The following is a 140486-nucleotide window of genomic DNA, read 5'->3' as shown; positions in this document are numbered from 1 at the left end:
GGGGAAGTGAAAGGCCACCAACTGCTCCACCAGATCTACCTTCTTTGCTTTTGGATGCTCGAATATGCTATCTGGGTATGCCGGTAAGCCTCATCCTGACGGCTTGTGTTTTTAGCTCGCCACCTTTCGTATATGGATAAAATACCTCGTATCTTTCATGCCCATCTTTTTTATGTTCCTCTGTAAGTCTCTATAAATTTTTACAGATTGTTCCAGCTGTGACGGAACTTATTGTTGCTCAATTCATGTGGTTGGATTTTGATAACCCAACCAAACCTATTTACTTTTACATTAATTCATCTGGAACTCAGGTAAGTGTTATAACCATTTTCTAACATTTTTCCTTGTGATGTATGAGGTGCTGATTTATATAATTGCTTTTTTTTACCATTTTTTCCTGTTCAGAATGAGAAGCATGAGACAGTGGGATCAGAAACTGACGCATATTCCATAGCTGATATGATTTCTGTAAGTTTTATCATGAATCATGTGCCAATCCTAGTGCTCCTGCCCTACCAAGGCTGAGACATGATTTTCCTCTTTGAACTACTCTTTTGTAACTCTTGCTTTTTAATTAATCTTTTTTTTTTGCTTGAAGTATGTCAAAGCAGATGTGTATACTGTGAATTGTGGTATGGCATTTGGTCAGGCAGCAATGCTTCTGTCTCTTGGAACAAAGGGTTATCGTGCGGTACAACCAAACTCATCTAGTACGAATCACATCTTCGCAAACTTTTGAAAAAAATTGCTTTCACTTATTTGTGTTTTTTTTTTGGAACTTCTGACACAACTATAGTATCCGATTAATCAGTATATTTGAAGAATAGACAAGGGGTTACTGATTTATAATTTTCCCATTATCTCTATTGTCATCACATATTACACTTTTTGATCAACTGGCTACTAATATGCTTGTTAAGAAGTATTTTCCGGAATATCAGTTTATCGAACTCTAGTTCTTAGTATCCTTAGGGCATGGATTGTAGACTTACGATCTGTGTGAACTGAAAGCCCAGTACTCTGCATTGAAACTGTTGGGTTGCCATTGTTGTGATTAAAAGAAACCCTAATTTTCAGGGGCCTAATAAAAGAATTTCGATCTTTATGTAATGCTACAATGCTTTGTGCACAAACGTGGCCTACATGTTCATGGAATGAAAGGCTGCAGCCACAGCAGAACGACTTATTAGTCATGTTTCTTTACCATTGTTGTGTGGGCTTTGTATTATTTATTCATCAAGCACAAGTATAACCTATTTTCCTTCATATTTTGACACACTATGGTATTGATTCTGGCCACACATAAAATGTAGTTCAGGAAAACATAGAAAAATGTCTTGATTGGATTGAATTTTCGTAGAAAGCCTTCTTCTGTATTGGCTATAGAGTTTCTTTCCGCCCTTCAACGCTGAATTGCAGATGGTATATTTTTTTCTGACCCGAAATTTCTGCATAAATAGGGATATTTCTTCCTGTCAGTTGGTAGTTTTGATCATTGACAAGGTAGAAAGATAGCTGTTCGTATGCTCTGAATAAATTATGTGGAATATACGGGTGTATAAATAAACTATGTCTTTAGCATTGGCGTACCGAGGATTAACTGTTTGCTATTGCAGCAAAATTATATCTCCCAAAGGTCAATAGATCAAGTGGTGCTGTTATAGACATGTGGATCAAGGTACTGTCTACCTGTTTGTATGTTCTCTTCTCTATATTCTCTCCATTATTTTAGACACTATATTTATATCAATTATGTTGGCAAAACACATACAGGCAAAAGAGCTTGAGGCAAATTCGGACTATTACATTGATCTGTTGGTAAAAGGGACAGGGAAATCAAAGGAAGAAATTACTAAAGATGTTCAGAGGCCTAAGTATCTTCAAGCACAGCAAGCTATAGACTACGGACTTGCTGACAAAATGATTCAGTCAAGTTCAACGGATTCTGCATTTGAGAAGCGGGTAATAATTATTTCTATTTACTATTGATATTCTCTTTAAACATTTATATAATATACTTACGATTACTGTCTGGATCAGAACTATGAGGAAATTCTTGCTCAATCAAGTATGAGGAATCAAGGTGGTGTCGATCCTCAAGCGTCTCCTTCGGGATTCAGGTAATCACACAGCGAAAGGCCACTTAATCGCTCCGAATCCAATGCCCTTCAATGCTATATGGGTTTAAGTTGACGACTGGTGTAAAGGTCCAGCAGCTATCTCATCAAAAGGCCAAATTGAAACTTTCAACGGAGAGATATTATATGAAAATTGTATCTTGGCTGTTGGGTGACTTTTTCAATACTTAAATTACATATGCTTAGTTTGAATAACTTAATGTAAATATTGATTGAGACACATCATGTTTGCTCAGTAGCTGGCATTGTGTCCTTGAAAATTTTTGCTTTGATTTTTCTTTTCCCAGATTAACAATTTCGCAGTAGTTGTTTTGCAATTAAGTGAATGCATATGTGACTTCAATTTATAATTTACAATATACCTACTTGCACGAAGTGCACAGTTTGAAGAAAATCTAGAAAAACAGACTATTAGTTTACTTGTTTTTGGCATTCACAAGAGGGAAGTGAAACACTAAATGAAAAAAAGAAAACCCTGTCAGACATGGCCATCAAGAATTATGCTGGAGGATTGGGATAGACTTTGGGCTTCGGCTTCACCTCAATCTCGTTTACACTACGGACGAAAATAGCATCTGATTCGTTGCTGTGAATGCAATGAACAAAGTTACTTAAACAAGCTCGTATAAGAGAGACAGATAGTTAAGATACAGAACATACCTTTTAGGTCCTTCTTCGAATGTGTAACTTGATGCAACAGCCAACAGGCGTCCATCTCTGCTGAACGACAGTGCAGCAATGCTGGTAGGATATTTCGTGTACTGGAAGAGAAAACGAAAATTTAGAAATTATTACTATATCAAAATTCTGGTCACTCAATTACTCAAACAAAAAGAATATGAAAACCTGGTATAGCCTCTTCTTATTGTTTCCGTCCCACACGTTAACATACCCGTCACAACCACCTGTGGCAAACGTTCCATATCTGCACGGATTTTTATTAAGCATTTTCATGGTGACAATTCAGTCAACGAGTCGTGACCCTAACATGAACAATATGTAATTCCAAAGTTCATTTAAAAGTTAATTATTCACAGCACTTAATCTTTGGAGCTTTTTAAGTTTTAGGAATTTGGTAAAGGAAGAACACAAGAAATTATAACTAAGTTAAAGATTGTGGATATTTATAATACTGTAATACAGAACCCTCATCTTCTAACGCCATGCATTTATTTTACCACGCAAACTGTGAAAAAACATCTATACCCTCTATTTTGGATGACAATATGTACTACTTATATTACCTTCTTAACAATAAGTTATATTTATATTTCTCAACTAGATCCTCGAATGAGCTACCGCTATTGACATTGTAAATAGTAGATAGACAGTTAAGTAAAAGCAATTTGAAATACTCTTCACAGAGTGTGTTGTTTTAGAAGTATTTCAAATTCTATGATTTTAAAACACTTACATGGGGTGGTATGCAATTGCATTTACGGGATAGACAATGTCCCTTCCGGCCTCGGATTTTCTGTGACACTTGAAAGCATATCTGCACAAAGGTCATAAATCATTAACAGCTAGAAGTTGATGGATACATGCTATTTTTCCTATGGACTGAAAGACCATCATATGAATGAAAAAGAAGTTCAAAATATCCATATCACAGTATTATTAAGAAGGGAAAACAGAAAAACAAATAAAGAAGTATTTACTTTTTTGCCTGGATAGCTTCTGAGAGGTCAAAGAATTCCATCGAGACACGCCCTTCCACTGAACTAAGTGCATATCCTGCATAATGCAGTTGTACAAATATGAAAGGAAATATTCGATAAAAACACGACAGAGGCCTTGTTAATCATTATTTAAAGTTTTGTTATCTTTGAAAATCAACGGTTGAGTTAGTTAAAGTTCACCTGTTCCATTAGGGTAACAGCGCACACATCTAGTTTGATATTTCAATGAAGATTCTCTTTTCTGTTCAGGTTGAGACATGTTCCTCAAATCATAGATATTAACATGTCTTCCAGCTGTTGCTACAACCAGGCGATTTCCAACCAGAGAGAGAGAGTAAACACGCTCAGGCTGTGGATATGTCCCAACGAGTGTGCGCTCTTGGCCACTTGTACCTCTAGGGTCCCAGCATTTCAGGGTTTTGTCCCAACTACCAGTGATCAATTGCCCTGTGGTGTTACAGACAAGATAGAAGTAAACGTGAAATATCCTTTTAAGAATAATTCCCCGGAATTAAGTGACATAAGAACATAGATGAGATGAGTTTAACATCATAGAGATCGGAAGGAGAGACCTGCAGCATAGGAGTACTCAACACAACGAACAGGCGCATCATGCCTTCCTAGGATATCCTCTTTATTAGAGCTGAAGAAAAGCCTGGAGCATAATCATATAAAGGGTGAATTACTCTCTTCACGGCTTTGAGATGCATAAATTACAGTTTCTCTTCCCTTAATTTAAAATTTACAATTCGCTCTCTAAACATACATGAATTGTGTTACATTTTAGTCCATTCTAGAATCAGTTTGGTAGGATGGAAAAAAAAAAGATGAAAATATGAAAAGTGAATGAAAACAAGACATAAAATGAGAATACAAATATTTTATTTTAGAAAAGAAATAGATTAAAATAACTGCTGAGCCTTGCAACTTTTAATTTTTCTTTTCTTTTATTTCTCCTCAACCAAATATAAAAATTAATTTTACATCTCTCCTCTCCTCTGTATTCCCCATTTACCCAACAAAGGCTAAATGTAAACTATCCTCAAAGTGGTAACAGACAACTACAAAGAAATCTATATCCATATGGCCCTTTTGTGTTAGAACATATCCTATGGAGAAATATTTCAATAAACACTTCTAAAAAACATGAAATTAATTTAAGTTAAAATTAATTCATTTATAAGATAATATGTAACAGTTATTTTCTAAAAGTTTTATCAAGATTTATTTTATAATTGATGTATAAAATAATTTTAATTTATAAAACATAAATTTCATTTTTTTTTCTTAGAAATATCGACGAAGAAGTTAAGATAGGCTCAATTTCTACTAAGAGTTAATTTTGAACTTTGGATTATCAAAGTTTGGAATTTAGAAGATAAATGATGCCTTATATGCAGATAGCATTATGGGGCTTTAAACATCTAGTTTACAGGCCAAACAAGAATGAGAACAATCTAAGACAAGTTTGAAATTGAAGAGAAAGAGTGTGACCGTCTAACAGTGTTGTCGGCGGCGACACTGAAGCCGGAGGAATCGTCGTGGAAGCAGCAATCGAGAACGGGGCCAGCGTGCATGAACTCTCCTCTCAACACATTGGCGCTCGCTTCGTACAATCTCACACTCTGAATCACGCAAACACCAATGAAGGCAATAAAATTGATAGCATACATAGCATAGCACAGGAAGTACGTAATTGATAAGTGAGAAGGAGGAGTATGCATAGCATACATACCTTGTCCCATGAGGAGACCAAAAGATTATCGCTGTGATTTGAGAATCGGAGATTCGTTATTCCGTCCGATGGAGGATTCGACAACTCTTGCCCCGCCGCGGCGGCCACCGCAGAAGCCATGTCTGCGATTTGTTGAAATTTGAAAGTTGAAGGGGTTGAAGTGAGAGTGAATTAAAGAAAAAAGAAGTGACCCTTTATTCAAATTTCAAATCTTAGGAGCCACGCATTCATCTTAACGTCATATGTTCCAATGGGGTTTACTAAAATGTAACTTGATAATAAATCAGGATAGGTAATAACATATAATTAAATCTAATTCCCACGTGTAATAAATTAGTTGATTCGAGAAATAATTTAATTTTATGTATACACAAGTTTTCATACTACAGGAAATCGTAATTTTTGAAGCATTATTGAAAATACGTGTCAAATTTTGTTTAGTGTGTGTTCTTAATAAAATTACAAATAAAATTAATAATAAAGGAATAATATTTTTTTTACCAATTTTAAATAAAATAAAATATTAAAATTAAGAAACATATATATCATAGACGATATCATGAAAGGATGATAAAAATAATTTTAAGACAATGATTATATAAATATTTTCCACTATCTCAGTCTACATTTAGTTAAATTCTTTTTTGTTTACATAAAAAGGCAGTTGCATCTCATCAAATTTATTCTCTCACCCTTCCGGAAAATGCTTTCCCTAGAAGGAGGAAATGTTTGACTTCCATAAAAAAATTCCTGAATTGTTTATTCTATTCCGAAAATTAAATTCAAGAAATGATGGGGTACAGGAAGTAATCCGGCCCAATAGAGAATGCACCAGTAGAGAATGCAGTGGCCCATATTACTAACCCGGGCCTGTAAGCTTTTTTTTTTATATTTTTTCTTCACCTGTTTTTGCAAATAATTAATTAACAGAAGAAAAAAAAATGTGAAGGAAAAGAAAAACTCAAACGGATCTGAATTGCAAACATAGGAGGGGGTTTTGTTTCGGAGTGAACTGAGCCTATTATCAACACAAACAACATTTTCAGTGAATCAACACGAGAAAAAGAGAGAAAAAGATTATTGTCTACGTGATTTCGATTATTTGATCATGCTCTTCGCTTCAATTCCCCTTTCTAAATCCTCTTGATTTTCTTTTTCCGAACAACGTCAGATTCGATTGAATTATACCCCTCAATGCAATGGTGGTCTGCAAATGTCGCAAGGTTCCGTTCGTTTTCTCTTTCTTTGCATACAGTTCGGCTCCTTTTTCTTTCTCTTTCCAAAACCCTGATTTGTGTTTTCCCAATCACGATTGATTTGTTTGCTGGGTGTGTAGATCCGATTGGTATTGTCTATTCAGATCAATCGCGGGTGATCTACGTGCTCTTGCATTTTTGCGTGATTTGATTTTTATTTTCATTTGAATATGCATTTAGGTGATGGAAACGGGTGCTTTCACTTGAGCATAAAATTGATACAAGTGATTTGTCTTTACTTGTTGTTGTTGTTGCATGTGATTCTCGTTTCTTGATTATCTTGGGGAGCTATGCTAGTTGTTTCCCATTTTCTTTCTTTGAATTAGAGCTAATGCTGTGTTGTGCGTTCTGTATGATGTTTTAGGCTACTAAATTATACTGCTTCGTGCACAAAGTTCCTGTCTGCGGGGAATGTATCTGCTTCCCGGAGCACCAAATCTGCGTGGTAATTTATTTTTCTGCAATTCGTATCTTTTATTATAATTCACTCTCAATATATGCTATATAGCCTTTGATCTCTAGTTCTTTCCTTTTTCATTTCCTCCTCTTGTTTTTGCTGATTTTTGTTTTTCATTCAATATATTATTTTTTGGTCATTTGTTTCCTGGCCCAAGACTTCAATTTTTTCTTGTTTTGGACTGAGTATTACTGGGGATATTGCAGTTTTGTGATTTGTCCACATATTTATGTTTGAAGCTGCAGAGTTTCCGGGGTTAAGCTTCGTCTACTTTGTAAATTTTGCAGGTTCGAACTTATTCGGAATGGGTTATAGATGGGGAGTATGATTGGCCTCCTAAATGCTGCCAATGTCAGGCTGTTTTAGAAGAGGGGGATGCATCTCAAACTACTCGACTGGGCTGCTTGCGTATGTGGTTTTTCTTATGTTTTCCTTCCAAATAATTTTTGGCTGGGCTTGCATTGTCACATTTATAAATTTAAATTTTGTACATAGATGTTATCCACACAAACTGCTTCGTCTCGCATATCAAGAGTTTTCCTCCCCATACTGCCCCAGCAGGATATGCGTGTCCTTCATGTTCTACTTCTGTAAGATCTACTGATCTACCTTCAAGCGGTTCCTGTCTTCTTTTATAAAAAACTACTGATTGAAATTCATTTTTTAATTTACATGTTTTAACTGAAAGCTAGTATGAGGTTTCTGTCTGGTTTTGTTCAAACTTCAAAATATGGTTTACAGTGTTCTTTTCCTTGAGCATTATGCAGAAACAGAGAGAGAAAAACATCCTACTCTTATGTTTTCCTCCCCTCCCTTTGTTACTTTTCAAATTCATAATCCTTGAGAGATTGGACAGAAGCACTAGAAAGGCAATTGGTGTTTTAGGTGCCCAGAACTGTGTTTTTCAATTGTTATTTTTTTCTCTCCCCATTTTATTTATTATTTCTTTTATTTTTTTTCTTAATTATGAGTTGTAGATAGAAACTCCAGAAAGCTAACCATTAATTAGTTTTTCTTTCAAAACCACTACATAGTGGCTTGTCTTAGGAGGGACCCTAGTCACGGAAGTAGTTTCTTAGCAGGTAGAGTTATAGTATGTTTTGGAAATAGACACTCTATTAAGAATTAGCTACATAAAATGTAACTTGGTAAACTACTACGGTGATCATGTTTTTGCATTTACCTTTTAAAACTAACTTTAAACAGTAGTATAGTAAAATTTTCCATAATTTTTTTTTCCATATGTCGTTTGATGAAATAACTGTACAGATATGGCCTCCCAAAAGCGTGAAAGATTCGGGGTCACGTCTACATTCCAAGTTGAAGGAAGCTATCATGCAGGTGATTTATGAAGTTGATAATATATGGGTGATTTATGAAGTTGATAGTATATGATTGTCTCACTTTTTATTGGTTTGAGATATATTGGGGGTATATTTCTTCATATACAGAAATATAGAACAAGCTTGTTGCCATAAACATTGCCACATTTACGAATTATGAATGAGTTGGGACTTAACAATGATATTCATATTATGTTTAAGAAAGTCCCTGTTGTTCCTGGTATTTGTCAGACTTCACTCTTTGATGAGTACAATGAAATATTATTATATGGAATGACAACATTCTTTGATGCTAAGACCTATTGAACTTATCACGCAATCAGAAGAATCTATTTACTAGCAAATGCTCGTACTAGGCGTATACTTTAATATAATTAGTTTCTGTTTCATTTCCATCTAATTTTCGTTCAGCTTCTTCGGGGGTCACTATGGAAGCGATGATGTTTAGGATTATGAAATTCAGTCAAGGCATCGGGTCTGATTCTTTGTTAGAGGCACAGTACTGAATGTTAGTGCTGTACCTCTGATCAATAATCGTGGTTGTGAATTGTTGATTATTGCTGCAGAAAAAGTTACCATTTCCAAAAATCATATAAATCCACACTTCCTTTCTTTCTTTTGTCTTGATGATTTTCCTTGTCTGTTTTCTCCTCGTTATACAAATAAAATTTTCATTAGTTTTTATCTGTTTTTGTCAGTCTGGCATGGAAAAGAATGTTTTTGGAAATCATCCAGTTTCGATGACAGAATCGCGAAGTCCTCCACCTGCTTTTTCTTCAGATCCATTGGTTAGTAGGGAAAATCATGGAAACTCAGACCACGTCGATGGATTCTCACCAGCAACTGGGTCAGAACTACCTAAACTTACAGTGGCTGATGTTATGGAGATAGATGGTGCTAATTCAGTAGGAAATTTCATGAAAGCCTCAAGTCCTGGTGCTGTAAGAGGATATTTTTATTGCACTTTTATTGTGTTTGCATTTATCTATACTCTTAAAACTCTTAATAAGGAGGCTGACTTTTCTCTTGTTTTTATGCAACGCGAGTTGTATCTTGTTTCTTGTATTTGATATTTTTTCTAATATAGTTTTGTTCTTACCGCAAATAATTTAGCCTGGTGCCACCACAAGGAAGGGCTCAGTCCATGTTGAACGACAGAATTCTGAAATTTCTTACTATGCTGACGATGAAGACGGGAATAGGAAAAAGTACTCAAAACGAGGTGATATGGTCTTTTTGAATGAAATTTAATATTTTAAAATTTTTTTGACTAAAACTTGACATGTCTCCTCTCTCCTCTGTTGTTATAGCTTGCTAATTTGAATTTCGTCTTTGCAAGCGTAGGTCCATTCCACCATAAGTTTCTTAGAGCTTTGCTTCCTTTCTGGTCTACTTCCTTACCTACTCTACCAGTGACTGCGCCTCCAAGGAAAGATGCAACAAATGCAGCTGAAACCTCAGAAGGCCGTACACGGCATCAAAGATCATCGAGGATGGACCCAAGAAAAATTCTTCTTCTGATTGCAATTATGTATAGCTCTTCACTTCATATTAATATATAATAATCCAAAGTAGGAAGTACAGTAACAGTAAAAGATTAAAAGTCTGGGATCTAAAATTTGGGCGGTTGAAGTTATGTTTGAGTCACTCATGAGTAACGAGGCGTGTTTTGTTCAGGGCAAGTGAGAACAACTGGGTTTCTGAGCTTGGGCCGTTATTGCAACAAGTAGTATGTGTCCCAGGGTTAAAATGCTTGCGGTCTCTATTAAATTTATCTGGCATACATCTTTCGCAATGCTGATGCTCTAATTCTTCTACTATGTTTATAACAACTATACGCAGTATCATTTGTGGTATGTACTGCTAGTTTTTAATTGATGAAGTTATTATGATGATCCATTTGCAGGGCTTGCATGGCAACTATGGGTATATTGTATTACAGACTGGTGCAACGGGGTCCAGGGGATGAGCTTCCTAATGAGGAATAAATTTGCAATGGAGCTCTTAAAATCCGGAGACGCTCGCTGGCTCCCATTTTGGATATTGCTGGTTTCTTGTTGCTTCTGCTGCTTCTTATCTGTTTGGCTTCTTTATTTGGACCAGTCGCTGTTTTGGCCAACATACAAGTAGATTGTTGATAATTTTTCATCTGAATGCCGATGACAGTGACTTGATGCATAAATTCTTAGTCAGCCATCTTTGCTCTTTGCCCTCAGTTTTGGTACCCTCTTGGAATGTAATTGCAGATTTAAACATTGCAATCTTAATTGGATTAAGTTGTATCCATCATTTCAAATGCACATTGTTAGTCAGTCAACATTTTTATCTGTAGTTTTTATACAAAAACTCATACAATGTTGTTATGCATTATATATTTTCATAGACCTGTGATATGAAAATATGACCATCTGCATCTGCACTGATGATACCGCATGTTTGTGACCTTTATCTTTTGATTTGGCTGAGTGTAGGACGTTGAGCAGTATTTCTGTTCCTTCGGAAAATTGAGAAGGAATGCTCTAGAACTCCGCAGCTGAAACCATATTTAGGTTGGACGATTCGTTCGGGCCTACAAATCATAGGCAACAACGACATAAATACAACCAAGAATGCCATGAAGTCAGCATTTGGGGGGGCACTCATAGATGCTCTCGCTTATAATCTAGACTAGACCTTTACGCATTTGGTTGAGAGGAAAGAAATTAAACAGCCAAAGTATATTTTTTAAATTGCGGGGAAATAAAATTAAATAAATTTAAAATTGTTTCTAGAAGACTATTCGTCTCATTTTTCTTATTGCCTCTTCAAACAAAGAAAAAGACACATTATTTGGGGTTCTTTTTTCTCAATTTTATTTCCTTATTTTCATTTTTTTAGAAATAGATATATTTGCATAACCTTATGTTTCAACAAGTTGGGTCGGTAAAACATTAAGAGTGGGTACTTGTCAAATGTTACTTGATGTTAAAGTTAGTTTGGTCTGAATGTCAAAGTAATAAATGTGTAATTAATGACTATCTTATCATTTTACTTTGAATCTCTATCTATAGTTTTTGTAGTGAACTTTTTATTATTACTTGTCTAATGGCGTAGACTATGCTAATTTTATTTTAGAGTTTTAATGATAATGATTTTCTGCTGAGTCATTTTGTATTGGTCGTTTGGTCTTTTCGGTAAAAATGTTATCTAGTCCGTTCAATTATTATAATAAAAGTACAAATTGTATTATAAAAGTATATTATGTGTGGTGGTAAATTAGTATTTTGTTTTTAAATAGATATTATGAAATTCGTGTGTTCTAAAAGTTAACAAGTTTATAAGTTGTAACATTGTTTTCCTATTACATATGCATTTAAGGATTTAAGGTGAACATAAAATATTTTTAGGTATAAATAATCATGTTTTTGATTATTTTATTTGTGTTAAAAAATGTAGTTTGATAATTAATATTTCATAATGACATCTAAGCGTTTGAGTTAATTGAGTTATATTGTGTTGGAAAAAAATTATGGATTTGGGTTTTTATTAAAGTTGTTGTGGATATGATTTTATATATATATATATATATATATATATATATATATATATATATATATATATATATATATAAACTTATGAATTTTAAGTAATGCAAATTGAATGAGCATTTTTTATTACAACTAATTAGATGATTACTAATGTTCATTTGGACAATGTTGTTTTTCATGTTTCTTATTCAAAATGTTTTAGTAAGTAGGGTCAGTATAACTCTATCTAAGGGTCAATCGTCCAATAATCCTTACTCCTACTTGTCAAAAGTTATGATAAAGTTCGTTTGGTTCAAAGGTCCGAGTAATAAATATGTAATTAATGTCCACCTTATCATCTTACCTTGAATATCTATTTATAGCTTTCCTTAAATATTTATTTCGTACTTTGAATATCTAATTAATTTCAACACTATTTATATCTTACGTTGAATATCTATTTCGTAATGAGTTTTTTTTATTATTGTTGATCTAACTGAGAACCGAACTCCAGTGTTCTTTTCAAGAGTTTTAATCAAAATGATTTTCTACTTTGAGTCATTCCGTATTAGTCGTTCAATCTTTTTGATAAAAACATCATCTTATTCACGTGGTTATTATAGTAAAAATACAATTTGTTTAAATGATAGATTGACTGTCCAATCAACTCGTTAACCATACCAAACATACTGTAAGCTAAATAATAACAAAAAAATTATAAATATATACAATTATATATATATATATATATATATATATATATATATATATATATATATATATATGTATATATATATAAAAGTATACGAAATAATTTATAATAAAAAATACATTATTCAAATTCATTTTAGTACATAAAACTATCATTATTAGATTTGATTAGTTTAAGCAAAAGATCTAAAACAATTTGATTGGTTTGATTTACATTTTGGTATCAATCTAAATCAGTAAACAATAAATTGAAGTTCAAAATATCTTCATCCTGAATAGGTGGCTATCACTTTTAATAATTAATATTTTCTGAAAAAATGAATATTGTAAAGGTTGCTTAGCTGTTAAATTTTTACTTAATAAAACTTAACAAGCAATACTTTTTTTTTTATAAAGTGTGAAGGGCATAAAAAAATGAGATTCTGTTCCTGGCAATGCATGCGTCTGCATTTTAGACTAAAAAATAATGTGTATTCGCCCTTATGGTTGATGATTGGAGTGTGTATATATTATAAGATATATTGCAAAAATAGTTTATGAAGCATGCACCAAAAAACACTGTTTAGAAACCGGCAGGCACGACTTTAATTAAAGGAAAAGGGTTTTCTGGTTTTATTTATTTGTTGCCTCATTCATATAATTAAACAGTTGGCATTCAGTTACCTATTTCTAACAACTACTGTTTGTTTTTATCAACTATCCCTTCATTAATATATATATATATATATATTATAAGTTGTTAATTCGAGAATATATAGGAAAATCAACTTGCTACTCATTCTCATAAATGATTAAAATAAAAATTTAATCAGTTGAATTCCGTCAAATAATCTAATAGACTTATCAAATTTAAATAATTGATTGTGACAAAATGTTTTAAAATTACTTTAAGATTATAACCTTTATATCAACCCACTCGTATTTGATGTAAGTCTATAGTTTATAACATGAAGTAAAAGTAGTTAATATGAATTGATCCTATAGTTTATAGCAATATCTTTTTATTTTTTAATTGTTTGTTTAAAAATAAATAAAAAGACAAGTGAAAAGTAGTTGTTTTAAAATTAATGTTCTACAAAATAAGTTATTTCAAAAATTTGTTTTTAAAAAACTACTTGTTATTTTAATTTTTTAAATACTAGTTGCTTTTTGTTGTCATATTCAACAAAGTTACTTAGGGAGGATATATAATTTCTAACATCTCAAGCTAAATAATTAAACAATATATAAACATATAAAATTATTATCCATAACGAATAAATATATTTATCATCCATAACTAGTTGTTGAGTGATTCGAATTTAAGAAAAGATAGAATTGTTATGTTATTTTTATCTCACTTGAGTTACTCATAACTTAACTAATTAAGCTTTAGCGAGATAAACAAACTTTGCAAACTAATTAATTCCATTTTAACCTAAAGTAATTACTTCTTCAATGTAAAACTATATACTTGTTTTATTTAATTATATTCAAAGAATTCAACCTTTTGAATAATTGAATATTCAATTATCAACTTCAAATGTATAACTAGTATCAAAGTAACATCAAACAACTCAATTTAAATTAATAATACCTCATTCAACTTAATATATAAATTGAATATATTTTCATCCTACAAATTTTGTTGGGAATCAAAGTGAATCCAAGTCTCACATTGGATAGAAATGAGAAAATAGAACATTATATAAAGGTGAAAGATCTATTAACCTATTTTCTTAAGGTTTTGGGTAGAGAGTCGTGTCAATACTTTATATAGTTGGGCTTATATGTCATTACTATTTGTGTCTCCTCAGTTAACTTTCTTCTCGATAGATAGACCCAACGAATTTATCATATCTATCAAAATAATTGTTGTTTTCTTATCAAAACCAAATCACTCATTTCCAAATCATTTTCATATTTATGCCACAACAATTCATTCAGAGTTATTCATGTCCTAAAATATGTTTCCTCTTATATAAACTCAGTACCATAAAATATTCACACGTATTATCTAATATCACTTACATTATAATCATTTCTGAATAAAAGTAATAATTCATTACCACACAAACTCCGTAATAATCATCTATCATAAAGTTAGTTTTATCAAAGTTTCATTTTCACCATTATAATTTATTTTTCAATTAAAGAGTAAATTATTCTTTTAACTTAATTCTTTTGAGGGATAAATAAGAAACTTAGAAATATTAAGAAAGTCTTAACTTTCTCTTAGAAGGTTTGATTTACAAATAAACATATTCGTATAAATCTTCAATAGTATACATTAATCTATTTAGTCCAAATTTCACATATAAACACAAAAATTCGATAAGGCATGCAATAACAACAATAAGAAAAATCAAATATTTTCAAATTATTCATATTATTTTATACTATGTCACCTTCTAATTTCCATGCTCTAATAGAAGAAAGGATAATAATATCTTCAAAAATTTGAAAAAAAAAAAGATACCTTTCATTTTAGAGAGATTAAGCAATCGAAGAATAAATTTTTTTTATTTATGCTTAACTTTTGTATTTTTTTATATAATAATATATTTATTCTCCATTCAATTTTTTTTAAACTTATGAAACAGATATTTACACAATTCTTTTATATATTTTTTAAAAATAATTGGATATCTCATATATATTTATATTATCATGTCGTTTATCATATTTATATTAGAACGTGCATATTTAAGTATTAAAACAATTGTTAGTATTGATTTTCTAAAAACAAAACCTGCGAAAATTTGGTCTATATTTACATATCAAATTAGAAAACTTAAAAATATTTTTTCTCAGACAAACAAATATTTCTTCTCTGTTTTGTGTATTGAAATTTAAGAACGATGGATTTTTTTATTCTTAGTTTTTATCCAAACATAACACGTTTTATTTTAAAAAAGAGTTATATATGTACGGAAGATGTTTGAATTCAAAGTTATTTTAAAGAATTTTTTTATAAATTAATATTAATTTATAAATAAATTAAAATGAAAAAAAGTTAAAAAAAGTATAAGATGGTACATATTATAAATTAACCCATGTTTAACATGGAAACGTGCTCTCCACTGCTAAGTCGTGGCATATAGTGGATGCACCCATTTGATTATTGTTACCATTACTATTATTTTATCATTATTTAAGTTAAGCAACTATAATAATGTACTTTGCAATTGTACGGACATCAGAATCACATGTGCATATAAAGTGGCTTCAAGGTTACTTTATTCACTTTTTGGAATCCATAAAACAGTATTCACAATTTATTGTAAAAAATCATGTTAATACTTAGTTTAAATTAATTAATTAACCGTGTGAAACTTGTTGGATAAAAATAAATGTTTAGAACTTTGTGAGTGAAATAACCACTGAAGTTCTGAATATTTATTGATTGATTAATCATATAATGATTTAAAATTGCAATAAAAATAACAATAAGATATATTTATATGTTCGTAATTTCCTGAAACATATAGCCATACAAATTGCAAAACATAATGTTTCTGGCTTTTTACATCAATCAGTGACTAAATATATGAATACATATTAATTTTGTGAGAGACATTTTCGATCTTCTGTCATTTGTTTTTGCTAATGATGTTACAAAATTGTTACTACAAGTGCAAACCCATGTAAATGCAGCATGAATGAACAAACACTTGTTTTGGTAGGATGTGTTTGTTGGGTTGATAAGAAACCCTCAAAGGAGAAGACCATGCATGCAAGTCAATGAAGGCAAACATTATATTAATTTTGATCTAAGTATGATGGTTGACTTCTGTGGCTTCATGTAATAGGCCTCTTTCGTTTTTTTAAAATTGACTTTTGGTTTGTCAACCAGTTAACTCTAGATAAATGGACGAATAATGAACATTAGGTGAGAAAGGAAGAAGTTCAGCCTTAATATACAATTTAGTATTGGAATGAGTTTGACTTCTAAAATGCAAACTAAGCATCATATTTGTTCGGAATTTTTAAAGCCATCTGAATTTTAAGTAATACATTGAATATTTGCTTTGACTTCTGAAATTAAATTCGTTTATTTGATCCTAGCTTTGACAATGGAGTTTCGCACATCTTCTTAAAATTATATCTTAGAGGGTGTTATGTAATGGTCAGATCAACAAGCATATCTTCAGTTATAATGTATCAACTCTGAGAACTTATTTATAATGTGTTTCTTATATTTTGACAGCCAAAGAGGTTTAAAGGTTGTACAAACCGAGCCAATAATTATTTTAAGAAACACAGCATTCAAATAAAGGAATACTTGTAATTTTCCTTAGAAAGCCTTGAACCATACACTTAAGACATTTATAATGCTTCACGTTTGATTTCATTTTTCATTGATAAATAATGTTGTCGATTGTTGTAGTTGTGAAAAAAATATTTAATTTATAAGGTGAGGTTTGCACCCATTTATATTTAAGAAGTAGATTTTAAATCTAACTCAATCCTACAAAACTGGTTTGTAAGGTGAAGTTTTGCATCCACTTATATATTATAAATTGATCTTATTTCTAGTTGACGTGAAACTTTCAACCATTTTTACGTAAAAATCTTATAAATACTTCGTTAAAACTTAAAAAAAAGTATCATACTTTTTGATATTTTCTAGCAATAAAAATTATAAAAAAAAAGTAAAAAATGTACTGTATATGTCTCATATAGTCAAAGAGTTGTTTTAGGCGATCAACTTAACAGTTAGCCAAATTGTATTTTACTATAATAAAAGAACGAAGAACATAATGTTTTTACCAAAAAACCGAATGACCAATATGAAAAAGTTCAAAGTAGAAAATCATTCTAACTACAACTCTTAAATTTTGGAGTCTATAGGGGTAATTAGACTAGCAATAATAAAAAACTCATTACAAAGCTATAAATAATAATCCACTGTAAGGTAATAAGATAGACATCAACTATCCATCTATTATTTTGACAATTGAATCAAACTAACTTTAACATTGAAAAATATTTGACACCGATATTGATGAAGAGCAGCTTGGAAAAATAACTCTTGGACGATTAACCCTTACAAAAAGTTATAGCAACCATATTTACTAAAACATTTAGTTAATGTAAATTAGTTATGAAAAAAATATCCGGTTGAAAGAATGTCTTTTATGCTTTTTTTTTTTTCTTGAGTTTGTAATTCATGACACAGTGTGATATATATATATATATATATATATATATATATATATATATATATATATATATATATATATATATATATATATACCCATTCTTATTATGATTGGTTTTTGGTTTGACAGAAAAGGATTATAGTTGATTTTTCAACTATCAACTACAAAGAATAATATGTTTCTCTCCTCATACAAATTGATGGAGAATTTAATGAAATAAAGGTAAAGTGTCTTTGTTACAAGACAAAGAGAAAAACTCATTTAACGAAATGAAAATTCAAGATTAAAAAAATAAATCAGGTTTTTTAACGGATAATGTGTTATCAAATAGCTTTTAGATTGATTCATAGTTTTACAAATCTGTAATTTTTTTGTAAAGTTTTAATCATATATTTAGTCCTTAAGTTTTTTTTTTTAAATTAAGCAAGTTTAGTCTACACTACCTTTAATGTTAAATATATATATATATATATATATATATATATATATATATATATATATATATATATAAAAAATGTAAATTACGAGTTGGAATCATTAAACTAAAAGAAAAAAATAGTAATACATGCGAGAATCATTAAACCCTAATTCTTAAACTTTATTTATATGTATAACGCTATCATTCAAAACTGTTTTATCATCCACATTTTTAATTAGATTCTTTGGTTACATTAATCAGGCTTTGGATATTCCAATAATTTTCATTCTCAAAACTAAAAAAAAAAAAACCCAAATCCTTCCTCACCTTCCTCATTCCTCTCAACTCTTTCTCTTTCATCTCTCTCACTCCAACATTTTCTCTGTCATCTTATCCTATCCTATGATAGTCCCAACTAAAAAAAATCAGAAACACTAGCTGTTAAAATAAAGGAATTGGTAATTGACCTGAAAAAAATCAGATTTACTCATTGTTAAACAATTTCTTACAAAAAAATGATTTTATAAGGAGTTTTCATTTTATAATTTTTGTCTTATATAATTTTATCTAATTTTCACAAGCATAATGACATCAAAGGAATTAGTAATTGGCTTGGAAAAAATCATAAACACTCGTTGTTAAACAATTTCTTACAAAAAATGATTTTATAATGAGTTTTCATTTTATAATTTTTGTCGTATATAATTTTATTTAATTTTCACAAGCATAATGACATCCAAAGGAATTGGTAATTGTCCTGGAGGGTTTTTTTTAGAGATGATGATTCAACATATGCAAATGATGAAATTAGAGAGATTAGTGAAGATGGTGAAATTGAAGAGATCTTGAATGAACCTTTGCTTGAAGGTGAATATGTCAATGACTCAACTCTTTACAAAGGCAAATTGTTTAACGGTAAGTGTTAATGATTTTTTTTTCAATTGGGGCTACAGTATGACAGAGAAAAGGTTTGAGTGAGAGAGATAGAAATGGTTGAGAAGAATGAGAGAGGTGAGTAAGGATTTGGGGGGTTTCTTTTTACCTTAAAACTTAGAATCCATGGTATATAAGGGTATTTTTGTCTACTAAAACCCGGTACACATTGCTAAAATGTACCAACTGAAAAACAGGCCTACGCATGTTAGCAAACCCTATATATATATATATATATATAGAGAGAGAGAGAGAATAGAGCTATCAAAACGGGTAACCTGGCTCACCACGGGTTCTTAGCGAGCCGGGTCAAAATTAGCTTACATCAAAATTAATATTACAAAATATATATTCGACTATTTAACTTAGGGAGATAGTTGGATATATAGTTACAGAATAATTTCGAAAAATTATACGAATTATACGTTTATATTAAGTCATTTCTTCTTAAAATAATATTTGAATTTTGAATTGAAATAAATATATCAAACATTTAACAAAAAAAAATCACATGATGATTAATAATTATTTTTATTATAAATGATTTATATAATTTAGTATTAATTTTTAATAAAAAAATATTATATCAAAAATAAAATTTTAAATATATCTGTAAATCTATAAAAATTAAAACATTATTTGTGTTAAATAAAATATCCACAAAATTTTAATTTACCATCTTAATTTATTATTCTTTATTTTATCAACTTTATTTATCTAATATTATTCATTTACTCTATTCAACCCCACTGTACACCTAAATTTACTTTGAATTTCTTGATACAAGACTGAATGCATTTTTATTTGCAATGCTCAATTTAAGGAAGTGTTTAAGGTACCCGATTAATAATTATTTACAGTTAAATAATTAAAATTAGACCTTTTTTCATGTATAGAAGGTAATTTGAGTTTAGTTTTGACTTTATTAATTGAATGGGTAACACAAAAATACAAAAATAGATTACACTGTTATGATTATTTTTTAATAATAAAAATGTCGAAATGAAGTATGAGAAATTTATAAATTTGGGTTAAGTTTTGATTTTATTCATTGAATGGTAAAATAATGACGGTTTTAAATACATTATATTATTATAATATTCTTATAACAAAAATGTTGAAATGAAGTATGAGAAATTTATAAAGTACTTTTACAAACTTAAAAAATGATTGCAAAATTGATTGAATAATTTATGATAGTGTAATTATTAATTTTGAAGCGTGTGACAGTTGCTCGTGTGGTGTGCATGAAGGAAGAAGATACCTACGCGTAAAATCTACCGTCCAAACTGGCGTGACCTTCGGTGATTGGTTTGATAGTGACACAACTACTTTTCAATTCATTTCAAACACTAATAATTTCTTCCTCTTTTCCACGTATTTTTTTTTTCTTTGGCCTCTTAAAATATAAGCGCATTATTCATGTAACCTCAAATTTTACATAGATTGGTTAATCATGTAAGCACTATATTTCAATAAACTTTCACACTACATTTCATTAAACACTACCAAAAGTATATATTTTTGATTAACCTAAGATAAGACCAGCATCAATTCGTTAATTTTTTAAAGATCAATAAAATGGTTGGATATAATGTTGAGGAATAAGCACAATATTATTACACTGTGTCTTAATTTTTAAAACAGATGTGGAAATGTAGGTATTCTGGTCCACATTTTTTTTATAGTAATAATAATAAACAGTTAGTACAGTTTTGAAAACAACTATGAAAAACATGTTTTGTGGTAGTTTCATTTTATAAACGCAGATAACTACTTTTCTTCAATAGCTATTCAACGGTTTTCTTAATCTGCCACGCTAAATAACTAACCTGTTTTCTTACATCTGTATCTGTAGGTCCATTCTATCACATGAGTGGTGTGACTAGTTATTTTCACTGATTTATAACTATTTGGTTCTTTTACGAAATTATTTCATCAAAATAAAGTAAGAGGTGTTTATACTAAATAATCATTGAATATATATATATATATATATATATATATATATATATATATATATATATATATATATATATATTTAAAATAAAAATTCAAGTTTGAATTTATATCAATAAAAATAAAAAAAGTTGAACAATGTATATAAAGATGATAATTTCTTTTACACGAATAACACACCATTACATTTCTTTTTTTCCAAAACAGAACACTGGTTTTTATTTACTCAAATTGCACATTTTCATTATGCTAGTTCGAAATTCGATTTTCAAAAAATAAATCCTAGACATGTCTTTAGTGTTCTAATTCAAAAAAGCATGTTAATGCAAAAACATATTCAAAATTTGATTACTCATAAACCGAATTCTGAATTAACACAATAAAAGTATGTTATTCGAGTAAATAAAAGTTAGATAATGAAAAAGAAACATGACATTAATATTATTTGTGTAAAAAGTTTATAAAGATTCAAAACATACTGATTCAAGTCTCAGTATTATTTATTACTTTCAAAAATCCATCAATATATATATTTAAAATTTTATTCACATTAACAAAAAATTTCATTTTCTGTTTTCAATAATATAAAATTATTTATTTTTAAAAAATATTTGCTTTAATACTACATTTTATTTTATTTGTCGTGAAATATTTAAAAATAATTAGCTAAATATGTTTTTGTGCAAAAGATATATGAAATTATATATTTTTACTATTTATATTTACTAATTGGTCTAACATTTAGTGATAGAATTTAGTTGATATTTTTTACAATATTAAGATTAAAAATCATATTAAGTGGTACTGTCAAAACGGATAACCCAATTCGACCCAGTCTGGCCTACCATGAGTTGGTCACTTAGTAAGTCATCCAACTCAGCTCATTTATTAGCACGCTAAAAAAATTCCAACTCGACTCGACCCACCACAGGTTGGTGGATTAAACGGGTTGACTCATTGACTCACTTAATTATGAGTTTTTTTTAAATAAAAAAATAATTTTTTTAATTCAAATATAAATAAATTTCACTCTAAAATGATGTTAAAGTCCAAAGATAATTCAAAATAAAAAAAATGTTATACAATCGAACTGTAATCCAAAAACAAGTCCGAAAGACAAACAAATAAGTTTTTAATATTGATCATTTTTATATCTTTTGTCCATTTATAATATTAGAGTCATAAATCTATAATATTTTTCTCTTTTGAAACATTTTTTTATCCCCATCTACAATATAATAAAAAAAATACTAACTAATAATATTAAAACACAAAATAATAAATAATTAAATTATATTATGTGGGTTGGTGAGCCAACCCGGTTCACCAAGGATTCAATCCAGATGAGCCGGGTTCTAAGTAAGTCGGATTGAAAACTAACCCATATAAGAAAATTATATTTTTTTCAAACCCAACTCAACTCAAACATGTGGTGAGCGAGATTGACTCACGGATTAGAACCTATTTTAACAGCATTAGATATTATCAAAGTAAATACTATGAAAATTGATAAACTTCCTATACATAGAGTAAAAGAACTCAAAGCAATTTCTTAAGCTACTAAGATACATTCACTTGAGGGAGATGTTGAAATTAATTTAGGAGACTGGCATTTCCTGGTATAGATGTTGACGAATTATATATCAATCATGTTAATGATTTGCGAGAGAGCCATAGAAACGACTGCAACACAAAACATGGTAGTTAAATATAGATTCAAAAGTATTAAGAAAAGAAAAAACATGAGTTGAGGGAACTGAATGAGTTTTGGAGTGCTCGGGAGGGTACATGAATCCAGTTGGTAGACATCAAACAACACAGTCCGAATCAAAATTAAATTAGGAATTTAGAATGTTGGACAGACATGAGACACCCCTTCAATTTCCCCATATCAATGTCATTTTCGTTCTTTCTGTCCAACACAAATAGTTCTTGTTAAATTAATATCATATTCTGGGCCAGCAATCACATTTTTCATTCTTTTTTTTGTCTCTAACGAATCAACTCCCACACTAGTCTCATTCAGCAACACTTTGATCATTGCATTTCACCTGAGAGGGAAGTTATAAGCTCATTCGAGGGTTATTATTTTAATAAAAATCAATACCATTAGCCGAATCTTTTAATGTGTATATGGTCTGGTCAAGAACTAGTGGAAATAATTTCAGGGTATTAATTAGTACTTTGTCAGCGCTTAATTATTTCCAATGGTTTTGGGATCTTTTTCGATAGATGGAACCAATCCCATTTTGGCATTACCTGAGGTTGTTAGGTATAAATGTACCAGTACTGTCTTCTCACTTTTCACATCCCTTGAATACTGAAACAAAACCCAGTTTCTTCAGTTTTTGCATACTGTCACACTAAAACAAGAGAACCCTTCCTTCTCATAGATTTTAAACCAGAAGTAGAATGGAATCTTCTCAACAGATTTCCGAAGAATGGGGTTCTCTTTGTGGATTGCACACAACTGAAGAAGCTGACTTTATGGCTCAGTTGTTTGGTGGTACTCACTGTTCTGTCACAGAAAAGCACCACGGAAATACCACTTTTGGCTTTTGGCCGGCCCATGAATCCACAACAGTGACCATGAAAGCCACTAATAGCAACTCATACTTCCTTCCAAATGTTACAGACATTAATTTATGTTTCTCACAAGGGAGTAGCTCCAGCATTGACAGTGGTAATAGTGTATTGTCCACTACAAGTAGTGGACCCTACTACTGTGATCCAGCAACAAACTTTGACTCTGTGTCCATGGCCTTTTTCCTGGGAGATGCTCAATTCAGTCCCCATAGTTTTCACTGTTATGATAACTCAATAAATGAAAACACTGATGAAGAGTCAAGTCTAGACCCAGTAGCTCTTGCTGACAACAATTTGCAGGCTAAGAGGGAGTATGAGATGATGGTTTCTGAATATGCACACGAGGACAGAAGTGAAAACCTGGAGAATCTAACAAAAAGGCTTAGGAACTCAAAAGAGGTAGAGATAGAATAATTAATACCGAGCTAAAGTTCTGTTACCTAGTGCCATATTTCTACTCTCCTTTTTTCCCTTCAGAATATTGAGTTATGTTGTTTACTTGTGTTGGACTCTGATCATGATTGTATTATCTGTAGGTCTCAAAAACATTGAGGAATACCAAGTTGAAGAAAAATTCAAAATCTGCTTCGATGAACAAGAATGAAGATGACAGAAGCTTGAACCTCGAAGGGCTCGGCTGTTTTTCACAGGGTGACTCTAATGCTTCTCTGAAGCCAAATGGAGGAGCATTGAAAGATCCTGCACCTCCCAGTTTGCTTAGAAAATCAAGAGCAACTAAGGGTCCTGCTACTGATCCACAGAGCCTCTATGCAAGAGTAAGTCACCCATTAGAAGCACATTTCAATGAAATCACAATGACAATTGCAAATGTATGATCACTGTGCTAATAATAACAAGATTTTTAGAATTTATTCAACTGCATAAGGACTGTAATTATCGCTACATCAGTCGCATTCATTCTGATATCAGAGACTGTGATGAAATTACGATTTAAAAATCTCAACAAAAAATATGGTTTTTGTTCTTAATTAAATAAACATATTTTATTAAGCCTAAAAGGAAATTTTGTACTGGGTTGTGCAGAAGAGAAGAGAAAGAATAAATGAAAGGCTGAGAATACTGCAAAATCTTGTCCCCAACGGAACTAAGGTAACTCTCTCTGTTCATTGAACTGTTGCCCACAATTGGTCAGTGTTCAAATTCTCATGTTCTGTCTTCCTAAACTGTAGGTGGATATCAGCACCATGCTTGATGAAGCAGTGCAATACGTTAAGTTTTTACAGCTCCAAATCAAGGTAACGATTAGGAAAACCTTCTCATTACATTTTTTCAAAGATCTTCATTTTACATTAAGATTGTGATTATTAATTCATTTTGATTTGGATGAAACAGCTTCTGAGCTCTGACGATATGTGGATGTATGCCCCAATTGCTTACAATGGTATAAACATTGGACTTGACCTCAGTATTTCTCCGACCAAAGGAAGATGAATTAATGTGATAGTATAGCAATTAAAGAGGTTACAACATTTCATTAACTTAGATTGTCTCTGTATGATGTTTTAGTCTATTCATTTCTGTAATGCCACTCAATCCTGCAAACTATGGACAGCATTCATTAATCAAACAAGTCCTTTCAAGAAACCGGACACCAATGTGTTAACTTTGCTGATAAAAAGTACCAATTTCTCTTTACTTTCTAATGTTTCATGCAAATCAATGTTTTTACATATTACTGATTTGAGTTCGCTGAGTAAAAACTTGGATCCCGTGCTATAGTTAATCTAAAAAAACTCTGTTTTTAAAGTTACCTTATCAATAATTAATTTTAATAAAAAAAACATGTAACTATCTTTAATAGATCTTTTAGTAAAATCTCGAATTATAATATTATCAACAGAAAAAAAAATATAGTTAAGAATATGCTACACCTTATTATGAACAAAATATATAGTACTTCAAATCGGTAACAATAAAAAAGTATCTTTTCAACTCAAAAGAATTAAGGAAAGACTTTTCTTAAGTTCAAATTGCTTTCACTTAAATCAACAACATTTTGTCATTCATTCTTTATTTGGATCTGCTAAACTTGCTTATTTATTTTATTTGATATTAATAAGGGGGTGGTACTTGCTTATTTATTTTATTTGCGTACGGAATATGATGTTCATATTTATAATTATATAATGCTTTTTCCAAAAGAATTAATTTATTATTGAATAAATACACGTCGGTTCTGATTCTAAACCCGTGCTACGTATTCAATTATTGGATTGTAACTACATTTTTAATATAACGGATTATTCTTTAGCAAGAATAATTAAATTTAAATATATTTTTTTGTTCCTATAAACTATGGAGCTGAAAATAAATATATATATATATATATATATATATATATATATATATATATATATATATATATATATATATATATAACGGCTAAAAATATAATCAAATTAAATAAATTAGGAAGACAATGTATTTAAATTAAATAACTATATATAGGAATGATGAACTGTCGAAGGTCTTTCGGAGCACCTTATATGCAAACATGTTAACAAGTTCTACTAAAGATTCGTATTGAGGAGAGGATATACATTGAATCTAAAGTTGATAGTAACTTAATATGATATGATGTGTTATCTGTACAACAAAAGAGAGAAAATTTGAATACTAAATCATAATTATAATTAAATAAGAAAATAAGACAAAATAAATCATGGAATATAAGGAAATGCTGAAACAAATCATAAGAAATAAATTTAAAGTATTCTAAATTATTTTATGATACCGTTTAATACATATTTTTCAAGTATTATAATATTCCCATTTTTTAGTATGTTGTCACCTCGAAGATTGAGAATACTTACAGCTCCAACAAGATTCAACTCCGATTTTATGTCTCCTTGTTTAGGGTCATGATTCACATCAAGTACTAAAAGTGGATCTTAATTAATAATATTGAAATAATTAAAATAATACACTCAAAATTTTTACTAACAATTTGGTAAATCAAAAAATAAATAATTATTACTAAAATTTATATATTTAATTACTGTTACTAATAAAACAAAAATAAATAATTACATCATTGATATCATGTTTCTTATAATATGAAAAAATTAAATTTGTGTTATTTTCATTTACATAGATAATTTTTTTTATCACTTTTAAAATACTAAAAAAATACAAAACTAATAATTTAGTACCAAGTGGGACAATAGATTATTATCTTTTTTTTTCTCTTCAAAATGAAACAAAACAATTAAGAAATTAGAACATAAATAATGTGCTTGTATTTATCTTTCTTTTTTATCAAAAAAAAAAACATGTTAAAGAGTGAAAGATGAACACTAACACAAAAATATGATTATTATGTCTAGCAATTAACATCTGACTATGTAGATATCATACTTGAAGCGATGGTTAGATGCAAAACCCTTTATATGTAATCTTGACGTTACTTTCATCACTTGCTTCTTCACAACAGTGTGAACAACCTCATACGAGGAGCACGAACTTCATTATTGGTTAGTTTTCTTTGATTTTTATTCTTTTAATACATAACTTTCCCTTAGTTCTCTTATATTTTGAAAGAAGGAAAAAAAAAGTTAAATTTACTTCTCCCACAAACGTAAAAAAATCTGAAATAACAAAAGTAAAATACTTTTATTTTGTGTCAATGAAAAAGGTAAATAAATCAACAAACAAATAAAAAATATATATCCGTATTTTATGATATTGAATGTGATATTTTACTATTTATTGACATTAAATTACATTTTTTATAAAAAAAATTAAAATCTTTCTAATTTAACTCTCATGAATTCTCATTATGCATATACAAAATTTTTAAAATCTAAGGGCATATCATCTTCCCACATCCAAGAAGATATGCTTCTGAGTACTAACAACATGGTGAATCACAAACTCATAATCGTGATAAATTTATTCTTGGGGTTAAAAACAAACATTTATATATTTATCAATTTGAAAGAAGTATAAAATAACGTAATTTTAACAAGTATATATTTGTTAACCATAAATTGACCAACTATTTTAAAACATTTAAATTTAATATTTATTGCGGCACTTTTAGTACATGTCATGCAACTTTTTTATGAACCACAAAGTGTAGGCCAATTTTTAGTTAAAATAATTAAGATAATAATAACACTGTAATTAATGTCTTGGCTAAGGCTTTGTAGCATGAGAGATCTTATGTGTAACAATCTTAAATTGGAGTGTAAGAGGAAGAAGAATCTTAAGGCAGTGTTCCAATCTCTGATCTAACCAAACGGGCACTCACGAACTCACAAAGGATATATAAAATACAGCAAATCTTGTTAATCATCCATATGTCGAGGAATATATTGTTGTCCATATATTCCAACATCTTAAACATAAATATAAACATAAAATACGACAGAGAATGTTGAACACTGCCCTGAAGCCAGAAGTGATATTATTATACAAATCGTTAATTGTGCCATTGTTTCATATCTGGATTATAGCCCAGATTTCCCAACTCAGCATTACGATAAAATGCTGAACTGGGCACAAGAATCTCGCATTATATCGATCCACGAATGTTTGCAAAATCTAGAACTGAAAACTGAGTTGAACAATGAAGAGAATGTGGTAGGTTTTTAACAGCTCTAGAGGGGACAAAAACACAGTTAGCAGATAATGCTGTCTAGTTTTGAAAACAGTTTTCAGAATGGAAGACTTACCACCACGATCTCTCGCCGTCCTTCTTGCATACGTCATTTTGTATTTTGTCTAATACATAATTTATATAATATCATATTCTGGGCCAACCCCACGTCGGTCTCACTATTAACAGGTGTAATTCTCTTTGTACAACCCTCCAAATCTCCTCATTCTCATTCACAAATACTTTTATATTCTGCTTCTCTCTCATCCGTGGAAGGAATTTTCAGGTCTACCAATTTTGTACAGGGCTTCCTGAACAATGATATATTCATATTCTAATGAAAAACGAATAATTGATCCAGTGGATGAAGGTATGGTCTGGAACACAGGTTTACTTGGTGTTCTAAAGATTGGTTTTGACGGTGTTAAAATAATTTTCATCAGTGCAAGTCTCATCCCTCTGACAAAAATTAATCATCTGTTCTGAATTACTCCGTGAAAAAAAGATACTTACGAAAAGGGACCTCTTAAATTATAGCTTAAAAGTGGTCCCATCAAGAACTTTTGCGTATTGATTTAAGGGTGTAGGACTTTGTCAGATGCTAATTATTGCCAATTATGAATTGAGATATTTTTATATGGATGAAGTCAATCCTTAGTGGTATATGATTTATACTTGTTGGGTATAAATAGAGTACAGTTCTCATTCTATAGGTGGGGTTCTTCTTCAATAACAGTAGAAGAAGAAGAAGAAGAAGAAGAAGAAGAAGAAGAAGAAGAGTCACACCCAAGAAAGAAAATGGATCCTACTGAGCAAATTTCTGAAGAATGGAGTTCTCTCAGTGGTTTTTGCACTGCTGAGGAAGCCGACTTCATGAGCCAGTTGCTTGACAACTGCTCGCTCCCTGAAAATCTGTGTGGAAATTTCCACTTGGGAATTCCGTCTGCGACATGGCCTGGCCATGAATCAACAATACTGACCGTGACAAGCATCAATGACAGTCCATATTTTCCTACAACCGCTGATAATAGTAATAGTAATTATTTATGTTTTTCACAAGGAAGTTGCTCCACTTCTGATAGTAGCAATATATTTCCTGCTACAAGTGGCAATAAACACTGCTTGAATGACCCAGTAGCCAACATTGGCTACGTGTCCATGGGTTTTGCCAAGTTCAGCCCATATAATGTACAAGGGAGTGACAGCCAACAGATGAATGAAAACACTGATCAAGATTTATGTCCAGAGGTTATTGCTGACAAGAACTCGCAGGATCACCAGGAATGTGAAGTACTAGTTTCTGAAGCAGCAACAGAGGATATAACCACCAATCTGGAGAAGTCGGGAAAAAGATCCAGGGGCTCAATGCAGGTAGAATAACACAAATTATTACTGATGCTGTTTCTTTGTCCTATAATAGTATGGTTATGTAAGCATTTCCTTTTCCAGCAGATATTTTTTGCGGTTCTTCTCATCATGATTTGATGATTTTTACTTAATGGTAGGTACGAAAGAGCAAGAAAAATGCTAAATCCGTGAAGAAACCAAAATCTGATTCAATAAGTAACTCTGAAGAGGGTAGAAGTCCTGATCTTCAGGGTTGCTGCTCAGATGATGATGACTCCAATGCTTCTCAAGAGCTAAATGGAGGAGGATCTCCAAATCTGAGCCTGGAGGATTCTACATCCCTTAAGTTGAAGGGGAAAAAATCAACAGCTAGTAGAGGTTCTGCTACTGATCCACAAAGTGTATATGCAAGGGTATGTATTTCATCAAATTAATCCATTCTAACAATTCTATGATCTTTCATTGTTGTCAATGTACTGTAAAGTGTAAAGGATGTGATCTCAAGAAATTTTCCTTTTTGCACAACGCAGAGAAGAAGAGAAAGAATAAATGAAAGATTGAAAATCCTACAAAACCTTGTCCCGAACGGAACCAAGGTAGATTTCTCAATCAATATCAAACTACTGCCAAAGTCAAACAAGTGGTTGACTTAAGATGCTGAATTTTGGTTCCTCGTGAATTGCAGGTGGATATCAGCACCATGCTTGAGGAAGCCGTTCAATATGTGAAGTTTTTACAGCTCCAAATTAAGGTAACAACTTTAGTTGAGATTCTCCTTTCTTTACTCTGCATCCAAATTTTAGTTCAGTATGAAAGATTTTTGTTATATCGTATATAAGATAGAGACTCATTATGATTTGAATTTAACAGCTTCTGAGCTCTGATGATCTTTGGATGTACGCTCCTATTGCTTACAATGGAATGAACATTGGACTAGACCTCAATATTATCCCAACCAAACAGCCATAAGTATCTTGCATAGCAATTAAAAGGTGATGCAGCAGCAATTTGGTAGCTGCCTTTTGTGACGTTTCTATTATGTTCATAAGTATGTATTAACTGCCATTTGATCATAAGGAAGTTTGAGATTTTTTTATTCATGAAGCAAGAGATTGATTAATCAAGCCAACCTTGTGTATTTTTTAACCACGAGAAGTCATTTTCGGCTGATTTCCTGGTTCTTTACTACTCATACTTTTAACTATGTTCGGTTTCACCTTACATATAATGTTTTTTAATATACGGTGACTCTTGCTACTTACAATATTGAATGAGATTGAGTTTGATCCTCTGTGGAAATAATTTTTATCAGATTTTACTTATTTTGAAGTCAAACTAGATTAATCTGAGACAAGGTTTTAGAATATTAATGGAAATAAAAAGAAGAGTAGTTTTCTTCAAAAAGAAATTCTGATCTGGTTTCAATGCGTAACGTTAAAGATTCATGAGGACAAGATGTTCAGAGAACTAAAGACGCAACAGCAACAAGATTATAGAAAATCATTGTTATAAAAATTTACACAAGTAATAAGAGACAAAAACAAGGTGTTTTTGTAATTAGAAGTGAGAATAAAACATTGGCAGCAGACTAACACTCATTAGTTAATAGATTAGGGATTAAAATTTAAAATCGACAATTTCTAAAATGTATTACCATTCTCATTTGGGGAATGATATTTCATGCAGTTTTCTCAGAGATAAAAGGACATCTTGAATTCCTTGAGCTCATATTTCTTAAGTCAAGTCATTATACATTTTCTTTAAGAACATAATTATACAACATTAATAAGCAACGTAAGACATTTAATACATGCCATCATTTTGTTTAAAAATCTCAAGACAAAAGTGCAATAAACTTAATCTTTCATTTATCTTATATAATGTGCCGCGGTGTTTAGTCCACTGGAAAATATGTCGCGAGCATTGAAGAAGATTATAAATAGGATCAAATACACTATAATAAATAAATAAAAAACAAAAGAAAATAAGTTTAAAAATTAATTAGATGAAAAATGCTTGTTTCAAGAGAAGTAATGGAAAAAATAGAGCATATAGATTAAAACAATAAAATTCATAGTTAAAAATCTCATTTTATTTTTATTTTGAATAGCAACGAGATTTGACAGTTTTAATCACAAAAATAACACTAAAAACCCATCAGAACGAATGCGAACATTTCGTGACAATATAAACCGCCTGAAAAACATGCCTCTCCTTTGAATATTTACCCGCCTATTTTGACACATCTCACTTCTATATCTTCTCCCTCTTCCCTATGTTCACACCATTTCTGCTATTTCAAACAATAAAGCATTTAAGATAGAGGGTGAAGAAAAAAACACCCACCTATCAACGAATGAACAATGTTGTTAATGCTGCAATAAAAAAGCACAATAGGTTACAATCACAAGTGTAGAATAAGAAGTGGCATAAACAGAAATCCTAAAATCTAGTGGAAATAAAATAACTTAAAAAAGTATGCCCTAAATTAAGTATACAACTTGCTACATTCCCAGTAAAAACGTAGGACAACTATCTAATTCTGAACCCTTTTATTGTCCATATGATACAGTCTATGAAATTCATGTGCTCAGAAATCTGAACTCAAAAAGGTACACTTCACACATAAATATCCAATCCTCTCACGCTCTTTCATCGTTGGCATGATTTACAACCTCTGATTGGCTGTCCAAGGGCATATACTGTGCCATGATGGCTCTGATCTCGGAATCCATATAAGACTGCAAAAAGTCCAACAGAGTAAATGTCAAATGTCATGTTCTCGAACTACAGTTTCTAATAATAGGTCTCAGCTGATAAGGAATTGGTGGCTCTCATTATAAATGCCGTTATGCTGTATAAAATAAGAATTGAATAGAAAAGGAAGGTAATAGCATCAGTAAACTGAGAGAATGTGACTACGCTTACCCTTATTCTATATTTGTACAGGAGGTATGCCCCAGCAGCAGCCATAACTAAGCCAACTAAAATAACCCAAAAAGCAGTCCAAGCTGATCTTCCCTCCTGACGGGCAGTTTTACCTGCAAAATACCCAGTTGAAAATAAATAAAACCGACCAATTCAAATGTCGTGAAAGTAGAAGAACATCAAGTGTGTTTCACTCACTTATGCAAGTATCGTGGTCCCTTATATACAAAAGATCTCCACTGCAAGTGCACTCATAGCTGCCCCAAGTATTCTTGCAGCTACATTCTGGGCACTGACAAGCTTTCTTCTGTCTGCATTCATCAATGTCTGCAAGGATAAAACAAAAGAGTTCAGATATTTTGTTCAGGTTTGATGAAACTGTCAAAGATAATTAACACCAACCAGGTGGTGGATTAATAGTAGTACACAACCACTTAACGGTGAGATCAAGTTAAAATATGGCTTATCAAGTAATCTCTCATCTCTCAAATATAAGCAAAAAAATGTTTTGGATGTACGTCTCAAATATAAACAAATCTCAACTAATTTCACCTAACTATTTATTCCTAAAATTCCCTTCATTTAGTGGGGATTTTTTTTCAATGACTCTTTTTAAATGAGATTAGTACAATTACATGTTACTTTCTAAACTAGTGTGAATTATTTTTTTTTTCTAAAATTTGAGACGGGGAGTATAATTTACATAAAATCCAGTTTCACTTAGGGTCTATTTAATCGAGCATCTACAAAAGAAAAAATAGAAAAATAAAATTGACTTCGTCATAAGATAAAATTAGTCCATACACAAGTTAAAAATAAAAATGTTGAGAAACTATATGGGAAAGATTCTACAAGAGCGAGCTTTCAACTAATGGAGTCAACTTTTTTTTTTTCTTCATTTTTCTTTTTCCTAAGCACTTATGGAAAAAACTCGTCCAATTAGACCCTCACTGAGACAGCTATACATCTTTCCTACTTTTACACTACTTTTTTAATTAGGTCTCAACTGATTTAATACAAAATGTTTTGTAGGGAGTTTATGTATGTGTGCGTAGCAAATCTGCTTGTTCAGTTAAAATGGTAGGAACTTAGATTTTATGTTAGATTAGGAACAAATCTTAACCATAAGATCATACCATAAATGGCAAAGATTGAAACATGCGAGTCACTACATTTTAAGAAAAAACTCACTACTTTCACTGTAATACAAAATGGCTTTTGTAATACATGTAAACTGAATTTCATTGTCAATCCAACATGTTGCCAAAATTCAGTTGATTTGTGTTTAAACAGAATTTTATCTCAAAAACAATCGGGTCTCAAACCAGGTTTCAAAAGTATAATCACATACATATACACTAAGCCACAGATACTGTGACTATTTCCAGTACCGTTGTTTGAAAAATAATGAGAATAACCACTAAACAGGATCTAGGTTATACTGCAAGAGCTCAATCCGAGGAAAAAACAATAAAAAAAGAAAAAATTATCAATATATCTCACCTTCACAATTTTTGACACCGTCACCTTTAAAGCCTACAGGACACTTGCATTTTACCCCTCCATCATCCTGTCCATAAGGCAATGATCATATATGCCATAATTCAGTTTCCGTTGTGGATTTATAAACATTGCCCAGTGAAGTTGACATTTAAAAAAATTAGTAACTACTAACCAAACAGGCAGAATATGCATGCCCATTCCGAGCTTCATGCCAACAACCTCCGTTGTTTATCTTGCACCGCCCAGGTCCACTAGCTGCAAACCCAGAAGAAACTAGTTCAATAAAACTCTAAATACATTTAATGAAAAGGTTTATTATTCTATAGTAACTGAGTATATAACACATACATATCATAGGCTCCTAGAATTTTATTGAATTGTATACTAGGCCACTATAATTTAAAGATAAAAGCTTCCAACAGTATCCCTAAATGCTAAGGAGTCGATCTTGCATCTATAAATAATTTAGATTTATGAAAATACAAATTTTCTAAACTAAAGAATCATCACACTCAGTCAATGCACGTAAATGAGATCAATAAGTAAATATCAAACCCAGGAACCACTCTAATTCATTAAGCTTAGCACATTTGTAAATTGAAAAAAAATGAGTAAGTCTGATCATGGATAAGTGTTCATAATGTTAAATACACATCGTTTTAATCCTTTTCTTATCCTTATCTATTTTCTTGCGAAGATAGATAAGTTTGAATTCTAACCTGCACATGTTGTATAACCATCTCCTTTGAACTGCACACCATCCACCAAGGGGCACTCACATACTCTCCCTCGGAACGTATCCTGAGAAAATATTCACATATATAATCAGGAATACAGAAAACTGAAGCCAGGATCGTTACACAGTCATTCTAATTTAAGTACAAATACCTTGCATGCGGTGATATTAGCTGATTTATCCTGCCAACAACCACCATTATTCTCCAAGCACTCATTTGTCTCCACATCTGCCAATAAAAAGTTTTCTACTTAGAAAACAAAATAGCTTGTTTCTTCAGAACCGAATGAAAGACAACATTTACCACTGCTCAAACAAATAGCAGGTTCAGTAGTTTCTTCGAAACCAGCACAAATAGCTTTCATAACAGCACCTTTCTCCAATTTCCCTGGAAAAAAAATACATTAGAAAAGGAAATCCAGACCAATATCAATCCGAGAAGCATATAGTACAAACCTCGATACTGTCTATTGTTGACAACTAGGGTAGGCAATATGGTAACGTCACCTCGTGATCCCTTCCCAACCTACAAACACTAACTTGTTAAAAATTTATGTATGACAATGTGATCCAAGCAATTAAACAATAAAATGAACTGAAAAAAAAAACAACTAATGTTATAAAGGAGAACCTGGGCATCTTGCTCTTCTTTCAAAACAGGATTTTCAGAATCACTATTTGGATCTCCCATGCACCTTTCAATCTTTTTAAGATCAAGGCCTGCAAATATTGAATAATCATCTTTTAGAAATCTATATCAACAAACCACCAATGGATAGCATAATAAACAACAATGATACACTTACCAAGTGATTCAATGACAGCATCTGCACACTTCTTGTTGTATTTTTTCTCCTTCATTGGGCATCTAATTTGAAAATCAGTGACATAATCCCACCACACCCAAGGCTTTTTGGTTTCATTAGCCACCTTGAAAACACATAGCTGTCTTAAATTTTCAATAACCACATCCTTTCCGTCATATCCAGTACTGAAATCCTGCTCAGGATCTGGAGCACAATATCTCCCATGATTTATGCACTGGGACTTGCACTGTTTGCTTAATGTGAATGCCTGAGGACAGTACCAAGTTATATAATGGGGCGTAAATTGAGAATAACCACCTTTCTCTAATATCTGTGCCGCACCCTTAAAATCTTTCACAAATTCCATCAACATGTCACATTTAACTCCACACTCATCATTGCTGTTGGTCCACAGTTCATACTCCACACGATCATCTGGGTGGGGCACAGCCTCTCTCCAATCCAGATTTACATTGACCATATCCCCATTACTTATGGCATCCTTTAACTTTCCACCAAAACTTTTTTCAATGAGGGCAGATGGTATTGTTATGTTCTCTATATATTTTGCAGAAGACCCATCTTCTTCAGGAGTGTCCATGGTGATCAACTTTTCCTCAATGTCATCTGCAACAAGAACAGCAGAAGCTCCGGCCTTTTGTGCATTCCAGACCTTCAAAGCAAAGAAGCAATCTGCAAAAGAACAGATAAAAACACTTAGAATAAAACCAAGCAACATATCAAGACTTGGTCAAACTTACAGCATGCTAGTTTTGCAAAAGCAAACCACAAATTCGAACTAATAGATCTTTATGTGTGATTGGATAAGTGTTTCCAAAATTAATTTTGAATGAAATTAACTTCGGTCAAAATTGATTTTTGCTGTGAAAAGCTTTATGTTTCTCTGTCTTTATTCTAAAAGACAATGCTAATTAATGGTTGTTTCAACTAAAAAAAGTAAAACTTTGGAATCAACTCCTAAATGTAGAATGATCGCTTGAATATATTTACTTAAAATCATTTTAAAGGATCAAGTCAACTAGAACGAATCGACCAAAAGATTAAGAATAATAACCTGAGATGCTATTTTAACGCGATTTTGTGGAATCAAACGTGAATCCAAACAAGTAGAAATAAAACCTAAGACCCGTCATTATCTATCAACCCAATGGGGAAAATAATTATTCTCTCCATATATACATGAAAAAAGCAATAGCAACACCCCATGAACCAAATAGCAAGGTAACGTGCCTAAACCAACAAAAGAAACCAACTTTGGCTCCTAGCAAGCAATACATTAAACCGAGAGACAAAAACCCTTCTCAAACAACGAAAAAACGAGCTAAAAAGCCTCAAAACCACATACAAAATTACACCCCCCAAAATCAATACCAACAGATGTTGAAACCTTCGAAATCAGACGTCAAAATACTGGTAATAAGAGAATCTTACTTCCTCGATCGAGCAAAACGATAGTGGGAAGAGCACCGGGTTTAGATTTGAAGGAAATCCCAGACTCATCAAACTCCTTGCAACCCTTTTTATTGTCCTTAGGATACACCACGTTCCCAGCCATGCTGCCTCCGTATTGAGGTATCCCAAAGTTCCCAATCGCGCTATCGTGCGTTCCCTTGATGTTGTCCGGTGACGTCACCGTCAAACTGTTCTTCTCCACCACGAATTTCGCCATTGACGGCGCCGAAAGGAACAGCACCAGAAACCCTAGACAGACGCAGAACGAAGATCTCCGAAGCTTCATTTTGATAACACCCAGATAGTGATTAGCCTGGGTTTTAAGAATTCCAAAATGGGTGAGCTTCAGAGATCTCTTCAAGGGAGAAAGAAGGGTAAGAATTGAACCTTTGCTTTCTCTCAGTTTCCTATAAAAAAAAGGAAAGTGGGGTTTTTTGTTGTTGTTTAACAAAACAAAACTGGATTTAGTACTTGAGTTGCGTATATATAAGTATGCGAGGACTTGGAAACGCAAAGATCTTTCACTGTTAGATATCTGAATTCGGGGAGACAACAAAATTGCTAACCTTCTTTGTTTCTTGACTGTAAGTCTTAACCATTAAGCATTTACAATCTTAAATATTTTTCATTTTTTGATATATATATATATATATATATATATATATATATATATATATATATATATATATATATTACATTGTGTGTGTGTGACGTGAGATAAACATTTTGAAAGTTAGGTATTTGAAACAAGAAACACTTTATACAATGATTTTCTTTTTTCTTTTAATTACTTTTTACATATATCATCTTTTGCATATAATAATGATAATAAAAATATGACTTAAATCCTTACTTGTTTCCTGTGTTAAATTCCAGTATTCGATTTTAAAAAATGTAGATATTGAATTTTTATGTTATCAAAATTGTTTGAATAAAGTCAAGTTGATTAAGTTGGTAAAAATTACATTAAATGTTATGGTAGCAAAAACAATTTTTTTTAAAAATGTTAGGCACCCCTCAGCTCCTTCAAGATCAATATGTTAGGGTCCAGCTTTCTCTCTCTTATATTAATAATTTTATAAATGTAAGATTTTTATTCCTCTTTTGCATTATTTTAGTATTTAAATATTATTTAATAAATTAAAATAAAAGCTAAAATCACATTTAAAATAAAAAATATAATCTTTATTAACACTAATATATAAAATTTCAAGTCTACATAATTCGTTCTAATCCTTTCTACATCCTGATGAATATCTCTAATAAAAAGAAAATATAGACAAAATATAGACAAAATAGAGACCAAATTTCGATTGTGCTACTGCCGGTCATGGACTTCGACATCATCATCGGCGCTATCAGCCTGAACGATCAACGACCTCCACGAGATCCCAAACGCGAACTTAGGACCACCCCTAATTCGCAAACCCACAAAGAAGAACATAAGTCAAACCCTTCAACCTGCGAACCACCAAAACGGTGTCATCCACTTGCAAAGCAGAAACATAAATCATTACCTAGTGTAATGCACCACCCTAGTGGCTGCGGAAACGCTGATGAACGAAGACCGCCAAACCACGAAACCTTAGGTCCGTTATTTCCCTCCACAATGATGTCATCAACAAGGTTTCTCTCACAACGAAGATTTCTGAGGTCGAAACCTCGCAGAGACGCCCCCGCTACAATAAACACCGCACCACGAGAAAGGTGTTGGCTCCTTACCTGCAAAACCCCTCAACTAGAATCACGAAGGAGAAGAAGAGAGAAGTCTTTGCCACATAAAACGAAAGGGAATAAAGCTTCCCTGTTGCGAGAAACTAATTAGGAGAAAAACTAATTACAGTTTTAATTAGAATTTAAAAAAATATTTAATAAAAATAAAACCTAACCTAATCAAATTATAATTAGAGCTGACGTGACAAGAAGGATATATTTCCTTTTCTAATGAAATCACATTTTCATATATGTATTTGCTAAAATAAATGTTTTTCTAGGTTGGATAAGTAATTTGTCACATCAATTAACATTTAACCTTGTTTTTACCAATTTAAAAATTATTGTATGAATTATCTTAATTTATGTTTCAAAACAGACTAAAAACAATTATTATACTTCTAATCTTATCTACGTATACCTTATATATCGTCCAATGAAAAAGAAAACGTATCGTGTACAGGAAAGTTACCCCGTATCTCAAATCTCTACGAAAAAAAAAATGTTTTTGTTCTCTGTAATAATGTACTCCAAATACCAATAAATTATATTAATACTTTTTAACATTTTAAGGAATTAAATTTTTTATCTTTTGTTCTTATGCCAGTCTCTTTTACAGGAATATAAGTATAATGTTTTTTTTTTTTAAAACAAAGAGATGTATAATTTAAAAATGAGTATCAATACTTACAAAAATAAAATAAAAGGTGTGTAAGATTTTAAAAGGAATGAGAAAGTTTAATAATAATTTGTCCAAAGCATTGGAATAATTTTTAGAAATTTAACTCTAAAATAATGGATAGATTTTAAGTCAAAAGTTTTTTTATTATTTATTATAAAATGATAATTATCTGGATAAGAATGAGCTGTTCATGGATACTTTTTTGAACTACCTAAACTAATGTGTTTTTGTGAGAGATATTAGATTAAATTAAAATTAATGTAATGTCATTTTAAATTAGTCTTGAGATATCTTGAGATGGATTTTGAAAGTTGTTTCACTTTTATTGCATGAAAATACGGAACCTGATTTTAATTAATAATATAAAAGTTATATATATATATATATATATATATATATATATATATATATATATATAAAATATATACACACATATATATATATATATATATATATATATATAATTTTTTTTCTCTCTCACACACATATATATATTTGTATAAGAATAACTTAATATTTAAGTTTATTTTACTTATTTTAGTTTTTATATTAGTCCAGTTTTTATTCTTGTAAAATTACATGTTAATATATTTTTAAAATGTCAAATATAAAAATTTATATCATTTTCTATCTCCAAAGTAAAATAATATCTAAATTTTGATATATAATAAATCCAAAATTTAACCAATAATACTTTCAAGCTATATTAACATTAATTTAAAGAAAAAAACAAAAATTAAATTTCATTTTACAAAAAAAAAAAAACTCAATGAAATTTTTTCTTAAAAATAAGAATTCAATATAATAAAAAATATAAAAATTAAAACAAATATACAAAATTAAGTAAATAAAAAGTGTAAATATAAAAAAATACTAATTAAAAATTTATATATACGTAATCAAATTAGATTAATTTCCGAAAAAAAAAACTTGATGCATATAAAAAAGTTATGATTACTCAAAAGTATAATTTATAACTAAAGTATGGATAAAAATAAGTTTAATTATTTTGTAGGTATTTTTTTTTACTTAAAATCTCAAATAGATTATTTTGTTTTTTTTTTTCAATTAGATTTTGATTTTTGTAAAATTGTTATAAGACCCTTACTATTAAATTAAAGGGTTAAATATGTTTTTAGTCCCTAAATTATTGGCTGTTTCTGGTTTTCGTCCCTCTTTCAAAGTAAGGTACAATTTGGTCCTTATTCTTTTCGAAAAGGTTCGTTTTAGTCTCGAAAACTAACCCCGTTTAAAAATTTGGTCCTCATTTAGTAACAAAATGAGGACTAAAACCAAAATTCCGAGGACTAAAACGAACGTTTCGAAAAGAATGAGGACCAAATTGTACCTTACTTTGAAAGAGGGACGAAAACCAGAAATGGCCAATAGTTTAGGGACTAAAAACATATTTAACCCTAAATTAAATCAGCGACATTAGTGAATAAACGTGATCTAGTTATTTTGTTAATTACGTTAATTTCATGGTTTTGAATTAAAAAAATTGGATTGTTTTAAAAACTTCGTACAATCAATAATTTCTTTTATAATTCTTTTAATAGGAGATAATCTTTTTATTATTTTTACTATTTTGTTCAAGATTGCAGCATTTCTAGAATATAAATATATAGGAAAAGTAATCATTACTACGAATGTGTATATACAATCCAAATGCATGTTAAATGAAATTACTTTTTATTCTGAAAATAGAAACTATTGAATATTTGTTGGAAGAGAAAAATGTATATTTTTCCTTTTCTTTTTAATATTATGCGATAATATATAAATCATTTGTATGTTTTCTTTCTTTTTTTTTTCTTCTCTGTCTTTTTTTTTCTAAAATAGGTATTATCTTTCTAACTATAGTCTTCTCACGTCTATCTGAGTTTTTCATTTCAATTTTTATTTATTTTAATAATACTTTATAGCTTCTTCTTTTTTATGTATGAATGTTCTCATAGTTTATATTTAAATTTATGTGTGTTTAAATGTTAAGTGATGAACTTGATATGCACATAATGGAGATAGATGAAAGTGAAAAAAGGAAATATGAAAAATAATAAATTAAAGTGATGAAAAAGATGATGATATATTTGTCAAACATTTTATATATAATTTAAAGTTTAATTAAAAACTTGAAATTACTTCCAAAATGATAACAATAGTTAAGTTGAAGTATTGAATGTAATAAATGATGATGTATTGAGTAATGATAAAGTAAAAGAAAAAAGGGTTAAATATGTTTTTAGTCCCTAAACTATTGGCCGTTTCTGGTTTTCGTCCCTCTTTCAAAGTAAGGTACAATTTGGTCCTCATTCTTTTCGAAAACGTTCGTTTTAGTCCTCGTTTTGTTGCTAAATGAGGACCAAATTTTTAAACGGTGTTAGTTTTCGAGGACTAAAACGAACGTTTCGAAAAAAAATGAGGACCAAATTGTACCTTACTTTGAAAGAGGGACGAAAACCAGAAACGGTCAATAGTTTAGGGACTAAAAACATATTTAACCCTAATAATTATTATATTAAACTATTATTTTATATTATTTACTATTAAATTTTAACATAATATCATATTAAAAATAAAATTTAAAATTTAAAATATAAATGAAAATTTATAAATAGGTTTAATAGGTTCGGAGGTCCCTATATTTGCGGGTTCGTTTCACTTGGGTCCTCCAATTTTAGAAGTGATCAATTAGGTCCCTAATTTAACAAAATTGAGTCAATAATACCCTTTCCGTTAAATGCAAGGGAATCTGAATGCAAATTAAACAGGTGGCATGCTGAGACATCATTTTATTTGCAGGTGGCAGAGTTTGAGCTTAATACGTGGCAATTTCTGCAATTTTTAATTTGCATTCAGATTCCCTTGCATTTAACGGAAAGGGTATTATTGACTCAATTTTGTTAAATTAGGGACCTAATTGATCACTTCTAAAATTGGAGGACCCAAGTGAAACGAACCCGCAAATATAGGGACCTCCGAACCTATTAAACCTTATAAATATTAAAAAATAAATTCAAGTTATATTAAATATTCCTAAAATTGGTTAAAAATATCAGTTTAAAATCCGCTTTTTTAATATAATATAAAGTTTATTCTAAGGAGATGATCTATCAAACTTATTTATTAATGTCAAATCTTATTCACAGTATATATAACTTAAAATATATTTCTTAACAAAATTCTAACTCACAGTTATAGTTATTCAGTTTATTCCATCTTACTTATTCAATCAAATCACTTAAATTTATTTCCAGAATACATATTTTCTCATCATCCCTCTTATGTTTAGTTTAATTTATTAAAAGCTATACACTTACAGTAATTATTAATAAGAAACGAAATTTTCGAATTTATATAATTTTCCAAGAAAGTCAATTAAACAATATATGTTCAAAAGAAATATTAATAAATGCTTTACTGGTGTATTTTTTTTATTAATAAGAAAAATACATTGAAACTTCAAGTTATTTCTTTCCTTTCTTGTTTGTTCTCTAAGAGAGCTAGAGGAGAACAAAATTTCTTTCAGAGACACTTTCTATTATTATTAAAACTTCTACAAAATATTATATTTTTGAATTTTCTTTTAGTTTTACAAAACGCAATGTTTTAATTTCAGTCATTGATACTGTAACAATATAGACAAAACTTTGGGAACTGACATTTCAATACCCTCACTTATGATATTTTACCACGTGATAACAACTTTTTATTTATTCATAAAAATAAAAACCAGATTATAATTAAAGATTAATTGTCATTTTTTGTATTTAACTAAACTTAGAAAAGAAATGGTTTTTTTCTTTTGTGAATTGAAGAACTTAAGATGGATAAGGAATTATAACTAAGTAATAGAAAATGAATAATTTAGTATAAACTAATTTGAGGGTAATGATACCAACTACTTGTATCTAGGAAAGTTTAACATACACATATAGATCTCTACACTAGTAAGATATTGTCTGTTTTGAGTCAAATCCTCACAAATTTGCAACTCATGTTCATTTATTGTTTTATTTAATGTGAGACTTTGTTTGTAACTAATATTGTATTTGCTTTAGAACAATTGTTAAGCATCCTTAAACAAAACATGATAATTGTTAAGTTAATTTATTTTTACTCAATTGTTAAGTAACCTTAATGATTATGGTTTTATATGACAATTTTTTGTTATTGTGTTATTATTTTAATGTTATTTATAAAAATTAAAGCATGTCTAAATATATTTTATAACTTTTATAAGGTTTTCCGAGATGTGATGCTAAAAGGGATATGATATTTTTGTTCATGTTTCTTAGGAAGTTCTTATTTTCCTTTTACTCGTGCCTTGTAAGATCCATTATTTTAACTTATCCAATTAAGAACTTTTCACGAGTGCCATTTTTTTTTTAATTTGAGATATTTTTTTTTATCAAATAATAATAATAACAACAAAAGTTATTAGTAATTAATATTGAAGAAACATAAGAATATATGTGCTCACCTGTGGAGTTTATTTAGTAAAATAAATTAAGTTACTAAGTTGTGGAAAAACTGTTTAGATTGTAAAGAATGAAATGAGTGATGTTTAACTAAAACACCCATTATTTAGATATATTAAAAGTAAAGGGAAATAGACTTCAATTTTGCTCTCTTGCAATTTCTAATCTATTTTTTTTATTAACAAGATTCATTGATTTTTCAAATTTGTTGGCCAGGTCGAACTTTTAATTCTTGATCTATTATTTTATTTTTATGATTTTCGTGGTCTCATTTTAAATAATTCATGATTTTAACTCATTTTTTAATTTTTAAATGTTTATTTCTTACAATTTAATTAATCAAACTGCTTTTATCTTAAACAAATATGATAATTTAAGGTTCAATTATATCTAAATAAAAAGATTGGACTTTTGATGTGTTGTGTCTTCAAAGACACCCTAAGGTATGACATGAGTAGCTCTTTCTCTTTACCTATCCTTAATCTCATTCATATGTACTAGTAGCTTATTTCCCAAGAAATATATTGATCATTGATATCACACTAGCTAGTTTCTTTAGCTATTCTTATTTAGAAACGTGTATCAACTGTCCAATCACATTCTTTGCAAAGGATCATGTTCATAATTTCAATGACAAATCCATTTGTAGGGCCAATAAAACATTCTTAGCCCAAAATTATTGTTGACACTATAGGGAAAACGTTGGACCATGTAAGAACACCAGTGACTAATGATGCCACGACAAGAGACACTTTTATTTTGTTTAAGCATCTTAGTATTATCACACATTACAGCCACACCACTAGCTAAACAATCCGCATTCTACTATGTATCTCAATCCACAAGCAAACAACTTTTAGCACGAAAACGAAAAAACAGATGCACATAATCTCAGGCCTAACCTTTTTTGTGTATAAAACCAAGCAGAAGGGTTGCAACTCTCCAACTCCAACATAGCATACACAACTGCATAAAGTTCTGGCTAAAAACATCATGAAAAAACAAGTTTGGTTCTTATCCATTTTCCTTTCATTTCTGATTCTTCCAACTTCTTGCCAAAAACATGCATGTGACACAGGCTCTGCTACGAAAAGCAACTTTTCATTTTGTGACACTTCTCTATCTTATGAGGACAGGGCGAAGGACTTGGTGTCACGCCTAACACTGGAAGAAAAGGCACAGCAACTAGTGGACCCTTCTGCGGGCATTTCCCGGCTGGGTGTGCCTGCTTATGAATGGTGGTCAGAGGCACTTCATGGTGTCTCAAACTTAGGGCCAGGGACACGTTTTAACAAAACGGTGCCAGGTGCCACTAGCTTCCCAGCAGTGATACTGTCAGCTGCAAGCTTTAATGAAAGTCTGTGGTACAAGATGGGGCAGGTTGTTTCAACAGAAGCTAGAGCCATGTACAATGTGGACTTGGCTGGGTTGACATTTTGGAGTCCTAACGTGAATGTGTTCCGCGACCCTAGGTGGGGACGTGGCCAAGAAACTCCAGGGGAAGACCCCTTGCTGGTGTCTAGATATGCTGTCAACTATGTTCGTGGCTTACAAGAAGTGGAGGACGAGGCAAGTGCTAAAGCTGATAGGCTTAAGGTTTCAAGTTGTTGTAAGCATTATACTGCCTATGACATTGACAATTGGAAAGGCATTGATCGCTTTCATTTTGATGCAAAGGTACATAATGTCTTCTCATAAATTAAATTTGACAACATTTTACGTAGAAATTGGTTAGGATTATGGACACATGGGGGTCATGTCATGACGAAGTTGTTTGAGAGGTATGCATAAGTGGTGTAGGATTTAATGAAGATGTCTGATTTTTTATGCATGATAACTTCGGGGATGATTTGCTATAATTGCTCCTGCTGCAGGTGACAAAGCAAGACTTGGAGGACACGTATCAGCCTCCATTCAAGAAATGTGTGGAGGAGGGGCATGTTAGCAGTGTTATGTGTTCTTATAATAGGGTGAATGGTGTTCCTACATGTGCTGATCCAGATCTTCTCAAAGGAATAATAAGAGGCCAGTGGGGTCTAGATGGGTTTGTCTTCAATACACAACAACTCATTTGTTTAGATTTATATTCTATACATAACAAGTCTCTGGCTAACTTCAAAATTATTTAACAATTTCTTCTTTTTGCTGGCCACGAAGAACTATATATTAATATAACACAATTTAAGGTCGTCATTTCATTGAACTTTTAATCCAAGTATCCAAACCAAGTGAAGCTCCCTGACCTCTTCTACTTTCCTCACAGATATATTGTTTCGGATTGTGATTCGGTGGAAGTCTATTATGATGCAATTCATTACACTGCGACTCCTGAAGATGCAGTGGCTCTTGCACTTAAAGCAGGTAGAACTATGGTTACTTACAGCTGCAGATTTTCTGATAAGGAGGAAAAACTAATAGTGGAAATTTTGGATAACTAAATGGTATCTTATCACGTAGGTTTAAACATGAACTGTGGCGATTTTCTGAAAAAATACACTGCAAATGCAGTAAACTTGAAAAAAGTAGACGTAGCAACAGTAGACCAAGCCTTGGTGTACAACTACATAGTTGTCATGGGCCCAGAGGAGAATATTCCTCTTCAGGCAGAAAATGATAAGTTAGTTATGGAGGAAGGACACGTGGCAGCCTTTCCAGAAAATGCTTTGCTCAGGAGGAGCACACGCACTAAGATGACCAACACTAGGCTGAGAGATTTCGTGCAAGGAAAGTAGGCTGGCAGTATAATAACAACTTTTGCCCTTTAGTGAGGGGGTGTGTAGAATGATGAATTGTCTCTTTCTCTTCTCATCTGTATTTTTCTGATTTCTCTCTCTCACCTCATATTCTCTAATTCTGTACTCATCCTTTACTATTGGTACCTATTTGCTGATAGAAGAATACAGTTACTGCCATTCCTCGCCTTTTCCTTTATTCTGATTTCTTTTCCATTTTTAGTACTGTTACATTGGTGCTTTCATTCTGCTACATCAACTTTTCTGCAAATGGCTGAGAATACTCGCATGAAAGAGGTGACCTCAGATATTCGTGATTTGAAGAAAGTTGTCGAGCTGTTAGAGCAACGCGACAATGACTTTGTTGCCTTATTAGACACTCGAGATCAACAAACTGCTAACCGTTTGGATGGAATTGAAGCTGCTTTGGAGAACCTAAGACTTACTCTGGTTCATCAGGGACCTCATCCTCCACCTCCTTTTAGCACGGTAAGCACAAACATCTTCGATCCACCTCCTGGGCCCAAACCTCCATACCATGTGAGAAATGTTAAGGTTGATTTTCCACGCTTTGATGGTGAAAATGTTTTGCAATGGCTGTTTAAAGCAGAACAATTCTTTGAATTTTATGGGACACCTGATGAACATAGATTATCTATTGCTGCCCTACATTTTGAAAAGGATGTGATCCCTTGGTTCCAGATGATTACTAGAACTCAACCTTTTCAAAATTGGAAACAATTTGTAAAAGCCTTGGAATTAGAGTTTGGTCCTTCACCTTATGATTGTCCTAGATCTACACTCTTTAAGCTTTCTCAATCAAATTCTGTTAGTAATTACTATACTGAATTTATGTCTTTAGCTAATAGAGTTTATGGCCTTAGTCCTGATGCCCTCCTAGATTGCTTCATTAGTGGCCTTAAACCAGACTTAAAACGAGAAGTTATAGCACAAAATCCACTTTCCATTCTTAAGGCTGTGTCCTTAGCCAAACTCTTTGAAGAAAAATACATTCCCAAACCAAAATCTCAACCACCATATAAACCTTACACACAGACCACCCCATACACATATCCTAAACTACAAAATTCCCAACCCCCTCTCTTGCCTACCCCCACAGTTAAACCATTCGCCCAACCGGCCAATCCTATTAAAAAAATGACACCCACTGAAATGCAGATTCGGCGCGAAAAAGGCCTTTGCTATACTTGTGATGAACGTTTTTCACCAAACCATCGGTGTCCTAACAAGCATTACATGATCCTGCAAGTTGATGAGGAGCAGTGCACCCATGAGGACAATGTGATTCAGACTGATTCTGTAGACAGCTTAACACAGGATGCAATTGATCATCATTTGTCTTTCAATGCTCTAAAAGGCAGTAGTGGAGTTGGTACCATTAAGTTCCAGGGTCAAATTAATGGTTGTTCAGTAAACATTTTATTGGACAGTGGCAGTTCTGATAATTTCTTGCAGCCACGGATTGCTCACTTTCTAAAATTACCAATCGAACCAGCCCCAAATTTCCAAGTGATGGTGGGAAATGGAAATTCAATGTCTGCTGAAGGCTTTATTTCTGACCTGCAAGTTGCGGTGCAAGGCTACACTCTCCAATTTCCTGTCTATTTGTTACCAGTAGCAGGAGCAGACTTGGTGCTAGGTGCAGCATGGTTGGCAACCTTAGGTCCTCATGTGGCTGATTACAGTGCTCTAGCCTTCAAATTTCTGCTAGATGGTAAGTTTATCACCTTATATGGTGAAAAACAGAACTTGCCTCAGCTAGCCCAGTTTCACCATATCAAAAGGCTCCATCAAACTCATGCCATTGCTGAAGTGTTTTCTATACAGCTACAAGAATCTGACAACAAGTCTGAATTTTGTGAGGAAATACCTCAAAATTTGGAACCTGCACTTGTTTTGTTGTTGCATACTTATAAGGAGGTTTTCACCAAACCCTCAGGTCTACCACCTCAACGGTTTCAGGATCATTCCATACCTTTAATAGAAGGCAGTAATCCTGTTAAGGTCAGACCGTATAGGTATGCTCACAGTCAAAAAGCTCAAATTGAAAAGATGGTTGCAGATATGCTCGCTGAAGGCATAATTACACCCAGCACTAGTCCTTTCTCCTCTCCAATCTTATTAGTCAAGAAGAAAGATGGATCATGGAGATTTTGCACTGATTATAGGGCCCTTAATACCATCACAGTTAAGGATAATTTTCCTATGCCAAATGTGGATGAATTACTTGATGAGCTTTTTGGTGCACAATTCTTTTCAAAGTTGGATTTGAGGTCCGGATATCATCAAATTCTTGTGAAGCCCGAGGACAGACACAAGACTGCTTTCAGAACGCATCAAGGCCATTATGAATGGTTGGTGATGCCTTTTGGGCTTACCAATGCCCCTGCCACATTTCAACAACTAATGAATCGGGTGTTTCAGAAATTACTGAGAAAGTGTGTTCTTGTATTCTTTGATGATATCCTCGTGTATAGCCCCAGCTGGTCCTCTCATCTCCAACATTTAGAAGCGGTTTTACAGCTTCTACAATCTCATGTTTTGTATGCAAAGTTGTCTAAGTGCACTTTTGCTACACAACAAGTAGATTATTTGGGCCATACCGTTTCTGCGAAAGGGGTTTCTATGGACAAAGCAAAGGTGCAGGCTATTTTAAACTGGCCAGAGCCAACAAATCTCAAACAGCTCAGAGGGTTCTTAGGCATCACAGGTTACTATAGACGGTTTATAAAGAATTATGCTGCTCTTGCTGAACCGTTAACAAACCTGCTCAAAAAAGATGCTTTTCATTGGTCTGACATTGCATCAAAGACCTTTCAGAGCTTGAGAGAAGCCATTACCACAGCTCCAGTGCTTGCCTTACCTAATTTTAATCAGCCTTTTATATTAGAAACTGATGCATCAGGGACTGGTATAGGCGTTTGTACTCAGCCAAGGCAAACACCCTATTGCTTTTTTCTCAAAAAAGCTATCCCCTCGGATGCAAAAGCAATCTGCTTATTCCAGGGAGTTATATGCCATCACAGAGGCATTGGCTAAATTCAGGCATTACCTATTGGGCCACCAATTCACAATTAGAACTGATCAACGTAGCTTGCGACATCTAACGGATCAGACAATTCAAACTCCTGAGCAACAACAATGGCTTCACAAATTTCTTGGCTATGATTTCAAAATTGAGTATAAACCTGGGAAAGATAACATTCCTGCGGATGTTTTGTCCAGATATTTTTACATGGCTTGGTCTGAAACTCAACCAACGTTTTTGCAGGAGCTCAAACACGACATTGCCATGGATGAGTATTGGAAACAGCAGTTACAGGATTGTGAGCTGGGTAACAATCAAAATCCTCATCTTTCTAGTAAGGATCAACTTCTATTTTGGAAAGGCAGATTGGTAATTCCACAGCAGTCTCCCTTGATATCCAAAATCCTAGAAGCATATCATTGCTCTCCCATTGGCGGTCATTCTGGAATTGCAAGGACGATTTTCAGAGTGAAAGCAGAGTTCTATTGGCCCAAAATGAAGGAACAAATACACAGGTTTGTACAACATTGTTCCATCTGTCAACAAGCCAAATATGCTGCTGTGCAACCTGCTGGGCTGTTGCAACCTTTGCCCATCCCTTCTCAGATATGGGAAGATATCAGTATGGATTTTATCACTGGCCTGCCAGTTTCAAAAGGCTTTACTGTGATTCTGGTCATAGTGGACAGGTTATCCAAATATGCCCATTTTCAACCTTTGAAAGCAGATTATACAAGCACTCAAGTCGCTGACCTGTTCTGCAATACAGTGGTTCGACTTCATGGCATGCCTAAGTCCATTGTCTCTGATAGAGATAAGACTTTCACAAGTAAATTTTGGCAGCAATTGTTTAAACTACAAGGCACCACATTGGCCATGAGTACAGCTTATCACCCCCAATCAGATGGGCAAACTGAAGCTGTCAACAAAGCCTTGGAGTTGTATCTAAGGTGTTTCACTTCACAATCACCTAAGAATTGGGTCAATTTTTTACCATGGGCTGAGTATTGGTACAATACTTCCTTCCATCATAGCATTGGCATGACTCCTTTTAAAGTGGTCTATGGCAGAGACCCTCCTGGCTTATTGAGGTATCAACCGTCACCATCTGATAACCCATCAGTTAAGGATTCCTTACTAGCCAGAGATGCTTTGTTGAACAAGCTTAAGGAGAATTTATTCAGGGCCCAACAGTACATGAAACATCAAGCAGATAAGAAGAGGATTGAGAAACACTTTCAGATTGGTGATAAAGTGTGGGTGAAACTGAAACCGTACCGGCAGCATTCAGTTCAGTTGCGAAAAAATCAAAAACTTAGCATGAGATACTTTGGCCCTTTTACTATCCTTGCTAAGATTGGTTCGGTGGCTTACAAGTTACTGCTGCCAGTCAATGCTAAAATACATCCTATCTTTCATGTTTCACAGCTAAAGGAATTCAAGGGAGATGACACTGCAACAACTATTCCTTTTCCATTACTTATTGATGAAGAAGGTATCATGCTGCAACCTCTGCAAGTCCTCAACCGACGTACGATTCTTAAAGGAGAGCAACTCATTCCTCAGGTCCTGGTTCAGTGGAGTGGACAAGAGGTTTCTGAAGCTACTTGGGAAAATGCAGAGGACATGAGCCACCTATATCCCAATTTCAACCTTGAGGACAAGGTTATTTTTAATGGGGGAAGCATTGTCATGGGCCCAGAGGAGAATATTCCTCTTCAGGCAGAAAATGATAAGTTAGTTATGGAGGAAGGACACGTGGCAGCCTTTCCAGAAAATGCTTTGCTCAGGAGGAGCACACGCACTAAGATGACCAACACTAGGCTGAGAGATTTCGTGCAAGGAAAGTAGGCTGGCAGTATAATAACAACTTTTGCCCTTTAGTGAGGGGGTGTGTAGAATGATGAATTGTCTCTTTCTCTTCTCATCTGTATTTTTCTGATTTCTCTCTCTCACCTCATATTCTCTAATTCTGTACTCATCCTTTACTATTGGTACCTATTTGCTGATAGAAGAATACAGTTACTGCCATTCCTCGCCTTTTCCTTTATTCTGATTTCTTTTCCATTTTTAGTACTGTTACAATAGTCCTGATGAGATTGGGCTTATTTGATGACCCCAAGTCACTTCCATTTGCAAACCTTGGGCCATCTGATGTGTGCACTAAAGACAACCAGCAACTGTCTGTAGATGCTGCAAAGCAAGGAATAGTTTTGCTGGAAAACAATGGAGCTCTTCCCTTATCCCAAACTATCATTAAAAAATTGGTTGTGATCGGACCAAATGCCAATGCAACAGAAGTTATGATCAGCAACTATGCTGGCATTCCTTGCCGCTACACCAGTCCTTTACAAGGACTACGAAAGTACATTTCTTCAGTAAAGTATGCACCTGGTTGTAGCGATGTAAAATGTGGTAATCAGAGCCTCATTGCAGCAGCAGTTAAGGCAGCAATTTCGGCTGATGCAGTGGTGTTGGTGATGGGATTAGACCAATCTATTGAAGCAGAGGGCCTGGATAGAGAGAACCTGACATTACCTGGCTTTCAAGGGAAGCTTGTGAAAGATGTGGCCGGGGCTACAAAAGGAAAAGTGATTTTAGTGATAATGGCAGCCGGTCCAACTGACATTTCCTTCTCTAAAAATGTCAGCAACATAGGAGGAATATTGTGGGTAGGGTATCCTGGCCAAGCTGGAGGGGATGCTATTGCCCAAGTAATATTTGGAGACTATAACCCAGGTAAGACTACTTGTACATGTTTATCAAATTCACATTTTAAGTATTTTACTTTTTGAATACTGTCACTGGATCGGATACTGTACAATCTTTAGACATTAACAACGGAGCATTCAACTTTAGGTGGAAGGTCTCCTTTTACATGGTATCCACAATCCTATGTTGATCAAGTGCCCATGACAGACATGAACATGAGAGCCAACATCAGTAGAAATTTCCCTGGAAGAACCTATAGGTTTTACAATGGTACTTCCCTCTATGAATTTGGTCATGGATTAAGCTATTCCACATTCTCCATGAATGTTGAATCTGCTCCCTCCACCATAATGGTTCAAAGCACATCCATTTCTGAAGCACATAACATCTTCTCTTCTGGCTCAGCCACCCAAGTTGAGTCTGTCTCCAAGGGTCAAGCTGTTGACATTTCCTCCATAAACTGTGAGGACTTGACATTTTTGCTTGTGATTGGTGTGAAGAACAATGGACCCCTAAATGGATCACATGTGGTGCTAGTGTTCTGGGAGCCAGCAACTTCAGACCTGGTGACTGGTGCTCCAATTAAACAGCTTATAGGATTTGAAAGAGTATATGTTACGATGGGGATGACAGAGTTTGTGACAGTGAAAGTTGATATATGCCAACTGCTAAGTAACGTGGATAATGATGGCAAAAGAAAGTTAGTGATTGGACAACACACTATTTTGATTGGTTCCTCCAGTGAAACCCAGGTTAGACACCACATTGATCTTAAATTTTCAGGGAGTATGAAGGCCAAGGAGTTCAAGTCTGAATGACTAGAATATGAAAGCTTTGCTAGCAACTAGAAGCCATAGCAGAAGTTACTCATGGTGTGTGGTAAGAATATAAAGTTGTATACCAGTTTGACAACAGTTTGTGAAATTGGAAGAATATTATGTATGGATCAGATGACATATAAAATATAAATTAATATATAGTTATATATTATATATAAGTATACAAGTATTTCTAAAATTTTCAATTAGTGGATGGTAAAAAATAACTTAAGTATAAATTTAGGAATCGTATTTCTTCAAAGAAAAACGCTAGAAGAAGGGCTTGAACCTTCGACCTTGTGGTTAACAGCCACACGCTCTAACCAACTGAGCTATTCCAGCTTTTGATATTCGTTCTAAAACAAGAAAATTTACCATATTTCTTTTATTATTTAAAATGTTGATACTGGTGGGCCAAGCCTTTTCATTTCTCTCGTCGTGGAGTTCACTGAGACAAATATCTATATTTATTTTTACACAATTAAAGGTTACAGATAATAACAGTTTTAAATTTATAAGCTATATTATAATTAAGTTTATAATAAATAAATATCTGTAAATATATAAATTATATTTTAGATTTTTGACTAATAAGTTAAATTGCGATTAATATTTTCTCATTTATTGTTTTATAATTATATCGAAATTTAATTGATTAATAAAACTAAAGAGGATAGATTAAAAGTAATATAAGATTAAAATACACAAAAGTTAAGATGGAGTCAGTATACAATCTATATTATAATTATTTTTTTTATAAACTGACATTTATGACTATATAAATTATATTTTAAATTAAGTATACATAATATATGTAGTGATACAAGTTTATTTTTAAATATTAATATTAATAATCTATTTTATAAATACTGAAATCTAGTTAAAAAATTAAAGAAGAAAAGATAGATAAGAGACTAAAAAGTTCAGAATAAAATTCTAAAAGTATTATAATTAAATAAAACATTTAAAAATAGTTAAAAAATAATTCTTAAAAGTACTCTAAATCAGCTAATCATCTTCATTTATACAAAACTTAATTAAAATTAAAGTTTTTTTATAAAGTTAAGTATTTTAATTAATTTTTTGTTGATATTTTTCATTTGATTATTTAAAAATTTTATATTTTTTAATTTTTTTCTTTCACTGCATAGTATAATTGTTATTTTTTGTCATCTTTCTTAAATATTATGCGATTAAAATAAAATAATATTATCATTAATATGAAATAAATTATTTTTATTATTTCCATTAAAAACTTACTGGACCGTTCTCTTAACGTTACGTATGTCAAATGTAGTGATAGTTTAATGTTATTGTAAAGATGAAATAAGGATTATATATAAAAAAAATATGACTTATTTTAACATATTTTTAATAAAAAATATATATTTTTTACAATAGTAATAACATTATATATCAAGCACAAAACCATCACACCTGGAAACAATTAATTAAGAATTCAATAGAAATCGAATTAAAAATATCCAATTAATTTATAGATTTAAAATTTAATTAACCCTCTATATAAATAGATAATGAGATCGTAATATTGTTTGTTTACAAAAGTTGTTAAACTCTGTATTATAATATTTTGGTGGAATTTCGTGATTATGGAAACCAAAGCTTAATGTTGGGTGGTTTTGGTTATACTACGCGTAATGTGATGCCCCCGCGGAGAAATTCATAAAGTCAAATTAAAGAATACTAATTAATTAATTTTAAGATAAGAAGAAAGGGTAGCTTTCCACCATATCAAGCAAAAGTCATGGTCAGAGTTGTTATCCACTCAACAATTACAACCTAAGAAACGTGTCAACATATTCAAACATCCTCAATAGTCAGAACAATTGGAAGGGATATATATTCTTGTTTCAATTTTATTTCCTTTAACAGATAATATATACATGTAGTAATAACTTTTAACGAAATAATCATAAACTTTTTAGGTAATATGAATAAAATAATATTTATGCATTTGTTTTGTTTTTTTCATTTATAGAAGAAATATATTAGGACTGTTTTTTTTATTTTTATAAATAAAAAGTAACAGAACAAAAATATTTAAAAAAAAAGGAAATAAAAAAGTGGTAGAAACGAAAAGCATATTTACTTCTTAAAAGTGTGGTGGAATGGAAGGATATGAATGGAATAATCCGCGTTGACAATTTGAGCTGTGAAATCTGTGACGGCTCACAGCGCACTCCAGCAACATAAATATGTCCTCCATCGTCACTTTGAAGACAGAAAATCAAAGTTGAGTTTGTGAGAGAAAGAGAAAGTTAAGCGACAATGGAAGGTTTGATTCCATATCTGATTCATGCGATGAAGAAGCAAAAGCCTGATGTTAAGCGCAGCTACAGAAGCTTCTCCCATTCTGAAAGCTCAAACCGCAGCTACCATTTGCTGTTGGCATCTGATGGATCTTCTCACAGGAGAACAAGGTCTGATTTTCAGCCTCCCACAACTGAGTTCTTTGAGCAGAGACTTGGTGCTGATGCCGTATCTCCTTCTGTCAATGTTAAATCTTCTTATGCTGCTCAACACTCTACCAATATCACTGTTCGCCATCGCAATTGATGTCTTCAACATTCATTCTTTTTGGACTTTCAGATATTATGTCTCTTCTAAGGTTTGATTCATTCGTTTAAGACCATGGGTCACTATCAATTGTAATCTTATTGTGTATACTTCTGATCTTGTGTAACCACACTCTGTAATCAATGAATATTAAGAAATTTCAAGAGAAGCTAATCTCTTTTCTTCAGTTACAGATCAAACTTCAGTAATAATTGGTACAATCGATGGAATTTGCTTCGTTATTTTGGTTATAAAATTATGTTTTTACTTTTATATCGAACACCAAAAAAAAAGATAAACTCTCTACTCTTATATAATTCTATTCATCAAAACTTATTGATGGACTTGTATAATAGAAGTCTAAATATATACACAGTTAAAATAATAAATAAAAAGTATTCTACTCTTTTTTAGACTTTTTACTCCACCTAAATATTTATGTATATATGATCCGATACCCAGAATAATTTATTTATCACATTTTGCAAAACAAATAACAAAATGTTATTGACATAAACTTTTAAGGTAATGAAATATACATAAAAATATATTATGATTATCAAATTAAAAAAATTTAATTTCATCCAAACACCAATATACAAAATTCATTAAAATCATTTAACAAATAAAATATCAATTAAAGTTATCATGAAGACTCATTAAATATGATTCACTATAGACTAGCATCTTATTTAAATCAGTGTTTATATGTATAAATGAACCTAAAAATAATGAATCATGATAAGTTCATCACAACTTAAGTTTGTATATCTACAATGCTATGGTGTGCAAGCACTCCACACTTAACTTCTTACCACATGATAACTTAGTTAGATCATTAGTGAAACTCATGACTGTTAAGACAATTTATTTAAAAATTACTGTCACATATATACATACATACATATATATATATATATATATATATATATATATATATATATATATATATATATATATGTATGTGTTTAAGTTTACCTTTAATAGTGATATTAATATATAAATTAATAAATCGGAAGTTTAGAAAAGTCCGGTTGTCTACGATCATTTCTCGTTAACAATACAGTTTCGCCACGTATTAAGATAGATCAAAATGAAACGCTTGCAAATGTGGTGATAAGTATAATTCTGGCCATAACTGGCGTTACGTTGTTTTGTGAAATTCGTTGTCTTCTTGTTTCTAGTTGGAAAACTTTGGGTACGTAGTTAATAGTGATAAAAGAAAACACTTTACAGTTCACGAACATGTAATCCTCCTCACACAGTAGCAAATGTGAAATAGGTAGACGAGATGTCATAAACAAAAAGAGTCTCACTCTAGATATTGTTCTCTTACCAAAAAAGTAAATTGAAGTTAAAACAAAAACAGGTAATCCGAGCTTGTAGGTTGCATATTGCTCTGATGCCCAATAATCAAGCACCTCTGGAAATTGTCCGAAAAGCCACGACTTGATTTTTTTTAAGACAAAAAAGAATAGAGGCTTAGCAAATACGGCTTCCGTTACGAAGCCAAGAGTGCTTCTAACTTAGCAATCTGATCATCCTCATTCTTAGGAACAGGATCCTTGTTAACCTCTTGATACAAATCATGTTTCCACTTGTCTACTCGCGACTTAACGGGTCGATTAACTTGTCTTCCATTAAGTTTATCTCTTCCCCTGTAATTATTGTCGCCTCCACTGCCCCCAAACCTTACTCTTGACGGAAAACCATCCCTCCTTGCTTCACTCTTATTGAGTGCTCTGCCCTCTGTAATTTGTTTCTCGGGTCTATCCAGATGATGAGGATTGCTGCTTCTTTCCTCCTTCCTTTCATTCCTTTCCATAAAATGGTCTGTATGGCTTGACTTTACTGCTACCATTGGAGCTGGATTAGCATCTGCTGAATCCACAGGAATCTTCTTCTCCCTGAATGCTCGTCGTTTCCTCATAGTAGGGGGTAGATCGTCTTTTCTTTCGGCAAAACCATCTCTTTTCTGCAAATTATCATTCAGTTTCACCTGAGATTTCATATTTGTTTGCTCTCTACTCTGACCTGTCTCCAACCTTTCATTATCGTCTTTACCCTGAGTAAAGACTTTTCCTGCATGCAATGAAAGAATATTTTATGCTTCATTTCAGTGTATTGAGTCAATCTAAATATCATTCATGCACAATAAAGCCGAAGTAAGCTTACCACCAGCTTCCCTTTGTCCATTGCTTCGACCAGCCTGCCCAGTACTACCCCGTTCTTCATGCTGTTATACAACAAGCATAGGCAAGCCTAAGATGGTTATATATGGTGGCACTTGAAGGCATGGGACTGAACCAGAATCCGCTACATCAGCCCAGAAAAATAGTTTGCATATACTGAATAACAGTTAATCATATACAAGGAATTTTAAACCTATTAATCAAATGAATCTCATGTCATCTTGAAAATGATAATTGAGACATTTCCTTTTCGATATAGCAAAAAAGTAAGAGGCAAAAGTAGATAAATATAGCAACTTCTTAGTGGTAAGAATAAGAACTTGTTAGGATATTTACCTTGTTTATCAGTAATATATTTTGTCTAGTTACCTTATTTATCATGATTATATTATGTCTAGGACTACCCTATTTATCATGTTTCCTTATCTCCCTCTCTCAATCTCAACTCTGTCATTTTGAATAAGTGTGGGAAAGCAAATGATTTGATATCATACAGGTCGGACAACAACTATGCAAGTATAAACTACCCAGTCATACAACGTTTAAACTAAAAAGAAAGTACCACTTGTTTTCTTTTGATAACATTTCTAGTTCACATTTCACCTCGAATAACAATACCATGTACCGATCCCATCTATCAATATTGAATAATTTGCAAGTCGGGACAAGTTGTATTGGTTAAATATCGAGATAAAGGTCATGGCCAATAATTTTCATTACAATTGCAAGGCCAAGCAAATGAAATCGCTCACAAGTCGTACCAGACAGCTAATGGCGTGAAACAGAGTAACAATTAGTCTATCACGTTTTTCTCCCTGCACCTTCCTTTCCCAAAACAATACAAACCATTTACTAGCGCCACAATACAACTGATTCTGTGCAATTGCAATCCAAGGCCATATGCAATGACTGTGAACTCAAGTTCACAACTAAATCACGGGGAATGACTTAACTAGGTCGTGTATAACATTAACAAATATAATTTTTTTTCTAAAATGACTAAATACTAACCAAACATTTCATGGGAATGACATTCCTGGGTATAATATTCAGGGGATTTTGCTCCTGGGAAAGAAATAGTATCCTATGAAACACTCACCACTGAGATAAGTTTAGTACCTATTTTTAACATCAAAGAAATTTTTTAGCATTCGTAAATTACAAAAAGAAAAACTAGGGGATTTGACTCCTGGGAAAGAAATATTATATTATGAAACAAGTAATTACTGATATTAGGTTTAGTACCTATTTTTAACATCAGAGAAATTTTGTTGGCATAGGTAAATTACGACAAAAAAAAATTTGAGTAGAGAGCAAGACTTACAACTTCCTGATCGTGATTAGAGAGTACAACTCAAAATCAGAACAATTATTGGGAGAAAGTAAATAGTTTAACCGCTTAAACAGAGCAGGGGAATGATACATTTATTTTTTCTTTTATTTCCTACAAATCCCTTTTGGCTTGACACACTTACCAGGAACTCAAGAAGGGACTTAAACAGAATATAAACAAGATAAAATTCATCATAGAAATTTGAGCACAATTAGTATCATAACTCGGTGCCCTGAGAAATAGAAATGGCTCATGCATTTGTGACCTGGTAATAAGAGCGAGATCTTGATGGCTGAGACGAATGTTTGGATGGCTGTCCATGATCATTTGAATTTGATTTCTTGGGAGCAGAAGCATCGAAAGGTTCTCGCCTAGAATGATGTGGTGGCGGCGGGTTTCTCTTATCTCCACCATCAGAGGTTACTCTGTTCCTGTCCCTTTCTCTTTCTTGTCTACCATCCCTTCTATATCTCTTGGGACTACAACCCACAACCCCAAAAACAACATTAAAAAACGAAACCATCTAAGTATTTTCCCCATAACTGTAAGCAATGCATTTAAAATTAAGCCAACCCCAGTGTAATCGAAAAAAAAAACATGGAATTGCGATATTGGAACAGTTAACCCAATGCACTACGTGAAATGTTAGGTTCAAGTGAAAAGCAGACAATTGTTATTAGGTTGAAAATGGGAATGGGAATTGAAATCGGAGTGAGAAGAGAGAGCACCTTGGTTCTTGATCGAACTTGGAGTGGCGACGCTTGGAATCAGAGTCTCGATGAGACATTAGGTTTTTTTCTGTCGAAAATTGGAAAGGATTAGGATTAGGGCTAACCATGTTTCAGTTTCAAATATAGTAAAAGTGATTCATTTTAGATCTCACAATCGTCATTGAACACACTACCCACCTCAAACATCAAATTTGTTTATCGCATATTGAAGATATTATTACTTGAACAAATATAGTTATTTTTTTTTTTAATTTTAGTTTGAAATAAATCATATACATATATTATCTTGTTGAGTCTTTTTTTTGGTTAGTAGAATACACAACATAATTTAAATCACAGAATAATAGTCGTTAATTAAACCTTAACACTTTGGTAATTTCATCACATCCTATATTAATAATGAGTAGACTTAGAACTTCGCATGAATTGTATAAATATATAAAATTCAAATAAAATTATTCTATTAATGATAAAAGTTGGAAGTTTAATATCTGTGTGTGTGAAATGCTTTATCAAGTAAAATTTAAAAAGTGTAAAAAAAATATTCAAAATTTAAAAAATAAGTTAAGTTAATAGATTTAAAATTATTGATATATATATGTTAGTTTTATAAGAAGAATTAAGTATGTTAGTTGTTAAGCTAGTGTTTACTGCATAAAATTAACAATAGTGCATGCCTCAGCACATTCATATTCATCTTCTATTTCTTTGCTTTGTGGAATTAGTCTGTGGAGAAACATGTTACCTGGTACCATTTTTGAGGACGCTAAGGAGACAAATAATGAAACGAAAATATCCGATAGAAAAAGAAAGCAGAAAAGCAAAAAAAAAAAATAAAATTGGAGGGAGAAAGGAGTACGTGCTTTTGGAGAGTGTAGAGAGTTCTCCTGTGGTCAAGGGTGAATTTACGATAATTATTTCCATCTTACAACTTTTGTTAGGATTATGTTAGTAAAACACTAAGCTTAATACAAAAAACTCCATTTCATCAACACTATTAATGAAAAACATGGTTGAGATAAGTATGTTTGTAAAAAGTGATTTCGCTATATTAAAGATATAATTGTTAAGTGAATGATCAATGATAAAGTTTCTTAGAAAGGTTTATAATAAATTTATAACTAATTTCTTTTTATCTTTTCAAAAATATAAATTTTTTGTATATTCTCCATAATTTTATGTTATTATTTTGATACATCGTTGAACGGTATTGATATTGGGCATTAGTTTCATTGTATAAGTCTGGGAGCATTTTAGTTCCAGCCGTTGAGTGTCCTGAATGTTTTGGTGTTGAGTGACAATAAGACTACTGAGTGTTATCATTGTATTGTAGGTCAGAAGCATTTTAGCTCCAAGACGCAAAGTGACAGAAAGTGTTGTTAACACAAATTTTTGCAAAAAGAATAACGTTGAACGTTAGTATTATCTCTGAGCGCCCCTCTTTGAAAAAAGAGTGACACTTAGCAACACATATGAGCGCAAATTTGTATAATTGGATTTGTTTCCTTCTTTGGTTGTTTCATATAGATCTATGATGGAAGTGATATATGATTATAATATTGTTTATTTCTAATTAAGGATATGATATGGTTATGGACACCTATGGTGATGGTGTTGAAGGATTTTCAAAGAGAAATTATTTGTGGTGATGACTTTAGTGTATGTATTGACATTGTGATTCGGTAAGAGTATAATGTATTATACAATGAAGAGTAGCATAAGGTCTTAGTCTATGGTCATTGTTTGATCATAGACACGAAAGAGATTAACCTTGTGTGTGGTCAAGTGTAACCCATAGAGGCTAGACTCTACCGTGCTTATAAACTATCACAGGTGCACACCTTTAGTAAGTTTTGATATCAAGGCCATGTATCCCGATAATCGAGTCTAGTATTAATTTTTGTATATATCTATATGATTTATTGTATTTAATTCATGCTTAGCTTATATTTGATATGATTTAATTGTCTTAGAATAATTCTTTTACACATTAGTTTATCATATTGTTTCTTTTGTGCTTCTTGTGTTTTGTTTTTCTTTTTTACAATGGTTAGTTATTTAATATTTTATATAATTATTTTACTTTTTTCTAATCATTGTTTCTTTCTAAATATTGAATATTCGATAATGTCAAATTTTTTATAATTTCTTATGAAAGTTAATTAATTGATATTAAAAGAATATGAAAGTGGATATTTGTATACCCATTATCAATCAAAATGATGCAAAAATTTCATAATCGTTAAATACGATAATAAAGATAATTATGAATTTATACTCATGGAATAAAATAATGTAATTAACTTTTCTGTCAAGGTTCACTATGTACTCTTGTCATTCCGAATTAATACTAAGTAACTATAAAATATGTCTAAAATGTAAGACTTTATTCATGTAAACAACTTAATACTTATTTAATATTTTATCTCACATTTATTTATAAAGTAATATTATTTGAACAACTACTCCGAGATATTACCAATCTAAATAACTATATTACATTGATTAAATCTACAAAAATATAAAAAAAAAATACTATAATATTTAAGTTTAATGCTTAACGGGTGAGTGGTTTTCCATCTTTTATGTTTAGTAGTAGTGATTTCATTACTCCTCATACCTAAGTAGCCTTTATTGAATCCAATACACTATAGCCCTCTGTAAGTTGCATGCAAACCAAAAAATATATATAGTCATAAGTCAAGAAAACTTAAAAATATTCATGAATCTTTCATTTCGGTGGCAAAAATGAGTTGTAACACACTTAACAGTAGTTTATTATTTGGATTAAGATGGCACAACAGTTCATGGAATTTAAATTTTTTTAACCAATCTTTATGAAACACTATATATACATGTAATGCACCACTATATATGTGGCTGATGATTCCCACAGTAACTAACTAATTTTGTGTACGTGATAAAACTATATTTAAGCATGAAGATGCATTCCTCTTCAGATGCCACTTTAATATTTCTAAGTGTTCATAAAAAAATAAAAACCATTCTAGTGCTCTTTTAGGTTTATAAAATAAAAAAATGATTTTATTCACGATTCGATTAACTTTTAATGATAAACATTTTACGCTACATGCCAAATATTTAGTAATGAATATTTTATTTTATTAACAAGAAATAGAACAAACTTCATAAATGTAAGAGTTTAATAATACATATCAATAATCAATTATCATTTATACCATTTGTACAAGATAACACACAAAATAAAATTATAATACAATCAAATTCATAACCCATTTCTACCTTTCTTCCATTTTTATATATCTGACTTATTTTTATTTTATATTAGTCATGAAGTATTCTTTGTAAGTTGTAGCATAGAGCCGAAGATGATTCACGGGACATCATTGGAGTCCATAATTCGAATTATTCATGTATGTGCTTTCAACCGAATTATATATATTTCTTATTTAATTTGTACCTTTCATTGTATTTGAAGCTAAAATCAACCTTTAGTTTTGTAAAATTATTGGACTGCTCTACTAATTTTATGACAAGATTCGCATAGCAGTGCCACGACAAAACATCATTTCCGTTATTTTTACTGCAGTTATCATGTTATGATTTATATCTATATATCTTTAAATTACTTTCCCATGTGATAGTTGTCTTCATTTTATTTGTTTACATAAAATTATATCTTTATTAATTTTTTGGTTCGTAAAGTAGTATATTAGTGTCACTGTTTAGTCCAAAAATGAAAAAAATGATAATTTATTATTATTATAAACAGTTAAACTTAGAGATTTATTTACAAGTGATAACATATTTTAGAAGATAAAAATGATGTTGCATCCTAAAATAAAGGAAATGCTTCTTTGATTAAACATAAATAAAAAATGAACACTAAATGAAGGGTTTGTTTGATTGGTGAAGTGAAAAAGTTGGTGCAGAGGCTGCTATTTGCTGTTCACCGCCTCTCCTGCCCTCTGCTAATCTTGCTTTTCTTTTTGCTGTTCCCTCCCTCCTAATTTCCAGTTCCACCCTCTTTATACACTGTCAGATTTATTTATATAACAAATTACGTAACAAAATAAGAGATAAACAGAACAAGTGTATGATAAAATGAAAATATTACATCCACAAAAACTATGAAAATTATTACATTTCAGATTTTACTGTTTTTGTCAGCTAATTTAGCCTTTTGAATGTGTTGTATTGTATTACGCGTCTTCATATATAACGGTCACTGAGATTTGGATCGTTGTTTTATTCAGTAAGTTAATTGATGGTTGGTTTTTACATCCAAAAAATTTACTTTCAGCACTTTTTTGTTCTGAAATGGATATTTTGGAACATAATTTTAACATCTATTCGAAAATATAAAAAAGACAATAATAGATTCTTTGAACAAAAGACAAAATGTAGATCAACTGATAAACTACTTTGATTTGATTAGACTCATACAATTAAATCAGCCTTTTCTATGCAACAAATTGCTTAGAAACAGTACACAATACAAAATAAAAACAAGGAAAACATAGATAAGGCGATTTTCTGACTCACAAGTAATGCATTTAGCTCTACTTAATTATTATAACCGGTAAAAGGTGCATTGTGTAAGAGAGGTTTTTCTTTTCTTTTGTTTTCTTTTGCAGTACCAGGGGAAGTTCTTTATGTATTACACGGTTTTCTGCTGCAATATATACCCCTGATACTAACTTGAAATTTATACTTCTTTGATCAGTGTAAAGATGAAAGGCTGCGACTTTTTGTTCATTACCATTTGCCTTTTACTGATATTAGGTTTCTATCCGTGCCTTCATTCCCTCTCTGTCAATGCCAGACACTTATTCATTCTCTCATACCATTTCTAATATATATTCTCAACATGTGCAGGGCTTGGCGTCCATACTTTGTCTTATGATTATTCTGCTACCACAAAGGTAATAACGTTTCCTCACCAATGGTTTCATTTACTATAATCTGGAAAGTTCACGCTAGAGCTTTCTTTCTGAGATGAAAAAGATGTTTTCTATGTCATTTTAACAAATTCATTTTATAAATTATAGCTTAAACCAGACTAGATTTGGCTATGTGGTAGCTTCTGTCAGCGGTTAGTACACAAACTTACTTGTGTTGCCTTTAACTTGAAAATATGCAGTGTTTAGTAGAACCTGAGAGAGCGCAGTATGGAGGAGGAATTATAGTAAATCCAGAATTTGATCACAACATAGATAGTTGGAAAGTGTTTGGAAAAGGGTCAATCAAGGAACAGATATCGAATGAAGGCAATAGATTCATTGTTGCTCACAACAGAACACAACAGTTGGATAGTTTCTCTCAGAAGGTCCAACTTCAGAAAGGCATGCTATACACCTTTTCTGGTAGCTTCACTTTCTCCATTGTTTGCTTATATCACATCTCTTTCACTAAGATTCATTTAAGGAATGTTTTGACATGGATGCACCACTTTTCTGAAACATTTTGAATGATCGTTTTTCTCCTTTCTCCATATTCAGCTTGGTTTCAGGTGAGTGAAGGAAGTGACACGGTGTCAGTGATGTTCAGAACAAAAGAAAATGAACTGGTACGAGGTGGCCAGGTGATAGCAAAACATGGATGCTGGACCCTTCTAAAAGGTGGCATAGCTGCAAACTTTTCAAGCCCTGTTGAAATTCTTTTTGAGGTGAAACACATTCTGGATTTATACCTACCATTCTTTCAGCGAGAAAACCGTTACTGGGACCAAAATGAAAATCAAGATAGATATCAACAACAACCAAAAACATAATTATACCTGCCTATTTTCATCTTGTCTTAGTTTACATGTTTCCTCAAAATTCAACTGAAGTAATACTACAGGGCACCAATTTGTGGGAATAAAATGCATGTAAAATTAAAGGAATTATAAGTTTGTGAATTGCGTGAGATAACTTCATTTTGTGTGTATTTTGATATATGTTTCGTTAGCTAAAATTTGTTGAACCCTGTAGAGCAAAAACTCAACTGTGGAAATATGGGCTGACAATGTCTCGTTACAACCATTCACGAAAAAGCAGTGGAGATCACAACAAGATGCCAACATTGAGAGGGTAAGCTTATAAGCAAATCCCACCCTCTTCACAAAGTCGTGAAATTTAAATCAAACTCAATCTTACAAAACGGGTTTGTACCCACTTATTTTTAGTTAACCTGGGACTTCTAACATTAGGGAAAGAACCATTGCATTTATTTTAATACCACTACTAAAATGAAATTCACCAATTGTTAGTCAAGCATATGGTCATTATTAAGAGTATGACAGCAGTAGCAAACCAAATTGCATAGACAAAATCAGTAGCATAGACAAAATCAGTGGCAGTAAATAGTAGACTATAAAATACATTTCTTTTTTGTTGTCTTACTTTTTATTTTCTCTTTGATCTTCTAAATTTACCCTGGTCTCTGAAAATGTGTGTGTGGGACTAAATAATTTTTTGTCAATTTACCATACTAACAACGCTAAGTTGATTGACTTAACAAACATCCATGTAAGCTGTCACAAATTGTCATGTGTGTTACTTGATCAAAGTATAAATCTTTGAACTTGGGACCAAATTCAAACTAAAATTAACATAAGAACCAGAAAGTATTTGAACCTAATTCGTACAAGGAAACAAAAGTTACGTCTTGATATAAAACATGCAGGTACGTAAGAGGAGAGTGAGATTCCAAATAACCCGTGTAAATGAAACAGCATTGAAAGGAGCTACAGTCATCGCCACACCAGTAAAGTTGAACTTCCCATTTGGATGTGGAATGAACCATTACATCCTCACAAACAAAGACTACCAGAATTGGTTTGTGTCTAGGTTCAAATTCGCAACCTTCACTAATGAGATGAAGTGGTACAGTACAGAGAAAGAGCAAGGCGTGGAAAACTATACTGTCGCAGATGCCATGCTGAAATTTTCCAAAGAGAATGGCATTTCTGTGAGAGGCCATAACATTTTCTGGGACGATCCAAAATATCAGCTTGAATGGGTCAAGACCCTATCACCTGAGGATTTGAAAAAAGCAGCAGCAAAAAGAATGGAATCTGTGGTTTCAAGATACAAAGGACAACTGATTGCATGGGATGTGATGAATGAGAATCTCCACTTCCACTTCTTTGAGGACAAACTCGGCCAAAACGCCTCTGCAGAAGCATATGCAACAGCTTACGAGCTTGATTCAACGCCAAAAATGTTCCTGAATGAGTATAACACCATTGAATATAGTGGGGATGAGGCCTCCAGCCCTGTCAACTATATAAAGAAAATTAAGGAGATTCTGTCGTTTCCAGGAGTTGCTGGAATGTCAGCAGCAATAGGGTTGCAAGGCCATTTTGCAAGTGGCCAGCCAAACCTTGCTTACATGAGGTCATCTCTTGATCTTCTTGCTACAACTGGACTTCCAATGTGGCTCACAGAAGTCAGTGTGGATCCACAACCAAGTCAGGTATTTCCTTAACTTCAAAAAATATTTTTATGAATTTCTCCTTCATGAACCAACTTTACCTTGTAACATTACACATTAAGTCATGGTGTAGAGTTGGTTATAAAGTTTATTAAAATAAATTAAACAAAAGGTGTATTTTGATAAATCAGAATACACTATCAGCCGGTGTAAGCAAAACAGTCCTATATTTTCACTAAATCACACAACGTCATGTGTGTACTGTAAGTTTGCTGGTATTTTTAACAAGTACCTTAAAAGTGATAGCTATAACAGTTTCTGCTGAATCAGTATATTTTTTTTTTTCTGATACAGTATGGAAATTACTCATCAAATTATTTCCTTTAGTTCTTCTCAAAGACCCCTAAAAGCAAAAGGGATAAACTTTTATCTTTTTATCTATTAAAAAATAGAAAAAGAAAGAAATTTCAGTGTACCAGCATGGTGACTGACTGCACTATCTTTACTTTGCTCATTCTGGTTTGCTGAATAGGCAGAGTATTTGGAAGAAGTACTGAGAGAGGCGTACTCTCATCCTGGTGTTGATGGGATTATAATGTTTTCTGGTCCAGCACAAGCTGGTTTCAATGCCACTACTCTGGCGGATGAGAATTTCAAAAATACTCCTGCTGGAGACGTTGTGGACAAGCTCATTCGGGAGTGGGGGACTGGGCCTAACATTGCCACAGCAGATGGCAGAGGAATCGTAGATATTTCACTGCACCATGGAGATTATGATGTAACTGTCACACATCCTCGAATCCACTCCCCTAGAAAGTTGAATCTGAGTGTAAAGAGAGATTTATCCCTTGAAACCATTCATGTGAAAATGTATTAATAAAATAAGATTGTAATATAATGGTCGTCAGCATCATGATTGATTTACCTGGTAAATTAGTAACATAAGTAGTTAGTTAAGTTGTTGTAATTTGTGCTGATAAAAAAAAGTTGTAATTTGTGAGATATTTTCAACTTAGAACATTAAGAGAGATATTTTCAACTTAGAACATTAAGAGAGATATTTTCTTGCAATTTGTGATGAATTTGGGCATTAGGAATTGTTGTAGGTGGCAGTTCATATGCTGATGTTATACGGCAGCCATGGGCAAGAGTGGATCAGGTGAGAACAATCTCAAAAGGGTAGTATTTGTGGGCCATTTGCAAGATAAGATTGTTAAAGGATGATTGTCAGAATCAGTACTCTAAAGTCGGAAACTAAGGTTAGATTGATCCATCAAAGAAAGGTTAAAATTCTGATATTTTCCACAATAAAACCAACGGACCTTCTTTTCAGTAATCTCTAAATAAAAAATATACCGTTTGTCAGAAACCTGCTACCAACCAGTGATCAAATCTAATAGAACATAAGTTCAAAGCAATGCTACATAAAAAGTTCCGTATACATCAACTGAGAACTCTTTTTCACAGTAAAAAACGAAAATAAAATACAATAAAGTCCAAACAACTAAAAAATTGTGTTTCTGATTGCAAAACCAGCTTTCCTACCTATTCAACAACCAGCTGGACAAACTGCAAAAATGAAGAAAGAGATGAATTATACTTAATTTCTCCTTCCCATTGAGATCTCCACACACAAACGAGATAAAAGTCACTTGTTATGGGTTGGATTTGAGTTGCTTGGAGGATTCTTCCTTAAACTTGTGGTTACTGGTCTCTGAGTGGCCTCATACTCTATTTTCAATTTTTCTATACTTGCAGAGCAAGAGGAGGCACGAGCTAGCAGCTTCCGTGGCGGACAACTGCGAATCCAATTACTTCTAGTTTCATCAGTGATTGCAACTATAGAGCAAATGAAGAAGTGTGCGAGAATCAAGACAAATAGGCCCACACGTTGAGTGGTTTTCATGGCAGAGTCTAGTGTAAACACAACAATCGAAGACAGGTAGAAAGAACGGAGCTCTGGTGCTTGGAACTATCCCATAGGAAAATAGCAAGGCGTTGTAGTTTGTGTCTAAGATAAAAGAAGGGAAGTATAGTGATGTATCTGAAGTGGATCAATCTTTTCTATTTGTTTGTTGGTGACAAGTGAAGACTATGAGACAATGAAGAAAAGCATTCAAGGTTTTTTTAGCAATAACACTCAATAGCTGTGTGAAAGAATCAGATTCAGGGAATTGAAGAGGAAGTAGAAGAATGATGCATGGGTTATTTAACCTCTGCCATGTTCTTTGTTGTGTAGTGGGGTAGAACATGGAATGAAAGGAGCTTATCATGTGATCCTTAATCAAATCCCATACTTCTGACATTTCCACAATCTTTCCATCACATGCCAATACATATCATGTGACTAATCACATGATATATTAATGGGTTTCCTCATTTGGCTATATTACTTTTCATTATACAGCTAAACCTAGCTGGGTAAGATCACTGTCTGGGAGCATGAAGCTTCTTCCTCCCAAGGGAAGTACCTTTTACAGCCTCTCCACACATGTAACAGAAACACTGCCGTGAGTTATAATGCAATTGTATTTTTTGTATAGAACTCAATAACAAACCAATTATACTTGCAGAACACATCATGTCTATGGAAGATATTTATTAGGGAACACGCATAACGTAACTTTTCCATGGTTCGCAGAATTTGGTGTAAAGGATGTAACCTTTTCTAAATGGTATTTGATAAAGGTTTTGAGGTTTCACGCAGATACTTTTATAGGGGATGTGGTATTTATAAATCAAAGTGTCTTTCTTGTTTAGAATTAAATTTGCATGTGAGACTGCAGGTTCAATATTCTTTCTGCTGAGGAAAACATATGGTCCATGTCAGCAAGAATAAAATATAATATGCAACAGCGACCTTAATAAAATATTTTAGTTACACTGACTAGTTTAATCAAATTAGTTCATGAATCATGTTCAGATGCTGCCCCCTTGAACTCAGAAGCACCTTTCTACATGGTTTATTGTTTTGTTTATGTTGACTGATTTCGGCATGTTTTCATCTACCTGACTGATTATGCAAGTGACTTCGATTCATAAGCTTGTTGTCTTAGTTGTCATCAAAAACTCCATAATTCTTCTTATGGTTATTTTGCCCTTTGTTTTGCTATTAGTCTAGTTTGGTCACTTGACATAAGTAAGCATTTTCTGATTGGAAAAGACATTTAATTTTGTAGCTTTAACAGCCAGACAAACAGATTTCATCATAGCAACAATTCCCCAACATATGAAGTGTAATCTCAATCATCTTCTTTACCACACCTGATCTTAAAATATATATATATATATATATATATATATATATATATATATATATATATATATATATATATATATATATATATATATATATATATATATGCCACAGCGATAGCATAAGAAATTACCTAGCATGCGGTCATGAAGTAAAGACCTCACTTCCAAGTTCCAAGTCATGTTAGCATCACAACACACTAAAAACAAAAAGTTCTTAAAAATAATTTAAATAAAAAATCATTAAAAAAAATATTCTCAAGAAACAGATTGCATGAATAACATATTTTTATGTTGAGATACAGAGGAAGACCGAAAAAAGCAAAAAAGAAAGAGAGAAAGCATTATCACAAACATGGCCTAGGCAATATTAACTAAATTAAAATTTCAGACTGAAGTCATTGAAGGTGCAAAGAAATGTTTATATATGGGTACCCAGAAATCGATTCTTATTCATTCAACATGCACCAAACACAGGAGAAAGATAAGTGAAGGAGAAGAATTAATAAATAAACAACATTAGCAAAAGGGTTAAGAAACTAGAACGGCAACTACTGCTCTGTGAATCTCAAATCTCGTAATTTGATTTCTCAAACGGTTCACCCAAATGAAAATTACTTCCAAAGGTTACAGATATTTTTCAGAATAGTCAAACTTGGGGTAGTTCTGTCTCAAACCGCCTTGCTCTGATTTTTATCTCTCGCAGTCAATTAACATCAGCGTCATTTGATAAGAGAGGTTCTTGGTAGGCCAAGAAGAACGGTATGATTGGTATCTTCCTCTCAACTCTCAAGTGTATAAGGTGATCGTTTAAAAAAAAGTTCAACAATTTGTACATGCGCAAGGTTGACAACTTATCACAATCAATCTGTTGGGCAATAATGGCAATCCAGAAACTAACAGTCAGCACCATCCAGTCATGCACGGGCTCACCAAAACTATATTTTTTTTATAAGTAATCTGGATTTATATGATCATCATTTTTGCACTGATAAAAACATATATCTATATATGTTATGTCATTGTTTTACAATGACAAAATAAACACTTCTCATTTGTACCATGTTTTTCTTATTTTCTTGTATTGTACGTAACATGTCTTGTTCTACTTTTTGAAAGAGTAAAACAAACCAGGGAATAGAAAGAAAAAAAATCAGTGGTGTTGTAGAAATTTATAAAGGAAAGTGTTTTTCTGTAGAAATTGAAAAAGGGAAGTGTTTCTGTTGAATTGATGGGGTTGGGGATATGGGGAGCCTTCGTCAATTGGTTATGCAGGTGAAACTTGCTACCACTATTTTTCTCTTTCTTCTCCTTCCGGTTTTGCTCAACATCTGTCACGAAATTTAAGGCTAATAATTCTATTCTTTTGCTAATGAAGTTGTGATGAGTTATATAATGGTATTAAGTTGGAATTCAGACTTACACCGATTCTCTTATTCTAGTATACATATGATGCAGCTCTTCCTTTTCAACTGAAAAACTCCTTCATTTATTTTTGTTATCGATATTTCATTCAATAGTTTTAAAATGTTTCATTTTTCTTTCTCTTGTTTCCAATGATGCAGTCTCTTTTTCAAGCAAGAAATGGAGTTATCTCTGGTTGGTCTTCAGGATGCTGGGAAAACGTCACTTATAAATGTTATTGCAGTATGTAACAGAAAACATTAATATGATTAGTTTTCCATTTCATTTGATCTTTTCCTACGTGCTGATGTCTGGTGTATGTTTGATTTTGACGAAGACTGGTGGATATAGTGAAGTGATGATTCCTACGGTAATTAAATTACCTTTCTTTAATCACTGATAATTAATTTTGATGCCATACTTTCGTGTTGTCTATTTCCACAAATTTGAGGTTAATTGTCTGCCTGCAAATTTACTTAATGACCTTATTACCTACAGGTAGGATTTAATATGAAAAGGATAACAAAAGGAAATGTGACAATAAAGCTATGGGACCTTGGAGGTCAGCCAAGGTTTCGCAGTATGTGGGAGAGATACTGTCGAGCTGTTTCAGCAATTGTGTATGTTCTCTAAAAACTTTGCATCAGTCACTGAAGTATTTCTTTTTCTTATCTAGTGAAATGTTTCCTATGTCTTTCTCCCCTTAACATTAGGGTAGTGAGATTACAAATTTACGATTGAAAAGTACAGAAATTAAACTCGGTGAAACTAACATTGCCAAAAGTGTAATTAGGCGAGTCATTGTTGTTTTCATCCAAGGCAACACAAGTTTTCAACTTCACACTCTTTTTCCCCTTCATAATGTATAATTTCTCTTTAGATTACGTATGACTGATATACTTTATTTTGTGGAGGAACTTGCAGTTATGTTGTTGACGCAGCTGATTATGAAAATTTACCTATCTCTAGAGATGAACTTCATGACTTATTGAGCAAACCTTCTTTAAATGGAATTCCCATTCTAGTTTTGGGTAATAAGATTGACAAACCTGGGGCATTGTCCAAGAAAGACCTGGCAGATCAGATGTAAGTATCTTCTCTGGGGGTATTAGATGTTCAGATGTACGTAGCCAAGTTGAGTATAGTGCTGATTAACTCAAAAGTTTGCTTAAACATTTCCCAAATGATAAACTGAAAATTAAATTATAATGAAAATCACATCATGCAAGATAATTGTAACTGCAAATTTATTATCATCTTTTCTTCACCATCTAAGGATAGCCACCGAATAATTTGCTTTATTCTGATAATCTTTCCCAAATGATTTATCTTTCAGAATGTACTTGTACTTTCAATGTTTGTTTCGTATGTGCAGGGGACTGACGTCCATCACTGGTAGAGAAGTTTGTTGCATCATGATCTCCTGTAAGAACTCCACCAGCATTGATACAGTTGTTGATTGGCTTGTAAGAAATTCTAAATCAACAAACAGAAGCTCGAGTTTTGCCCTATAAGTCTATTTGTACGTTGTATTACAGGCGAACCTATCTGATTTAAGTGAAGTTCTGTTGGTATGATACAAGCTTACATCATACCAGACAACATGTGATTTCATACGTACGTTGTTACAGAATGCATCCGAGTTAAATTATAAATTAAGACAATTGCTAATGCCGCATGTGTAACGGATTCGAATAAACTTTTGTGTATACTTTGTTTTTAAGATTGTGACTGATACTTGCAAACTTGTGGAGAGATACAAAAATCAAATCAACTGCTAAGTGTCTGATGGAAGGGCTAGCAGTATTTTTGTGGTTAACCGACAAGGCTAATGCAGTCAGATTGTTCGGATTTTTTGATATCTACTGTTCTTTTGGTGGAAGAAACAAAAAAACAGCAAGTTCTTAAATTTTTCTGGTTCAGAAAACACAATTCTTTGTGCCTAGTCACTGATAAATGTGAAAAAATTGAAGGGGCATTCCGAGAATCGAACTCGGGACCTCTCGCACCCAAAGCGAGAATCATACCACTAGACCAAATGCCCACATTGAAGTGAAAGCAGCCACGTTAAATCTATTTTTTTCTATTCATGCCAACTTGTCTGCTTTTCGATACAGAGATTGCATACAAATGACCCAACATTTAACTAAACAAACTAACAGCTTGTTAGAGCTGCAAAAAGTTAAAATTTAGAAATAATAGCTTCTGCTTGTTAGTATTTATGTGCACCAAATAACAAGTAAGTCAGGTCAAGCTTGTAAGCTTCCCAATCATGAAAACGTAGGAGATTCCGAGAATGATGTTGTTAGAAATATCAGAAATATGTAAACATATTAAAAAACTTATGGTAACGGACCATAAGCCTTATTCTGCAAATTTTGTTGCTAATTCTATTAAAATCTAGTGGATTGTTTGTTGAAATTACTGTAGGGTGAATTTGAAGTTAAAACTGTGATTTATTTTAAGAGAATTAGAACTATTAAATGAAAATTAAATGTGAAATATGTGATTATAAGTTCTCTTGGCGCCTTATAAATTATCAAACATATCATAATAAATCACAAACGGTTAGGATGGCAAATTAAAACAATAAGCCAAAAGGTTAGCATGAGAAACTTACATATGCTCCTCGTATTCTTAGAAGCAATTTTTATTTTGACAGAAATATTTATACTAATTAGATGTGTATCTATTTTTTAAAATTTGGTATAAAATTGAAATGAGTATATAACTTCGTCTTCGTTTTAATATTTATCTTTGTTTTAAATTAATTAAATATTTATCTTTGTTTTAAATTAATTAAATATTTATCTTTGTTTTAAATTAATTAAATATTAATCTTTGTTTTAAATTAATTAAATATTTATCTTTGTTTTAAATTAATTAAATATTAATCTTTGTTTTAAATTAATTAAATATTTATCTTTGTTAAAATACTTTTAAGTTATTAAATAATATAAAAAAATCATTAGTTTTCTTAATTTTAGTTTTATTGTAAGAGTCTAAAAATAATAAGGCTATTGGGCCTTATGTTGAGGCAGTCAGCCGATAAACTAAAGACTCATGGCCTTAGGAAGGGGTTTTCTAAATATCAAAATTCCTTCATTTTGCCAGTTTTCTTTCTCTCTCTAAAATCCTTGCCCTAAAATTCTCTCTGTCTTCTCTCTAGGTTTTCTCTTCATTGAATCGATCAAATTTTGATTTGAAGGTGTTTCCGCGCTCGCTGCACCAAGGGCTTCAGTTTGAACCAAATGTTTTTCCATTCCGACCGGTAAGTGTTTTTCCCTTTTCTTCAACCGTTCTTGAACCTAAGCCATGCAACTTGCTGGTTGTCTGTTACTGGTAGTTTTTCCTTTAGTTTCTCTGTCCCTTCCAACTCTAAGAAATGTGCTTTGCACCAATTTTTGGTGGCTTATAGGTGTTGTCAAACTCGCCTCTGTGAGGAGGTACTGATAGAGCGTTCCTAGGAGTGGTACTGTTAAGCTTTCCAGGTAAGGGGAGCTAATTATTTTTGTATGAATTTCTTTTATAAAACTATATGCATATGAATGTTGAACTGGTGTGATATGTGAAACTGTTTTATGACTTTTATTGTATTGGGTGTTATAACTGGAAACTGTGAAATTGTGCATGTTGTGATGCGATGAATTTAATTTGTTTTGAATGAGTTTTATTAAGAGTGGGCTTCCAATAAGTTTGTTGGCTGAAATTGATCTTGTTAGAAGGTCTGGAGTAAGGGTTCTGTAATAGCATGTATATGGGTATTAAATAGATGTACATCTATTGTTTGAGGTTGCTGTGAGAGGAAGTGAAAATATTAAAATTAGACATTTCAGATTTAGAGCATAAGAGAACATGGTAGATAATTTAAATAAATTAATTGTTAATTGTTGAGAGCCTTTCTTTGTTGGTAGGATAGAGAACCTTAAAAACCTGAGTTGGCACATCCCTGATCATAGAGCAGCCCTGGCCTGGTCCAGTCAGTTGTGACTAGTCATATGTGCTGGCGTCGAGGGTGAGTTTGATGCGTTCAGACATCTGAGTCCTCTTCGGTGACCAATTGGGATAAAGAAAGATGTCTACTAGGATGAAAATAAAATAAAACAAGTTGATTGTAGATGCATAAAGTTATCATGTGTTAATTTCTAGTCAATTATAATTTTAATAAATCAGTCACACACACACACACACACACACACACACACACACACACACACATATATATATATATATATATATATATATATATATATATATATATATATATATATATTAGTTTAATGGTGGGTTGGTCTTTCCAAACAATAACTTCAATATCCATTTTTCACTTTATGATTTACAGGGTAGGCAGTTAGTTATGATTAATTTAGAATCGAGAGTAGTCTTGATTGCAGCAAAACAAGTGCCTGAAAAGAGAGTTTGATATGCTTCTAATATAATATAAATATGTATATTTACAAGATACTGTATGTATCATATATATATATATATATATATATATATATATATATATATATATATATATATATATATATATATATATATATATATAGGGGTTTGCTAACGCGCGTACGCCTGTTTTTCAGTTGGTACATTTTAGCAATGTGTACCGGATTTTAATAGACAAAAATACCCTTATATATCATGGATTCTAAGTTTTAAGGTTAAGGGTATTTTAATAATTTTCATTCTCAAAACTAAAAAAAAAACCCAAACCCTTATTCACCTCTCTGATTCCTCTTAATCATTTCTCTTTCATCTCTCTCACTCCAACATTTTCTCTGTAATCCCTACTATTTTATAATGAGTTTTCATTTTATAATTTTTGTCTTATCTAATTTTATCTAATTTTATCCAATTTTCACAAGTATAAAAGAATTGGTAATTGACTTGGAAAAAATCAGAAATACTCGTTATACTCGCTGTTAAACAATTTCTTACAAAAAATGATTTTATAATGAGTTTTCATTTTATAATTTTTGTCTTATCTAATTTTATCTAATTTTCACAAGCATAATGACATCAAAGGAATTGGTAATTGGCCTGGAAAAAATCAGAAACACTCGTTAAATAATTTCTTACAAAAAAATGATTTTATAATGAGTTTTTATTTTATAATTTTTGTCGTATATAATTTTATATAATTTTCACAAGCATAATGACATCGGAAGGAATTGGTAATTGGCTTGGAGGATTTTTTAGAGATGATGATTCAACCTATGTAGATGATGGAATTAGAGAGGTCAGTGAAGATGGTGAAATTGAAGAGATCTTGAATGAACCTTTGCCTGAAGGTGAATATGTCAATGACTCAACTCGGTAAATTGTTTAACGGCAAGTGTTTCTGATTTTTTCAATTGGGACTACAATTTCTTATATTTTTCAATTGGGGCTACAGTAGGGATGACAGAGAAAGCATTGAAGTGAGAGAGATGAAAGAGAAAAGGTTGAGAGGAATGAGAGAGGTGAGTAAGGGTTTGGGGGTTTCTTTTTTTTTTTTAGTTTTGAGAATGAAAATTATTAAAATACCCTTAACCTTAAAACTTAGAATCCATGATATATAAGAGTATTTTTGTCTACTAAAACCCGGTACACATTGCTAAAATGTACCAACTGAAAAACAGGCGTACGCGCGTTAGCAAACCCCATATATATATATATATATATATATATAATAAAGTAAGGATAGTTGTTTCTTATATTGAAACGTGAGTGTTAATCAATAATTATATTACTTGTAAGTATGTATAAATTGATGTATTTTATGAGCTTTTATGGGTTAGTTGGAGCTGTTTGGTTATTGGTATTGATTAACTTAGATTCAATTGTGGAGATGTTATTTTTATAATTTGTGAGTGGTGAGTAATGTATATTGTTGAGATTGTGTATATGTTGATTGTGGCAGAAAGTCTATGATTATAAAGTGATGAAAGTATGATCCAAGTTGTAAATCAAGTTCCATATGTATAGGATCTCTTTGTGAGATCTTTAGTGTTTTAGAATGAAAGTAGAAGCTCAGTCTTGGGGGTCATTCTGAAACTCCAATGACTAATCATACTCAAGTAGAGGGATTAATCCATGTGGTGAGGAGTAGCAGGAGGTCTTAGTCTTGGGGGCTTCCAGTATGCCTCAAGGCTCGGAACAGGCTAACCCCGTGAGTGTGGCAAAGTGGGGAACCCAAGTTTCATAAGTCACTACGAGTGCAGGACCCGTCATAGTTCGACTATCATTCTAAAGTCCGGACGAGTCAAGTCTAGAAGATAACATGCTATGATGTATGCCTTAAACTGTTTTGATTTAAGTTAACTCTTGTATGTTATGTGCTTGATATGATGCATGCTTTTATATAATTAGCTCACCCTTGCTTGTTTGTGTGCTTGTTGTATGTGTTTTCTTTTGCAATGATCATCCACTTGAATGTGAGCAGAGAAAGATGAAGTTTCTTTGGAGGCAACATTGGAGAGAAATGAAGATGATGCTGCAGCTTAGACTCACTAGAAATTCTTAGTTCTCTTGAAGAACCTTGTTATGTTTTAAGTTTCAAATTCTGGGCAATACTCTAGTGCTTGAAGTTTTAATTTCTTAGAAAATTTTGGAAAACTGTAATCCTATAATACTTTAAGTACATCTCTTAACTGCTTTCTAATATTATAAATTGGTGATGTCTTTGCATATATATCTGCTATATATTTGGAACGTCACATTTATAACTTATTTTTATGACACATTTGATTATTATTATTTAATTTACATTGAATATTTAATCATTTCATATTTTGATAATAGGGATGAAAATGAAATACTCAACTCACACTTATCCCACTTTATTATCATTCTTAACAAAAGTAAGCACAAATTATACATAAGAAAAATAAGGAGGAAACATGCGTATAGGAATAATTTTAATTCCCAGGACGCATAAAATTTTTAATTTCAAGACCTAAAATTTGTAGCATCTCAATAGCAGATCTTCAGTAAAAATCTTAAATATAAAATCTATTATTTATAAAAATCTTCAGGAAGATTTGTATACAATAAAAAGTGTTATATTTTAATTTTTTTAGTAAAAAGAATTTATAAGAGTACCAGAAGAAAAGTTAGCAAAATCTATATATATAAATTAAAAATTAGTGTCTGAAAACAAGATATTGCAATGAAGATCCAATGAACAAATGTTTGACGGACTATTATTGTCCGAAGGCTTTGGTCTGAAGCCCTCGTGTTGAAGCCTTTGCTCTCAAATCCTGTACTCTCAGCCCCTTTGTTCTGAAGCCGTCGCTCAAACCCTTTGCTCTCACAGTCGTCGTTGTCAGACACTGCATCTTGGGCCACTCTGTTATATTTTGGAAGGTATTAATTGCATTTTTTTCGAGCTCTGTATGTTTGTTTCTCCTTTCTATATCTGCTTATATTCGGATTATAAGCAAGGGTTCGCCAAAATTCTTTTTCTTTTAGGTATTGTTGGTTCAGTTATTGCTAAAGAAGGCAGTCTGCCTGACGCTTCTGGTCTCGTATCCGGTGTTTTCAAGGTTAGTTTTTGTGAGATCGACTTGTTTATATGGGAGGTGTTGTTTTTGTTATGCTTCGTTTAGTCAATTGTTAGAATAGAATATAATTATATATTATAAATATTATAGATAACCAATTATTCTATTCAAGTTGATAATTTGCTATTATATAATACCAAACATTTTGATTCAATTAACTATTCTATTGATTTATCTCTTATTATGATAGTTGATAATTGAGTTTATAGTGATATCTAGTGTCGGGTCCCCTAGATTCCCATGTTCTTGGTGGTAATGCTCTTGTAAGAGAATGTGTTAGAGCCCACATTCGCTAGAGGAGTAAGTTCCAATACCTTGATATGGTATCGTAAGTGATTTTTCCACATTCATTTCAATAATCTTTTGTTCTCTCTCATGGATGTCAAAGATGAAAACTCTAATACCTTAATATGGTATCATAAGTGATTATGTCTACTCTAGATGTTAGGCATTTGACCGATGATTTAGTTTTTTATGATATTTTTATCAATCATTTGTCTAAAGGTAAATGAATTGTTGATTCGGATGCCAATACTTATGTTTTCAATCTTATAGACATGTCAATAATAAAATCTTGTGTTACCCAATTAATATGCTATTCTTATAGTATCTATTGGAGTTGTTCAACTTTCTCCTACATTGGTGCTTTGTAATGTTTTCTAGGTACTTCAATTTAATTTTTATTTATTGTCTGATAGTGCCTTATTGGCCCATACTGATTTGTTAATCACCTTTCTAAAAGATTTTTTTTTTTCTATTCAAGAGATGTTCCAACATTAGGAAGACTGCTAGTGGTAATCTTATTGAAGGATTGTATGTGTTGTCTCCTTCAGTTTATTGATGTTTCTCCTTCACTTTTTTTTCTCCTGTGGTTGGTGCTTTTGGATGAATGAGAATCGATTTCTGGCCACCCATATAGGCATTTCTTTGCACCTTTGATGACTTCGGGCTAAAATTTCAATTTAGTCAATGTTACCTATCCCCTGTTTGTGATGATACTCACTCTCGTTCTTGCATTTCACGGTCTTCCTATCTTTCTTGGCATAAGAATAGGGAATGAGGGGTTTGCGAAGCCTGGAGGTCTGGAAACTAGGAGTTGTCAACTACATTGATGCATTGAAACTGCAGGAAAAACTGGCCTTGGATAGAAAGCTTCATAAGAGATGTGATACTCTTCTGTCTTTGCAACACCCCCCTACATACACTGTGGGCAAAAGGCAAACTGTTCACAATTTGTTAATTCCCCAGTCAGAGTTGGAAGCAATTGGAGCTGAACTTCACTACACTCAAAGGGGAGGAGACATTACATTTCATGGTCCCCGCCAAGCTATTTTGTATCCTATCATATCACTTCGTGACATTGGGCTTGGTGCTCGGAGTTTTGTGGAGAAAATCGAGTCAACCATGATTGAACTGGCTGCTATGTATGGCGTGAAAGCTTGTCCTGGACAAAGTGGTGAAACTGGGGTATGGGTTGGAGAAAGGAAGATAGGTGCTATTGGCGTTCGGATATCGGGTGGAATCACTTCTCATGGGATGGCATTTAACATTGATCCTGATTTAAGCTACTTCAGGCACATTGTTCCTTGTGGAATTGCGGATAAAGATGTAACATCTTTGAGAAGGGAGACAGATGTTGTCCTTCCTGAGGGAGAAATAGTACAGGAACAATTGATTTCATGTTTTGCAAGAATCTTTGGTTATAATAACCTGATTTGGAAGGAGGATGCTACAGTACATTTTGATTACGAAACTGAATGAGATTCAGTTATTTGAGCTAGCAAACAACTGTAGATATTTGTTTCTCCTTGCATTCTTTGTCAAATCTTTTAAGTTAATATAATTCTTTCTTATCTACATATGTACCATAACATGATCGAGGAATCAATTTGATTAAACTAGCCAATGAATATTATTTAAACAAAATATCATATTAAGGTTGTTAGTGCATATTCTATTTAATTCTTGCTGACATGGGCAACAAAGTTTTTCTCAACAGAAAATACTGAACCTACAGTCTCACATGCAAATTTGATTCTAAACAAGAGACACTTTGATTTATAAACCTCCATTATTGAAAGCAAAACTTTATTCCAGACCAAATAAAATAACCACACGCTCTGTAAAAATTTCTGCGCGAGACCTGAAAACTTCATCAAATACCATATAAAAATGGTTACATGCTTTAACGGGGGAAATTCCGCTAATTATGGAGGTAATGGGATGTTGGAAAATTACAGTGAGTAGACAACGACAATATATTGAAACTAATTAATGTTCCACGCATAATATAAATATCTTCATAGATACGACGTGTCTACAAGTATAATTTGTTCGTTATTGAGTTCTATATAAAAATGCAATTGCACGTAAACTAACGGGTTACAATTAGGAGTATCATTATAAACTAGACGGCAAAAGATGCTTCTCTTGGGAGGAAGAAACTTCTTGCTCCTAGAAAGTAATCTTACCCAGCTAAATTTAGCCGTATAATGAAAGTAATATAGCAAAATGAGGAAACCCGGTATAAATATCGTCCGTGATTAGTTACATGATATATATTGGCATGTGATGGAAAGATTGAAGAAATGTCAGAAGTATGGGATTTTATTAAAGACCATAAGATAAGCCCCTTCCGTTCCATGTTAATACTCAGTGCATCAATCTTCTCATTCCTCCTTCCCAAAAGCTGAATCCTTCACAGCCATTGAGTGTTCATTGCCAAAAAAAAAGCTTTAAATGTTTTTTCATCCTCTGAAAGAGTGCGGGCTACCTAAATCCTTTATTCTCCATTGTTGCAATAGTCTTCACTCATCAACCACCAAAAATAAAAAAAAAGTTGCCACACTTCAAATGCTTCAGTGTACTTCTCTTCCGCACCTGAACTTAAGAAAAATATGCCACAGAAGTAGCATAGCTAATTACTTAGCACATGGTCATGAAGTCAAGCCCACATTTCCAAGTTCCAATTAATATTAGCATCACAACACACTACCTTCCAAAGACTTACCATTTAACATAGGGAGTACTCGTTTGTCATTATTAAAAGTGCCTCCAAAATCCAGATGAGAAAACTGAGGATGCGGGAATCAACATTTAGAGTTATTAAGATGAAACTTTTCCATCCCCATTGCACCCAAATTCAACTTTAATTATGTCTACTTTTCAAGTCACAAACAATCAATTATATAGATTATTGTAATGTGTTTTTTCATTCAACCAAACATATTTAAACTTGGAATCAGTCTAGGTTAAACATTACAAACTATCAGATTTGACCAATTTATGTATATCATACAAACAAGAGTGTAAGAATCTATGCATATAACAAGCAAGAATTTGACAGCATATGATTTGAATCACATCTTAGTACATGCTAATGCTACATGCGTAGTGGACACAGATAAATAATTGTGCAAGTTGTTCACGTACATTTCTGTTAAGATTTTGGGTGCTAGACATCATGGACAAGACCACAATTCAAAACCTACTTTTTCAATTTGAAATAACATAGATGACTTAGCAATATTACTTCATTGTAGGATGTAGAGTTCAAATTATGTAAATCAGTGTATGCCTTTTGCCAAATCAATGAGAAACACACATGAGAACAATACATGCATAGATGAATATGAAAAAAATATAGGGGCATTCCGAGAATCGAACTCGGGACCTCTCGCACCCAAAGCGAGAATCATACCACTAGACCAAATGCCCTAATTGAGATTAAGGGAGTTAATTTAATTCTATCTTAAAAATTGTTTTCGCAAGTCACATTTTCTGCAATTCTATATTAGGATTGCATACAAAAGACAAGATAATTTGCTGTTACAGTGAAGGAATAAAAGAGAGTTTACTTATTTACCCCTCTGATCTTATATTTTAGCACCAACTAATACTTGCAACATAATATTTTACAGCATTAATTTGTCACTTAGTTGGTATTCAAAATTTTCCAGCTAAAACTGTTGATGTAGGAATCAATGATCTGAACACTCATTCACATGGAGCCTCTGATGCTAATTATTATTTAAAAAAACAGACAAACAAGTCAAGCTTGTCAGCTTCCAAAGCTCCAAAAGGCTAATTTAGAAATAATACCTTGTGTTTGTTGGTATTTAATTGCTAAATAACAAATGAAGTAAGGTATTGAATTTCCAAATTATCAAAATGTAGGGATTCCCAGAATCATACCGCAAGACCAAAAGCCTAATTTTATGCAAATTTTGTAGTTTTCTATTGTATTAGAAACTGGCTTGCACCCAAAGCTATAATCCTTGTGCTAGATCAATTGCTCTCAAGCATGGAAATTGTGAGGAGCTAGTAAAATCTGTCTAGTTTTTTGTTGAAATCGTTAATGCATGCCACACTGTCTGCAGTTATATTGTAAATTGCATATAAAGTGCCCAGATATGGTTACCTGGATAAGGAATTACCAGTTAAGGTACTTGAAACACAAAATCATACACCAAAATCTCTGTCTGTTGCCACTGATGATTGCAAATCAAAGTAACTTCTACTGTGCCTCTAGGGAAGGTTTCTTGATGCTCAACTGTAAGAGCTAATACAAGTATTATTTCTGAAATAGGATCTGAGAATGCAGTGCATATGTCAACAAAAGCACTTCAAAATAATGTACACATTTTAAAACAAAAGGGGGCATTCCGAGAATCGAACTCGGGACCTCTCGCACCCAAAGCGAGAATCATACCACTAGACCAAATGCCCACATTGAAGGGGAAATGACCAGATTTTCTTATCAGTCAAGGTATCAAAGAGCTTACATATTCACCTCCACTCTTTTATTTTAGGATAAATGAGACTTACAACACATAATTATATTACATTTTCAGGGACAAGTAGCGATTTGCTACCAAACCCTTCCAGTTAAAACTAATAATGTATCTTAGCCTTCATTCCAATGCACTCACATGGAGCATATCATGCTTATTGCTATTTAACAAAAACAAGTTAACAAGTCAAGAATGTCAGCTTCCAAAGCTTTGAAGGGCTAAAAGTTAAAAATAACGTCTGATGCTTCTTCCTATTTAATTACACAAGTTAACAAATCATGTTAAGCTTATTAGAATCCATTAAAATATAAAGCATTTCAAGAATGAATATGTGACCTCTCACACCCTAAGATAATCATACAACTGATCAAAAAGTCCAATTGTGAAATTATGTTGTTTGCTAATTATATTAAAAACTAAAAAATTGGTTTGGTGAAATTATTTTAGGGTGGATTCTGAACTTAAAGCTTTGCTTCTGACTTGCACATCTAACTTTGTTTACCACATGACATCAGTAAATGGTAGCATTCTACTTTTTAATAAATTGAAACATTACGTGTACTTTCAAGGTTATTTCACAAGTCCAGCATCCATGATAGAGAAGTTTGTTGCTTCACAATTACTTGTAAAAACTACACAAACATTCATACAGTAGTTGATTGGATAATAAAACATTTTATATCAAAGAAGTAAAGTCACGATATTTATATCTATTTGTTAGTTGGATTATAGACTGAACCAAGCTGAATGAAGCAACTTGTGGACGTCATTTGGTTTTTCTTTTCCTTTCCAAACTGGCCTACACTGAATCAAAGTATTGGGTGCAAGGCATCAGCCACAACAATTCACAACCATCTTCCTTAAAAATAGGGGCATTCCGAGAATTGAACTCGGGACCTCTCGCACCCTAAGCGAGAATCATACCACTAGACCAAATGCCCTGATTGGGAGACTTGGGGCAAAGCGAAATCTAAGTCAGTTTAATAATAAAATTGTATAGTCATGCCACATTCTCTTCAGTTCTATGGGAAGATTGCATTCAGATTACCAGATTTGCTTACCTGGAGCATTGACTTACAACACATTATTGTATTAAATTTTCAGAGGCAAGCTGGTACTTACACAGAAAATTTTCAGATAAAACTGTCGATCTAGCAATTCATTTATCCCAGCGCTATCACATGCAAACTCTGGTGTTTATTATTATTTAACTACACGAACTAACATGTCAAGTTTGTCAACTTCCGAAACCAGAAAAGGGCTAAAATTGAGAAATCAAACCTGATGCTTGTAGGCTTGTATTTAACTACAGCGATTACCTTCTCAATCTTGTCAGTTTCTGAATCGTCAAAAAACAAAAAAGGGGCATTCGTAAATAGAGGTTGGAACCTCTCGCACCCCAAGCACGAAAACACTCCTTTTTTTCCGGTTCTCCTGAAAGCAGATCCTGACCTAGTAAAGCTTGTTTAAAGGGGTTTTTGAGAGATATTCTTAGGTTAAGATCTTCACTTTAAATATTGTAATTCTATATTTGTTTTACTTTTATTTATCAGATTGTTGCATAATCTTTTTTTATTTATTACTCTTTATAAGTATTTATTAGAATACAATACCTTTTTTAACATAGTCTCAAAATTAATTTTTTTATTTTACTTAATATTTTATTCTAATGAAAAATTTATTCTTTAATTTCCTCAAAAGATTTATTAGACAAAGTGTACGGCCATGTATTAGATTGGGTTTCAAATAATCTTAAGATATTTTCCCATGAAAAATTTTAATATTTAATAAAATTTTAAATTTATATAAACAAAAATTGTGTAAGAAAGTAACTCTATCAAAACTATTGTCGCGACTGTACACATTTTTTAAATATTTATAAATTATTTAAATTTTAAAAGTAATAATTAAAAAAGTAAAATTGAAAAAATAAAAAAATATAGTTATAGATATAATTATAGATAAAATAAACTTTAGTTATTAAAATAAAAATATAATAAATAAATTTGTTTATTAAGAGTAATTATTTAAATTTTAAAAAAATAGTTACTAATTTTTTTTATAATAATTAATTATTTCAATTAAAAAAATAGTTAGTAAAATGTTAAAACTGAAAAATAATTTTTCTATTGTGAATAGTTATTTAATTTTAAAAAATAATTATTAAGAGAGTAAAATTTTTTTTAAAAAAAAAAACACCAAAATGGTATTTTCTTTATATATAATTATGGATTATGTATATACAATTTTAAAAAGTTGCTTTTTTAAACTTAACGAAATATATGATTATCATGAACCTAAAGGAATGAAAATAGGTTTAATGTCTCAATAGGTCTCTATTTTTGTTCAGAATTTGAAATAAGTTCCTTTATTTTTTGGCGTCGGTCCTTATTTTTGTTAATTTGATGCAAATAAATCCTTTCTGTCAATTTCATCAAACGGCGTGTGACGTGGCCTTACACGTGTCAATACTGTCCTCAGGCCACGTCACACATTCATTAACGCCGTTTGATGAAATTGACGGAAAGGATTTATTTGCATCAAATTAACAAAAATAAGGACCCAATTGAGACGCCAAAAAATAAAGAGACCTATTTCAAATTCTGAACAAAAATAGGAACCTATTTAGACATTAAACCAATGAAAATATGTTAATACTTGCTATCCTAGTGTAGAAGAAAGTTAATTTGAAAATTTGTATTGGTATATTTTCTTCATCCAAACTTTTTTTTTAATTATTTTTCATTAACTTTTGTAATTATAGATTTCGTGGAGATCCTTCAAATCCTTTACATCTGTAAAGTTGATTCAAAACTTCCAATATTTACTGTATAATAAATCCATTGAAAACTTAACTACAAAATCTTACTTATAACTTTTTAGGAATGAATATCATTTCATTTCTACATAAGCTTTTAAAATTCAAACTCCGGACGCCTCTAAGCCTATCACCGTCGAAGCTCCAAAATGATTTTTTTTTTTAAATAATACCTTATGTTTGTTAGTATTTATAAACACCAATTCACAAGCCAAGCCTGTAAGCTTCCAAAGTATCAAAATGTAAGGCATTCCAAGAGTCATGCCATTAGACCAAAACCTTATGCAAATTTTGTAGTTTGAAGGTGATAATAAAAACTAATAAATTGACTTGGCAATATTGTTTAGGGTGGATTCAGAGGTTAAAACTTCGCTTACATCTGACTTATACCACATGATATCACTCAAATTTAGTCGCACTCCTTTTTTTTCCACAAGTTGAAACATTACTTGTAGTTTTAATGTGATTTCCCAAGAGCAAGGAGTTGAAATCCATTCCCAATAGAGAATTTGTTGCTTCTTGATCTCTCGTAAAATGTCCACCAACTTTGTTACAGTTGCAGATTGGCTTATATACTAAGAACTGAAGTGTTGCAATACGCTTCAATCTGTATGTTGCATCAGACTGAACCATAGTATCTACTGTGGTATCATACTAGTTTTCATTTTCCTTTCTGACTAGCTTGAATAAAATCAAACAGCATGTGAATCTATATGTAGAACATCAAATATTCAATCTGAGTGTTATAAACTAGAAAATAAGATACTTCATAATTTCTAATGGGTTTTATTACTTAAAAAAAACAACTATATTATAGTTTTGGGTGGCAGGCACCATGGAAACAATTCACAACCTTCTTCCATATTAAATTTAAAATAACAATAGTTAATTTAGCAATATTACTTCATTGTAGAATGTAGGTTCAAATGTCATACATAGACACGATCACAAACCAGCATCTTGGTGTCGGGACTGTTGCTTGAAAACTTGTGGGAGAGATACAGAAACCCAAGCAGCTGCTTGGTGCTTCATGCCAACCTGTCTTGGTTCTCAGCTGCAAAGACTAATAAAACCAGACAGTTAAAACTGTGATTCACAGCTCCTATTCTTTTGGTGGAAGAAACGAAACCAAGTATTCTAATCTGAACAAGAATCCAGTGCTTTTCTTTTAGACAAGCCAATGACAAAACACACATGAGGACAAAAAAGGCACGGATAAATCTGAAAAAATTGGGGGCATTCCGAGAATCGAACTCGGGACCTCTCGCACCCAAAGCGAGAATCATACCACTAGACCAAATGCCCACATTAATTGAATAGGGCTAAGTTCAATTTTTGACTGATATGCACTTAATATTGTTTATTCAAGTTGAGTAGTTTACATCATAATTCTTGTATGAGATAAAATGTTCAGACATATCAAATTATCAATTGAAGTTGAAAGTAGATGTGTCAATTATGCTTCTAAGAAATATTGATCAAACAAAAAGTCTTTGTAATAACACAAGGTTGCAAATTAATGAGTTAGGCAATTACATTTGTTCAAACATTGTGTGCAATGACCAATATTAAGAAATCAATCCTGAAGCTTATTGTTTGCTAATTATACAATAATTAATAAACCAAAATGGTCAAATTATTTTAAGGTAGATTCCGTTTTTCTATATGTATCTGTTTCTACATTGTATTAGAGACTGAATTATGTAGACTGAAGTTCTTTCAGTATCATACTAGATTTTCTTTTCCTTTGCTGACTGGCTTACATAACAGCTGAAAACGGCATGTCATTTCAATATGTAGGTTATCACATATCACATGAATGTTGAATATTAGAAAATAAGATATTTGATAATGCTTCGTGTCAAATGGACTACAATAAATAATTGTGCAACTTGAACTCATTCCCTTTTTTAAATATATTCGGGTGCTAGGCATCATGGACAAGACAATAATTCATAATCTCCTTCCTTATAGATTTTGAAACAATTTAGTTGATTTAGTAATCACTTCATTATACAATTCTAAGTTCAAATGTTTGAGACAAATGTAAGATTGCATACCACTATTTCGGTGTTGTAACTGTCACTTGCAAACCATGGGACAGATACAAAAATCAGCGTAACATCTGCGTGCCTCTTGGGAATCTTCCTAGATGTTCAACTGTAAAGGCTAATTCTGCCAGATTGATAAGACTAGTTCACATCTTCTACGGTTCTTGTGGAAAAAACTGACTGCAAGTATTGCTTCTGGCAAACAGGGTGGAATTTAGTGCATGTCTTTGTGCCTGGTAAATGTAAAGAAAACACTCAGAAAAAGAACGGCAAACTCACACATGACAGCACAGAAAAATATGAAAAAAAGGGGGGCTTAGAGTGCAGTACATGTCATTCCAAGTCCAGGACAACCACAAAAATATAATACAGGGACAAATAAATTTAAGAAGATGAGGAGCATTCCGAGAATCATACCACAAGACCAAATGCCCTTACTAAAAGTTAATGATCAAGGCAAATCTATGTCAAGTTTTCTATTAAAGTTGTTCAATAGTATTGTTATTGTAAAATTACTTATAAATGAGCGGATACGATTACCTGGATAGAGAATTAACAGTAAAAGTAACTCATTCTTCTAACTAAGATATCAAAGAGTTTACAAATTTACCCCTCTAGTTTTATATTTAAAGGTCAACAATGACTTCAGACAGATTATTTATTCTATCCCATTCTCGCTTGCAAACTGTTACCTGTTACAGAAAAAAATTCACGCTGAAACAGTTTTCGTATCACCTTATTCATCCCAAGGCAATCAAGTTTGTTACTATTTAAACAAGCAAACTATCAAGAAAAGCTTGTCAACTTCCAAATTCAAAATGATAGAATTTATAAACAAACCCTGATGCCTATTATTTGGAAATTATAAAAAACTAATGAATCAATTTGAGGAAATTAGTTTAAGGCAGATTCAGATGTTAAAACGTTTTTAACTTCTACATCTGACTTTTACTGCATGACATCACTAAAATGATAGCATTCTCTTTTTCAAGAGTTGAAATATTACTTGTACTTTTAATGTTTTTTCATTTCACAATTTAAGGGGGCTAAAATCCATTGGTTTGGAGAAGTTTCTTGCTTGTTAATATAATAAAAGAACTCCATTGGTACAGCTGTTGATTGGGTTATACATTTTAGTTTTAAAAAAAAAAATCAGGGCGGGTTATCACTTCTATTAGTTTTGCCACATGTACATGTTTGTATGCTGAATTGGAGCTGATTCTAGCTGATTGAAATTTGAAGTAATTTAACATGCTGTTATTTATACTAATTGTTGTTTTCGTTTTCAAACAGAATTACATAATATCAAACAACACGTGATTTGATATGCAGGTTATCACACATCACATCTGTGTGTTGAATATTATAAAATAAAATATTTGGTAATGCTATATGTGTAACTGACAAGAATTGTGCAAGTTGTGCTAATACAGTTTTTTAAAATTGATATTTAGTGTTGTGCTAGGCATCATGGACAAAACAACAATTCAGGATCTCCTTTATAATTCAATTCGAAATAATATAGTTGATTCAACAATATTACTTCATTGGAGAATGCAAAGTTCAAATTGAAACACAAGATCACATACTAATCTCAGAGTTTTGACGTATACCTGCAAACTAACAGAGAGATACAGATGTCAATCAACTGCTAAGTGTATCATGGCATGGCAAGCAGTCTTTGGGATTAACTGTGGATGCTATAATGCAGCCAGATTGTTAAGATTGATTAACATCTTCTCCTGGTTTTTTGGTGGAAGAAACAAGTATTCTTTTCACACCAAGGCTGAGAATGTAGTGCATGCTTTATGCCTAGTCAATAACAAATGCATGCGCTTATAAAAAAATAACAAACACACTTGAGAATAATAGAGGCACAGATAAATATGAAAAAAATAGGGGCATTCCGAGAATCGAACTCGGGACCTCTCGCACCCAAAGCGAGAATCATACCACTAGACCAAATGCCCATATTGAAAGATATAGGGCTAAATAATTTTTTTATTCATGCCTTGTCTTCAGTTTGTACAGTACAATTGCATACAAATTGTAAGATTTGGTTGACTGGATGGGTAATTCTCAGTCAAGATAACTTGTTTTTCCAAGTAAAAAAAAATGAAAGAAAGTTTGCATACCCCTCTGGTTTTATATATTGAAAGACTTCCCATGAATTGCCATATAATTTAATTACATTTACGTTGGCAAGTTGACACTCATTACTTCAAAACTTCCAGCTAAAACTATCAATCATTCTTCCAACACATTCACGTTCAGCTCCTGATGCTTATTGTTTTATAAGTATCCCACATAACAGTAAGTTGTATTGTCTTTCTTACACAAGTTGAAACATTATTTTTACTTCACAATTCTAATATTTCTTCTAAGTGCAGTGGTTTGAAATTCAACACCGCTGTTTTGATATGGAGGTTAATCACATACTCCACCGAGTGATTGTAAAGTACAAAATAAGATACTTGCTAATTACATGTGCAAAGTATTTAAAGATATAATTGTGTTGATACATTTGTTTATAAGAATTTGATATTTAAGGGTTTCATGCATCATCAACAACAACTTCCTTCCTTATTTAGTTGATTAAGAAATATTTTAATTCGTTGTAGAATATATAGTTCAAATGGCGCATACTTAGTTAAGATCAGATAGCACAATCTAGGCGATAAAACTGATGCTTGCTACCGTGTGGAGAGATAGGTAAATCATAACAATGCTAAGTGTCCTGGAGCTTAATTGTTAAAAGACATATCAACAGTCAAGCACAATACAAACAAAATTGATTTTTAAGATTGTGATTTGCATGTACACCTGTTCTTTAAGAAAAAAAAATGCATCTGCAAGTGTTCTATTGTGTCTGAGAATGCAGGGTTTTCCTTCTGCCTACTCAATGAGAAAAACACATCAACACAATTCAGGTAAAGATAAGAAAAAAAGAGGGGGCATTCCGAGAATTGAACTCGGGACCTCTCGCACCCTAAGCGAGAATCATACCACTAGACCAAATGCCCACGTCGAGAGGACTTTGGGCAAAGTCTAATCTATGTCAGGTTTCTTTTAGAAATTTATATGCATGCCACGTTCTCTTCACTTCTATTACCTGGATAGCCAATTAAAAGTCAAGGCAACCTGTTTTTCTAATCAGGCAATCAAAGTAAGTTTACTAATCTACCACTCTGGTTTAATGTATAAACATTCTCCGTACAGATACCCTGTTTTTGGAGACAATGGAGTTCAATTCATGGCACTATTGAGCATTAAATGTGTGAGCACCACTCCTAATTTAGATTCTTTACCTGATTTTCTTTATAACCGGACCTGTACCATTGTCTCTGGTTTTATATTTTAATTATCAACTACGACTTACAACAAATTATTGTATTACATTTTCCGTGGCAAGCAGTTAAAGAATGAATTCATTGATCGCATCACAATCACATGCTACCTCTGATGCTTATTATTATTTAACTAATCGACTTAACAAGTAAAGTGCGTCAACTTCCGGAATTTGAAAAGAGTAAAAAATTAGAAATCAAACCTGGTGCTCGTCGATTGGTATTTGACTACAGCAAATACCAAGTTAAGTCAAGCTTGTCAGCTTCCAAATCGTCAAAGAAAACGAAAACTGCATTCGGCGAACGAACTAGGAACCTCTCACACCCTAAGCGGGAATCATCCTACTCAACTCTCTTTACTTTTCACTTTTCTTCTCCTGACCAGGGAGGAACTGACCTAACCTAATCGCCTTTTAAATCGAAGTTTCTTATTTAGAAATATCAGCAAAAAAAAATACCACAGTAGAAATTATAACCAAATAAATAAATTTGTATAACTTATACTGATAAATAAACTAAAGCAGTTCAATTTTATGAAATATAATCAATTACACAAAATTATATCTACTAGTAGAATAGTTTATACTATTTTTAATTTATCAGAAAATATACAATTTACAGTATATCAAAGTATTTATTTTATTTGATTCCTTAAAGTTTTAATAGGTACACATATGCTCTTAATCAGTATAACGGATAAGATAGACCAAATTCTGTAGCCACTACACTAAAATATATATATATATATATATATATATATATATCAATCATGTTATCTATACTTTTTACTATTTTAAAAATGGAATAAATAAAATATAAATATTATCGATTTAAATGCGTTTTTTGTAAGAGCCTGAAAATGAAATGCTACTGGATCCTGTAGTCTGATCCAAGAAGTTAAGGACACTAGGACCTCAGAAGATGACTCATTTTCCAGTTCTGAGTTCTTCATCCAGTTACTCTTTCTCTCTCTAAACTCAGTTCCATTTTCCTTTTCTTGCTCTGACTTCTTTCTACTTTTTCAGTTGAAATTTCAAATAGCTCGTTCACGGAGTTGAGAGCTTCCCATTAATCCGATTAAAATTCTGCTTTGGATGGGTAAGTTATCTTTCTCTGTTCCTCCCTTTCCTTTGAACCTAGAGCATGCAATTTTCTAGTTGCATGAAATCAATGGATTTCTCCTCTAGATTCTCTACCTATTCTAACTTTAAGAGATGTCTCTGTATCCAATTTGACATTTTGTAGATCCTGTTGAACTTGCTTCTGTGCAATAGTACTGTTTTGGGGTTTTCTCTAAAGAGTGTTGCACTTGTAACCACTATGGTAAGGGAAGCTAATTATTTTTGTATGAATTTATTTTATAAAAATATATGCATATGAATGTTGAACTGGTGTGCTCTTGTGAAATTGTTTTATGACTTTTATTGTATCGGGTGTTACGATTGAAACTGTGAAATTGTGCATGTTGTGATGTGATGAATTTAATTTGTTTTGAATGAGTTTGTTGACTGAAATTGATCTTGTTGGAAGGTCGAGAGTAAGGGTTCTGTAATAGCATGTATATGGGTATTAAATAGATGTAGAGTGTTTGAGGTTGCTGTGAAAGGAAGTGAAAATATTAAAATTAGGCATTTCAGATTTAGAGCATAAGAGAACATGGTAGATAATTTAAATAAAGTAATTGTTAATTATTGAGAGCCTTTCTTTGTTGGTAGGATAGAGGAACCTTAAAAACCTGAATTAGCACATCCCTGATCATAGAGCAGCCCTGGCCTGGTCCAGTCAGTTGTGACTAGTCATTTCCGGTAACCAATTAAGATAAAGAAAGATCTCTACTAGGATGAAAATAAAATAAAACAAATTGATTATACATGCATAATTATAATTTTAAAAAATCAATCACTGTGTGTTTGGAATTCAAAATAAGAATCCATATATAAATATATAAATATATATATACATATATATAAATATATAAATATATATATATATAACTAATATATATATATATATAATAATATAATGTAAATATATATATTTATAAGATAATGTACGTATCATATATACATATATTATCATATATATATATATATATATATATATATATTATACGTACATTATCTTATAAATATATATATTTACATTATATTATTATATAATGATACATACATTATCTTATAAATATATATATATATATATATATTTATATTATTATTATTATATAATGGTACGTACATTATCTTATATATATATATATATATATATATATATATATTTACATTATATTATTATATATATATATAATAAAGTAAGGATAGTTGTTTCTTATATTGAAACGTGAGTGTTAATCAATAATTATATTACTTATAGGTATGTATAAATTGATGCATTTTATGAGCTGTTATGGGTTAGTTGGAGTTGCTTGGTTCTTGGTATTGATTAACTTAGATTCAATTGTGGAGATGTTATTTTTATAATTTGTGAGTGGTGAGTAATGTATATTGTTGAGATTGTGTATATGTTGATTGTGGCAGAAAGTATATGATTACAAAGTGATGAAAGTATGATCCAAGTTGTAAATCAAGTTCCATCTGTAGGATCTCTTGGTGAGATCCTTAGTGTAGAATGATTGCATGGTAGCTCAGTCTTAGGGGTTTTCCTGACGCTCCAATGGTCTTTCATTCTTAAGTAGAGATGATTGATCCATGTGGTGAGGAGTAGCAGGAGGTCCTAGTCTTAGAGGCTTCCAGTATGCTCCAGGGCGCGGAACGGATTAACCTCGTGAGTGTGGTAGGGTGGAACCATTGGCAACGGCTTTGCAAAGCAGTAGAGGTCACCACGAGTGCATAACCCGCCATAGCTCGACAATCATTCTGGTTCGGACGAGTCGGTCTATAAAACAATGAGTCTTGTGATGTCAATGTATCATGTTTAAGTGGCTTTTACATGTCGTGTGTGATTGAATAACATAATTTTTATATCTAGCTCACCCTTGCTTGTTTGTATTGCTTGTGTATATTTCTTCTTGCCATGACCATCCATTTGGAAGGGACCAGATGGCGAGGAGGTTCTATTGGAGACGACTCTGAAAGTTGAGGACAATGCTACTGCCTAGTCTCCTAGAATGCTATTAGTTGATCTTATGTTCTAGGATACTATTTCTCATTTCAGCTTATATTTTATATCTTTTCGGAGTTTAAGCTTATATTCTGAAGCTACTTAGAGGATGATTATAATCCTATTTACTCTCACTGCTTTCCTATATTATGCATGTGGACGTCTTTACTATATATGCTTTCTATATAATTGGGATGTCACATTTTTATACCCTCAAATAATAGTATTTTAGGACTAAAACTATATTTGAACTATATATATGTAATTGTAAATATATTGTGAAGTTAATTTATTGTTATGCCATCGTATAATAACATATTTACTAAGTTCATTGAATAATACATTTATTATATTTACTACAATTATGTAGTAATAAATCAAGAAATATATAATTGTAAATTAATATCCTTCTATAAACCAATAAGAGCCACTAGCTTGTTGATATAATAGTATAATTATATTTATTAACTTCTATAAAAGTAAAAATTATAAAATAGTATATTAATATAAATAATTCATATACATAGATATGATGCTGACAAAATCAAAAGTTTGCTTAAACATTTCCATTATAGTAAAATAGAAATTACTATGCTATGTAAGAAAAGTGTAGGTGCTAACTTATTAGAAGTTTGTTTTATGTGTGCAGGGGGCTGAAATCTATCAGCGGCAGTGAAGTTTGGTGCTTCTTATCTCCTGTAGAAACTCCATCAACATTGATACTGTGTTAAATTGGCTTGTAAAAAGCAATTAAACATTAGCTTAAACTCTGCCCAATGAATTGCAGTACTGACATGTGATTTGATGTAATTATGTTAAAATTTACGTCTAAGTAACATCTGAGCGATTTGATCAACATTTGATTTGTCTGGCAATGTGTGTAATATGTTTTCATCCATTTGTTTTGATGATTGATAGGCACCATGGACAATCCACAACCACCTTCCTCGTTTACTTTGAAATAACATAGTTGATTGTATTGCTTCATAGTAAAACTGAAGGCTTAAAATGTTGCACTTAGCCTTAAGATCAAATACCACACCCTCGGAGCTGTGACTGATTATGCTTCAAAACTTGTGGACAGATACAGAAAACAAAGCAACTGCTTTGTGTCATACATGGCAAGCTAATAATACCAGGGGAACAAAGGTATACATTGAAAGGGAGAGGGCTAGGTAGAATCTATGTTTATAGGTTACGCAGCCACGTTATCAACAGTTATATATTAAGATTACATGCAAATGAGCAGATTTAATTGCCTGGCTAATCACTTTTTTCAATCAAGGTATCCTGCTTTTCTACTCAAGCTATCAAAAAGTGTTTGCATATTTACCCAGCTGATTTTTTATTTTTAGACCAACTATGTCTTGCAACACGATATTTTACTACATTTTCGGTGGCAAACTGTCACTTGGTACTGGAAAAATTGTACAATAGCTTTCACCACCTGACACCAGTAACTTTGTAAAATTGTGTTTTTTAACCACAACTTGAAACATCAATTTAATCCTTAATACTAACTGTTTCGACCGGATCCGGGGACCCTATTAAAACACACAAGTTTGTCGAAGACCGAGCGGACGATCACGAACGGTGAAGGCTGGCGAACGAGCGATGAAGCTACTATGGATCGGACGGACGCTTTCTCACCAGCAGAGGCAGATCAAGCGGTTCGGGCGCCGGATGCGCTGGAAGCTGACGAAAACCGGACGGTTGCTGCTGAATCCCACGAACTGGAGAAGGCCGGGCCGTGCGTGTGGCGGACGGTATGGCGATAGACTGACGCTACTCCACGCTTCGGATTGGAGGTCGAACGGGTTTCTCCCTCTGCGCTCCCGGTGGTGGTCCTCCTACTCCAAGACGGGTGGTCGGGTACCTGTCAAAGGCACTCCGACGCTCAAGTCAGTAATATGACAGAGCAATCGGTGATGCATGTATGTATTGCATTGTAAGGAAAGTTGGTCTAGAACTCATACCTGAAACCTTTATTTATACTGATTGTTATGGGCTTTAACCTTTAGTGGGCCTGATAACGACCCTTTTACCTTTAGTGGGCCTGATAACGGCCCAGTCACACCTTAACGAGTCATTAGCATTTAACCGTGTAGTCAACCAAGCGCGGGTCGGTTGGGAAGGATGGTCGGCCAGGGATGTCAACCTGGGTGGGCGGCCATCTGGTTCTGCTGTCCGGTCACACTGGACGCTCGGTCCTGTTTGCGCACCTGGACGTTCGGTTCATGACTGACCTTGGAGGGTCACTCGGTCCATGTGCGGTCGGGCAGCGTTCACTTGGACGCTCGGTCTTGGTGCTCGACCCGGGTGGACGTTCGGTCTTGCTGCTCGACCCGGGTGGATGTTCGGTTCATGACTGCGGAGTATCGGTCGGTACATAACGTTAGTTTGGACGCCCGGTCTTGGTTGTGACCTTGGCGGGCGGCATTGTGCTAACCGCTCGCTCGGTCTGCGCGCTGGGAGGACATATGGTGACGCGGGCGGCCGGTTCGTTTGGTGATCCAATGACGTGGATGTCCTTCCGTACGGCGTCCGGTCCTGCTGGTACACTAACATTGTTTGTAAGTACAGTGGTATGAAATTAACTAATGATAGAGAACTTTGTTGCTTCATGATTTACTGTAAAATGTTAGCCAACATTGATACAGTACTAATTGATCAGCTTATTAAACTTTTGAAATCAAAGACTTGAGTTTCGCAATATATATCAGTTTCTATGTTGCATTACAGTCTGTCTGAAGCACAATCAAGTAAGTTATGTTGGTGTCATACTAGTTTCTTCTGTTTCCTTTACCCACACTTGATTGGCTATGTAGGTAGTCCACATATGCCATCTTAGAGCTGTAAAATGAAAAATAAGATACGTGCCAATTATCTGTTCAATGGATTTTAATAATCATTGTGAACATACATTTGTTCAAACATTGTGTGCAATGGACAATAGTAAGAAATCAATCCTGAAGATTGTTTTTTTGCAAATTATACAATAACTAATAAACCAAAATGGTCAAATTATTTAAGGTAGATTCTGTTTTTCTATATGTATCTGTTTGTACACTGCATTAATGACCGAATGACGTAGACTGAAGTTCCTTCACTATCATAACAGTTCTCTTTTCCTTTACTGACTTGACATACAGAACAGCTGAAAACGGCATGCGATTTCATATGAGGTTATCACATATAACATCTGAGTGTTGAATATTATAAAATAAGATATTTGATAATGTGTCATGTCAAATGGACTAGAATAAATAATTGTGAAATTTGAACTCATTCACTTTTGAAAAACTGGTATATTTGGGTGCTAGCATCATGGACAAGACAACAATTCACAATCTCCTTCCTTGTAGATTTAGAAACAATTTAATTGATTTAGTAATCACTTCATGGTACAATGCGGAGTACAAAAATCATAGTAACTTCTGCGCACCCAAAGCGAGAATCATACCACTAGACCAAATGCCCTTATTAATAATGTTGATGCCCATGTCAAACATATCTGTAGTTTTCTACTAAAGTTGTTCATGCATGCCACATTGTCAGTAGTGTTATTGTAAAAGGCAGATACGGTTACCTGGATAGAGAATTAACAGTAAAGGTACTCATTTTTCTAACTCAGATATCAAAGAGAGTTTACAAATTTACCCCTCTAGTTTTACATTTATAGGTCAATGACTTCAGACACATTACTCTACTACCCATTTTCTGTGGCAACTGTTACTTGGTACAGAAAAATCCATGCTGAAACGGTTTTCGTATCAATATATTCATCCCAAGGTAATCATGTTTGCTATTATTTAAACAAAAAAACTATCAAGAAAAGTTTGTCAACTTCCAAAGCTACAAAAGGATAAAATTTAGAAATAAGCCCAAATACCTATTGTTTGGTAATTATGAAAAACTAATCATTCAATTTGATGAAATTAGTTTAAGGTAGATTCTGATGTTAAAACTTTGTTTCTAACTTCTACATCAGAATTTTACTGCATGACATCGTTAAAATGATAGCATTCTCTATTTCACGAGTTGAAACATTACTCGTACTTTTAATGTTTTTTCATTTCACAATTTAAGGGGGCTGAAATCCATTCGTCCGGAGAAGTTTCTTGCTTCTTAATATAATGAAAGAACTCCACAAACATCAGTACAGTAGTTCATTGGCTTATACAACATTCTAAATAAAAAACTGAAGTTCTGCCAAATGTACCTGTTTGTATGTTGAATTGGAGACTGATTCAAGCTAATTGAAGTAATTTAATATGCTATCATACTAGTTGTTCTTTTCGTTTATTACATAATGTCAAACAACATGTGATTTGATATGCAGGTTATCACATATCGCATCTGGGTGTTTAATACTATAAAATAAGATACTTGGTAATGCTACATGTGTAACCTACAAGAATAAATAAATTGTGCAAGTTGTGCTAATACAGTTTTTTAAAATTGATATTTTTAGTGCTATTCTAGGCATCATGGACAAGAGAACAATTCACAGTCTCCTTTATAATTGAATTTCAAATAATATAGTTGATTCAACAATATTACTTCATTGTAGAATGCAAAGTTCAAATTGAAACACATGATCACATACTAATCTTATAGTTTTGACCACTGATACTTGAAAACTAACAGAGAGATACATGTCAATCAACTGCTAAGTGTCTCTTAGCATGCCCAGCAGCAATCTGTGCGGTTAACTGTGAATGCTATAATGTAGCCAGATTGTTAAGATTGATTCACATCTTCTCCTGGTTTTTTGGTGGAAGAAACACAACTGCAAGTATTATTTTCTTACCTGACAGGCTGAGAATGCAGTGCATGCGTTATGCCTAGTCAATAACAAGTGCATGCACTTATAGAAAAATAACAAACACACACTTTAGAATAATACAGGCAAAAGATAAAATATGAAAAAAGCAGGGGCATTCCGAGAATCGAACTCGGGACCTCTCGCACCCAAAGCGAGAATCATACCACTAGACCAAATGCCCACATCGAAAGGTATAGGGCTAAACTGGTCTTTCATTATTCATTGTCTTCAGTTCTACAGTAAGATTGAAAATTGTAAGATTTGGCTACCTAGACGGGTAATATCAGTCAAGATAACTTGTTTTCCATGTCAACATATGAAAGAAAGTTAGCTTACCACTATGGATTTTATATATTTAAGGACTTCCACTGAATTGCCATATAATTTAATTACATTTACAGTACCAAGTTGTCACTCATTACGGCAAAACTTCCAGCTAAAACTATTAATCATTCTTCCAAGACATTCACGTTCAGCTCCTGATGCTTATTGTTTTATAAGTATACCACATAACAAGTAAAGATTGTCAGCTTCTAGACTTCAAAGGCTTAAAATTAAGAAATAATTGCTAGTTGGTATGTAAGATGATGATTAACAAACTCGGGTTACTTGGGAACTCACCCTAACTGAGAATTAGATGACAAGACCAAAAGCCTTACCGTGCAAAATTTGAGGTTTGCAAATTATATCGAAAAGTAATTAAATTATTTGAGAAAGTTACTTTAGGGTGTATTATGAAGTTAAAATTTTTACTTATAACTTTCAAATTTGACTTTCAACACATGAAATCAGTAAGTTGATAGTATTGTTCTTCTTAGACAAGTTGAAAAATTATTTTTACTTCACAATTCTAATATTGTTTCTAAGTGCAGTGGTCTGAAATTCAACAACACACGTTTTGATATGAAGGCTAATGACATATTCCACCGAGTGTTTGTAAAGTACAAAATAAGATACTTGCTATTTACATGTGCAAAGGATTTAAAGATATAAATGAGTTGATACATTTGTTTATAAGAATTTGATATTTAAGGGTGTCATGTCATGCATCATCAACAACAACTCACAACCTCCTTCCTTATTCAGTTGATTAAGCAATATCTTAATTGCTTGTAGAATATATAGTTCACAAGGCGCATACTTTTAAGATCGGATACCACAATCTAAGCATTAAAACAGATGCTTGCTAACATGTGGGGAGATAGCTAAATCATAACAATCTAGGTATCTTGAAGCTAAACTGTTAAAAGACATATCAACAGTCAAATAAAATACAAATAGAACTGATTGCTATGATTTTGAATTGCATCTTCACCTGATCTTTAAGAAGAAAAATGCGACTGCAAGTATTCTATCGTGTCTGAGAATGCAGAGTTTTTCTTGTGCCAACTCAATGACAAAAACACATCAAGACAATTCAGGTAAAGATGAAGAAAAAAGAGGGGCATTCCGAGAATTGAACTCGGGACCTCTCGCACCCTAAGCGAGAATCATACCACTAGACCAAATGCCCACATTGAGAGGATTAGGGCAAAGTCAAATCTATGTCACTTTTATTTTAGAATTGTATATGCATGCCACATTCTCTTCACTCCTATATTACCCTGGATAGTCAATTGTAAGTCAAGGCAATCTGTTTTTCTAATCAAGGTATCAGAGTGAATTTACTAATTTACCACTCTGGTTTAATGTATAAACATTCTCCGTACAGATACCCTGTTTTTGGAGACAATGGAGTTCAATTCATGGCACTATTGAGCATAAAATGTGTGAACACCTCTCCTAATTTAGATTCTTTACCTGCTTTTCTTTATAACCGGACCTGTACCATTGTCTCTGGTTCTATATTTTAATTTTCAATTCAAAAAGTTAAAGAATGAATTCATTCATCGCAGCACAATCACATGCAAATTCTGAAGATTATTATTATTTACCCAATCGAATTAACAAGAAAAGTTCGTCAACTTCCGGAAGTTGAAAAGAGTAAAACAAGAAATCAAACCTGAAGCTTGTTGGTTGATGTTTGACTATAGCATTTACCAAGTGAAGTCAAGCCTGTCAGCTTCCAAATCGTCAAAAAACGAAAAGTGCGGCGGACGAACTGGAACCTCTCGCACTCTAAGCTCCAATCATCTTATCTAACGCTCCTTTCCTATTTTTCACTTTTCTTCTCCTAAACTGACCTAACCTAATCACTTTTTCAATGGGATTTTTTATTTAAAAAATATCAGCAAAAAATAATAAGACAAAAGAAAGTTTGTATACTTATTACTAAATAAATAAACTAAAGCAGTTCGATTTTTATGATATATAATTTATTACACTAAATTATATCTACTAGTAGTATATTATAAATTATACAATTTATATCATTGCAAATTATATATTTAATTTTTATCCATAAAGTATTAATAAGTGCATATATTCTTAATAAGTATAATTGATAAGATAGACCAAGCTCATTACGCTCATTTACTTATATATATATATATATATATATATATATATATAGACACACACAGATATACACGTCGTCGTGTGTGTTTTAGTAAATATATTTACTATTATATTATGTAGTTAATTTACGGTATCATGTAGCAACATATTTACTGAATTCGTATAATAATACATTTATTATGTTTACTAAAAGTACTTGTTAATGAATTGAAAAATATATAATAGTATAAGAGCAACTAGTATGTTAATATAATGGAATAATTATATTTATTAATTTCGATTAAAGTAAAAATTATTAAGTAATACATGAATATAAATAATCTTATAAATATGGTGACAAAATTTTGCTCATATATTTTTATATTGTGGTTTGGTTAACTTTAAACAGTTAATCGTCAATCAAACGGTCTAATTTTAGACTGAGTTCTTTTGGATCGAGTTAGTCTAGGTTGAGTTCTTTCGTATCGAGTTCTAAGGTATGACTTTTAGATACATGTACATAATTGTTGAGGATCTAAATGTGAGACAATTTCACATTAACTATAAATGAGAAAGTAGAGCAACATATAAAGGTGAAGACCCATTAATCCATTGTCTTAATGTTTTTGGTAGAGAGTGTTGTCAATCCCTTATGGTTGGGCTCAAGTTTCCCTTAGTGAAACTCTTTGACAAAGGATTTCAGGTAAATGTGTTGCGTTAAGATGAATGACGATACAAAAAAAGATATTTGAATGTTTTCTCTAGACAACTCGGTTATTCGATTTCAGCATAGACGCATTTGATTTCATATCTCAATCTCATTTGGCCTCACATTTGGATCGTTCTGTCTCATCCGCTAGGTTGTCCGGTCTGAACACAACCTCATTCGACTTCAATATCTCAACCTCATTTTTGGCGTCAACAACTAGGTAATTCAACTTCATCTATATCTTAGTCTCTTTTCAACCTTAACTTATCGACTCTTCAGTCTTAACAACTTAGTTTTTAATCACAATATAGCCTCGTTCAATTTCATATTTCAACCTCATTTGGCTTCAACATGTGATTTGTCTGGCAATGTGTGTAATTTGTTTTCATCCATTTATTTGTTTTGATGATTTATATGCATAGGCATGATGGACAATCCATAACATCCTTCCTCGTTTACTTTGAAATAACAGTTGATTGCATTGCTTCATAGTAAAATTGTAGAGTTCAAATGTTGCACTTAGCCTTAACATCACATACCATACCCTTGGAGCTGTGAAAGGGGAGAAGGCTAAGTAGAATATATGTTTATAGTTTCTGCAGCCACGTTAGCTTCTTGGGAATTCAAGATTGAGTCAAAGTCACTTGGTACCGAAAACATTTTAGCTTAAACGGTTGATGTATCACACCTTTCATCCCAACTCATTCACATTCAATCTCTGATACTTGTTATTTAACTAAAACAAAAAACAAGTCAAGCTGAGAGCTTCAAAGGCTAAAATTTATAAGTAATATCTTATGCTTATTGGTATTTAAGTATGCCAATTAACAAGTCAAGTCCAGCTTGTAAACTTCCAAATTATCAAAATGTAGGGCATTTTCACTGTCAGACCACTAGACAGAAAGCCTTATTTATCATGCAAATTTCAGTTTGATAGTTATATTAGATAAATTGATTTGCGAAAACTTTTAGGGTATATTATGAAGTTGAAACTTTGCCTCTGACTCTTACCACATGACATCAGTAAAAATAGGTGGCACTCTCCTTTTTGCAACAAAATAACTGAAGTTTTGCAATTTGCTTAATGAATCAAAACAAAATACCAAGTAACTTCTGTCAAACGTGAGGACAACAAAGGCAAATGCAAAAGCTAAGGGGCATTCCGAGAATCGAACTCGGGACCTCTCGCACCCAAAGCGAGAATCATACCACTAGACCAAATGCCCACATTGAACTAGAAAAGGCCAAGTTAAAGTTATATATATGTTACAACGCTTAAAATTGTTTATGCATGCCACCTTGTCTGCTGTACTGTATTAAGATTTTTCATACAAATGACATATTTGCTTACCTATATAGGTAGGTAACTGTTTTTGCAATGCCCCTTTGGTTTTATAATTTAAGACCAATTATGATGGCCATTTAATGTCATTAAACTTTTGTGGCAAGTTGATTCTTATTACTGACAAATTTCCAGTCAAAACTCTTAATGCATCTCACCATTCTTTTCAACGTATTCAAATTCAGCCACAAATGCTTAATATTTTATAAGTAAACAACCTAACAAAGTTGGCAGCTTTCATATTTCAAAGGTTAAGATTTACAAATAATACTTGATAGTAGGTATTTAAATACAAGGATTAACAAGTTAAATCAAGTTTGGCAGCTTCAACAAAACATTCAATACTGAACCTGGGTTACTGGGACCTCTCACCCTGAGTAATAAATTGATTAGGTAGTTAAATCGAAAAGTAAGAAATTGATTTGGTTGGATTCTGAAGTTAAAACTTTGCTTCTAACTTGTACATGTGACATTCGCCACATGACATCAGTAATAGCATTGTATATTTTACCACAAGTTGATGCATTGTTTTTACTTTTTAATTCTATTGTAGTTTCGTAAGTACAGTGATCTGAAATCCATTGTGCATAAAGCATTCCGAGAATTGAAATCAGGACATCTCGCACTCTAAGAAAAGAATCATACCACTATACCAAATGCCCTTGGGGCAAAGTCAAGTTCATATACTTACCGTGACATTATTTGACAAAATCCCTTTATCTTTGTTGAACATAAGGATGACAAAAATGATTAAGTCCGATCCATCAGTTCAAAAAGACGAATCTAAACAGCATTTTCAATCCAAGATTCCGAACCAATCTAGTTTGTCGAACTCGACAGGTTAATCTCCTTTCATTAAAAAAATTAGAACTCAATAGCATGCGGTCTAATATAACTCGGCCAAGGTCTAGTACAGTTTGACTGAGGTTTAATATAATTCGACTATGGTTTGAAACGGTCCAAACAACATTCCTTTCAATCCGGAATCTGTTTTCATGTGAAAAATTTTTTTTGGCCCAATTCCATTTGATATTAGACTTTCGATGACTGAAAGAAAAAAAAAACAGGTGAGTCATTTTATCAATGTGACAATGGACCGGATCGAATTATAAAGTTCAACCCGTTTTTAATTGACAGGTTAGTCTAGTCTGATTGATTTTGACAAGTAAACCTGACCTAGTCCGACTCACTTTTGGCGGATCAATATTGATCGAGTTTAAACTGATTAGATTGACTCGTTTTGTCATTCCTATTTAGACCTATAGACAAATTTTCGCCGATGAAAATATAGTCAAATACACTTCGTTCTACACTCCACCAAAACTTAAAGCATTAGACTTGTGTGTCATTCTAACTTATATTGCTATCTGATGTGAGAATTTACTTTAATATTTAAACTTCAACAATCTCCCACACATAAATAACCAGATTTGCTTACATAGACAAACAATTGTAAGTCACGTGTTTTCTGGTCAGGTTATCAAGATATTTTACCTTCGTTTGTTCTTTAGTTATTTATCCTGTTGAAGGAATTTATTGCATCACTATTAGGATAGTATGATTTATTGAAATTGAACTTCACAGAATCAAAGATTGCGAAAAGAGAACCTTTGTCGCTTCCATGCTTCAGAAATTTTCAATTTCACATTTTCTTCTAGCATAATGTATAATTTCCATTTAGATTTTCTATATACTAACATATGATTATATTAAGAATTTTATGGTGGAAGTTGCAGTTAAGTGGTGAACGCTGATTATTCCAAATTACCTTAAAGAGATACAATTCTTGACTTGCTGAGCAAACCTTCACTATTAGAAAGTGGATTTGTGGGACAACACTGCAAAGCTGGAGCATTGTCTAAGCAAAGTTTGCTCAAACATTTTCCATTGCAATAAAGAAAAAATCACAAGTCAAACCACAGATTTTCTGCATAAACTCCACCAAGACAACAAAAAACACATATTCATATGGAAAAAACAGGGGCATTCCGAGAATCGAACTCGGGACCTCTCGCACCCAAAGCGAGAATCATACCACTAGACCAAATGCCCACGTTGAAATAAAGGGGGATATTTAATTTTGTTTTAAATTTGTTTTGGCAAGTCACATTTTCTGCAATTCTATATTAGGATTGCATACAAAAGACAAGATAATTTGCTGTTACAGTGAAGAAATAAAAGAGAGTTTACTTATTTACCCCTCTGATCTTATATTTTAACACCAACTACGACTTGCAACATAATATTTTATTGCATTGATTTGTCACTTAGTTGGTATTCAAAATTTTCCAGCTAAAACTGCTAATGTAGGAATCAATGATCGGAACACTCATTCACATGGAGCCTCTGATGCTAATTATTATTTAACAAACCAGACAAACAAGTCAAACTTGTCAGCTTCCAAAGCTCCAAAAGGCTAATTTAGAAATAATACCTTGTGCTTGTTGGTAGTTAATTGCTAAATAACAAATCAAGTCAAGGTTTTGAATTGCCAAATTATCAAAAGCCTAATTTTATGCAAATTGCTCTCAGTTGGAAATTGTGAGGGGCTAGTAAAACATTTCTAAAACAAAAAGGGGCATTCCGAGAATCGAACTCGGGACCTCTCGCACCCAAAGCGAGAATCATACCACTAGACCAAATGCCCACGTTACTTAAAGGAGTACTATCTTGTATAAAGATTAGTTTTACATTAAATGTGTTTGTTGTTTGTTAATTATACTAAAAAAATTGATTTGCTGAAAGTTGCAGGGTCTAAACTATATTAGGGACAGAGAATTTCGTTGTTGCGTTATTATCTCTTTTAAGCTGTTCACCAAAATGGTTAGTGTTCAGATGTTTGAAAACAAAAACAAAAGGGGCATTCCGAGAATTGAACTCGGGACCTCTCGCACCCTAAGCGAGAATCATACCACTAGACCAAATGCCCACGATGAAATTCCTACGCATTTAGCTATAAAATCTTTACATGTGTCACATTCTCTCTGGTTCATTTATTGAGTTAGAAAACATTTTTGTATTACATTTTGCTATTAATGATCCCTTCCATTTGAATGGCTTATTTTCGGTTTCCCTGTTAAGAAGAGAATAAGAGTAAAAGGCCTTAGGATTTATTTACTTAAATAAATCTAGGAAGAGTGATTGAATAGATTTGAGAGGATTTGAAGGTAAATTTTTTGTTGTTTATTTGAGTGAATTTGGAAGTAAGTGAGAGTAGATTTGAAAATAAAGTGTGTGAGAATTAGTATAGGATTTAATTGATGTAATAAATTAAAAAAAATTATTTCAAAATACACTTTCACTTGCCTCCAAATCAACTCAAATAAACGATAAAAAAATTTCTTTCAAATCCTCTGAAATTCATTCAATCATTCTCCCCCAAATCCATTTAAGTGAAAAAATGTTAGATTATTTTTCTAGAGTAAATAAGAAGAAAATAAACTTTTAGGATGTGTTTTTATTCAAATATGAATTTAAAAAACAGTGGATAAATGAATTTAAAGATAAAATTAATGTTTTTTTTAAGAGATTTGAAATTAAAAATTGAAATTGAAATTTATAAATTATTTGACCAATGTGATAAATAAAAATAAAATTATCATAACATAAAATAATTTTTTAAATTAATTTAAAGTATTTTTTAAGAATGATGATTATGAATATTTGTTAAAGCAAATATTAAGAATTCCAGTAAATAATTAATACAATGTATTTGCTAAAAAAATGAGAATTTTAGATATTAAATATAATTTTGATTATTATTTTATTAGCATGTATTTACTCTTCCTTAATAATAATTGGGATGTAATATATCTTTAAGAATATATTTTTCAATTTATTATTAGTTGATATCATTGACAATGAACAAGTGGCCAATATAGTAGCCAAGTCATTTGGCAATCACGTTTTTCTTTTAATTATGGATGCATTCAATCATGATTCCTAATAACAAATGGACAACACAACTCCTTCACCACATAAAGTCTTAAACACATTAAAAGGAAACAGGGAACCGATCATGGTTGTAGAACCGATTCCATGCAACAAATAGTTCCAGAACTGACTCCAAGTTGAACCTGACACCAAGAATCAGTTCTCCAACACCATCAAAATCGATTTCATCCTGCATTTCTAGAACGAATTCATCTTTTTCATCGAGATATAATGGTAAATCCACACTTTTAACCCTCCAAATTACCTCTTACAAAAATAGGATTTTTTTTCCGTTCTCAAATCGTTACAATGGAACGCAATGTTTAGACGCAAATTTGTCTTTCAGAGTTACTTCAATACTTCAGCTAGTGGGTCCAATAATTAAAAGGCAAAGGGTTTGGTTTATACAATTTGTTTCCGAATGGGCTTATGAAAAAAAGAGTTATTAAACTTAACATATTTTAATATTAATAATAATAATACAGTTACGGGAAAAAAAATATTCAAATAAATATTCTAAAATATGTAACTTTTTAAATACCAAAACAAAAAAGGAGATAAAATCTAGACCCATTAATTTAGGTTGATTTGGCTTTCTGGGCTTCATTTAAAATTTCTTTGAGGAGAGATTTGGAATAAAATAATCAAGATTCGGGGGCATTCCGAGAATCGAACTCGGGACCTCTCGCACCCGAAGCGAGAATCATACCACTAGACCAAATGCCCAGGCTGGTAGATCAGTTTAAGTAAGGCTTTCTAATACTTTTAGAAAATAAAATTTATACCCACACATTATATTATTGCATTTTTCCGTAGCAAGTCCACAAAAACAAAGTTTAACTAAAACATTTCAGAAATTCCTAGAATCGAACTCGGGAGCTCTCGTACCCCAACCAAAATTCATATCACTAGACCAAATGACCTGCGGTACTCTGAGCTATTTTTCAGATTTTAATAATTAATATTTTAATCATCATCAATTTTTTATCTGAAATTATAAACAAATAAATGACAGTATTTATTTTTTTTAACAATATTATATCCAGGAGGATCTTCTTAGGTGAATTTTCTTATCAGGACTCAAGCAAAATAACATTCAAATCAGAAACTTAATAATATCATATTGCTGATCTCCTTTGTGAGTCAAATGCTATATATAGGTAAATCAAACTATATATATCACAACACAAAAACACTTTTATGAAATAATATGCATGCACCAAGTAGGCATAGACTGAGATCTGTAACATCTCATTTTAAATTATTTAAATAAGTTTAATTTAACGTTTCCTATTCGAATTGTTTTGTTTAAATATTTTCTAGTGTTTTAATATATTTTTTAAAATTGTATATACAATTTATATATTAAAATTAATAGTTTGTGTAATAAATTTGTAAATATACATATAAATAAAACAGGGGACGTTACAAGGCTTCACTTTGATTTTTCATCGAGCATGTTAATCTCAAGGCCCTGATCATTATGGTGAACTAACGTTCTCATATTTCTTGGCAATTAATCCTATTGTTATCTTCTCTTATAAAAGAATAAACTTATGGATACCATTTATTTAAAAGAATAATGATAAATCTACATTTTATAATTTAACACTAATAAAATTATATTTTAAATTTTACAAATAAAATAGTTTAGAAAGGATTAAATAAAAAAGTAAATATATTATATTTTTTAGGTGTTATTTAAAATGATGTATACTTATGCATTCATCCTCAACTAAATTTAGAGTTTCCATAAATACTATAATAGACTTATTCAAGAAAACCGTGGGTTTGCAATAAACCCTAAAAAAACTCTTAATGTATGAGATAATTAATGAAATTACTGTAATTGTGTGGTTAGTCAGCCAAGTCAACACTAGTACATTCTATACAAATCTCTGTTCATCTGATCCACAATTCAATTACCCATAATTACACCATCATATTCGTTCTTTTTAAGGTCCGTAATTCACTGCCGTCCACAATTTCTCTCTTTTATATCTCTTGCTATCATCTCCATTTTTCATAGGACGCAAGAAGAGAGAGAAAGGGCAAAGGAAATTCTTGCAGAAGAGTGCAACTCTTCCTCTCTTTCTCTCTTGTTCTTTCTTTCTCATCGGCCTTTGGTGATAGACAGAAGAAGCCATGGCCAGCTTTGGAGGAACCACACAAAAGTGCATGGCTTGTGACAAAACCGTCTACCTTGTCGATAAGCTAACTGCTGATGGCCGTGTCTATCACAAGGCCTGCTTCAGATGCCACCATTGCCGCAATACCCTTAAGGTATATATCAAGATATTAATTAATAAACTCTAGTCTGAAATCTTATCAAATCATACATTTTTTACAAGAGTTGTGTAATTTTGTTTGCAGCTGAGCAACTACTGTTCTTTTGAGGGGGTGCTATATTGCAGACCTCATTATGATCAACTTTACAAGCGAACTGGCAGCTTGGACAAAAGCTTCGAAGGTTAAACTTACTTCAAAAAACATATGAAATTATTTAGAATAACCCAGGGCATCTTTTATTCCTTTCTCACTTTCTTTCAAAATATATAACTTCATTACTCAGAATCAAATTTTCACTGCTTTTGTTGCATCTTGTTCTCATATCACAGGAACACCCAAAGTTCAGAAACCAGAGAAACCGATCACTGAAAATGAGGTGATTTCCCTGTAGCTTTTCTTGCCATATATTCAGTAAACTCCATTTAGAATTCTAGTTTTCTTTATTATTATTATTATTATTCATTATATACAATAGTTGAATCTGTATAAAGCTTGAAGGGGTTTGTTTCATTTGCCATGCAAAGTTGCAATTGCCATTTTCATTGATTTCAGTACTAATCTAAATGTAACGGGATAATTTTGGCAGAACTCCAAGGGCATCGCAAACGTGTTCTTGGGTACCAGAGACAAATGTGTGTGCTGCAAAAAGACAGTGTATCCCACCGAGAGGGTAATTCCAGAAAAATATTATAGAACTTCTTCAATTCGGTTCATTTATTACTGATACTGATATATGTATATAAATGTATGATTGTTTATATGTGTTAGGTAACCGTTAATGGGACACCCTACCATAAAAGCTGCTTCAAATGTACCTATGGAGGTTGCACTATAAGCTCATCAAACTTCATCACACACGAGGGAAAGCTGTACTGCAAACACCATCACATTCAACTATTCAAAGAGAAGGGTAATTACAGTCAGCTTGAGAATGACCAAGTTGCTACCACGGAAGTCGTTGCTTGATGTGAACTGACATAGAATGCTAGCAGTTGTTTTGATCCGTAATGCTTGTAAAGAATATCTGTATTCATGAGACAGAAAGTTGGTATATATGGCATCCATCGTTCAGAATACTTTTCACAATTTTACTTCCACGTCCACTTTTTCAAGTTAACAAATAAATTTTCTAATTGACAAATGAAAAGAAAAGATGACCCACTCTTACATTCAATATAATATAAGAATAAAATGATTACAAAGAAATAATTTTTTATATTTTTACAAAAAATAAAAATATAAAAAATAATAAAATATAGTTTTAAATAAATGAAAATTATTCATGTGTATCAAACTTTCGTTATTATTTGAATATACGTGTAATTTTGTGTAACTAAAATATTAGAAAGTGTTTAATCACTCATTTAACAATTATTTAAACATTAACACAATAATATGAATTAAATCAATATATATATATATATATATATATATATATATATATATATATATAGTTTCGATGTTTCTAAATACAGGCTTAATTACGTTTATTTTTCTCTAAAATTTAGAATGAGTGTGATTTGATCATAATTTTTTGTTTTACCCCTTAAAATTAACGCCTATGATTTACTAAATTTGATTAAAAAAATAGAGTTTTTCGTGATTTCAAGTTTACAATTTAAGATTAAAATTTTAGGGTTTAATATTGTTTTTATTAATCCAAATTTAGGAAAAAAATATTTCTTTTACTTTAGGAAATTTTAAAAAAATAATAATTTGGGAGACTGATCCCGAATTATTTCAAAATATAAAAAGGATTAAAAAAAATATAATTAGTTATGAGTGTCATAATTAGCTTCGATCAGTTACAGAATGTATTACTTCGTTCCTGAGTATAAGTTATATAACTAATTTCGTCAATTAAAAAAAGCTTACTTTAGTTAGAGAACTAAATTTTCTTGTAATTAAAATAATTTCTAAAACTATCCTTAAATAATTAAGGTCTATAAAGAAACATTAGGAAAATTATGGTGAAGTTTAATTTAACCGCTACTAATTCATTGCATTTTATTTATGAATTAAAATATTTAAAGATATTTTGATAAAAGTAATACCTACAAATTAATTACATTAACGATTTAGATTAAAGACATGTTAATATTGGATTGGATATTAAAATGGTATTAATCCTGGATTGGATTCATGTTTAAATTGTCTTCTAAAACTATTAAATTTTGTCAAAGAATATTTATACTATTATATAAAGGAGATTCACTTTTTTATATACACATTTCATTTATCAATTATATCCTAAATAAGTAAATTTTTTTAATTAAAATAATTATCTTATCAATTTTTTAATATTATTTTATATTAACAGTGTAATTGAATTACTATTTATTTGGAAAGTTTAAACATATTTCTTTTTTTAATAAGCGTCTATCCGCGTCCCATAAGTTTAGTTTTTTTTTTAAAAAAAAACCATAGATACTGCAGATTCTACATTATTATCACGGAATTAGCTAGGTCTGTTGTTGTGGAGAGATTGAGAAGCTGGAGTTAAAACTTAGATAACAAATTTGCTTGAATATCAGAGAAGGCGTTGACAAGCATAGGGAGATAGAGAAGTGTTCGAGAATATTTTTTTTCAATAAAAAGATCAAGGACAAAATTGAAGATTTATTGATAATAGGTTGAAATAAAAAATAAGAAATTTAGGTAGTTAAGATTGATGATGAAATCTGTTATATAAATAATGGTTATAAAATTGTAAAATAACATGTGTTCACAAAGAAGCAAGGTGACATAAAAATCACATTATCGATTAAACTAAAAAAATTTATAAAAGAAACGAAATTGAACAGTATAAATATCTTTATTACTTAACAAAAATAATTAAGACTAAAATACAAACACCATTCCAACTGGTTTTAGTATTTACAACTTGGATAAAAATAGGTCATCGGATATTCTCATTTTAGAGTGTACTGTACTACAATTACTTTTCACCATTCCATTCAGTTTTAGTATTTACAACTTGTCTCAAAATAGGTTATCTGATATTCTCATTGTATGTACTGTACTACAAATACTTTTCTTTTTGGTACTTAAATAAATTAATATGTTGAGTATTGGCCCAGTACAATCAGCTCACTCTTCATCTGATGTAATTCTTGAAAGTATAAGGCGATTTTAGTAAAATGGTATTAAATATATGTATATATTGTTTCCCTTAATCAATGTATAAAAATCTTAAATTGCAGATAACTTGGAAGGCATAAATTTATTACATATATATTATTAAATTATTAAAAAAAATATCTCAACTAAAAGATGAGACTAAAAGCAAAATATTATATTGACAGATACTATCCTCACAACATTAAATAATATATTAATTAATAATTAAAGCATAATTGATAGTTACCATTAACATTTGAATCAATGGTTAAAAATGTTAATGGCATCAATAATTTGAACATTATCTTTCATTTTGTCTACAGCCCGAAGAATATTTGTTCATATCATGTATAAATATTATTGTGTAAAATAAATCAAGAATAGCGCACAAAAAATGTGTACTTACTAAAATTTAAAAGTGTGATTGTGTTCCAGAAACACTGTAATAAGAAATGCGTAAATGACAATTATAGAATAAGCCACACTCAACTTTAACAGAAACCTTTGGAAGAAATTTAAACAGCGATGTTCGGTGGTACCGCAGATGTGCATAATTGAAACTGTAGTATGAGAAAAGATATGTGGGTGGAATACACTGTTCAAGGTATTTGGAGAATCCACTAGTCCAAGTTAATAGAAGTAATAGTATGGCAAAACACATTATTGGCCCTTCAAAAGCCAAAACTAAAGTGCAATTCGCGAAATCATCACATTGAAACTTAAGCCAAACCATTTTCTGCTGCAAATTTGTTTCCTTATGCAACTTAAACACGTGGTTTTGTGTCTCTTATTGTCTTATCAATGTTTTCAAAATTCAAAATCACAAACTCAGCAAAATACAAATTCAATTCACGTGGTACAAGTGGAGAAAACTGTTGTTATGCTAACACAGACGAAATTGGACAGATTTATATCAATTGTCAATATTAACAAAAGCATCAAATGTAACACAGGAAACACAGAAACCAACAAAATGCTGTAAATGATGCAGAAGTTTGAAAACAATAGTTCATTTCCACCGAATGTAAACCAACAAGGGAAAATAAAAAGCTAAAAGCAATATTCCTCATGTTCAAAGCCATGTTACACTTTCAAATCCAATTTGTGCAGCAACCCAAGCTTTCCTCAGAAACATGCATCCAACAGGCAACAGCAGCAGAGAGCAGCCAAGCTGCAACAATTAACAAAACAAATTAAGTCAAATCTTTAATTTATACAAGAGGACTGATAATTTGGTATTTCACTCTCTCAAATCAGTTGACATTTCAAAGTCTTTGTTTATCATAAATTAATTAATCCCCACTTCAAAAGCAATTTGATTTGACACGCTATCAAGAGAATTTTCAATGCTTAATCAAGCATTTCTATAGCTAACCAACTAAAAAATAGTTTAATTTAATTAGATATAAGTACTAATTGTACTAAATCGTGTTAAAACAAATAACTATATAGATTATTTAGAAAAGCCACAGCTGGCGGACCCACCAAAAAAAATTACATCCAAAAAAACTGACATCCGCTTCGAGTGACGTGCGGGTGAGAGAAAGTGAGATTAACAGAGACAAAGCATCTGCCGATAATGATAACCAAACAAGAGGGTGGCAGGCGCACCATAGATGCGATGCGCACGCAACAGTAGTCAATCGAGTCAAGCCCGATCTAAAATTCTGATCCACCCCGATCATCTTGACTTTATTTTAATTTTATAATTTATTATCTAAAAAGAGAGAAAATTAGGAGAGAAAAACTCACCATCCTTCTAAACAACCAGGGCCAGTTGAAGACTGTTGTTGAGGCGGCGGAGGCTGAGCGTACTGAGGAGGCGCATAAGGAGGAGGATAGCCCTGCGCTGGATACCCCTGTGGAGGGTAGCCCTGTGGAGGGTACCCTGGAGGAGGGTAGGCGTCCTTCCCGTATTCCCCTGGCGGCGGGTAACCTATAGTAATAAAAAATCAGAAATCAGTGAAATGAAAAAGAAAAAGAAGCAATCGAGCAAGATAAAAGAACATGCAAAAACTGAAAGATGGTTGGATGAAAGTAAATAAAAGAAAAAAAAAAGAAAATAAAGAGGGAAAGACCTTGGGGTGGAGGAACACCGACAGGTGGTTGCTGCTGGTTGTAATAACTCATGGGAAAGGAGAAGAGAAAAGATACAGGGGTGAATGAGAGTTTGTGTTTGTGAAAAGGAAGAAACAGAGGAAAGGGTATTTATTGAAATTGGAATTGGGATAGTGGGTGGGTTTTCCACCGAGGAGGTTATAACCGAGGAGAGCTATTTCCTATGCATTCTTTCTCCTTTCTTTTCACTTTTATTATTATTTATGAAATTTTAAATAATTTAAATAATATAATAATGAATTATATGTTTGGTGAGGAACATGTCATGGTCACACGTCCTAGTCGAACTATAAATTGTTGGCTTCTGTAACTTCTTCTTATTCAATGTATTGTTTTACCATTTTTTTGTTATTGGGAATGGCTATATTCCGTGTCAAAAGCGCGTAAGCGACTCTCCGTGCCGTAACCTCTCTTATTTTATTTTCAGTTAAAATTTATTGTTATTTAATAGGATAAACAATATTTATTATATACAATTTATAACTGTATAAAATATATAAAATCGACAAATAAATAAATAATATATTGCTTATATAAAATTATTATTATAATTTTAAAATATAGCAATAAAAAAGTCATTTTTAATATTTTAATTACTATTATAACTTAAATTTATTTATACATATTATAAAAAAAGTTAGAAGATATGATAAAAGAGTATGTTATTTTTTTTTAATATAAGAGTATATCTATGTTTAGCTGTAAGAAGACACCTTTTCATGACAACAAAAAGCGCATTATAATGATAGGATAAAAACATTATCTGATCATATTAGCACAATAAATAGTAACAACCTGACGCAACAATTTATATTTATGTCATATAATATTTTGTTCTAACAGGTCTCTGTTATTTTCCTTTTCAAGTTAAAGTTAATTTGCTATCTAACAAAACAATTGATATATTTTCGTTGAATTATTTAGTCATCAACATTTTTACTTGAATATTTCGATTTCTTTTTACACAAAAAAAATTAATATATAAATAAAAATAATTTTAAAATTTTAATCAATTCTATATATTTACCTCTCTCAATTTATATGTGTTTAAAAAAAATTACCACTCCTAGAATATATTTTGATGACTCATCACTAATCTTAATAGTTTTTTATTTTTTTTCTAAAACAAGCTATATAATAATAATAATGAGTTTGAATGATAAAACCTATAATAACAATAAAGGAAATATCATACGGTAATATTTAGCTTTTTTTTTACTGATAACGAGCATAAAACATAAAATAGGATATTATATTTAAAAATGTATTTCGCTAGTCCCAACAGGTCCCCCTTTCTTTTAGAACTGGGTTCCTTCTCTCTGTTTTAGTTTTCGTCTTCTTCCGTCAGCGTTTGCTTAAAAACAAAATAAATATACATTTTTTAATAATCATAAGTTTCCTATCCAATAACAAATGGAAGCTGACAAAAGAAATTTAAATTTCAAATGTAAATTTGTTCAAAAGAAGTATAAAAGAATTTGAATTCTTCTAGAAAAATTGACTTGACTCATTTAAAGTATTATCTTAATAACTTGAACAGATGGAAAAACATTTATACGAGAATACCAAGTAATTTGTGGCAGCTGTATGGATGGGTAACTATTGTCATGATCATCATCAAAAAAAATTATTCTTTTAAATATAAGTATAATTTAAACTAATTCATTTAATCTAAAAATTAAATGAGTTTTAACTATATTTAAAATGAGTTGATTCATAATATACAGTAATATCTTTTTATTATTTTTTATCTTTTTTATATATTTTTATTATAATTATTTATTATTTCTAATGACAATAGTTTAAAATTTTATATTTTTAAAAATTAAAATATTGTTTGATGTAACATCCCAAAAATACAGTTTAAAACTATACATCAGTCTTACATAATAGAGAAGTAAGCTTGTGGCCGAACGGCCTTACAGAAAGAAATAGAAAATTAAAACCGAACGCAAGTAGTTTCTGACCGAACGATTTACAACAGACTATAACCAACGGTCCTACCAAAAGAAGAGAGAAAAGATGATCAAACGTTTAAAACTAAGCTAATAAACTGACCAAACGATTCTACTGTTCAGTCTTAACTTCTACCTCAACTAAATTCTCTTCTTCCAGCGCTTCCTCCAACAGCTCGTCTCCTTCTGCTCACATACACATGGATGATCATTGCAACAGAAGGACAACCAATCGTACAAAAAAGACAAGACAGAAAGACATAGGGTAAGCTTATATAATTTAATTTGTGTATAAACATATATTTCACACAATCAAAACCAAACAAGATAAATCATCACTCGTTCATACAAAGCCTAATACTAGACTGACTGTCCGGATGTATGAATTTTGTGTAGCTACGACGTTCGTGCACCTGGGTGATGTAGTAACTGGGATACCCTCAACAGCTACCACCCGAGGTTAGTCTTATCTGTCCAAATTAACCATAAGGACTAGGACCTCCTACCATTCCCACTCATGACTTACCCTTCTCTACGTGAGAACGAGTAAACACGGAATATCAGGATGAACCGCCAGCTTAGCATGCCCACATTCATACTTTACCACTTTCCATTATACATTCATGAGTTATTCCTCCCCGGAACGCTCGTCCATAATTCAAATACATTTCATATACATCATATTCCATCATCTTCCATTTTCAAACTTCAATTTTAACTAAAATCACTTAAGATACCAAAATATCGAACGCTCACCCTGAACTCATAATGAGACCGAACCCTTGGAGCGAGACCGAGAGGTCTCCAGTTTCGAAAAAGATTAAGACCGAGAGAGTTTACTATCGAGCTGAGAAAGAACCAAAGTACAATCATATATTACAAGGACGAATAGAACAAATGTTATTTACAAAGAGAGCCAATTAAATGAATTGACTCCTGAGAGCTCAAACCGAACACCGAAAGACCTGGACCAGGTACTAAGACTCTAGTCCCAACCCAATGGAGACAGACACTTCAAGACGTTCAAAGACTAATACATCGAATAATCACATGAAGAAACCGAACGCTTATAAATACTTAGCTTATTTTGAATTTAACATCAGGAAACCGAATGTCAGTCAAAGACCGAACACGGTAGAGGGAGTATAATATTGAATTTAGACGAACGCAATTTTCATCAAGGTAGTTTATAGAAAAGAGAATGAGCGCTTGGTATAAGACCCAACACTAAATAGTACGAACGCTTGGTGAAAGACCTAGCTATAAATCGTACGAGCGCTTAATGAAAGACCTAGCATTAAATGATACGAGCGTTTGGTGAAAGACCTAACATTAAATAATACGAGCGCTTGGTCAAAGACCATTCAGTAACGAACACACATCATCTTAGGGAAATTTCATACTTAGAAATCATTTATCTCATTTCATTTCTCAACATCTATTTTCATAAAATCAAACACCCATACCATAGTAAATAATCATACTTCATATAGTCAAAACATATCAACAATCCTACTTCATATTAATTCATCAACTTAACGAACGTACATGCAATTCAAACAACATACAAATTAAATTATATAAGTTTCCTTTACCTTTGATGTGAGTGAACGTTCAACAATGCATAAATCTATCTCCTCACTACTAAAATCTTTAGAGTTCGACGATCACCTCTTACAAACTAAACCAAACAGAAATACTAAAAACAAAGTGACCTATTCATGCAACCAAGAACCTGGGTTTGCATGTGTAAGAAGAACGAACATTCTAAAGAGAAAATGACTTACTAGTTTCAGAACCAAAAATTGATCGGTTCAATTGGAAGCTCTTTATGTCGGGAGTGTTCCAGGAGTGCCTGAGTGGTGATCGGAGAAGAGAAAGTGAGTGTTTTGTAGAGAGAAAGAAAAGCTTTTAGAGAGAAGGAGGAGAAAAATGAAAATTTCAGAATCTGGGAAAGAAGGGTGCATGCAGTGAGTGGAGTGGATTTTCTGAAAACCAAAGTTTTGCTTCCAACGTTAAAACGAGCGTCCGCTCATCTACCAACACCTACCTTCCGCCAGCTGAGTGTCGAGCCCCTCTCTTGACACGTGCAATCCACTAAAGCGAATTCTGAATAGATTTTAATGGTTCTGACATTTTGATAATGTTTGAATATTTAAATATTTAATTTATTCATTTGTTGACTTATATAATAAGTTAACACTTCTTTTTTCGATTACTGTTTGAAGGAAGAGATGAACCCGTAGGAAATACCAGAATGAATGGGGACATAAGAAAAATGAAAAGATAAGGGAGAGAAGAACACACATAAACATACATATTTCATCACATGGCAACTGTCACTTAAAATAAAATCAATGTAGTTAGGTGATGAATGTTTCATTCATTTATTTCTAAAATTATAATCAAAGTAGATGAATTTCAAGATTGTGTTATAATATAAAGATTAAAAATATAATTAACTATAAAAAATAATTCAAATAACAAAGTATCATTAAATAAGTTACTATCTACATAATTCATCAACTCGTAATTATAAAAAAATTTCTGTTTCGGTAGATACTTTTGGGGACCGAGAGACTAACCTGCTGACGCGTCTGGGCCGCTCGCTCGCTTCCAAACTCCTCCTGTTGGCCGATCGGTGTTGGCGCAAACCGATCGGTCTCCTTCTTGACGAGGGGATGTACCTGCAAAAGGTACTCCGACGCCCAAGTTAGGCGTGTGATTTGAAGAGCCTCGGCTCTTGGTTGAATATTTAGTGAATAGTTATCACTATTGAGTATTTGAGAGTCATGTAGAGTAAGTGGAACGTACCTGGCTTTTGGCCCTGGCTTTGTATTTATAATTTACCTCATGGATCCTGAGCTGATATAAGCCCAATAAAATATAAACAGAATAAGATATAAACAGATTACCTGAACATCCGGTTGGTTGTTTGTAACCACTCGGTTAATATTTTATACTATACAATTTCATTTAAAAAAAACGAGTCAATTTGAACAGATCCATTTTTACCTCAATATTTAGTAAATTAATCCTTGTAAGTTATATATATAACATTATCAAAAGAATGTTAGATTTTAAAAAGAGAGACATGAACCACATTCAATAAGTTATGAAGGAATCTATATAAAAAAACAAAACATTACCTTTAATCCATCTACATGTACGATTCATTTTAACATTTTTATTAAATATGAAACTTTAAACTTATCTTAAATTTCTAACAAATATTTTAAAATACTATGTGAATCAAAAAAGATAAAAATGAGGAAGAAAAACTAATTATAATGACAATCATCTCCTACTTTTATGCAAGTCATAATAAAAGAAAAATAAAATAAAAAATGACTCCAAAAAAAAGCTTAGGCAATCTAAGTTTTCTCTTGACTATTATGAAAGTTCAAAGGAAATGAGGGAAGAAAACTTATTTGAATTTAATAATGTGATACAATCTCTTTATACTATTTGTACTATATTAATTAACACATAAGTTATTTGAAAATATACGTGGTTACTTTTTTTAATATTTGGAACACATTATACATCAATGTATAAGAATTCACTTAGTACAATGCGATGTCAAGAATTATTTCATAATATATTATATAAATTTTTATATATAAAAAATGAAATATATTTTTAATTTCTAAATTTTTAAGTGAAATAAAAATTAGTTTATGTATTAAATTTTGATATAATCTAATTATTAAACTTTAAAAATGAATACACATGATTTTCTTAATTCAATCACATTAATTTTTTTTACATGTTAAACGCGTTTCAAATTTAAATTATTTTTACGTTTTAATAACTTATAATTCAAATGTCAATATGAACCATTATTGAACAAGTTTAATAAAATTAAAATTGTTATATTAAATATATTTTAATAATTTATTTTTTAAATTTGAGAATCAAAACCTATCAAAGTTAAAAAAAAAAATCAATTCATCATTAAAATTTATAAACTAAAAACATATATAATCTTATAAAAAATAATATTATACCATATTAATTTCTCTAGTCGTTTTTAACCTCATATGAAACTTTATTATGTGTTTCTCCTTGTATCTCCCTACATCTCCAAAATTATAAATATAACTTTCAACCTTTTATTATTTCCTTTTTATTTTTATATTCTCTCATCACTCTCTCCACTTCTTTTATTCCCTATTCGGTTTTTCCAAAGCGGTTAAGAGTTTAACCGTTTTCAAAAGTCAATTAAAGTTGTTTTTTTCTTAACACGAGCTTTTAACCGGATTTTAAAAGCTGATTAAGAAAGAAACGTATTTCGAAATATTTTTATTTATTGAGAAAAACATATTAAATTTTTAAAAGTAAATAAAATAACAAATAATAATTTTTAAAAAACCAAAATAAAAAAGGAAAAAAGAAAAAAAATAACAAAATTTCAAATAAAAAATAACAACAAACAATTGCAATATTTAAAAATAAACTAAAATTAAATAAAATAATTATAAACAAATAAAAAAATCAATATAATTTCAAACAACAAAAAAGTTTTTTTAATAACAATTATTAAATATTACAAGTTTATTAAAATAAACAAAACATAAAACCAACAATTAAACTTAAATAAAAAAACATGAAATTTAAAATAAAAAAAAATATTTTAAATTGTTATTTTTAAACAATTTAAAATCTAAAAAAATCATCTTAAATCGTTTAAAAATAACAATTTAAAGTAACTAACTATTCTTTCTATTGTTATTTTAAATTTTATGTTTTCTATTATTTACTTTTAATTGTTAATTTTATGATTTGTTTGTTTTAATAAATTTATAATATTTAATAATTGTTATAAAAATATATTTTTTTGGTTTGAAATTATATTTATTTTTTTATTTGTCAATTGTTTAATTTAATTTTAGTTTATTTTTTTAAATATTGTAACTGTATTTGGTTGTTATGTTTTATTTGAAATTTTGTCAAATTTTGTCAATTGTTTTTTTTTTGTTTTTTTTTGATTTTTTAAAATTGTTTGTTATTTTAATATTTTTTATTTTAAATTTAATAAGTTTTTTTTTCTAAAAGAAATAAAAAGTACGTTTATTTATTAAATATATTTTGAAATTAGTGTCTTTCGTACTTTAAAATATTTGTCTTTTTGAAAGTTAGTTAAAAGTCCGAATTTCAAAAATCTGGTTAAAAAAATGTATTTCAAATCTAAGAGATTTCTGTTGAGTTCTTAACCAATTTTTTAAAACCAGTTAAGAATTAAAAGACTACAGTAAGTGAAAAGAAATAAAAGATAAGTAAAAAAAATTCTTAAAAAATTAAAAGTTATATTTGTAATTTAAAAAGTACATAGAGAAGGAAAGGAAGTAGAGAGAAAAAAAGTCAACTTTATCTAACCTTAATATCTTCAACGTAGTGTCACCGGTTCAAATCACTATGCTACCTCGTTGCACCCGTGCTACTTTACACGTTACAACCTTTTATGAAAGTTCCTTGCATTGAATTTATGAATATGTACCACTTCTCTTATTGCAAAAATCTCACATATAAGATATTCTTGAAGGAAATTGTTTTGTAATTATATTTCAAAGGTCAATCATACCCAAAAGTAACACCATAAAAAATAGGTAAAATGATTAGGTTAACTAACTAAGAATAACTAGCCTAATATAAATTTTTACAAAAAATACCAAAAATTATGAAAAATATTAAAAATATTTACAATCATTTTGTATATTCTATAACACCCAAAAAAAGGAGATTGTCATATGTTGAGACTGTCTTGACAACCATCAAAGAGTATGCGTTGAAGTTTCTTTAGTGAAATTGTTACCAATTTTATAACAGCTAAGTTAATTACATGAGTAAAAAAATGAGATACATTTTATAAATCAGAAAATTTCAATTCATTATATTAAATTGAAATAACAAACAGATTAAAAAAATTAATTAGATTGATGACACTTTTTTCTAAACAATCGCTATCGATGTAATTTAATTTTAAGAATTAATCTGATTTTTTAAGAATGTTTACCATATCTTAAATGAGTACTTACTATTAATATATTTTCTAAAAAAATTACTAATTTACTCTCTTTATTAATATAATAATAAAAAATACGAATAAATATAAAAATTTGAAATATTTTATTATTGTTATTAAAAAGGTTTATTAAGTGGTTATATTAAAAACAAATTGTCAAAAGTATACTTTTCCATATTAAAGTCGCGTCAAAGAGGATCATGTTTGGGCCGGAAATAGTATTTCATGATAGAGTTTCGTATGTCTCAAGCTGGCAAATAATACATTCGAACAAAAACAAATCTTCTAAATATAATGCATGCACTGTTAGATCTGAATTAGGTAATGAAATAAGTCAAAACCTATTGTGAAAATGGTTTCTAACCTGAGTCAATTTAGTCCATTACAGGGGTTGAGTTTAATTTCCTTTTACGTGGATTAATTTTCAATCCGACTTATACGAGTTGAACATGTGATAAGCTGTATTGGCTCACCAACTCACTTAATTTAATTTAATTATTTATTATTTTGTGTTTCAATATTATTAGTTAACATTTTTTATTATATTGAAAATGAGATAAAAAAAATGTTACAAGAGAAAAAAATATTATAAATATATCTATTAATATTATAAATTGACAAGTGTTGGCTCACCAACTCTTTTTGTGTTTGTTTTTGGATTTCGTTTGGATTATATGATATATTTTTTTATTTTGAATTGTTTATGAAGTTTAACATCATTTTAGACTGAAATTTATTTAGATTTGAATTTAAAAAAATTAGATTTTTTTATTTTAAAAAGAACTTATAATTAAGTGAGCACGAGACAACCTATTTAACCTACCAACCTATAGTGATATTTAACCTACCAACCTATAGTGAATCGAGCCGGATTTAAATTTTATCAACTCGCTAATAAGTGAATTGTGTTGGATTAACTCACTAAACGACTAACCCATGATGGTTCAGGCCAAGTAAAGGTGAGTTACCAGCTCTAACATACACAAGTAAAAGTATTTCCTACTACCTACTATTACGTCTTTTTCGAAATACATTATAGACTTATAAATATATTATTACACATAACATCTCACCATTAATAAAAATCAATATGGAAATTGTTTAATCAGTGTTGTTTTAATTTGCATTGGTGAACCATTGGCATGATATTCCTTGTTTGGTGTTCCAACATTTGACCCCCGAAACCCTAGTGTAGTACAAATTAGCTACTCATTCCATAAACAAAGCGAAACAAACACATACAATTGCATAAATAATGCAAAGTCAAATTGAAAAAAAGAAGTTAGTAGTAATAGTAAGCTAAGCTAACAATACCGACTACAACAACAAACATAAACATATTCTTATATTTAATTTGAAATTATCTTGAAAAAAGTTGCATGAAAACGTAATAAACATAAAATTGAAATTTAAAGATATGTGTATGTATATATATAAAACTATTATATCTGGTGGCAATCTGGTACTGTTAATAATTCTTACGCTGCTCGTGTTATGATGTTACAATTCTGTCCCATAAGTACAGTGAAGAAAATGACAGCGGTGTGTCAGAGTGGTTGAAAAGTGCGCCAGGTGAATTTGGAAAAGCATTTCAGGCAGAGGCTAGAGTCACAACGCCTTTGCCAACTCTCACTCATCATTTTCATTCTGGACCATTTCTTAACAAACACAGCAACACCTGTTCTGTTTTCCGAGCATTATAAGAAACACCACCAAAAAAATGAAGTTACTGATCAAATAAAACAAACATTAGAGATAGAGAGAAACAATGGCAGCTGGTGGAGGAGGAGGAAAGGCTGATGAATTCCTACCTCATCCTGTGAGGGACCAACTTCCGGGTGTTGATTACTGTGTTACCAGTTCTCCCTCATGGCGTACATACCACTCTTGGCCTTTTTTGTATCAAAACTCAACTTTTGACACTTTTTTTGCTGAGACTGTTCTTTTTTTGTCTTTGATTTGGTTGCAGCCGAAGGGGTCATTCTTGGGTTTCAGCATTATCTGGTTGTGCTTGGGACCGTTGTCATTGTTTCCACCATCCTTGTCCCTTTGATCGGTGGTGGCAATGTAATGCAAATTTGTAATTTCTTGTTCTTTAGTCATGTCATTCGATTTGAGTCTAATTTCTTCCTTAAAATAAAACTATAGGTAGAAAAGGCCGAAACAATACAGACTCTACTCTTTATTGCTGCCATTAACACACTGCTGCAGACGTTGTTTGGCACACGACTTCCAGTGGTTGTGGGACCATCCTATTCTTTTCTAATTCCTGCAGTTTCCATTGCTTTTTCCACCAGAATGAGTGTATATGCTGATCCACATCAGGTTAGCTCGTATTGTTGATATTGTTGAGGTGTAGACCGTTTTGTGAAAGTAATTAGTAGATGGTAGATATGCTGTTTCTCTCTTGAAAATTAACTACTGAGTATTTATGAAGTGTTTGTGCCTGTTACTAACTGCAATTGATTTCTCACGCGACTTTTTTTCCAGAGATTTAAACAATCTATGAGAGCCATACAAGGAGCACTTATTGTTGGATCGTTTTTTCAAATCATCGTTGGCTTTTTCGGCTTTTGGAGGATATTTGCCAGGTTGATTACAAACCAGTGAATCTCTTGATCACTATTTTGCAATCTTCTATTTGTAGAAGTCAGCTATATTTGAGGATAGTAAAGTTCACTATATTAGTTGATGCTGCAGGTTTCTCAGCCCGCTTAGTGTGGCCCCTCTTGTCACTTTGACTGGACTAGGACTCTTTATGTTAGGATTTCCCAAAGTACACTCTTTGCTCTTTTCCTATGGATAGTGGCAGTCTGTTTCATGTGATTGTTAGTTGTTTAACAAACAATGATTCTTGTAGTTGGCAGATTGTGTTGAAATTGGTCTCCCTGCGTTACTTATCATTATCGTCTTGTCCCAGGTATGTTACTTTCTTTAGCATTCTCTCATCCATTTTAATTTAATTCTATTTGTACAGCAACAAGATAGTCAGTAGAAAGACAAAGCTCAATTTTTAATATATTATCCAAATCCCTTCCTATTAAATTTTTATGGGTCTGCCACAAAATATATATATGCATATGCTCGATATTGATATGTGCATAATTTCACTTATTTTGAACAGACTCTAATAAAATTTAAGTACGAATACTACAATAGTGGTACTGTAAGAAGTGAGTTGTTATCTGTGTACATTATATATCAAGACAAATCAACACTTTGAATTGATATTTCTACTTATGTTAAATCAATGACCTTGCAGTACATTCCGCAAAGGATGAAATCAAGAGGAGCTGATAGATTTGCAGTTATGGTCTCAATTGGAATTGCTTGGGCATTTGCTGAAATTTTGACTGCAGCTGGTGCCTACAATAAAAGATCGCCTAGAACCCAATTAAGTTGCCGTACTGATCGATCTGGGTTAATTAGTGCTGCTCCTTGGTTAGTCCTAATAAGTTGCTTGTATTATAAGAGCCATGCTTTCAGAACTATCTATTATATTCTATAATAGATGATGATATGAAAGGCTTTAAACCATCAAAGTAGTGTTTGCAACTATGTGCAAGGACATGAATGTGTTTAGAACACCTCTTCATAAAATACCCAAATTCAAACTTGATCATTTGGTAATTGTAAATTCGTTCATATGGATGATGATTTAATGACACGCCCTTCAATTAAATTTCTCTTCATTTATGTAGGATAAGAGTTCCATATCCATTTCAATGGGGACGCCCTTCTTTCAATGCTGGTGATGCTTTTGCTGTGATTGCTGCTTCTCTTGTTGCAATTGTAGAGGTTTGCTTTTGTTTCTTTTAATGTGTCCACAATCTTTTGCAGATGATTGTTATAATTTTTAATAAATGCGTTCCAAGATCAGTATGACTTTGTTGACTCTATTCATTGGATTACAAAATTTCTGTGAACTTCCCTTGGGTCCTTTTCATGATATCTTCTTGAATTGACAATTTCTAATTAAAAGGTAGATGTTTGATTTTATTTTCATTTGGATGTCCTTTTCTGTAATTTTCCCTTTTCATTCTCTGCGGACAGTCAACAGGGACATTCATAGCAGCATCAAGATTTGGCAGTGCAACCCCTGTTCCACCTTCTGTGCTTAGTCGTGGTGTTGGCTGGCTGGTGCTATGTGATTCTTTGACATTACATTTGTTCTTGCAATTACTTTCAAAATTTAGACTCATATGTTAATGTTTGTCGATTTCAGGGCATTGGCACTCTTTTGGATGGCCTTTTTGGCACAGGAACTGGATCCACTGCATCAGTGTATGTTTTATTGCCTTAAAATATAATCTGACTAGCTGTATTCTTAAACCATGGATCTAAGTTGTTCTGCCTCTATGCGTAACAGAAGATGAGTTGCTAATATTCAATCAATCAATCAATGTTAATACCATTGTTGGAGGTTTATCAAGAAGCCACCGATTTAGACTACCTAGAGGTTTTGATGGGTTTTGGCTTGACATGTGGCTAGCTAGTAACATTTCTGTCTGAAAATGATGTTTCCTGATTGCTTTCATACAAAAATGTATGAACCTTGATGACTTTCTTTTGCTTTTGTACTAAAGGCATTGTCTAATTGTCTTTTCTTGACATGAAGTGAAAATGCAGGACTCCTGGGTTTAACACGAGTAGGAAGCCGCAGAGTCATTCAAATATCAGCTGGATTCATGTTTTTCTTCTCTATATTAGGTGTTGAAACAATTTCTTCAATTTCGTAGACACTTGATTTGGTGTAAGGCTCTATTTTCCGTATCCACAAAAGGTGGAATAAAATGAATTCGATATCATAACATTATGATAGGTATTTGACGGAATGCGATAGTATATATTTCATACATTCAACTCCAATCTACCTCATTTAAACAGTCCTACCAACCACTATGAAATAATCAAACTGATCTAGCTTTACATGTGTTATTCTGTTCTAGTGATTTTTCACTTAAGCGTTCGGGTTTGTGCTTCTGTTCCAGGAAAATTTGGAGCAGTTCTTGCTTCAATACCTCTGTCAATTATAGCAGCTATTTACTGCGTTCTCTTTGCCTACGTAGGTAAGTGTGTGATTTACTGATTTATGTCTTGCTTGGGCCGATGCATTGAAAATAATGCAACATGAATTGGGGAAAATAGCTCTACCATCTTTTTGTGTATATGCTTTTATGTCAGAACAAACAAGTTAATGGCCTAAACAACAAAAATAAACTAGTGATTGCCATGAAACTTGTCAATTCTCATGTGAAATGTATTTCCATTTGGTAACTTGATGCTTTATTTCTGAATTATTTCTGATTTAGTTGAATCACTTTATGATGAGCAGCCTCAGCTGGGCTTGGTTTTCTTCAATTTTGCAACCTAAACAGCTATAGGTCATTGTTCATCCTTGGACTATCTCTCTTCCTTGGCTTATCTGTTCAACAGTATTTCAACGAATATCTGTTGATATCTGGACATGGCCCTGTTCATACTGGCTCCACTGCGGTTTGCATACTTAACTTAAAAGAAGTTTCCTTCATTCTTCTTATTTTACTATCACCATTGTTTATTCTTACGGTTCAAATTAACTCCTTTTGCAGTTCAACGATATAGTGCAAGTGATTTTCTCATCCCCAGCAACTGTAGCAATCGTTGTTGCTTACTTCTTGGATTTAACTCTGAATCGCGGAGATAGCTTAACTCGCAGAGACAGTGGGAGACACTGGTGGGAAAAATTCAGGAATTTCAATCACGATACTCGAAGCGAAGAATTCTATTCACTTCCTTTCAACCTCAACAGATACTTTCCATCATTTTGAGTGCACTTCCATTTTAAAATGATCAAGAGAAAATCTATCTTCCTTTTAGAATTTGGTGTCTCTAAGTGTGTAATATATATACAAAATATATATGTATGTATAAGTTGCAATTTATATCAATACTTACTTATTTAGAACTATTTCAATTGGGCCTGTAGTAGTCCACTCTGAATGCCTAAAAGTAGTTGGGCCCATACCGCAGCCAATGGCAGTTTATTTCCATATATTTATAGTTTTTTTTACTTCTTTAATTGTATAATTTGAAAGTCTTTAACTTTTAAATTATATAATTCAGAAATCGAAAATAATTATGTAATTGGAAAGTTAGTTTGTTAAATTCCGTATTATATAATTTAGAAACTGAAAATGACTTTCACATTATATATAAAAAAGTATGGAAAGCAGAAAGAAAGTTATGAAGTTAAAAGAAATATGTTCTGACAGTTAAGCTGATAAAAAAACAAAAAAATCTATAAAAGAACTCGAGAGATTAAAATCATACAATGAAAATTAAAAAGCTCAAGCAACTTTTTCTTTTCTCAATTTCTACCTATATTAAAAAATGCATATATCACAGTAAACAATAAATAAAGGGGTATGTTAACATACATATGCTCTTATCTTAGTTGATATATTATAGCAATAAGGGGTTTTAGTATAAAAAAACAAGAAACCCTAAACTTTTAATCACCTCTCTTTCATCCATAGTTCCTCTCAACTCTTTCTCTTTCATCTTTCTCATTTCAACATTCTCTTTGTCATCCTTACACAAGTCCCAACTGAAAAAAATCAAAAACATTCATCTAACCCTAATCTACCTTCTTCACTTATCCAATTTGTTTCTCTCTCATCTCCATCCTCTCTCACATTCACATACTGCGACACCACAATTTGTTGTTCTTACTCTATTTGTTCATTTATTTTTCATTTTAATAACAAAATAATTGATGTTGATGTTAATTTTTTATTGGAGGACTGTGTTATATCTTTTCCATTCTGATTATTATCAAATTTGTAAAAAACTAAAGTCTACAATAATTTCAAAACTAAAAAAGTCTCACGAAAAGACGTTAGCATCAACCCATAATAGTTGCAGAACATTTACTTTCTTAATACCAATTTTGATAAAATCATAGAAATGAAAGGAGGAGAAGTTAAACTATGAGCCTGATGGTAAATAATTTATTATGTTTAAATTCCAATTTGAAATTCAGTGTGTTTTATTTTTCTTAATTTCACTTTGCGACAAATGATAAATCAGAATGACAACATCATGTTTATAACTTTGATAAAATCATACAAATGAAAGGAGTAGAAGTTAAACTATGAATGTGACAGTAACAAATTTATTAAGTTTAAATTCCAATTTGAAATTTAGTGTATTTTGTTTTTCTTAATTTCACCATACGGTAAATGATAAATCAGAATGACAACGTCATGTTTATATTTTTTTATAAAATCTTATCGAGGTTAAGTTACAATTTAAAATTCAATGCTTGTTTTTCTTTAATTTCACTTATGTGACAAATGATAACTTAGAATGACAATATCATGTTTATATTGACCAAACAAACTAGAAATGTGAATTGTTTAAAATAAACTTACATAATCTGATTTACTTTGGAAAATAATTTTCTAGTCCAACTTAGAGCTAACAGGTTGATTATGACTAGTTTACTAATTTCTGGTTGATTTTTAATTAATTGATATATCAATGCAGTTCTTCTTGGAAACTATTAAATATTCTGCAATTAACGAAGAGTGATCTCTTTTCTGAATAAGGGGACGAAGCCAATAGTAACAATTTTCTCTGTTCATAATTCTCTTCAATAATTTGTTCCGGTTATATCATTTAGTACGATGTGCAAGAGCTTCATTTTTTGCGTGTTTTGAGGTTGGTTATATGCAAAAGGTGAAGAATATATTCTGAAATATTGTTTTCAACGAAAAATATGTTTTTAGAATTATTTTTAAGAGCTGACTTCAGAAATCAATTTTCTGGACAATGATTTACCCTTCCGGAATCCCCTTTCCACATAACGGTTTTTTCTCTTTTGGAAAATATTTTTTGACAACTTAATAGTCAAAATATCAAATCTCCCTGGAGATAAACTACTAATTCTAAAATTTAAAAACGAAATTTAAGAATAATCCGAAGGAAAAAGATATAACACAACCCTCTAATAAAAAATCAACATCATCAATTATTGTTATTATTATAAATGGAAGTTTTTATTTAAAATGTATCTCGCAACAATGGTATCATAGTTAAGTTTTAAAAAGTTTTTGTAAATCTATGGCATCCCAAAATTTGGAGTGTTACAAACGAACAAAATAAGAACAACAAATTGCATTGTAGAAGGTTACTATGTGGATGAGAGAGAGGATGGAGATGAGAGAGTAACAAATTGAATAAGCGAGGAAGACAGATTAGGGTTAAGTGAATGTTTCTGATTGTTTAAGTTGGATCTACTGTAGAGACGATAGAAAGAAAGTTAAAGGGAGAGAGATAAAAGAGAAAGAGTTTAGATGAATGAGTGAATAAGGGTTTAGGGGTTTAGTCTTGAGAATGTAAATTATTCAAATAATCTTGATCTTAAAATTTAGAAAGCATGATATACGAAGATATTCTTATTTACTAAAAAGTCATTACACTAGCAAATGTAATAACTGAATAAGGAACTTACTGTGTTAACAAACCCTGTACATAAATACCGAAGAAAGCATAACCAAAAGCATTTACTCCTCTCGTTTTTCCCTTGTTTGGTTATAAATGCGTGCTATAAAATAAAATAAAATATCAGAGGAGAAAAGAAAAGACAAAAAAGAAACAAGTGAAATTTTTTTATTTAATTAAAAAAATAAGTGAAAAGTTATTTTAGTTATTGCTATTAATATATTTTATTATTATTTATCATTATTACAAAAAAAACAGTGCAGCATTTCATTTTTAATAACATAATTGCTAGTACACACGAACAAAAATTTACTAGAATCAACCATAAATTTATCCTTCACAACATAATGCATTTATGTTTGAACAAGTTAGTTTATTTTGGTGATACATGCCTCATTATGGTATAACTTTATTATACAGAATGGGGCAAGGTGGAAAGCTTGGCGCAATTAAAAATTTAAAGTTCATATAATGTATATAATTTTATAAAATAAGATAAATTTTCCAAAAAATATAACGAAAATATATCTATACAGAAGCCAGACTAAATATCATTTTATAAAGATTCAATATTACAAATATTATTAATGACTTATCATGAAGAACTTTCATAAATTTTGCAACAAAGATTCAAAATTACTAATGTTAATAATCACATAATTCATAGGATGTCGAGTCCGACATAAATACGATGAAAAAACAATAACTTTACGTATAATGAATTTCAGTGAAGTTTTGTCTAACAGTTTTTGTGTCCGTGTCTCAGCTTCTGAAACACGCACATTTTAAGGCAAGAACCAAAGAACAAATTTGGAACATGTAAAGACACTTTTGTTATATATAAGCAAAGGGTGCATTCTCTTCACACCTGCAAATCGCAATGCTAGAGTAGGCCATAGGCCATAACCGTAAAAGGCATTTGGAGCACTCTCATCGTGTTTCTAATCAGAGACAGAATGAACAATAACAAACAAGAAAACGAGAGACAAGCAATGGAAGAAGAAGACATGGACGAAACTATCGGTGTTGCTTACTGTGTTGCAAGATTTCCCTCATGGCGTATATGCTACTGCCATACTTTCTTTTCTGCTTAAACTTAATTATTAACACTTCACAGTCATACATTTCTTTATTGCTTTGGTTTGGTTGCAGCTGAAGGGATTTTTCTTGGGTTTCTGCATTGTGTGGTTGAGGTTGGGACCATTGCCATGGCTTCCCGCATCCTTGTCCCTTTGATGGATGGTGGCAATGTAATAAAGCTTTCTGAAGTTTTCCTAATGCCATTTTTATTTATACATGATACATGTGTTTCTTTAGCAATCTTTCTGTTTCGCTCGAATTTCTTCTTGTTTTGAAATAAAACAGGAGGAGAAGGCTGAAATGATAGAGACTCTACTTTTCGTTGCGGCGATTAACACACTGCTGCAAACGTTGTTTGGAACACGTCTTCCTGTTGTCATTGGAACATCCTACACTTTCCTAGTTCCTGCTGTGTCCATTGCTGTTTCCAAGAGGATGAGGGTGTTTGAAGATCCGCATCAGGTTAATCAGTGTGTCTGCACTGTTGTATTGTAGCCCTATCTAATCACTATTTGGTGAATTGGTGAAATGGTTAATGGTTATATATTATGTTTCATTTTCTTGGTTGGATCTTTTTAGAGGTTTATGCATTCGATGAGAGCCATTCAAGGGGCACTTATTGTTGCATCGTGTTTTCAAATGAGTGTTGGGTTTTTAGGATTTTGGAGGATTTTCGCCAGGTAATATACATGTTTCGAGTTTAGAATCTATTTTAATATTTTCTTCAGTGTAATTTGCGTCTTTCATTAAATCTTTATATTTTGGAATAGAAGAATCACTAATATTTAGTACCGATGTTGCAGGTGTCTGAGCCCGCTTAGTGTGGTTCCTCTTGTCAGTCTCACTGGCCTTGGACTCTCCTTATCAATATTTCCAACAGTATTGCTCTTTTCTTATGCGCATAATTAGTTGTTGAACGAACATAATCGCTGGTTGTCCTTTGATTCTTGTAGATACTACATTGTCCTGAGATTGCTCTGCCAGCATTATTCATTCTCGTCTTCTTCCAGGTATAATTTTACAAATTCATTTTAGTTTATTTTTCTGAAATATTTCTATAGCAACAATATAATCTTTACCTTTTAGTATTTTTATCTAAAAAAATATCTAAAATGGTTTTTTTCTCATAGATAGTACAATTTTATTTTAAGGTTATCGAAATGGATAAATTTTTAAAAGATAATACAGATAAATAAGTTAAAGGCTTGAGAACATAACTTCAAAAGGAAGAAATAATAATCCAATGTGATTTTACTTTCAATATTTCATTTAAAAATTGGTGGAGAAATCATATATGAACATATGATTTTATTTTTTTATATATTTTATAAACTGAAGTATAATTTGTAAATATATTTTATAGCCGAGGTCAGGGATACTTGCACGTACAAGCAATTGAAAATAATTAAGTAAAAGAGAAAGTCACTGGAAAGATCGTGCTTCACCAATTGATTTGGCTGACTGTTCAATAAAATTATCCACAAAAATCAACATTTAAAACTGACATTTGTACTTTTGCTAATTAATTGGCCTTGCAGTACATTGCTCAAAGGATGAAATCAAAAGGAGTTAATCGATTTGCAATCATAGTTTCAATTGTAATTTCATGGGCATTGGCTGAATTTCTTTCTGCAATCGGTGCATGCAAAGAAAGATCGGTTGAAACTCAAATGACTTGTTTTACAAGTCGATCTGCGTTAATTACTGCTGCTCCCTGGTAAGTCTTAAGTAGCTTGTTTGTGTTATTAAGACTCGTGCAGTATTTTCAGATCCATATTTTTGTGTTTGTGACATGATAGATGATAATGGTAACATCAAAGGCTTTAAAATATTAAACTAGTTTTTTCAATTTTGTACTTGGAGCTGCATGTGTTCCTAGCACCTCTTACAAAAATACAAACACACGGATGCCTGATCATTTTTCTGATGGTTTCGTGTGAATGGTTATCTAAAGCTCTATTCTTCAATTAAACTTCATTCCATTTGTGCAGGATAAGAGTTCCACGTCCGTTTAAATGGGGACGCCCTTCTTTTAATGCTGGTGATATTTTTGCTATGGTTTCTGCTTCTCTTGTTGCAACTGTAGAGGTTTGCTTCTTTTTTTAATGTAAAACTACTTGTGAGGATGGTTTTTATATTATTGAATAAAACAACCACAATCACAAAGTCTAATGCTAGCAATATTTTGCACATGACAACGTGTACCTAGATCAGTACGACTTGTTGAACAACCCATTTAATTTGCGAAATTTTCGTGAAATTGCCTTGCCCCTGTCTTTTTGACATTATCTTGTAATTTGACAGCTCCTAATTATAAGGGGTATTATTGAAGCTCTTTTTTATTTGGAGGTATTTGATATAAGTTTTGCCCTTTTCATTATTTGAGGACAGTCAACAGGGACATTCATTGCAGCATCAAGATTAGGTAAAGCATCCCCTATTCCACCATCTGTGCTTGGTCGTGGTGTTGGCTGGCTGGTAATGTCTGATTCTTTGACATTACATTTGCACGTCTTCTAAAAATTTAGACTTATTCATCGAAGTTCAATGATTTCAGGGCATAGCTACTCTCTTAAATGGATTTTTTGGCACTGGAACTGGATCCACTGCATCAGTGTACATTATGCTTACCTTTAAAAATCATCTAACTAACTACTATTCTTAGGCTAACTATTTGAGTTTTCCTGGTTCTAAGCATAAAACGAGTTTCTAATATTTTATCACTCAATGTTAGTAGTCTGTGAATTTGTTTTATGATGAGATTAAGATGTTATCGTCTAAGAAAATCTTGGAGGTTATAAGGAATACCTGACTTACACTACCTAGAGGTTATCTTGTCAACCACTGGTTAACGCAGGACATTTCTGTCTGAAAATGATGCTAAAGATTTTGCCTATTGTCCAAATATATGAATAATATGGTTGTCCATTTGTCTTCTATTAAACGTCTGAACTTGGGAAAAAATTCTCTTACTATTACCTTAAAGAAATTATCTAACCATCTTGCCTTTTATTTCCTGCATCAAGTGCAAATGCAGGACTCTTGGGTTTAACACGAGTAGGAAGTCGCAGAGTCATACAAATATCAGCTGGATTCATGCTTTTCTTCTCTATATTAGGTGTTGCAACGACTTATTCCAATTTCTGAACACTCGGACATATTGATAAAACCAAATGTGTCATATTGTATTTTTGCATTGGACAAATCGTTCCTTCCTAAGGTTTTATTTGGATATATTTCATTCCATTTCATTTCAAACAGTACAAGCATCGACAACTATTATCATTTCATTCCATTACTCTCTGTTTCATCCCTTTTCATCAATTCAAGAATGGTCTAAGTGATCAAAAAGTCAAACTTATCAAGTTTTTCATGTAATTTTTTCCGTATTGTGCTTTTGTGTCAGGAAAATTTGGAGCATTTCTTGCATCAGTGCCTTTGCCTATTGTAGCAGCTATTTACTGCATTCTCTTTGCCTTCGTAGGTACGTGTGTGATTTGTGTTATATGGTCGGATGATACATGGAAGAGAATGCAAAGTCAATTAGGGAAACTAATTCTACAATCTTAATGTGTGTGTATTTGCACTTTAGGAGAACTACAAGTTAAATAAAAGCAAATAAGTGTCTGACTACTGACTGCCATGAAACTTACGTAAAATGTATTTCCATTGGATCATACTAGTTTTATGCTTTTTTTTCCCTGAGTTACTTCTATATTTGATTGTGATGTTTCTTCGATGACGAGCAGCATCCGCTGGCCTTGGTTTTCTTCAATTCTGCAATCTTAACAGTTATAGATCAATGTTCATCCTTGGACTTTCTCTCTGCATCGGTTTATCCGTTCCACAGTATTTCAATGAGTATCTGTTGCTACCCAAACATGGTCGTCTCCATACAGGCTCCACTGGGGTTTGTAGATAGTACCTTGATTGTGTTAATTTTTATTTAATTATAGCTACCTTTGGTTCTTATGGTAAAGTGTAACTCTCCTTTTGCAGTTCAACACCACAGTGCAAGTGCTTCTCTCATCCCCAGCAACTGTGGCAATAATAGTTGCTTACTTCTTGGATTTATTTCTGCGTCGTGGAGACGCCTCAGCTCGGCGAGACAGTGGGAGACACTGGTGGGAAAAATTCAGGAGCTTCAACCAGGATACTAGAAGTGAAGAGTTCTATTCACTTCCTTTGAACCTGAACAAAATTTTCCCCTCAATTTGAGTGCACTTCCACCTCAAAATGAACAAGAGGAAATCTATATTTCTCAGGACAATCTTTCTACGTATAAATATAGTACAACATATCATCGTATCTCAAACTGAAGTAGTTTGAATAAGAAAGATTTAGAACAAAAGAGTTGCGGTTTATGGCAATACTAACTTGCATGCATGTTTTTGTCTTACAAGTCTATGTACTTGAAGCGGTATATTCTCTGCATTAGGAATGTTTACAGAACCTTAGTCTACTTATTTGACTCTGCTGAGATATTTTAACCGGGCCTTATGTTTTACCAGGCACCCCTGCTTGGGCTGTGAGGGTGTGAATGTAAGTGGCTTTTGGGATTGAAGCTTGAAATTGAGTCCAAACTCAAAGTGGAAAACACATGAAAACGATAATGATGTATGAAATCAAAGGACTAAATGGGAACGTGCAAATTGAATTTTTGAAATCTGTGTTGTGGAATTGAACATGGAATTTATGGCTTTCTTATAGGCTCACCTAGGCATGGCTAAGACTGAGTGGGTCCATATGGCAGCCCTTGTCCTACGGTAATCAGCTTCCGTGTTGTCATATGGTCACATGAAAAACAACAATAATTTTGTGTCAAGCAATTGTTGGTGTGAAAAAAGTTTGATACATAGTTAATGAAAAAATTAGTTCGGTGTAGAAATATAGATATTTCTAGCTCAAAATAAATTCTCTTCCTCAAAAGGTTGTTTTTTCTTTTCAGGTAAAGAAGGAAAAACTCAACAAAACATACTCAACTTATTATTTAATATTGTTTTCATTTAAATTATCAATACACATATTTATTACACGACATTGTTCAACTCACGCTCGCTAACAAAGGCAAAGGTTGTCTGAAGTTTTTGATTTCGCTTTGAACAACATATTTGATAGTATATATTTTTCAACACTTAGTTTGATTTAAGTGAGCTCATTTTTCGGTGTAAGCAACACCTGATGCAATTTCGTAAACGACTATGTAAAAAACATGAATGCTCACGTGTCATGCAAATTGAGTGATTCCCTTTGACTTTAACATAAGGCTTGATTTGATGTTATACATAAACATAATCATAAGTAACATCATACATTGACAACTTCTATATTATATATAATATCTCAAAAATAATGACATTATTATTTTATTTAGAATTTATATTTATTTTTAATTAGTTTCTTTGTCCTATTTTTTATGTTCTTTTCCGTGATATTTTTTATTGGTTCCGCTCAATTTAAATACTAGATTTTACAAGGAACCTCAAACATTTCTTCAATAATTATTTCTTTCCTATATACATGTATATAGAAGATAATAAGTCTTCACAAACATATAATCAAACTATCCATCCAACGAAGCTATTGAGATCGAGCAAAAAAATTATTTAACTCCTTCACTGTAAACAATTTTTAAGATAATAGATTAAGCCAGACTTCATAATTGTTTATATCAAATGGATTAATAGTCTATATTTCTATCAAATCTTGAAGTATGGTGGGTTATAAGAGGTTTGTTTGAAAAAAATACTTAAGTATATTGTTTGAAGAAACAAATGTGATAACTATGTCAGTAGAGTTGAGGTAGAAATATTCATACAGATTGTACAGACGAAAAAAATCAACTTTTTTTCTTTTTATTCTTCAATTGCCATACACTTACACTGTTGCATGATCAAACCAAGCATTGAAAAAAATATATCAAATACATTAAATGTTACAAAAGCAACTTCATGATTCAATTATAATTTTAGTTTACCAGCAACCTAAGCATCACATGTCCTATAACTCAACAAATTCATACCAATTTGATTAAAATAATAGCATACAAACAAAAATAATGCTAACTCCCTTTACATTGGCTCTCTTATATTCTAAGGAACTAGAAATTGAAAAGGAGGACTGAATAACGTT

General features: G+C 31.9%; 16 protein-coding genes, 2 long non-coding RNA genes and 15 other non-coding genes across 35 annotated transcripts in view; 12 read left to right on the top strand and 21 right to left on the bottom strand.

Moving 5' to 3' along the window:
• The window catches only part of CLPR1 (CLP protease proteolytic subunit 1), a 3873-nt gene extending 1449 nt beyond the window's left edge, over positions 1 to 2424 (top strand). Inside the window, exons 3-9 of the mRNA XM_047305393.2 lie at positions 1 to 83; positions 207 to 311; positions 406 to 468; positions 599 to 710; positions 1617 to 1678; positions 1774 to 1962; positions 2041 to 2424. The exon at positions 1 to 83 is cut by the window's left edge and continues 118 nt beyond it. Coding sequence (XP_047161349.1) covers positions 1 to 83; positions 207 to 311; positions 406 to 468; positions 599 to 710; positions 1617 to 1678; positions 1774 to 1962; positions 2041 to 2124 — 698 coding nt within the window. The 3' untranslated portion in view covers positions 2125 to 2424. The remainder of the gene's footprint in view (positions 84 to 206; positions 312 to 405; positions 469 to 598; positions 711 to 1616; positions 1679 to 1773; positions 1963 to 2040) is intronic.
• Positions 2425 to 2426: 2 nt separating this feature from the next.
• Positions 2427 to 5772, bottom strand: BUB3.1 (Transducin/WD40 repeat-like superfamily protein). The gene is made up of 9 exons (XM_088096566.1): positions 5553 to 5772; positions 5312 to 5442; positions 4390 to 4472; positions 3998 to 4264; positions 3797 to 3872; positions 3553 to 3633; positions 2985 to 3063; positions 2799 to 2899; positions 2427 to 2724 (listed from the first exon to the last, which is right to left on the bottom strand). The coding sequence occupies exons 1-9, from the start codon at positions 5670 to 5672 to the stop codon at positions 2637 to 2639; spliced, it is 1026 nt and encodes a 341-aa protein (XP_087952692.1). The 5' UTR covers positions 5673 to 5772; the 3' UTR covers positions 2427 to 2636.
• A 730-nt stretch (positions 5773 to 6502) lies between these two features.
• On the top strand, positions 6503 to 10990 carry LOC124831407 (RING/U-box superfamily protein). The gene is made up of 9 exons (XM_047305392.2): positions 6503 to 6775; positions 7173 to 7253; positions 7553 to 7673; positions 7761 to 7855; positions 8535 to 8606; positions 9307 to 9549; positions 9722 to 9830; positions 9953 to 10139; positions 10515 to 10990. The coding sequence occupies exons 1-9, from the start codon at positions 6752 to 6754 to the stop codon at positions 10594 to 10596; spliced, it is 1014 nt and encodes a 337-aa protein (XP_047161348.1). The 5' UTR covers positions 6503 to 6751; the 3' UTR covers positions 10597 to 10990.
• A 12701-nt stretch (positions 10991 to 23691) lies between these two features.
• LOC124831416 (uncharacterized) lies at positions 23692 to 25448 on the top strand. The gene is made up of 5 exons (XM_047305420.2): positions 23692 to 24264; positions 24402 to 24641; positions 24910 to 24975; positions 25056 to 25121; positions 25219 to 25448. The coding sequence occupies exons 1-5, from the start codon at positions 23692 to 23694 to the stop codon at positions 25315 to 25317; spliced, it is 1044 nt and encodes a 347-aa protein (XP_047161376.1). The 3' UTR covers positions 25318 to 25448.
• Positions 25449 to 29187: 3739 nt separating this feature from the next.
• LOC124831422 (transcription factor bHLH84-like) lies at positions 29188 to 31117 on the top strand. The gene is made up of 5 exons (XM_047305428.2): positions 29188 to 29857; positions 29992 to 30246; positions 30364 to 30429; positions 30519 to 30584; positions 30704 to 31117. The coding sequence occupies exons 1-5, from the start codon at positions 29285 to 29287 to the stop codon at positions 30800 to 30802; spliced, it is 1059 nt and encodes a 352-aa protein (XP_047161384.1). The 5' UTR covers positions 29188 to 29284; the 3' UTR covers positions 30803 to 31117.
• A 1065-nt stretch (positions 31118 to 32182) lies between these two features.
• On the bottom strand, positions 32183 to 37854 carry LOC124831406 (vacuolar-sorting receptor 1-like). Its single transcript, XM_047305391.2, has 12 exons — positions 37259 to 37854; positions 35807 to 36499; positions 35632 to 35720; positions 35457 to 35526; positions 35305 to 35388; positions 35153 to 35229; positions 34984 to 35065; positions 34437 to 34519; positions 34265 to 34331; positions 32960 to 33088; positions 32762 to 32874; positions 32183 to 32574 (listed from the first exon to the last, which is right to left on the bottom strand). Exons 1-12 carry the CDS (start codon positions 37563 to 37565, stop codon positions 32476 to 32478), a joined length of 1893 nt encoding a protein of 630 aa, XP_047161347.1. The 5' UTR covers positions 37566 to 37854; the 3' UTR covers positions 32183 to 32475.
• Positions 37855 to 45117: 7263 nt separating this feature from the next.
• Positions 45118 to 53625, top strand: LOC124831415 (Glycosyl hydrolase family protein). The gene is made up of 7 exons (XM_088096307.1): positions 45118 to 45832; positions 46030 to 46199; positions 46419 to 46516; positions 46613 to 46722; position 48298; positions 52025 to 52675; positions 52796 to 53625. Exons 1-7 carry the CDS (start codon positions 45149 to 45151, stop codon positions 53464 to 53466), a joined length of 2385 nt encoding a protein of 794 aa, XP_087952433.1. The 5' UTR covers positions 45118 to 45148; the 3' UTR covers positions 53467 to 53625.
• Positions 53626 to 53734: 109 nt separating this feature from the next.
• On the bottom strand, positions 53735 to 53808 carry TRNAN-GUU (transfer RNA asparagine (anticodon GUU)). Its single transcript has one exon. It is a non-coding gene; the product is annotated as a tRNA-Asn (tRNA).
• A 1804-nt stretch (positions 53809 to 55612) lies between these two features.
• On the top strand, positions 55613 to 56230 carry LOC124831405 (beta-1,4-xylosidase). The gene has a single exon (XM_047305389.2). It carries the CDS (start codon positions 55756 to 55758, stop codon positions 56041 to 56043), a length of 288 nt encoding a protein of 95 aa, XP_047161345.1. The 5' UTR covers positions 55613 to 55755; the 3' UTR covers positions 56044 to 56230.
• A 1085-nt stretch (positions 56231 to 57315) lies between these two features.
• On the bottom strand, positions 57316 to 60472 carry LOC124831404 (uncharacterized). Its single transcript, XM_047305388.2, has 4 exons — positions 60297 to 60472; positions 59834 to 60047; positions 58219 to 58279; positions 57316 to 58125 (listed from the first exon to the last, which is right to left on the bottom strand). Exons 1-4 carry the CDS (start codon positions 60404 to 60406, stop codon positions 57545 to 57547), a joined length of 966 nt encoding a protein of 321 aa, XP_047161344.1. The 5' UTR covers positions 60407 to 60472; the 3' UTR covers positions 57316 to 57544.
• A 4404-nt stretch (positions 60473 to 64876) lies between these two features.
• LOC124831403 (endo-1,4-beta-xylanase 5-like) lies at positions 64877 to 70277 on the top strand. The gene is made up of 7 exons (XM_047305387.2): positions 64877 to 65066; positions 65160 to 65206; positions 65425 to 65647; positions 65783 to 65949; positions 66257 to 66355; positions 66951 to 67742; positions 68233 to 70277. The coding sequence occupies exons 1-7, from the start codon at positions 65015 to 65017 to the stop codon at positions 68575 to 68577; spliced, it is 1725 nt and encodes a 574-aa protein (XP_047161343.1). The 5' UTR covers positions 64877 to 65014; the 3' UTR covers positions 68578 to 70277.
• A 1696-nt stretch (positions 70278 to 71973) lies between these two features.
• On the top strand, positions 71974 to 74082 carry LOC124831420 (ADP-ribosylation factor-like protein 8a). The gene is made up of 6 exons (XM_047305425.2): positions 71974 to 72230; positions 72521 to 72602; positions 72697 to 72729; positions 72858 to 72979; positions 73284 to 73445; positions 73735 to 74082. Exons 1-6 carry the CDS (start codon positions 72187 to 72189, stop codon positions 73871 to 73873), a joined length of 582 nt encoding a protein of 193 aa, XP_047161381.1. The 5' UTR covers positions 71974 to 72186; the 3' UTR covers positions 73874 to 74082.
• A 249-nt stretch (positions 74083 to 74331) lies between these two features.
• TRNAP-UGG (transfer RNA proline (anticodon UGG)) lies at positions 74332 to 74403 on the bottom strand. Its single transcript has one exon. It is a non-coding gene; the product is annotated as a tRNA-Pro (tRNA).
• Positions 74404 to 79498: 5095 nt separating this feature from the next.
• LIP2 (lipoyltransferase 2) lies at positions 79499 to 81856 on the top strand. Of its 3 annotated transcripts, none has more exons than XM_047305386.2 (3): positions 79499 to 79709; positions 79815 to 79888; positions 80960 to 81856. In XM_047305386.2, the coding sequence occupies exon 3, from the start codon at positions 80963 to 80965 to the stop codon at positions 81665 to 81667; it is 705 nt and encodes a 234-aa protein (XP_047161342.1). In that variant the 5' UTR covers positions 79499 to 79709; positions 79815 to 79888; positions 80960 to 80962; the 3' UTR covers positions 81668 to 81856. The 3 variants fall into 3 exon arrangements, with proteins under 3 accessions (XP_047161342.1, XP_047161341.1, XP_087952091.1); XM_047305385.2 differs by having other exon boundaries at positions 80955 to 81856; XM_088095965.1 differs by having other exon boundaries at positions 80670 to 81856.
• A 1695-nt stretch (positions 81857 to 83551) lies between these two features.
• TRNAP-UGG (transfer RNA proline (anticodon UGG)) lies at positions 83552 to 83623 on the bottom strand. The gene has a single exon. It is a non-coding gene; the product is annotated as a tRNA-Pro (tRNA).
• A 939-nt stretch (positions 83624 to 84562) lies between these two features.
• Positions 84563 to 84634, bottom strand: TRNAP-UGG (transfer RNA proline (anticodon UGG)). The gene has a single exon. It is a non-coding gene; the product is annotated as a tRNA-Pro (tRNA).
• Positions 84635 to 85568: 934 nt separating this feature from the next.
• On the bottom strand, positions 85569 to 85640 carry TRNAP-AGG (transfer RNA proline (anticodon AGG)). The gene has a single exon. It is a non-coding gene; the product is annotated as a tRNA-Pro (tRNA).
• Positions 85641 to 88260: 2620 nt separating this feature from the next.
• LOC148194798 (uncharacterized) lies at positions 88261 to 93302 on the bottom strand. Its single transcript, XR_015781757.1, has 3 exons — positions 93119 to 93302; positions 89578 to 89801; positions 88261 to 88580 (listed from the first exon to the last, which is right to left on the bottom strand). It is a non-coding gene; the product is annotated as an uncharacterized LOC148194798 (long non-coding RNA).
• Positions 88751 to 88822, bottom strand: TRNAP-UGG (transfer RNA proline (anticodon UGG)). The gene has a single exon. It is a non-coding gene; the product is annotated as a tRNA-Pro (tRNA).
• TRNAP-UGG (transfer RNA proline (anticodon UGG)) lies at positions 91467 to 91538 on the bottom strand. Its single transcript has one exon. It is a non-coding gene; the product is annotated as a tRNA-Pro (tRNA).
• On the bottom strand, positions 92520 to 92591 carry TRNAP-AGG (transfer RNA proline (anticodon AGG)). Its single transcript has one exon. It is a non-coding gene; the product is annotated as a tRNA-Pro (tRNA).
• A 7223-nt stretch (positions 93303 to 100525) lies between the features above and the next one.
• On the bottom strand, positions 100526 to 103033 carry LOC148194797 (uncharacterized). Its single transcript, XR_015781436.1, has 2 exons — positions 102863 to 103033; positions 100526 to 100853 (listed from the first exon to the last, which is right to left on the bottom strand). It is a non-coding gene; the product is annotated as an uncharacterized LOC148194797 (long non-coding RNA).
• On the bottom strand, positions 100970 to 101041 carry TRNAP-UGG (transfer RNA proline (anticodon UGG)). The gene has a single exon. It is a non-coding gene; the product is annotated as a tRNA-Pro (tRNA).
• On the bottom strand, positions 102302 to 102373 carry TRNAP-AGG (transfer RNA proline (anticodon AGG)). Its single transcript has one exon. It is a non-coding gene; the product is annotated as a tRNA-Pro (tRNA).
• Positions 103034 to 105159: 2126 nt separating the features above from the next.
• On the bottom strand, positions 105160 to 105231 carry TRNAP-UGG (transfer RNA proline (anticodon UGG)). The gene has a single exon. It is a non-coding gene; the product is annotated as a tRNA-Pro (tRNA).
• Positions 105232 to 107327: 2096 nt separating this feature from the next.
• TRNAP-UGG (transfer RNA proline (anticodon UGG)) lies at positions 107328 to 107399 on the bottom strand. Its single transcript has one exon. It is a non-coding gene; the product is annotated as a tRNA-Pro (tRNA).
• A 523-nt stretch (positions 107400 to 107922) lies between these two features.
• TRNAP-UGG (transfer RNA proline (anticodon UGG)) lies at positions 107923 to 107994 on the bottom strand. The gene has a single exon. It is a non-coding gene; the product is annotated as a tRNA-Pro (tRNA).
• A 210-nt stretch (positions 107995 to 108204) lies between these two features.
• TRNAP-AGG (transfer RNA proline (anticodon AGG)) lies at positions 108205 to 108276 on the bottom strand. Its single transcript has one exon. It is a non-coding gene; the product is annotated as a tRNA-Pro (tRNA).
• Positions 108277 to 109934: 1658 nt separating this feature from the next.
• On the bottom strand, positions 109935 to 110006 carry TRNAP-CGG (transfer RNA proline (anticodon CGG)). The gene has a single exon. It is a non-coding gene; the product is annotated as a tRNA-Pro (tRNA).
• A 1298-nt stretch (positions 110007 to 111304) lies between these two features.
• On the top strand, positions 111305 to 112643 carry LOC124831421 (LIM domain-containing protein WLIM1-like). Its single transcript, XM_047305427.2, has 5 exons — positions 111305 to 111563; positions 111654 to 111750; positions 111899 to 111945; positions 112156 to 112239; positions 112338 to 112643. The coding sequence occupies exons 1-5, from the start codon at positions 111426 to 111428 to the stop codon at positions 112533 to 112535; spliced, it is 564 nt and encodes a 187-aa protein (XP_047161383.1). The 5' UTR covers positions 111305 to 111425; the 3' UTR covers positions 112536 to 112643.
• A 2874-nt stretch (positions 112644 to 115517) lies between these two features.
• WIH2 (proline-rich family protein) lies at positions 115518 to 116952 on the bottom strand. The gene is made up of 3 exons (XM_047305384.2): positions 116768 to 116952; positions 116442 to 116625; positions 115518 to 115860 (listed from the first exon to the last, which is right to left on the bottom strand). The coding sequence occupies exons 1-3, from the start codon at positions 116817 to 116819 to the stop codon at positions 115815 to 115817; spliced, it is 282 nt and encodes a 93-aa protein (XP_047161340.1). The 5' UTR covers positions 116820 to 116952; the 3' UTR covers positions 115518 to 115814.
• Positions 116953 to 126394: 9442 nt separating this feature from the next.
• LOC124831400 (nucleobase-ascorbate transporter 4) lies at positions 126395 to 130737 on the top strand. Its single transcript, XM_047305383.2, has 14 exons — positions 126395 to 126661; positions 126757 to 126854; positions 126936 to 127112; positions 127278 to 127378; positions 127488 to 127563; positions 127648 to 127707; positions 128050 to 128228; positions 128489 to 128585; positions 128841 to 128927; positions 129013 to 129071; positions 129406 to 129497; positions 129779 to 129856; positions 130123 to 130283; positions 130379 to 130737. The coding sequence occupies exons 1-14, from the start codon at positions 126556 to 126558 to the stop codon at positions 130595 to 130597; spliced, it is 1590 nt and encodes a 529-aa protein (XP_047161339.1). The 5' UTR covers positions 126395 to 126555; the 3' UTR covers positions 130598 to 130737.
• A 3529-nt stretch (positions 130738 to 134266) lies between these two features.
• On the top strand, positions 134267 to 138978 carry LOC124831414 (nucleobase-ascorbate transporter 4-like). Its single transcript, XM_047305418.2, has 14 exons — positions 134267 to 134333; positions 134427 to 134524; positions 134640 to 134816; positions 134934 to 135034; positions 135158 to 135233; positions 135308 to 135364; positions 135893 to 136071; positions 136346 to 136442; positions 136746 to 136832; positions 136912 to 136970; positions 137381 to 137472; positions 137761 to 137838; positions 138104 to 138264; positions 138354 to 138978. The coding sequence occupies exons 1-14, from the start codon at positions 134267 to 134269 to the stop codon at positions 138570 to 138572; spliced, it is 1548 nt and encodes a 515-aa protein (XP_047161374.1). The 3' UTR covers positions 138573 to 138978.
• The last annotated feature ends 1508 nt before the right edge of the window (positions 138979 to 140486 follow it).

Source organism: Vigna umbellata, chromosome 8 (assembly GCF_029865625.1).
Source record: "Vigna umbellata cultivar VRB3 chromosome 8, Vumbellata_1.0, whole genome shotgun sequence".
Taxonomy (NCBI): domain Eukaryota; kingdom Viridiplantae; phylum Streptophyta; class Magnoliopsida; order Fabales; family Fabaceae; genus Vigna; species Vigna umbellata.
This window is presented reverse-complemented; position numbering and strand designations above follow the sequence as displayed.

What these genes read in the sequence shown, in the direction of transcription:
- BUB3.1 (XM_088096566.1), bottom strand. Translation starts at nt 5,672, where the DNA reads ATGGCTTCTGCGGTGGCCGCCGCGGCGGGGCAAGAGTTGTCGAATCCT. An exon ending in GCAATTGCATACCACCCCAT is followed by an intron (nt 3,064 to 3,552) that starts GTAAGTGTTTTA and finishes AAATCCGTGCAG; the next exon opens with ATATGGAACGTTTGCCACAG. An exon ending in TTCGAAGAAGGACCTAAAAG is followed by an intron (nt 2,725 to 2,798) that starts GTATGTTCTGTA and finishes TTGCATTCACAG; the next exon opens with CAACGAATCAGATGCTATTT.
- LOC124831407 (XM_047305392.2), top strand. Translation starts at nt 6,752, where the DNA reads ATGGTGGTCTGCAAATGTCGCAAG. An exon ending in TGGTCTGCAAATGTCGCAAG is followed by an intron (nt 6,776 to 7,172) that starts GTTCCGTTCGTT and finishes ATGATGTTTTAG; the next exon opens with GCTACTAAATTATACTGCTT. An exon ending in GAAAAAGTACTCAAAACGAG is followed by an intron (nt 9,831 to 9,952) that starts GTGATATGGTCT and finishes TTGCAAGCGTAG; the next exon opens with GTCCATTCCACCATAAGTTT.
- LOC124831416 (XM_047305420.2), top strand. Translation starts at nt 23,692, where the DNA reads ATGGAATCTTCTCAACAGATTTCCGAAGAATGGGGTTCTCTTTGTGGA. An exon ending in GGCTTAGGAACTCAAAAGAG is followed by an intron (nt 24,265 to 24,401) that starts GTAGAGATAGAA and finishes TATTATCTGTAG; the next exon opens with GTCTCAAAAACATTGAGGAA. An exon ending in TTGTCCCCAACGGAACTAAG is followed by an intron (nt 24,976 to 25,055) that starts GTAACTCTCTCT and finishes CCTAAACTGTAG; the next exon opens with GTGGATATCAGCACCATGCT.
- LOC124831422 (XM_047305428.2), top strand. Translation starts at nt 29,285, where the DNA reads ATGGATCCTACTGAGCAAATTTCTGAAGAATGGAGTTCTCTCAGTGGT. An exon ending in TTGTCCCGAACGGAACCAAG is followed by an intron (nt 30,430 to 30,518) that starts GTAGATTTCTCA and finishes CGTGAATTGCAG; the next exon opens with GTGGATATCAGCACCATGCT. An exon ending in TTTTACAGCTCCAAATTAAG is followed by an intron (nt 30,585 to 30,703) that starts GTAACAACTTTA and finishes TGAATTTAACAG; the next exon opens with CTTCTGAGCTCTGATGATCT.
- LOC124831406 (XM_047305391.2), bottom strand. Translation starts at nt 37,565, where the DNA reads ATGAAGCTTCGGAGATCTTCGTTCTGCGTCTGTCTAGGGTTTCTGGTG. An exon ending in TGGTTATACAACATGTGCAG is followed by an intron (nt 34,520 to 34,983) that starts GTTAGAATTCAA and finishes CTGGGTTTGCAG; the next exon opens with CTAGTGGACCTGGGCGGTGC. An exon ending in TGTACAAATATAGAATAAGG is followed by an intron (nt 32,575 to 32,761) that starts GTAAGCGTAGTC and finishes GACTTTTTGCAG; the next exon opens with TCTTATATGGATTCCGAGAT.
- LOC124831415 (XM_088096307.1), top strand. Translation starts at nt 45,149, where the DNA reads ATGAAAAAACAAGTTTGGTTCTTATCCATTTTCCTTTCATTTCTGATT. An exon ending in GCTTTCATTTTGATGCAAAG is followed by an intron (nt 45,833 to 46,029) that starts GTACATAATGTC and finishes CTCCTGCTGCAG; the next exon opens with GTGACAAAGCAAGACTTGGA. An exon ending in GGCTCTTGCACTTAAAGCAG is followed by an intron (nt 46,517 to 46,612) that starts GTAGAACTATGG and finishes CTTATCACGTAG; the next exon opens with GTTTAAACATGAACTGTGGC.
- LOC124831405 (XM_047305389.2), top strand. Translation starts at nt 55,756, where the DNA reads ATGGAAGGTTTGATTCCATATCTGATTCATGCGATGAAGAAGCAAAAG.
- LOC124831404 (XM_047305388.2), bottom strand. Translation starts at nt 60,406, where the DNA reads ATGGTTAGCCCTAATCCTAATCCTTTCCAATTTTCGACAGAAAAAAAC. An exon ending in AAGTTCGATCAAGAACCAAG is followed by an intron (nt 60,048 to 60,296) that starts GTGCTCTCTCTT and finishes TGTGGGTTGTAG; the next exon opens with TCCCAAGAGATATAGAAGGG. An exon ending in TGGACAAAGGGAAGCTGGTG is followed by an intron (nt 58,126 to 58,218) that starts GTAAGCTTACTT and finishes CATTGCATGCAG; the next exon opens with GAAAAGTCTTTACTCAGGGT.
- LOC124831403 (XM_047305387.2), top strand. Translation starts at nt 65,015, where the DNA reads ATGAAAGGCTGCGACTTTTTGTTCATTACCATTTGCCTTTTACTGATA. An exon ending in ATTATTCTGCTACCACAAAG is followed by an intron (nt 65,207 to 65,424) that starts GTAATAACGTTT and finishes GAAAATATGCAG; the next exon opens with TGTTTAGTAGAACCTGAGAG. An exon ending in CTGTTGAAATTCTTTTTGAG is followed by an intron (nt 65,950 to 66,256) that starts GTGAAACACATT and finishes TGAACCCTGTAG; the next exon opens with AGCAAAAACTCAACTGTGGA.
- LOC124831420 (XM_047305425.2), top strand. Translation starts at nt 72,187, where the DNA reads ATGGGGTTGGGGATATGGGGAGCCTTCGTCAATTGGTTATGCAG. An exon ending in TTCGTCAATTGGTTATGCAG is followed by an intron (nt 72,231 to 72,520) that starts GTGAAACTTGCT and finishes CCAATGATGCAG; the next exon opens with TCTCTTTTTCAAGCAAGAAA. An exon ending in CGAGCTGTTTCAGCAATTGT is followed by an intron (nt 72,980 to 73,283) that starts GTATGTTCTCTA and finishes AGGAACTTGCAG; the next exon opens with TTATGTTGTTGACGCAGCTG.
- LIP2 (XM_047305386.2), top strand. Translation starts at nt 80,963, where the DNA reads ATGAGGGGTTTGCGAAGCCTGGAGGTCTGGAAACTAGGAGTTGTCAAC.
- LOC124831421 (XM_047305427.2), top strand. Translation starts at nt 111,426, where the DNA reads ATGGCCAGCTTTGGAGGAACCACACAAAAGTGCATGGCTTGTGACAAA. An exon ending in CTTGGACAAAAGCTTCGAAG is followed by an intron (nt 111,751 to 111,898) that starts GTTAAACTTACT and finishes CTCATATCACAG; the next exon opens with GAACACCCAAAGTTCAGAAA. An exon ending in CAGTGTATCCCACCGAGAGG is followed by an intron (nt 112,240 to 112,337) that starts GTAATTCCAGAA and finishes TATATGTGTTAG; the next exon opens with GTAACCGTTAATGGGACACC.
- WIH2 (XM_047305384.2), bottom strand. Translation starts at nt 116,819, where the DNA reads ATGAGTTATTACAACCAGCAGCAACCACCTGTCGGTGTTCCTCCACCC. An exon ending in CGGTGTTCCTCCACCCCAAG is followed by an intron (nt 116,626 to 116,767) that starts GTCTTTCCCTCT and finishes TTATTACTATAG; the next exon opens with GTTACCCGCCGCCAGGGGAA. An exon ending in CCTGGTTGTTTAGAAGGATG is followed by an intron (nt 115,861 to 116,441) that starts GTGAGTTTTTCT and finishes TAATTGTTGCAG; the next exon opens with CTTGGCTGCTCTCTGCTGCT.
- LOC124831400 (XM_047305383.2), top strand. Translation starts at nt 126,556, where the DNA reads ATGGCAGCTGGTGGAGGAGGAGGAAAGGCTGATGAATTCCTACCTCAT. An exon ending in TACCAGTTCTCCCTCATGGC is followed by an intron (nt 126,662 to 126,756) that starts GTACATACCACT and finishes ATTTGGTTGCAG; the next exon opens with CCGAAGGGGTCATTCTTGGG. An exon ending in TATATGCTGATCCACATCAG is followed by an intron (nt 127,113 to 127,277) that starts GTTAGCTCGTAT and finishes CTTTTTTTCCAG; the next exon opens with AGATTTAAACAATCTATGAG.
- LOC124831414 (XM_047305418.2), top strand. Translation starts at nt 134,267, where the DNA reads ATGGAAGAAGAAGACATGGACGAAACTATCGGTGTTGCTTACTGTGTT. An exon ending in TTAATTACTGCTGCTCCCTG is followed by an intron (nt 136,072 to 136,345) that starts GTAAGTCTTAAG and finishes CCATTTGTGCAG; the next exon opens with GATAAGAGTTCCACGTCCGT. An exon ending in GTCGTGGTGTTGGCTGGCTG is followed by an intron (nt 136,833 to 136,911) that starts GTAATGTCTGAT and finishes CAATGATTTCAG; the next exon opens with GGCATAGCTACTCTCTTAAA.